At 41.8% G+C, this 121,896-nt stretch overlaps 2 protein-coding genes and 1 long non-coding RNA gene across 8 annotated transcripts; 1 reads left to right on the top strand and 2 right to left on the bottom strand.

The window, feature by feature from the left end:
* Nucleotides 1–379: 379 nt before the first annotated feature.
* rasa4 (RAS p21 protein activator 4) lies at nucleotides 380–71,424 on the bottom strand. Of its 4 annotated transcripts, none has more exons than XR_016483601.1 (21): nucleotides 71,059–71,423; nucleotides 59,264–59,320; nucleotides 56,729–56,842; nucleotides 52,489–52,550; nucleotides 41,408–41,534; nucleotides 35,270–35,351; nucleotides 34,996–35,130; nucleotides 34,267–34,358; nucleotides 28,062–28,179; nucleotides 26,020–26,173; nucleotides 23,924–23,988; nucleotides 15,671–15,783; nucleotides 15,031–15,223; nucleotides 9,281–9,418; nucleotides 8,992–9,136; nucleotides 5,290–5,462; nucleotides 4,627–4,738; nucleotides 3,783–3,918; nucleotides 3,028–3,148; nucleotides 2,645–2,703; nucleotides 380–1,998 (listed from the first exon to the last, which is right to left on the bottom strand). XR_016483601.1 is itself a non-coding variant. In XM_021617632.3 (21 exons), the coding sequence occupies exons 1-21, from the start codon at nucleotides 71,121–71,123 to the stop codon at nucleotides 1,871–1,873; spliced, it is 2,415 nt and encodes an 804-aa protein (XP_021473307.1). In that variant the 5' UTR covers nucleotides 71,124–71,424; the 3' UTR covers nucleotides 380–1,870. The 4 variants fall into 4 exon arrangements, 3 of the variants coding, with proteins under 3 accessions (XP_021473307.1, XP_090042176.1, XP_090042177.1); XM_021617632.3 differs by having other exon boundaries at nucleotides 4,627–4,764; nucleotides 71,059–71,424; XM_090186050.1 differs by having other exon boundaries at nucleotides 3,774–3,918; nucleotides 4,627–4,764.
* Nucleotides 71,425–80,692: 9,268 nt separating this feature from the next.
* Nucleotides 80,693–106,098, top strand: mpzl1l (myelin protein zero-like 1 like). 3 transcript variants are annotated; one of them, XM_021617631.3, is made up of 6 exons: nucleotides 80,703–81,254; nucleotides 86,346–86,518; nucleotides 90,656–90,869; nucleotides 91,148–91,277; nucleotides 101,958–102,066; nucleotides 104,267–106,098. In XM_021617631.3, the coding sequence occupies exons 1-6, from the start codon at nucleotides 81,182–81,184 to the stop codon at nucleotides 104,366–104,368; spliced, it is 801 nt and encodes a 266-aa protein (XP_021473306.1). In that variant the 5' UTR covers nucleotides 80,703–81,181; the 3' UTR covers nucleotides 104,369–106,098. The 3 variants fall into 3 exon arrangements, with proteins under 3 accessions (XP_090042175.1, XP_021473306.1, XP_021473305.1); XM_021617630.3 differs by having other exon boundaries at nucleotides 80,715–81,254; nucleotides 101,958–102,078; XM_090186049.1 differs by lacking the exon at nucleotides 101,958–102,066 and having other exon boundaries at nucleotides 80,693–81,254.
* Nucleotides 106,099–110,323: 4,225 nt separating this feature from the next.
* On the bottom strand, nucleotides 110,324–112,743 carry LOC149979951 (uncharacterized). The gene is made up of 2 exons (XR_016483599.1): nucleotides 110,397–112,743; nucleotides 110,324–110,361 (listed from the first exon to the last, which is right to left on the bottom strand). It is a non-coding gene; the product is annotated as an uncharacterized LOC149979951 (long non-coding RNA).
* Nucleotides 112,744–121,896: the final 9,153 nt, after the last annotated feature.

Here is a 121,896-nt window from a genome sequence, read left to right as displayed (position 1 = left end):
GCCACATGGAGGTAGATACTGCAGAAAGTACTCCGGTCCTCTGTAGCGCAGTTGGTAGAGCATGGCGCTTGCAACACGAGTATAGTGGGTTTGATTCCCTGGATCACCCATACGTAAAAGATGTATGCACTCATAAATAAGCTGCTTTGGCTCAAGTGTCTGCTAAATGGCATATATTATTAAGTACCCTGTACCGTCCAGCTCCAGGTTAAAGTTTTACCAAGGATCAGCTTCTCTTCCCCCAATCATAACATTAACCATTATTGGTTAAAATGCTAAGCTGACCCAAGGTCAGTGTCTAGGGGCAACGTCACCCTACAGTTTAACATGGCAGTATAGCACTTCACAAGTAAACAAATGAAACTGAGCCACCTAGTGGTTAATAACAATAACCTATTTTAATGGTTAAACATTTTACATGGCAAAACAGACAGAAAATGCAAACTCAAATGCTCAATATATAAAAATGTACAATATTTAAAATAACACACACACATTGATGTAACAGTACAAATTTAGACCGTCCCTCGCCCATACCCGGGCGCGAACTAGGGACCTTCTGCACACACAGTCACCCTCGAAGCATCGTTACCCATCGCTCCACAAAAGCCACAGCCCTTGCAGAGCAAGGGGAACTACTACTTCAAGGTCTCAGAGCAAGTGACGTCACTGATTGAAACGCTATTTAGCGCCCACGCTAACTAAGCTAGCCGTTTCACATCCGTTACATTGACATACACATAAAAAGGTTAGAATTTACACTGAATGGCAACAAAGGATTTACAATATATTCCACAACACATTTCTGAGAACGTATGAGACTAATCTTTCAGGGGTCTGTCCATTCATTCTCAGTTAACACATGCATTAATATATTTTAAACATAAACAATGTATTTTGGTATGCATTTTTCTCCTCGTCTGTGAATTCTTCGTGCATGTCAAAAGTCTGTTTACATTAGATCTTGACAACGTTAACACTGTTGCGCCAGTTTGTTCTTTACAGTATTTCAAGCACATAGTCACTTTGAAATGGCACATAGAACACACAACAACAAAACACAGATGTAGCCCATGGCATTAAAAGCCTGTTAGAAAGATTTGGGAACATTACAGATTCACAAGACAAAAAAAAAAAATCAATTTTCTGACAATAAATTAAACTCCTGTGACAATGGTGTATGATCAATTAAATCACGCTTAACAAAGAAATTAATAAACAACCACAGAAAAAGAAGATGCACCCTCATGGAGAGAGAGCTACTCTATTGATATTCAGAATGTCAGTGTTGCCATCAGTTGATATGCTTTCAATAGGCTGATCCTTTTACAAATACTTCAGCGATACTGCTCTTGGTCTCAATCTACTCTTTAGTGTCGCTGCATTATGCATGTACAGTATAAACCCCTTGTTAACATATCATGTTAAAATTTCAAAGGGTAATATTGACCATACATTCATAATCTTTACATCTGCACTATGTATGGGGGGGGGTTGAACCTCAAACACATAATCAAATCCAGTCCCCATCAGTGCTTCTTAAAGGGATGTTGCTAGTAGACCTATGAAGTTAATATGAAGAGCAGAACATCGCCCAACACAACTCATCTACAAGAAGAAGTTTATGATGAACATGGTGTAATGACCAAAATGTCTTCACTGATGTTCCATACAAGTTTTCTTGACAAGAAGAAGTCAAAATTAATTAATGTCAAGAGCTGAGTAAAAAGAATAACATTGAGACTAGGGCTTTGTCCCTTTATAGCGCAATTACCCTATGTGCCCTTATCACAAGTAGTGCACTATAGAGGGAATTAGGGTGCCATTTTGGACTCTAGGCCTGAGAACTGCCTGTTGCATTGACATTATGTTACGTTTGCAGCTCCAGGAGAAAGTTCCTATTCTTTAACCTCTCTTCCTCCTCCACTGCAGTGTGGGAGTTCTGCAGGTCCTGTAGGACACTGAACAACCTTGTGACCCCGTCCAGCTTCTTCTCACCTGGGACAGAGGTCAGATAACAGAATGGGACCAACCAGCACAGAAATACAGAACATACTTTAGACTCAGCAATATGACGTTGCACGAGCATCACCGCAAATGAACACGATGCACTCGTATACACACATGTGCACGGGTAAGCTTCAAAAGCTATTACCTGAAATCTGCAGGACCGGAAACAGCAGAGAAGTTTAGCCTCGCACTTCAATGCTCTTAGTTGTTGCAGAAATCAACCCAATATTGTTGTTCACTTTGTCGATTGCTGACTCTACCTTTAAACTATAGGGTGGTAGGTAGCCTAGCGGTCAGTGTTGAGCCAGTAACGGTCGCTGGTTCAAATACCCGCAGCGACAAGGTTATAAATTTGCCTTTTTTTTTTTACTAAGTTAAAACAGTGCAGTATATAAAACATTCTAGTTAACCATGACAATCGTGTGCCCTCTTCTAGGAAGGCATACAAGAGTAATGAAGGCCATATCATTAAACATTTTTGATTGTAAAGAAAGAAGAGCCATAGAAGAGGCTTTTGTCTTTCTTTACAATATTTTTTTTTAAATGACATTCATTCAAAATAATAATAACCATTATCTTGATTATATATTGTTACAGTATATTTATGAAAAGAAAAAAGCTTCAAGAACCCTACCTTCCAAAGTCTCCCTGTCATCCTCTTCTTCTGGCTTGATCATCTCTTGGTATTTTTTTCTGAAAGAAAACAAACAATCAACGTAAAATGTGCATCAGCCTACAGTACCAATACACAGGAACCTGCAATGCATCTGTGAACAGACTTGGGTTCAAATAGTATTTGCTTTCTTTCAAATACTTTGAGCAATTGATTGAGCCAGAGGAGTGCCAAATGGGTGGGGCTTGCACTTTTGGGACTATTCCATTGGATCCATTGCACGAGACAAGCTTGATCGAGCGCAGCTAAGTATTTGGAAGAAAACAAATACAATTTGAACTCAGTTCTGTCTGTGAGAACAAACAAGGGGGATATAGGTTTCTCCAATAGGTTTTGAACTGTACCTCATAGCTTGTCGGACTCCAATAAGGTGTCGATAGATGAGCTGGGATTCCAGATCTGGGTCGAGGGGATCGTACCACTCCTGTAACGTCACCCCGTGTTTGGTCTTGTCACATCCTGGGTCTGGACAGACAAGAGCAGCTATTGAATCAACCCCATAAACATTATTAACCACCTGTCCAGCACTTGCCACTGGAGTGGCCAAACCACCTCTGTGAGCACTACTATGTGCGCAGAATTTTGTTCCAGACCTACTCCAACACACCTGATTTAACTTATCTGGAGTTCGATTTTCTGAACCAGGTGTGTTAGAATAGGGCTAAAACCTTGTACTGTATACATATGGTAAGAGATCAATGGAACGCAGACCATGTGCGATTGCACCGTGGGTGGTAGGAGGTGACAGCCTAGTGGTTAATAGCGTTTGGCCAGTAACCAAAAGGTTGCTGGTTTGAATCCCTGTCAATATGCCCTTTACCAAGGCACTTAACCCTAATTGCTCCTGTAAGTCACTCTGAATAACAGCATCTGCTAAATGACTTAATGTAAATGCAAATGTGACATGAACATATATTGGAGTTCACATCCCATCCAAGTATTTTACCCAAACAGTGTGAAATACACATGAATAGTAGCCTATATTTAGGCTAATTTTGATGCGCTGCAAATGAGGAGATTCTGGATCTATACCCCACTCTTATCTGATCTATTGTAGCATTGTATTGCATTGCATGGCAGACATGCCAACCTGTGGTACCTGCTTTGTCCTTCTGGTGGCAGCAGCTCCATCGATCTCCTTTGTATATCCCTGGGTGGTAGGAGCTCATAGTGTCTGTGTTGTGGCTGCAAGCTTTTCTCAGGGCCGAGAGCCACTGATTCAGCTCATTCACACTCTACGGGGCAAAGAGATAAAGAGAGGGGGTAGAGACCCAACTGGGTGCTACACATTGGTGGTGGATGAGGTGAGCATCCCGCTTACTACAATATGTAAAGTGCTTTGGGTGTCTGGAAAAAGTCCAATAATTTCTAATTATTATTATCATCATCAATTAATTATTATTAATCCCATAACTCAAATCTGGGCCCGTATTCATAAAGTGCCTCAGAGTAGGGGTGCTGACCTAGGATAATTTCTGCCTTTTAGATCATAATGAATAAGACTACATGGATAGGTCAGACCTGATCCTCGATCAGGACTCCTACTCTGAGACTCTTGATGAATACAGGTACTGTACTACCAGTGACCGGCACCAGTGCTGTATATGGTATGGGTTGTGTGATAGTTAAGTGTTCATCTTGCATGTGTTACATTATGTATACTGTATTGATGTTTCTTAACTCGTGTGTGTGTGTGTGTGTGTGTGTGTGTGTGTGTGTGTGTGTGTGCGTGACCGTGACCAATTAAATTTCTTGTGAACATTTATGGCTGTAATAATGTTTACAGATTCTGATTCAGAAATACAGTAGGCCTGCATGGCTACCCTATTCCCTATATAGTGCACTACTTTTGACCATATCCCAATGCTGGCCTGGGTCAAATGTAGTGTTCAATATAGGGAATAGGGTGTTATCTGCTTTGGGAGTCTTGTGAAGAAGCTGACCTTACAGTCCAGGTACAATTTCTCCACCAGGCCGTTGTCTCGGCTGGAGATGATCTGCATGACGTTGGCACTGCCAAAGCTCTTCTCCTCCACCTTCTCCACTGCTCGGATTCTGGGAAGGGAGATGAAGGAGCTCTTCTGTGATAGCAGGGAAAACAATTTAATTCAATTTAACCATCTGTCACCTTACCTTAGAATTACTACTGCCCGAATTCCAGTCTGTTGGTGCTATCATGCCAACCCCTCGTCACTCATGTTCATGCAAACCATGACAAATAACATGTATGGCTTGACAAAGACAGCAACGGAGTTGGCAAGAGCACAAACAGATCTGGGACAAGGATAGAATGACTATACTACAGTGTATATAGACAATAAGACAAGAATACAGTAATAAAATAAATTCCTCCATGATGGTGGGAAGACAACAGGGGATGTGGGAGAGATTGTGTTTCATTTAGCATTTTTCACTTAAGAGCCTTGTACTAGCTGCCATTGGACGCCTGGAAACAAATTCCTGGGTAATGTTCATTATAAAGCAAAAGGACGATAACGGGCTGAAACAGAAATTCTCCAATAAAAAAAAAGTCTACAATATCAATAAATGTCAATGATTGACTATAACTACAACAGGTGATCTTCTCAAGCTGAGAAGGCACTCACCTTGGAGTGCTGGGTCCGGGCGTAGGACAGGGTGTCTTTGTTAAGGGTGACGTAGTACTTCTTAAAAGGTGATGTCATCAGCATGCTCTTGTCCTTGGTCCTGTGTAGGAGAATGAAGCCCTCCTTCTCCATGGAGCCACACTGGAGACTCATCCTCTGCTGCAGGCCCAGGTCTGGAATACACAGTAGCCATAGGGAATCACTCACAACTAGCTAGCATGGCTAAAATCTTAGCATCCCTAAACATAACAGTAGCGAAACAGCACATTGCTCTTGATAGTATCACTGATCTTTAATAAGCTTATGTATCGGCCTCAGTCAGAGATTTTGTGAATTTTTTAAAATGTATGTAGACCTAGCCCCACCCACATGGGTGGCTCATAGGGAATCACAGCTAGCATATAAGGCAAACTACTTTGTAAGCAGAACTTGTGTTCTATTATAATCACCACCCGGCACAGCCTGTAGAGGACAGCCACCCCTCATAGCCTGGTTCCTCTAAGTTTCTTCCTAGGTTCTGGCCTTTCTAGAGAGTTTTTCCTAGCCACCGTGCTTCTACACCTGCATTGCTTGCTGTTTGGGGTTTTAGGCTGGGTTTCCGTACAGCACTTGTGAGATCAACTGATGTAAGGGCTTTAGAAATACATTTGAATGATTGATTTACCATCCCTAAACACACAGCAGTGTCAGTCCATAGGAAACCACACACAGCTAGCATTGCTAACATCTTAGCAACCCTAAAAGGTAACATACGGTTTGATTTGATCTCTACTATCTAAAAAGACAGCTGAATTATACTGAACAAAAATATAAAACACACCATGTAGTGTTGGTCCCATGTTTCATGACCTGAAATAAAAGATTCCAGATATTTTCCATACGCACAAAAAGCTGATTTCTCTAAAATGTTGAATTTATTTACATCCCTGTTAGTGAGCATTTCTCAAGGTAATCCACCCACCTGACAGGTGTGGTATATCAACAAGCTGATTAAACAGCATGATCATTACACAGGTGCACCTTCTGCTGGGGACAACAAAAGGGCACTCTAAAATGTGCAGTTTTGTCACAACAGAATGCCACAGATGTCAATTTTGAGGGAGCAGTGAATCATGTAGTAAACAAAAGTGTTAAATCAAAATATATTTTAGATTTGAAATTCTTCCAAAGCCACCCTTTGCCTTGAAAGCTTTGCAAACTTGGCATTCTCTCAACCAGCTTCACCTGGAATGCTTTTCCAACAGTCTTGAAGGAGTTCCCACTTATTCTGAGCACTTGTTGGCTGCTTTTCCTTCACTCTGCGGTCCAAGTCATCCCAAACCATCTCAATTCGGTTGAGGTCAGGGGATTGTGGAGACCAGGTCATCTGATCCATCACTCTCCTTCTTGGCCAAATAGCCCTTACACACCCTGGAGGTGTGTTGGGTCATTGTCCTGTTGAAAAACAAATGATAGCCCAAACCAGATGGAATGGCGTATCGCTGCAGCAAAGCACCCCTACACCATAGCACCTCCTCCTCCATGCTTCATGGTGGGAACCACATATGTGGAGATCATCCATTCACCTACTCTGCATCTCACAAAGATAAGGTGGTTGGAACCAAAAATCTCAAATTTGGACTAATCAGACCAAAGGACAGATTTCCACCGGTCTAATGTCCATTGCCCATGTTTCTTGGCCCAAGTAAGTCTCTTCTTATTGGTGTCATTCACTAGTGGTTTCTTTGCAGCAATTCGACCATGAAGGCCTAATTCATGCAGTCTCCTCTGAACAGTTTATGTTGAGATGTGTCTGTTACTTGAACTCTGTGAAGCATTTATTTGGGCTGCAATTTCTCAGGCTGGTAATTCTAATGAACCTATCCTCTGCAGCAGAGGTAACTCTGGGTCTTCCTTTCCTGAGGCAGTCCTCATGAAAGTCAGTTTCATCATTGCGCTTGATGGTTTTTGCGACTGCACTTGAAGAAACTTTCAAAGTTCTTGACATTTTCCCGGATTGACTGCCCTTCATGTCTTAAAGTAAAGTAATGATGGACTGTCATTTCTTTTTGCTTATTTGAGCTGTTCTTGCCATAATATGGACTTGGTCTTTAAGCAAATAGGGCTATCTTCTGTATAACACCCCTACCTTGTAACAACACAACTGATTCCACAAACTAACTTTTAACAAGGCACACCTGTTAATTTAAATGCATTTCAGGGGACTACCTCATGAAGCTGGTTGAGAGAATGCCAAGAGTGCGCAAAGCTGTCATCAAGGCAAGGGGTGACTACCTTGAAGAATCTCAAATATATTTTGATTTGTTTCACACCTTTTTGGTGTTATTTCATAATTTTGATGTCTTCACTATTATTCTACAATGTAGAAAATCGTACAAATAACGAAAAACCCTGTAATGAGTAGGTGTGTTCAAACTTGACTGGTACTGCATATGCACATCCCTTCAAATTAGTGGATTCGACCATTTCAGCCACACCTGTATAAAATCAAGCACACAGCCATGCAATCTCCATAGACAAACATTTGCAATACAACAGCCTTACTGAAGAGCTCAGTGACTTAACGTGGCACCATCAAAGAATGCCACCTTTCCAAGAAGTCAGTTCGTCAAATTTCTGCCCTGCTTGAGTTGCCCCGGTCAACTTAAGTGCTGTTATTGTGAAGTGGAAACGTCTAGGAGCAACAATGGCTCAGCCACAAAGTGGTAGGCCACACAAGCTCACAGAACGGGCCACAGAGTGCTAAAGCTCGTACAAATCGTCTGTCCTCGGTTGCAACACTAACTACCGAGTTCCAAACTGCCTCTGGAAGCAACATTAGTGCAATAACGTTTTGTCAGGAGCTGCATGAAATGGGTTTCCATGGCCGAGCAGCCCCACACAAGCCTAAGATCATCATGCGCAATGCCAAACGTCGGCTGGAGTGGTGTAACGCTCGCCGCCATTGGACTCTGGAGCAGTGGAAATGCCTTCTCTGGAGTAATGAATCACACTTCACCATCTGGCAGTCATAATTCTGGGTTTGGCGGACGCCAGACCAGGAGAGCGCTATGTGCTCAAATGCATAGTGCCCACTGTAAAGTTAGGTGGAGGAGGAATAATGGTCTGGGGCTGTTTTTCATGGTTCGGGCTAGACCCCTTAGTCCATTGAAGGGAAAACGTATCGCTACAGCATAGAATCATCTAGAATGTAATTATATGTTTCCAACTTCGTGGCAACAGTTTGGGGAATGCCATTTCCTGTTTCAGCATGACAATTCCCCCATGCACAAAGTGAGGTACATACAGAAGTTGTTTGTCGAGATCGGTGTGGAAGAACTTGACTGGCCTGCACAGAGCCCTGACCTCAACCCCTACGAACACCTTTGGGATGAATTGGAACGCCGACTGCAAGCCAGGCCTAATCACCCAACATCAGTGCCCGACCACACTAATGCTCGTGGCTGAATGGAAGCAAGTCCCTGCAGCAATGTTCCAACATCTAGTGGAAACCTTCCCAGAAGAGTGGAGGCTTTTATCAAATCAAATGTTATTGGTCACATACACATATTTAGCAGATGTTATTGCGCGTGTAGTGAAATGCTTGTTATTGCAGCAAAGTGGGGACCAACTCCATATGAATGCCCATGATTTTGGAAAGAGATGTTCAACGAGCAGGTGTCCACATACTTTTGGTCATATAGTGTATGTTATAGTGTTTACCTTCAGAGTTGTCACAGCTGACCAGTCTACTGATGAAGTCTTTGAGCTGGGTGATACCCAGCTGGATGGCTGGCTGCAGTGGCACCATCCAGGGCTCTTTGGAGCAGCAGGTCAGAGTGTCCAGGTTACCAATGGTCTGAATGGCCTGTAGGGGTATGGCGGATGGGAGAAGAAGAGTTGTACCACAAAGTATATTTCTAATACAGAGGGCAACCGGGAACTAAATCCACAATTTTGTGCCTACAGTAGCCAGTAGCAGCAGTGCGTAGCACCACCATTTTGTGCCTACCTTAGCCAGTAGCAGCAGTGTGCGACTGGTGCGGGCGTCCGCATGTTTCTCCCGGAGGTGGAAAAGCTTGGGGGACATGATAGCCGGAGAGATGAAGCGCAGACACAGGAAACTGGTCACGGCTATAAATTTGACCTTCTGCAAACACAGGCCACACAACAGAGATTTCACTGAGTGGGGGAGTTATCATTATCATTTAAGCTTAATTTTGATTTCAACATCCAAGGTATCGAAAATAAACCAACATTTAAAAAAAAAAAAAAAAGAGTAATCCCTTCAAGGATGGGATTAGGGCTGTGGCAATCAACCAGTGATTGTCATGCAAATAACAGGCTGTTTTACTGTAATTTGCAGGTAATTAACAAACACATTTAGCATCTCCTGGTTTCCACGCAATGCCTACAAACTACTGATTTGAACCTTCAGCACATCTACATTTTAATAAGTCAAATCCATTTAATATAGCCTACACCGTCACAATAAATCCATTATATATTTTAGATAGGTCTAAAGAAACATGAAATGCAGTCTGTTTCAGAAGAACATTACAGAATAATAGTCCTTATTTTCCCCAAATCATTTCTGAGGACTGCGCACATGCGGCTATTTTGTGTTGAGCAGTTAACAAAAGAACAGGTCCTCCTATTTGCTCCATTTAGAGTTATTCATGCAATTTAAGATGTGATACAAACCTTAGAATGTATCAAAAATCAAAACATGACGCAACTAATGATGATTTTTAAAAAGTTGCATGAAAGGCAAAAGCTCTGCTCCGTTTCTTGCTCAGGCTACACACTTCAGTCTCTCATTCACAATTTGACCAACACTTGATAATACTCTCATCCATCAGACCATTCTTAATTTAATCTGTGCTCTACATATAGTTTACACTATATATACACACACACACACAAAAGTATGTGGACACCCCTTCATATTAGTGGATTTGGCTATTTCAGCCACACCCGTTGCTGACAGGTGTATAAAATTGAGCACACCGCCATGCAATCTCCATAGACAAACACTGGCAGTAGAATGACCTTACTGAAGAGCTCAGTGACTTTTTACATGACACAAGAAGTCAGTTCGTCAAATTTCTGCCCTACTATAGCTGCCCCAATCATCTGTAAGTGCTGTTATTGTGAAGTGGATATGTCTAGGAGCAACAACAGCTCAGCCGTGAAGTGGTAGGCCGCACAAGCTCACAGAATGGGACCGGTGAGTTCTGAAGCGCGTTGCACATAAAACTTGTCTCGGTTGCAACACTCACTACCGGAGTTCCAAACTGCATCTGGAAGCAACTTCCGGATCAACACTTTACATGTTGAGCTTATATTTTTGTTCAGTAGATTATTAGCCTAAAATTATGACTATCCAATCATCACATTAAGAATAGTAGGCTCTCTTACATTAGTCTGCTAAATGCATTGATTCATGGAATGCTTTATTATAAAAGGTGCTTTTTTAAATGGTGAAAATTACCTTCCCCAAACTTAATTTATGCACCACCTATGTATCCCAGGTAGGCTACACTGTTGTAAAGTGGATTAATGTGCTTAATTTTAAGAATTTAGCAATAAATATAGCAGCACGACCAAGCTGGGATCCTTTTTTTTTTGTTTTTTTAAGTGTCCAGTCAAAACTCACACGCGATTGTGCAATGATGGATTATAAGAACACGATATAGCCTGCAGAGCCTGGTGAAACCTCTCCAATTGTATTACAGGAGGCCTAGGCCTATAGGCTACGTTTTTTTGTTATTGGGTCACTTTAGTTGTGATACAAACCTTATCAAAATATATAGGCCTATGGGCTAGGCTACATGATGTGTGAGACTATGATTTGAAAAAGTCAGAACAAAAAAAGGCATGCGCTGTTTCTTGCCTTAGACTGCACACACTGAGCACAAATGATAATACATCATTCACAAGTGATAATACTGTCACCCATCAGACTATTCTCAATTTAATATTGTCTTTACATATACTAAATAATATATACAGTATGTGTGAAATTAGTTTTTGATTTAGAATGGACCATAATCATGAATATGTCATAACAGGGGCAGGAGAAAGAAATACGTAATATTCATGCCAACAAGGTAGGGTACATATGTTGTAAAGCCTGTGGTGGTCCTGTGTGGCTCAGTTGGTAAAGCATGGTGCTTGCAATGCCAGGGTTGCGGATACAATTCCTACGGGGGACCAGTACGAAAAAAATCTGAAAAATGTATGCACTCACTACTTTAAGTCGCTCTGGAAAACATGCATATGTTAATATGTACAAGCGAAGCAATGTGCTTAATATTAGAAAAGTTGAGAAAAAGAGGAAGCTGATAGCATGCACTTCCTTTCAATAGAGGCCATCAAAACGCTGTTCTCCCACAAAATTGTGACCCAATTCGGGAAACTAGACATATGTCGCAAGTCACAACTTCACAGGAGAGCGTGAATAGGAATATTTTCTAGTAATATTTAGGTCCGTTGCGTTATGCTAATTCGTGTCAGTTGATGATTACTCTCCTGGACCCGGGATGAGTAGTATCAAGAGGTTGACAGAGCGCACATCCAACCAGGAAGCAAGCCGCACCAATGTGTCAGAGGAAACACCGTGCACCTGATAACCTTGGTTAGCGTGCACTGCGCCCAGGCCGCCACAGGAGTCGCTGGTGCTCGATGAGACAGGGATATCCCTACCGGCCAAGACCTCCCTAACCCAGAAGACGCTATGCCAATTGTGCGTCGCCCCACGGACCTCCCGGTCGCGGCCAGTTACGACAGAGACTGGGCGCGAACCCAGAGCCTCTGGTGGCACAGCTGGCACTGCAGTACAGCGCCCTTAACCACTGTGAAACTCGGGGCATGAGGTAGGCATCAAACTTGGAGATTTGATTTACCTTCCGAAAGTCATTACAGAACCGCAAAGACCCATCGGGCTTGGAGACCATCACAATTGGGCTAGACCACTCACTATGTGACTCTTCGATCACTCCAGCTGTCAACATTTTCTCCGTCTCTGCTCTAATCACGGCCTGTCGAGCTTCGGGTTCCCGATATGGCCTCATGCTCACTTTTCACCCTGGTAGGGAAACGATATCATGAGTCGTAACTTCAGTTCGGCCGGGTACCTCTGAAAACACATCTGTTGTTTTCTGGGTCAGGGTCTTTACTTTCTGTACTTGTGCTGGGGACAGAGTAGGTGAAATATTTACTTCGGCTGTCTCCTGAGTGTGTGTGGGGTACGTGACCATTAGTGTTTCTCTCTCTCCATGCTTTTAACAGGTTTATGTGATAGATCTGTTCCTGGGGCCGTCGACCTGGCTGTCGTATACGATAATTAACTTCTCCTATTCTCTCCAGTACTTCATATGGTCCTTTACATGTTGCTAGTAGTTTGCACTATACCGTGGGGATCAGCACTAACACCTTATCTCCCAGTTGAAATTCCCTCAGGGTAGCCTGCCGGTTATAAGTGTCCCAGGTTTCCCGGGCGATGTCTAAGATTCCCCAGGGGTGCCTCCCATATACCAGCTCAAAGGGAGAAAACCCCAGTGAGGCTTGAGGAACCTCTCTAATGGCAAACATCAGATACGTTAACATGCAATCCCAGTTTTCCCATCCTTATCGATTATCTTCCTGAGCATTGACTTCAGGGTTCCGGTTGAATCTCTCAACCAGCCCATCTGTCTGAGGATGGTAAACCGATGTCCTCAACTGTTTCACCTGCCACAATTTACAAAGGTCCGCCATAAGGCGGGACATAAAGGGGGTCCCCTGGTCAGTAAGAACCTCCTTTGAAACCCCTACCCTGGTGAACAAGAGCACAAATTCCGTGGCGATATTATCAGGTAACTTGGTCACAAAAATCAGAAAAGCAATCAAATTAATCGTTTACCTTTGATGATCTTCGGATGTTTTCACTCACGAGACTCCCAGTTAGACAACAAAATGTTCCTTTTGTTCCATAAAGATATTTTTTATATCCAAATACCTCCGTTAGTTTGGTGCGTTATGCCCAGGAATCCACCGGAAAGAGCGGTCACGACAACGCAGACAAAAATTCCAAATGATATCCACAATGTCCACAGAAATATGTCAGACGTTTTTTATAATCAACCCTCAGGGTGTTTTTCAAACATCTATTCGATAATATATCAACCGGGACAGTTGGCTTTTCACTAGGACCGGGAGTAACAATGGCCGCCTTTCTCTTTTGCGCACAATTCACTCTGAGAGCCCCCACCTATCCACTTACGCAATGTGGTCGTTCACACTATTCTTCAAAATAAAAGCCTGAAACTATGTCTGAAGACTGTTGACACCTTGAGGAAGCGATAGGAAAAGTAATCTGGTTGATATCCCTTTAAATGGAGCAATGGGAGGCTATGGAACATGGAGTTTTCAAAATAGAAGCCACTTCCTGGTTTGATTTTTCTCAGGGTTTCGCCTGCAATATCAGTTCTGTTATACTCAGACAATATTTTGACAGTTTTGGAAACTTTAGAGTGTTTTCTATCCCAATCTGTCAATTATATGCACATTCTAGCATCTGTTCCTGAGAAATAGGCCGTTTACTTTGGGAACGTTATTTTTCCAAACATAAAAATAGTGCCCCCTAGCTTCAAGAGGTTAAGCTAAAGTATACTGTTAGCTAGCTAACGTAAGCTGGCTTGCTCCCTAGCTGACGCTATTATTCGTATCCCAGAGCCATTTGCTTTTCTAGTTAGAGCCTAATGTTAGAGCCTAATGTTACCTGGTTGGTTAGCTCACCGCACTGTGGCATTGTTGGCACTATTCATTGTTGTTTAACTAGCTAATGTTAGCTGGCTGGTTCGTTAGCTAACGTGACGTGTGTGAACATACACGGCTGAAAACAAATCACCGCGGGATGAACGAGTGCCCTGCAAGAGTATACTCATCAGACATCATCATACGTCATCAGCAGTGTCCACTTAATTTGAGGTCTGAGGGGATAGGGTGTGTCTTTTAAGTGTTTGAACTGCAACCATTGTTCACCTAGCTAGCTAGCTAGCTATATGTCTTTATCTAAAGTGTACTGTTAGCTAGCTAGCTTCCCTAGCTGACGTAAACAAATCATCGGCCAGAGTCAAGTGTGCACTCCGAGTGCGAAATGAGATGTGTGGAGCTAAAGCTTAAGAGGGTGTGAACGATGCTGAATGGGTGTAGACAAAGAATAGCTCTTCACTAGATACCAAAACATTCAAAGGCCATGAGTTTACAAGTTGATCAACTTTCAAAGCAGAATTACTTTCACATTGTTCCTCAAATGCAGTGTATGATATACCATTTTGTAGCTGAGTCTCTACGTTTATCCAATGTAAAAAAAAAAAATCAAAATGTTGCTAAATAAGACTGAATCCAGGTGGTGAGTCACAATTGCATAGACTATAGAAATGTTGAGCAAAAGGAGCTCATGGGCTCTCATGAAGTGTTTCATTTGATTTTGGATTTAGATTGCATTGATGACCGAGTGATTAGAGGGACAATAGAGTGCTGAGTATCAGGCCATTAGAGACTGGCAGTTAGCAAGTTTGGTAGGCTACCAATGACCGTCAGCGGCATCAGAGCCGTTTTGGAGCCTAGTTACCGTGACCGTTGAATTTGACTGACTGCGGTCATGACACATGACCTCCGGTGTGGCGGTAATATGGTGACAATAACAGCCCTAGATGGGATTCATATAGGACCCCACCTATACAATGCTAGCAGAAACACTGCTATTGTACTAACCCTATACTCAGGCTCAGGAAAGCGCTTGTTGACGCACTGGTAGAGCTGTTGGAAGGCCTGGCAGAGTGCAACAGGGCAGTAGGAGGCTGACTGGACGATCGCATGGAGCAACTCAGAAAGGTAGGACTGCAGGAGGCTGGTGCTCTGCTGGATCACCTCAGCCTCAGTGTGCACCCGGTGGAGGCCCGTACACCTACACGCACACGCAGGCAGGCACACACGCAGGCATGCACACACACACACACACACACACACACACACACACACACACACACACACACACACACACACACACACACACACACACACACACACAGTAGTCAGAGACTGAATAATGAGATGTAGCATGTGTGGTAGTATAAAAATTAAGATGCATCTTTTCTTGTGAAAACTAGGAAAAAGTCTCTGCACACTTCCAGTCAGATGAACATTTCTTAATTTTACCTGAGCTTTTCGGTCAGTCGACCTTCATCGGAGCATCGACTGACTGAAAGCTCAGCTACAATTAAAGCAATGTGTATTTGACGGGAAGTGTACAAAGACTATTTCTATTTCTCCAGTTGCCTTTTGCCTCCAGCACCTTCACTAAATCAACACTGGGTGTGAGGTAGATTCTGCCTACATCATCTTCAAATCTTACCCAGCCTCCTTCAACTCCACTTTGTTAGGATCCAGCTCTACATACTTCTTCTCCTCAAAGATCCTGTTGATCAAGGGGCCCAGAAGCCTGTGCAGATACTGCATGCCTGCCACCTGTGGTAGTCAGATAGCAAAATGGCCGCCATGCTACAGTATTTGTGGGAAAACATTTTAAGCATCTGTCCAATGCTCCACTTTTCAAATGAAAACATAGCTTATGAATTAAAATCATAGTAAAATGGATATCCTTCAATACACATGTATGTACACCACCGGTCAAAAGTTTTAGAACACCTACTCATTCAAGGGTTTTTCATTTATTTTTTACTATTTTATACATTGTAGAAAAATAGAAGACATCAAAACTATGAAATACTACATGATTCAGTATGTGTTAACCCCCCCCCCCTCAAAAAAAAGTATCAAACAAATCAAAATATATGTTATATTTGAGATTATTCAAATAGCCACCCTTTGCCTTGAATTCTATTACTTCTTCTACAGCTTTGCACACTCTTGGCATTCTCTCAACCAGCTTCACCTGGAATGTTTTTCCAGCAGTCTTGAAGGAGTACCCACATATGCTGAGCACTTGTTGGCTGCTTTTCCTTCACTCTGCGGTCTGACTCATCCCAAACCATCTCAATTTGGTTGAGGTCGGGGATTGTGGAGGCCAGGTCATCTGATGCAGCACTCCATCACTCTCCTTCTTGGTAAAATAGCCCTTACACAGCCTGGAGGTGTGTTAGGTCATTGTCCTGTTGAAAAACAAAATGGTAGTCCCACTAAGCCCAAACCAGATGGAATGGCGTATCGCTGCAGAATGCTGTGATAGTCATGCTGGTTAAGTGTGCCTTTAATTTTAAATATATCACAGACAGTGTCACCAGCAAAGCACCCCCACACCATAACACCTACTCGTCCATGCTTTACGGTGGGAAATACACATGCGGAAATGATCAGTTCACCCACACCGCATCTCACAAAGACACGGCGGTTGAAACCAAATATCTCCAATTTGGACTCCAGACCAAAAGTACAAATTTCCACCGGTCTAATGTCAATAAATGCTTGTGTTTCTTGGCCCAAGAAAGTCTCTTCTTCTTATTGGTGTCCTTTAGTAGTTGTTTCTTTGCAGCAACCAGGAAGGCCTGGTTCATGCAGTCTCCTCTGAACAATTGATGTTGAGATTGAACAGCTGCCCTTGTAACAGCTGAACAGCTGCCCTTGTAAGACAAGGGGTAAAGGTCTGTGTCTATTTGTGAATAACAGCTGGTGAACAAAATGTAATATTAAAACCTCTACGGGATCGGTGTCCCTAAACTGGGACAGTTGTTGCTAACGTTCGCTAATGTGACTAGAATGACGTTGTAAATAAACAGCCAACTTTCCAGGACATAGACATGTCTTATATGGGCAGAAAGCGTCAACTCTTGTTCACCAAATGCAGTGTCCAATTTACACGGCAACTGGTTTGATACGTTCACCTCTGAAGGTAAATAATGTATTTACATTCAGTAATCTTGATCTGATTTGTCCTCCTGAGGGTCCCAGAGTTAAAATGTAGCATAGTTTTTTAATTATATTCTAAATGTAGGAACTTTTATTTCTTTCATCACATTCCCAGTGGGTCAGAAGATTACATACACTCAATTAGTATTTGGTAGCATTGCCTTTAAATTGTTGAACTTTGGTCAAATGCTTCAGGTAGCCTTCCACAAGCTTCCCACAATAAGTTGGGTGAATTTTGGCCCAATCCACATGACAGAGCTGGTGTAACTGTAAGGCCTCCTTGCTCGCACATGCTTTTTCACTTCTGCCCACAAATTGTCTATAGGATCGAGGTCAGGGCTTTGTGATGGCCACTCCAATATCTGGACTTTGTTGTCCTTATGCCATTTTGCAACAACTTTGGAAGTATGCTTTGGGTCATTGTCCATTTGGAAGACCCATTTGCGACCAAGCTTTAACTTCCTGACTGATGTCTTGAGATTTTGCTTCAATATAAGCCACATAATTTTCCATCCTCACGGTGCCATGTATTTTGTGAAGTGCACCAGTCCTTCCTGCAGCAAAGCACCCCCACAACATGATGCTGCCACCCCTGTGCTTCACGGTTGGGATGGTGTTCTTCGGCTTGCAAGCGTCACCCTTTTTCCTCCAAACATAACGATGGTCATTATGGCCAAACAGTTCTATTTTTGTTTCATCAGACCAGAGGTCACTTCTCCAAAAAGTATGAGGTTTGTCCCCATGTGCAGTTGCAAACCGTAGTCTGGCTTTTTTATGGTGGTTTGGAGCAGTGGCTTCTTCCTTGCTGAGCGGCCTTTCAGGTTATGTCGATATAGGACTCGTTTTACTGTGGATATAGATACTTTTGCACCTGTATCCTCCAGCATCTTCACAAGGTCCTTTGCTGTTGTTCTGGGATTGATTTGCACTTTCCGCACCAAAGTACATTCATCTCTAGGAGACAGCACGCGTCTCCTTCCTGAGTGGTATGGCGGCTGCGTGGTTCCATGGTGTTTATACTTGCATACTATTGTCTGTACAGATGAACGTGGTACCTTCAGGCGTTTGGAAATTGCTCCCAAGGATGAACCAGACTTGTCGATATCTACAATTGTTTTTCTGAAGTCTTGGCTGATTTCTTTTGATTTTCCCATGATGTCAAGCAGAGACACTGAGTTTGAAGGTAGGCCTTGAAATGCATCCACAGGTACACCTCAAATTGACACAAATTATGTCAATTAGCCTATCAGAAGCTTCTAAAGCCATGACATCATTTTCTGGAATTTTCCAGGCTGTTTAAAGGCACTGTCAATTTAGTGTATGTAAACTTATGACCCACTGGAATTGTGATACAGTGAATTATAAGTGAAATAATCTGTCTGTAAACAATTGTTGGAAAAATGATGTGTCATGCACAAAGTAGATGTCCTAACCGACTTGCCAAAACTATAGTTTGTTAACAAGAAATTTGTGGAGGAGTTGAAAAACAAGTTTCAATTACTCCAACTGTATATAGTATATTTCTTGCATTAAATGTCAAATACAGCCATTTTTATCTCATTAGCAAATCATGTCCGGGTAACAATTAAGTACCTTACTAACCGCGTTTCCATCCACAGTTATGTGAAAAAAGTCACGACATCTGTGATGGAAACAAAGTTTTGGTGCAACTTTATAAATTCTGACATGGACATGGTTCGTTTGTCTGTAAAATTAATTATGTGAGAAATTGTGGTGTAAACACCTTTAAGCTCAAATATTGATATAACAACCATCATATTGAATTACATTTGGAGTCATGCAATATGGTGTGTGTGGTCCTTCCACGACAACTCTGAAAACCATGCAGTTTATTAGGCTACAGATTAAATAAATTATGATGAACTTCACAGGGTGGTGAAAGTGCACAGTGATCTTGATGCTCCTTTCCAATAAATATTGAGGTTCTTATTCTGGTGGCATGATGATTGACGCTTGACTGCCGTTTGACAAATAAAAATATACTCGCTCTTATCCTTAATAATCTCATGCGTAGACTAACCTACCCAGCCACACAGCCTACCCACACTATCTGCGAGCAGTTGGCTAGAGTGCACGTGCCAAGACCAGAGTAGGCACATTTGCTATTTAACACAAGTTTGTGACAACTATCGGTACAGTTAAATGCAATGGAAACACATTGAACTTTATATTTTTATTCGGTACATGAAAACTTCAGCGAAAAATTACATTTTTTTGTAACTAGTCAATTTAGTGGAAACACCACTGATGGAAAAATGTGCACATTTTTTAAAATTTGCCTGAAAATCTGTTGCCAATTGGATGGAAACTAGATACTGTGATTGTTTAATGGTCAAACATAAAACAAACAGCTTCTTAGCTAAGAGCAATTTCTCAAGCAAGAATTTAGCAAGGACAGTCAGTGATCTGAGTGGTGAGGTGAAAACTGAAATCTATCAAGAGAGGTTTGGAACTCTTTCTTATTGGTCTATCAACTAATTTACCACCTGGTGATGTCACCAAGCAGGCCAAAACACCATCCCACCAAAACAGGCTCTTACACTAAAAGGGCATAATCATAATTTTCACAGTATTATTATGCACAAAGTAGATGTCCTAACCGACTTGTCAAAAATATAGTTGGTTAACAAGAATTTTGTGGAGTGGTTGAAAAACGAGTTTTAATGACGCCAACCTAAGTGTATGTAAACTTCCGACTTCAACCACACACACAACACGTGTTTTTGTTTTGCATTATCTTTTACCAGATCTATTGTGTTATATTCTCCTACATTAATTTCACATTTCCACCAACTTAAAAGGTGATTTGGGTGTCAATGTCATTTTAGGCGGAAATGTACAAAAATGGGTCCAATCCTTAAGGAACTATTCAGATTTTGCTCGCCTGAGGTAGAGCATCTCTTAATAAGCTGTAGACCACACTATTTACGAAGCTGTCTATTTACCACCACAGACCGATGCTGGCACTAATACCGCACTCAACGTGTTGTATACGACCCTAAGCAAACAACAAAATGCTCATCCAGAGGCGCCGCTCCTATAGGCCGGGGGACGTTAATGCAGGCAAACTTAAATCTGTTTTACCTCATTTCTCATGTTAACAAATTGTAATAAAAAATAAACTCTCGACCACCTTTACTCCACACACACAGAGATGCGTAAAAAGCTCTCCCTCACCCTCCGTTTGGCAAATCTGACCATAACTCTATCCTGATTGCTGCTTACAAGCAAGAACTAAAAGTACCAGTGACACGCTCAGTAAGGAAGTGGTCAGATGCTAAGCTACAGGATGGTTTTGCTAGCACAAAATGGAATACGTTCCGAGATTCTTCCAATGGCATTGAGGAGTACACCACATCAGTCACTGGCTTCATCAATAAGTGCATCGATGACGTCGTCCCCACAGTGACTGTACGTACATACCCCAACCACAAGCCATGGATTACAGACAACATCCACCCTGAGCTAAAAGGTAGAGCTGCTATGTCAAGGAGCGGGACTAACCCGGACGCTTATAAGAAATCCCTCTATCCCCTATGACAAACCATCAAACAGGCAAAGCGTCAATACAGGAATAAGATCGAATTGTACTACACCGGATCCGACACTCTTCGGATGTAGCAGGCTTTGCAAACTATTATGGACTACAAAGAGAAGCACAGCCGCGAGCTGCCCAGTGACAAGCCTACCATGCTATTCATTGACTACAGCTCAGCGTTCAACACCATAGCGCCCTCAAAGCACATCACGAAGCTAAGGACCCTGGGACTAAACACCTCCCTCCGCAACTGGATCCTGGACTTCCTGACGGGCTGCCCCCAGGTGTTAAGGGTAGGTAACAACACATCTGCCACGCTGATCCTCAACACAGGGCCACCTCAGGAGTGCGTGCTCAGTCCCATCCTGTACTCCCTGTTCACCCTTGCCTGCATGGCCGCACATGACTCCAACACCAACATAAGGTTTGCCGACGACACAAGTGGTATGCCTGATCACCGACAATGATGAGACAGCCTAGAAGAAGGTCATAGACCTGGACGTGTGGTGCCAGGATAACAACCTCTTCCTCAACATGATCAAGAAAAAGGAGATGATTGTGGACTACAGGATGAGGAGGACCGAGCACGCCCCCATTCTCATCGACGAGGCTATAGTGGAGCAGGTTGAGAGCGTCAAGTTCCTTGGTGTCCACATCACCAACAAACTAACATGGTCCAAGCACACCACGACAGTCATGAAGAGGGCGCGACAATGCCTATTCCCCCTCAGGAGACTGGAAAGATTTGTCATGAGTCCCCAGATCCTCAAAACGTTCTACAGCTGCACCATCGAGAGCATCGTGACTGGTTGCATCACCGCCTGGTATGGCAACTGCTCAGCCTCCGACCGCAAGGCATTACAGAGGGTAGTGCGTACAGCCCAGTACATCACTGGGGCCAAGCTACCTGCCATCCAGGACCTAAATACCAGGCTGTGTCAGAGGAAGGCCCTAAAAATTGCCAAAAACTCCAGCCATCCTTGTCACAGACTGTTCTCTCTGTTACCGCACAGCAAGCAGTACCGGAGCGCCAAATCTAGGTCAAAAAGCCTTCTTAACATCTTTTACTCCCAAGCCGTGAGACTCCGGAACAGCTAATCAAAAGGCTACCGGACTATTTGCATTGCCCCCCAGCTACACTGTTTATTATCCACACAGTCACTTTACCCCTACCTACAAGTACATCTTACCTTGACTAACCTGTTGCCCCGCTCATTGACTCTGTACCAATACAGTATATAGCCCCACTACTGCTATTTTATTGTTGTTCCTTAACTTAGTATTTTCTTTATTTTTTACTTCATACTTTAACATTTATTATTCTTTAAAATGCATTGTTGGTTAAGGGCTTGTAAGTAAGCATTTCACTGTACGGTCTACACCTGTTGTATTCGGCACATGTGAGAAATACAATTAGATTTGAGCTGTTCTTGCCATAATATGGACTTGGTCTTTTACCAGATAGGGATATCTTCTGTAAACCACCCATACCTTGTCACAACACAACTGATTGGCTCAAAGGCATTAAGAAGGAAAGAAATTCCACAAATTAACAGTGCACACCTGTTAATTGAAATGCATTTCAGGTTACCTCATGAAGCTGGTTGAGAGAATGCCAAGAATGTGCAAAGCTGTCAAGGCAAAGTGTAGCTATTTTGAATCATCTCCAATATATTTTGATTTGTTTAACACTTTTTTGGTTACTACATGATTCCATGTATGTTATTTCATAGTTTGATGTATTCACTATTATTCTACAATGTAGAACATTTAAAAAATAAATAAACCCTGGAATGAGTAGGTGTCCAAACTTTTGACTGGTACCACACGCACGCACACCGCCCCCCCTTCAGAAAGTATTCAGACCCCTTGACTTCTTCCACGTGTTGTTACATTAGAGCCTTATTGTAAAATGGATTACATTTTTTTAAAGCCTCAGCAATCTACACAAAATACCCAATAATGACCAAGTGAAAAACAAAATTACCTTACATAAGTATTCAAACCCTTTGCTATGAGACTTCAAATTGAGCTCAGGTGCATCCTGTTTCCATTAATCATCCTTGAGATGTTTCTACAACTTGATTGGACATGATTTGGATAGGCACACACCTGTCTATATAAAGGTCCCACAATTGACAGTGTATGTCAGAGCAAAAACTAAGCCATGAGGTCAAAGGAATTGTCAGCATTGAAGGTCCCAAGATCAGTGGCCATAATTCTTAAATGGAAGAAGTTTGTGACCGCCAATGCTCTTCCTAGAGCTGGCCGCCCGATCAAACTGAGCAATCGGGGGTTAAGGGCAATGGTCAGGGAGCGGACCAAGAACTCGACGGTCACTCTGACAGAGCACTAGAGTTCCTCTGTGGAGATGGGAGAAGCTTCCAGAAGGACAACCATCTGTGCAGCACTCCACCAATCAGGCCTTGGAGTTCGCTAAAAGGCACCTAGAGACCCTCAGACCCTATGGTCTGATGAAACCAAGATTGAACTATTTGGCCTGAATGCCAAGCATCACATCTAGAGGACACCTGGCACCATCCCTACGGTGAAGCATGGTGGTGGTAGTAGCATCATGCTGTGGGGATGTTTTTCAGTGGCAGGGACTGGGAGACTAGTCAGGATCGAGGCAAAGATGAACAGAGCAAAGTACAGAGAGATCCTTGTTGAAAACCTGCTTAGGGACCTCAGACTGGGGCAAAGGTTCACCTTCCAACAGGACAACGACCCTAAGCACACAGCCAAGGTTTCGGGACAAGTCTCTGAATGTTCTTAAGTGGCCCAGCCAGAGCCCGGACTTGAACCCGATCGAACATCTCTGGAGAGACCTGAAAATAGCTGTGCAGCAATGATCCCCATCAAACCTAACAGAGCTTGAGAGGATCTGCAGAGGACGACGAGGCTGTAATCACTGCCAAAGGTGCTCCAACAAAGTACTGAGTAAAGGGTCTGAATACTTATGTAAATGTAATATTTCCGTTTTTTATTTTGAATATATCAGCAAGAATTTCTAAAAACCTGTTTTTGCTTTGTCATTATGGTGTATTGTGTGCAGATTGATGAGGGGAAAAAACAATTGAATAGATTTTAGACTAAGGATGTAACCTAACAACAAAAAAAGTAAAGGGGTCTGAATACTTTGAAGGCACTGTATATAGCGATGTTGCCGGAAAGAGGGTTTACCTTTAAAAATGACTCCATGGACTTCGATGCCAAGGAGTTGCTGCGAAACAAGGTGTTGGGTTCACCTGAGGAAAGAGGTCAAAGAGAACAGCCAGCAATGAAATATGTAAGGGAAAATCAACGAGGTGCTATGTGTACTATGGAAAATATAGCACGACGTGGATGCTGAGTGGGACTTAATGCAACTCTGTTGATGGTATCTTACAGACAACGCATAGAGCCCTGAGTTGATTATCCCCTTTATACCATGGATATAAATCTACATTGCTAGTTTAGTAAACCAAAGCATCCTCCTTGCTTGCTATTTTGAAAATCTAATTCAACAATGCCAATGTTTTCAATTCGACTTTTGCTATCAAAAGCAGCTCAAAATAATTAACTTCATAGTCATTGAATTATACCGGGCTTTATAGGGAATTATACAACAGATGGGTCTAATCCTGTATGCTGATTGGTTAAAACCACATTCCAGCCGGTGTGTATTCCACAAATAACCACCAGCTAAATCTATGACGTTGAAAGGCCTATTTACTTATTTACTTTGTTCCATCTGACTGAGCAATCCACTGTCTCATCAGCTCAGCCAGGCAATGCATATACTAGATCTACACTGTAAAAAGCATCTTGAGAGTATCTTTAAGACTAGCAATTGGTTTTCAACAGCGGAGGTTTGTAATAACTTTGCTGTCTGTCTCTCCTACATTTGCAGCATTGTTTCCATATTTAAAGTTGATCTCCAGCTTTCTGAGACAGACAGGATGGCAGCTTTTCTCAGCCAGTCAAAATCATTAATCAGCATAATTTTTATGGATATAATGTATACAAAGATGTCAATTAAAAAAAACACGAAATGCAGCTAGTTTTCTGTCATTACAGCTTCAGTTTGAAGTGAATGTGTTAGTTGTGTAGTTAGCGATCTCTTCTGAACAGTGGTCTGGCGATAGAAAATGTTCTATGCCAGGCGAAATCGCTAATTTGCTCATTGTTATGATGTATCCCAAACAAAATAATTAGAAAAAAGCTTAAGCAAACGCAAATGCAGCTATTTTGCAGTTATTATGGCTTCACTGTTTGACGTGACCGTTAGCCAAAGTTGGAACGTTGCCAGCCATCATGGCAACGGATCATTTAGAACGAAAAACTGTGCCCATACAACAAAAAATAGATAGAACCAATAGCACGAGCTGGCTTGGATAGCAACCCTAGATGTGTGTCGGGACTATATCTCGTGGAAGGATGAAATAGTGTGAATAAATCCATAAAAATAATGTTTTTAAAATGAAAATGTCAATCATTATTTGAATATGTTCATAACGCGTTGTATAAAAGTGATAATGCCCCCGAAGCCGGTATTTGGAGGATATGTGTGACCAGTTTCAAGAAGCTAGGTGTATGTCGCACCGCACATCACTACTTCACAGGAGAGTCATTTTAACGTTTTTTACATGTCTTTTTTAAAATCAAGATGGGGTTTTTTTATAGCAGAAATGCCTTCTGGAACATGTGAACTTTCATGTTTCTTAATAACAAACCTGTAAAAAAAAGTTAACCTTCTCGTCAGGACACTCATCAACTGCCTGTTAATTGTGAGGAGATCGCATTACATTGCATGAAAACAGCTTGTCAAACTAGAAACGTGGGAGGATTTGACATCTTTAGCGGCAGAGGGGACAGGATGAATTCATGCATGTTCATCACTCACCACGTTAGGTGCTCCCAAAAACTCACCAGATGCTCCCAAAAAATATGTGTCTGATTTGTTTTGTAATGCTAGCTAGCATTTTTTTCCTTGTTGAACATGCTTTTACAATGTATCCAATTTTAGTTTGTGTGGTTGTTGGTTTACCTTTTCTGTCCTGTTATCTGGTTTTAATGTTCATTCTATAATGCCCTTCTAGGCAATCAGAAAAGAGCATTCACCAACACTGTGGTTTTATTAAGCAATAAGGCCAGAGGGGGTGTGGTATATGGCCAATATACCACAGTGAAAGACTCATTTGACATAATATATTTACATCTAAACATTCCACATTATTGGGCTGTGCTGAACACAAGTTTTGTCCAACTCCAATTTAGGTGTGTGACGTCTGACTTACTAGTCTTGTCCAACTCCAGCTTGAAGAGAACATCAAGGAACTCCTTGGCCAATCCCTGACCCAGGAAGAGCTTCACTAGGTTGGAGGCCACTTCCTGTCGACTCTCAGCTGTAGTGGTCTCATCGATGAGCATGATCAAATCTGGCCAGTTGCCCTATGATACCAAGCCAAGATTTATCATCACAAGCGCTTGTGGTCCTGAGTGACTCAGGTGGTAAGAGCACAGCATTGGCAACACCAAGGTTGTGGTTTTCTTGAAAATTAATTCTGTACTGTAAATTGCTATGGATTAAACAGTCTGCTAAGAGGCACATTTTATTGTGCCACATATCATGCAGTAAATCAATACAATATTGGATTTAATGAATCAGGATTAACACCAAGCATATTAAACTCAGCAAAGAAGAAATGTCCCTTTTTCAAGACCCTGTCTTTCAAAGATAATTTGTTTAAACACTGTTTCCCATGCCTGTTCAATGAACAAAAAACAAATAATTAACATGCACCTGTGGAACAGTCGTTAAGACATTAACAGCTTACAGACGGTAGGCAATTAAGGTCACAGTTATGAAATCTCAGGACACTAAAGAGGCCTTTCTACTGACAATGAAAAACACAAAAAGAAAGATGCCCATGGTCCCTGCTCATCTGCGTGAATGTGCCTTAGGCATGCTGCAAAGAGGCATGAGAACTGCAGATGTGGTCAGGGCAATAAATTGCAATGTCTGTAATGTAAGACGCCTAAGACAGAGCACAGGGAGACAGGACGGACAGCTGATCGTCCTCACAGTGGGAGACCATGTGTAACACCTGCACAGGATCGGGACATCCGAACATCACACCTGCGGGACAGGTACAGGATGGGAACAACAACTGCCCGAGTTACACCAGGAACGCACAATCCCTCCATCAGTGCTCAGACTGTCCGCATTAGGCTGAGAGAGGCTGGACTGTGTGCTTATAGGCCTGTTGCAAGGCAGGTCCTCACCAGACCTCACCGGCAAAAACGCCACCTATGGGCACAAACCCACCGTCGCTGGACCAGACAGGACTGGCAAGAAGTGCTCTTCACTGACGAGTCGCGGTTTTGTCTCATTAGGGGTGATTGTCGGATTTGCGTTTATCGTCGAAGGAATGAGCGTTACACCGAGGCCTGTACTCTGGAACGGGATCGATTTGGAGGTGGATGGTCCGTCATGGTCTGGAGCAGTGTGTCTCAGCATCATCGGACTGAGCTTGTTGTCATTGCAGGCAATCTCAACACTGTGCGTTACAGGGAAGACATCCTCCTCCCTCATGTGGTACCCTTCCTGCAGGCTCATCCTGACATGACCCTCCAGCATGACAATGCCACCAGCCATACTGCTCGTTCTGTGCGTGATTTCCTGCAAGACAGGTATGTCAGTGCTCTGCCATGGCCAACAAAGAACCCGGATCTCAATCCCATTGAGCACGTCTGGGACCTGTTGGATCGGAGGTTGAGGGCTAGGGCCATTCCCCTCCCAGAAATGTCTGGGAACTTGCAGGTGCCTTGGTGGAAGAGTGGGGTAACATCTTACAGCAAGAACTGGCAAATCGGGTGCAGTCCATGAGGAGGAGATGCACTGCAGTACTCAAAGCAGCTGGTGGCCACACCAGATACTGACTGCTACTTTTGATTTTGACCCCCCCCCCCCCCCCCCCCCCCCCCCCCCTTTGTTCAGGGACACATTATTCCATTTATGTTAGTCACACGTCTGTGGAACTTGTTCAGTTTGTCTCAGTTGTTGAATCTTGTTATGTTCATACAAATATTTACAAATGTTAAGTTTGCTGAAAATAAACAGTTGACAGTGAGAGGATGTTTATTTTTTTGCTGAGTTTATTTAATGTACTTAAAATAGCTTATAAAAACTGTTAATTCAGTCTCTGGTTAAAATGCAAAGGATAAAAACCAGCATACATGGCCCGTGGCTCTCGAGGACCGGAGCTGTATACCCCTGATCTTATGCAACCCAGGCGACACTTGAGAGACTGAGGAGTGGCATTGACTTGGTGCTCACATTAAGATGGGGGCCCACGGATTGGCACAGCAGCTCCGTAAGTGGTTGGTAGTGGCCGGAGGGCAGGACCGTCTCATCTCGGAGGCGCAGCTGCAGGCGCAGAGATCCTAGAGTGCCCCTGGAGCAGAGTAGAAAATAACTTAACGGGAAGTCATATAAAAAAAAAAGGAAAATATTTGGGGGGCAAACCCTTACAGAAAATCCCCCCCAAAAAAGAAAAAAAAAATCTTCAAACATAAATATCTTGAAAAATATATACAGTATCAGTCAAACGTTTGGACTCACCTACTCATTCAAGGGTTTTTCTTAATTTTTTAAACTATTTTCTACATTGTAGAATAATAGGGAAGACATCAAAACTGTGAAATAACACATATGGAATCATTTAGTAACCAAATAAAGTGTTAAATCAAAATATATTTTATATTTGAGATTCTTCAAATAGCCACCCTTTGCCTTGACAGCTTTGCACCCTCTTGGGATTCTCTCAACCAGCTTAATGAAGTCGTCACCTGAAATGCATTCCAATTAACAGGTGTGCCTTGTTAAAAGTTCATTTGTCGAATTTCTTTCCTTCTTAATGCATTTGAGACAATAAGTTGTGTTGTGACAAGGTAGGGTTGGTATACAGAAGATAGCCCTATTTGGTAAAAGACCAAGTCCATATTATGGCAAGAACAGCTCAAATAAGCAAACAGTCCATCATTACTTAAAGACATGAAGGTCAGTCAATTCGGAAAATTTCAAGAACTTTGAAAGTTTCTTCAAGAGCAATCACAGAAACCATCAAGTGCTATGATGAAACGGTCTCATGAGGACCACCACAGGAATGGAAGATCCAGAGTTACCTCTGCTGCAGAGTATAAGTTAGAGTTATCAACCTCAGAAAATGCTTCACAGAGTTCAAGTAACAGACATCTCAGCATCAACTGTTCAGAGGAGACTTCGTGAATCAGGCCTTCATGGTCAAATTGCTGCAAAGAAACCGCCACTAATGGACACCAATAATAAGAAGAGACTTGCTTGGGCCAAGAAACATGAGCAATAGACCGGTGGAAGTCCAAATTGGAGATTTTTGGTTCCAACCACCGTGTCTTTGTGAGACGCAGAGTAAGTGAACAGATGATCTCCACAAGTGTGGTTCCTATTGTAATGCTTGGAGGAGGTGGTGTGATGGTGCTTTGCTGGTGACACTGTCTGATTTATTTAAAATTCAAGGCACACTTAACCAGCATGGCTACCACAGCATTCTGCAGCAATATGCCATCCCAGATGGTTGGTGCTTAGTGGGACCATCATTTTTTTTTTCAACAAGACAATGACCCAACACACACCTCCAGGCTGCGTAAGGGTTATTTGACCAAGAAGGGAGAGTGATGGAATGATGGCGTGCTGGATCAGATGACCTGGCCTCCACAATCACCTAACCTCAACCCAATTGAGATGGTTTGGGATGAGTTGGACCGCGGAGTGCAGGAAAAGCAGCCAACAAGTGCTCAGCATAAGTGGGAACTCCTTCAAGACGGGTGGAAAAACATTCCAGGTAAAGCTGGTTGAGAGAATGCCAAGTGTGTGCAAAGCTGTCATCAAGGCAAAGGGTGGCTACTTTGAAGAATCTCAAATATAATTTATATCTTGATTTGTTTAACACTTTTGTGGTTACTACATGATTCCATATGTGTTATTTCATAGTCTCTCTCTTCACTATTATTCCACAATCTAGAAAATAGTAAAAATAAAGAAAATTGAATGAGTAGGTGTCCAAAAGTTTAACTGGTACTGTATATAAACAATGTAAGGGCTGTAATTTCAGGGTGTTTTAAAAAGACAGTCAGACAATGTTTTGAACACACCCTACTATACAGGCACGTTATAGACTAACTACAGCACTACAACACAGTCAACCTTTATGTCTGTCCAAAAGACGAAGTGGAAAAAATATCTGAAAAACACTTTTCCAATAGTGGTAAGAATGGCCCAGACTGTGGAATGTGGTTATTTATACAATGGGCGGGTCTAATCCTGAATGTGGATTGGTTAAAACCGCATTCCAGACAGTGTATATTACAAGTTACCACCAGCTAAATCTTTTATGTTAAAATTCCAATTTACTCTGTTCCATCTGACTGCACAATCCACTGTCTCATCAGCCCAGGCAGGGAAGTTATAAACTTGATCACCACTATAAAAAGCATCTAGACATTATCTCACATTCCTTTTAAACAAACTTTTATTTTTCAACAGCGGAGATTTGTATAAGCCTTGCTGTCTGTCCTTCCGACATTTGCAACATTGTTTCAATATTCAAATTCGATCTCCAACTGTCCCATAGTAAGGAACGTGTTGGGTGTCGGGGCGAGAGAGGCAGGCAGTGTTTCTCAGCCAGGCGAAATCATAAATCAGCTGGCATCATTTTTATGGATATTTACAAAGAAATGTGAATTGAAAAACGAAGTGCAGCTAGTGTGCTATCTTTTCAGCTTCAGTTTGAAGATGTGTTCGCTGTGTTGTTGGCTAGCTCCTCTGAACAGTGTCCTAAATAGAGAGCACATTTTCTATGCCAGGTGAAATCGTGCCTCATTAGTTCATTGTTATGGATGTATCCAAATAAATGTCACTAGAAAACAGCTTTAACAAATGCAGATACTGTTGTTATTCTGTCTGCACTGTTTTACGTGACTAAGTTAGCTGTAGTTGGCTAGCTAGCAAGCAAGGGATAAGAACGTAGCCAGACCGTTCTAAATGTTCCATTGCCATGCTAACGGCTGGGTCGTGTCCGTAGATACAGAACAAAAAGACTGAACGACTGGGTCGCGTCTCTGGCAACTGAACCAATAGAACAAACGAGCAGCCGGTTTGGGAGCAACCATAGATTTGTTTCGGGACTATATCTTGTGGAAGGATGAAATAGCATGAATAAATTAAATCAAAAGAACTTTTTTTCAAATAAATATGTAAATCATTATTTGAATATGTTGATTACCTGTTGTATAAAAGTGATAATGCCCTCAAAGCTGGTGTTTGGAGGATATATTGGCACGGTTTGTCGGCCCTCATACGGTTTGTCGGCCCTCCTTCCACAAGATATAATCCCGAAACAAATCTACGGTTGCTCCCAAACTGGCTGGTCGGTCGTTCGTTCTATTGTTTCGGTTGCCAGAGACGCGACCCAGTCGTTTAGTATTTTTGTTCTGTATCTACGGACACGACCCATGCTAATATATCCTCCAAACACCGGCTTCTCGGTGGGAAATTTACTCATCAAGCCATATGGAACAAAATGTACAGTCTTACTAGCACTGTGAGCAAAACCAGCTTAATTTTATAGAAGCTAGGGTGCTTGGTGAAGCTGAGGGAATCGTACAAAGTGGTAAGAAATCAAGAACATAATGGCTTGTAAAGTTCAGGTGGAAAAAAAAAATAGAAAATTAAAAAGACATCCACAAGCCCACACAGCACTGCATTAGGGTTTCAAAATTCCAGTAACTATCCAGAAATCCTGGTTGGAGGATTCACATCCCTCTACTGAGGAGCTGGCATATAAAGAATTGGATGAGTGATCCAGACTTGACACTCATCATTTTCTGGCACAAAACACACACGACTAGTCAACAAGACTGCAGGGCCCAGATGGCAACCGCCTGTCAGAAATCTAATCAAGAAGAAGTCCAGAGGTGTTTTTTTTTTTTAAAAGAGACAATATAAACAACAGCTTGACTGGCTGAAAAGAGTGGGAAGAAAGAAGATAATTTGAGAAGACAAGGATTACGTGGGCTTAATCTGAAAATTTTACCACAGAGTTGATCAAAGTCCTCTGGTGAAAACCGACTTTCATTGGGTTGCAATGCCGACACTGCCCAAAATGTAAAATTTTTTTTTTATAACTTTCATAAGCATTAATAAACTATTTAGGAATAGAGTATTATCGGTAAAAAATGATAAAGCTTTTATAACATGTATAAGAATGTAATGGCTTATTCATGAACATTATTATATAGTGTAACCACGGTTTGACATCTCAACAGCACCAGTACTCATCATGGCATTTTATTTCAATTGTTGTGATTTCATAACTAAGGGTGACATCATGAATATGGAGGTAAATCTTGTTATTGCTTGGAGAGCAGCAGACACCTCTGAATAATCCTTTGTTTGGGATTGGCATGACATTTTAACAGCCCTCCCTTCTTTCCCAGTTATGAAAATGGAAAGTGAGACAGAGCAGTGACAGACAGATGTCCATCAATAATCGTGACCGGCCACAACAATGTTACGCATCGCCTGAGAGGGAAATGTAGGATTTTGTCATATGAAAACCTAATTCAATATCCCCAGAATGTATTTAAATCCTTTATTTTCCTTTTGAACAACTTGCCATTACATCATCGCTACAGATTCAACTATACTACTTTCGAGAACCAATTTGATAAATAGAATCCAAAATAGAATGAGCATAAAAATAAAAGGAAGATAGAAGACATTAGAATGAGGCCATTGGGGAAACGTTAAGTTGGTGGAGTTATACTGATTAATTGGGGATGGTGGTTAAATCACTGTTTGCATTCTAAATGCCACCCTGTTCCCATAAAAGTACTGCACTATAAAGGGAATAGGGTACCATTTGGGATGCATACACTATGTTCATACAGTACAGTAAAAGGTTTGGCTTTTTAATCTTACAATTACAACCACTTCCTGATGTATGCAGCACTAAATATATAATACACTGACCTATGGTCCCTGTGACTAATAGCGCATCTGGTCACCTCAGGTCCTTATTTGGTAGTTATTTCCACAGGTTTATACAGTGTCGACCAATCTTCTCCTAGTGAAAGCCACTTATTGGTTAGGGGTTAGGGTAGAGACACCAATATTTTGGATTTCCCTTTATTAATGGGAAACATCAAGTAAACGGTGAGAATGAAAAGCAGCACACACGATCCACAACCAGTCATGCACTGGTCTATAATACAACCACTTATGAAGTACTTACATGCATAACAATTAGCATTTGCTTACAAACACATTAGGGCCAGATCATAAGCTGCATGCTTGTAAGCTGGTAATGATGATTAAAGACGCTTACGGAGAAGCATGATGACATGACATTAGTTATACATAACGTGATTCTTTATGGTGTTCACGAAAAATATTTGATGAATGGCTGCACAAAATGACCTAAAGCAGTGCTATGTCCATAGAAATGTACTCATATGGGTACACAATATGGCCTACAGTTCACCTATTATGGCATTTAAGTGAATGGGAAAGCTCTTCTAGGGTTCTAATTCTATGGCTATGTACTGCACCAGGAAGAGCATGCCCTCTCAAATCCTCCCCAACCATGATCACATTCAGAGGTTAACGGAGATTCCTTGTCTCTCAATACCAGCCACCAGCTGAAAGAACAACATCCAATGGCCGCTAGTGCCAGCGAGCCATGTAGCCGGCCCAATCGCCCTACATTGCCCTTGTTTCTGGCACTAATCTGGGTTCCCGCGGGGGCATACTGCTTTTGTCCCCTCCTGTCCAAAAAGGATGCATATCCTGCTACAGCCCTCTTCCTTTTACATAAGCCCCACTGCTCCTCTCCTCACAATTTCCCTCCCTCTCGCTCTCTAATCCCTGCCCAGAGTCCACATGGCCAAATGATCCTTTATGGAGGAGAAATAAACCAGGGATTTAGCCCGGGAAAAGGATTAGCACTTCCTGTCGGCACATGGACCGGAACAGACGCACCCGCCCACACATGCATGCACATAAACACATGCATACATATGCACGTGCACTCACACTCCCATGCGCATAAAAAGCTGAAGCTGGCTAGCTTCAGAAAACCCTGAATAGATCTAGCTTCAATCTTAGTATACCCCTTTGGACTGTGAGATACAAAAATGACCGGAGCCTGCTTCCTCCACCTAATTTACAACACTACTCTATGAGGATACAACACACTTGTCACTCTTCTTTCTTTACACTGTGTGTTTCATTACATATTTATTGACATTGGCCAATACCAATAATAATAATAATAATTATTAGATTTCAATGTCTATGACTGCCATGTGGGTATAAAATAAAACAACTTGGATAGAGGAGTTTGCATGTCACCAAGCCATTTCTATATTGTCAGCTAACAGTTGTTTCCTTGGTGCAAAAAACGTGTTTGCATTTATGATAATGGTGGCAACCCATTGATACTCACTCATGCTGACTATGTTTGGGCTTATCAGGGACCAGGCGAAACCAGCCCTCCTCCTGGTGGGCTGACTGCAATCTGTGGATGTTGAACAAAACCTGAACAGAGGAGAACAAATATCAACACATTTGATTATAATACATTGTAAACTAATTGTATTCAATGTATATGGAGTGTAATGTTTATCATGTTGTGATCCTGTGTGTCTAAATCTGACGTCTACAGAACATGGCCCAGAGTAAGAGTGCTGATCTAGGGTCAGCCCCCCCCCCCCCCCTGTCTAACAGGCTAAACTCAGCACTGCTACTCTGAGACTCTTTTTTGAATATGGACATAACCAGGGTTCCAATTATCCATTCAACATTCATATTTAAAACACTTGTGGGGGGTGCCCACATATTTTTCACTTTTCAGCTGTGAATGACCGGGCTTCAAAACCCAGGTCTCCTGCACAACATAATACCATTCCTTACAAAATATGCCTACTGAGTTAAAGCCTAGGTATTAGCTTAGGGAGATGACTAAGAGCTGACGACTTGCGTTACAGTTACATGACCAAACCACCTACATTAAAAAGTAAGTGCTTCACACCACTGTTATTCAGACTTGGTACTAGAGCTACAAAATTCCAGTAACTTTCCAAAGGTTATCCTGCTTATTCCTTTCTGATTCCGGGAATCTTCCAACCGGGATTTCTGGGAAACCTGGGAAAGTTGCCTCAACAGGACTTCTCACCTTTCCCAGGAAGTCATTCTTGCTGACCAGGTCCCAATCCCACACCTCAACACTCAGAGGGGTGTCCAGGGGTGCATCGTCCAGCTCAAACTCGAAGCTCTCGTTCCAGCGCGGATAACAGGACTTCTTGATCACCTGAAACCACAGAAATATCTATTCACAGATTCCTATATTCAATTCACAAGTCAAAAGGGCTGTTTCAAAAAGTTTTTCCAATGAATGTATTAAATATCTTAATGTAAGGACCATGGGTGTGGGCAGGTCTTTGGCTTACCGCACTTTCGTGAGTTTTGCTGTTGTATCGTACTCTGACAAAAGGGTCCGACGCTCCATTGCGATCCTTTTTTGCAAGGTCTCTGAAGCACAAACCCACACAAAAAGGAAAGTTGAGCATTTAACAGATTAGTTGACATTGAAGCACATTGTATCTCCACTCTCCATCAGATCTGGGTCACTTAAAACAGTAGGTCTTCTTTCAAACACATCAGAAGGAGTTTGATTAAGTTCTCTCCGGTGCAATGGGATCAAAGGAATAGTCCCAAAAGTGCAAACCCGCGCGCGCACCAGGCAAGCAAAATCAAGCGCACCTAAAGTAATAAGAAAACCAAAGTTATATTTTAACCCATAACCACAAGTCTAGTCTCAATCACAAACAAATGCCCTCCCACGCACCATTTGAGATGAGGTCAGTATGAGATCATTGGGGTGAGCTCAGAGAAAGTAATCAACACGCATCGTAGGATCTAGAGTCAGCCGGGCGTATGTCTGTCTGTGTGAATCCAGCTGCTCCGGCAGATGGGCTGAAATACCCACAGCACAGACGACGCCCCAGGTATTTATGAAGAATGAGTTCACAGAGTTTGGAAGCTGTGTGCCCAGTGCACGTAAAGCTCAAACCTGTGAACAATACATAGATGGAACTGTATGTTTGTAGTAGCCTAAACCAGACTGATTTATCAAGCTGTTTACGGCGCAAACTCAAAATAAAAACATTTTAAAAAAAGCCCAGTGCAGTCAAAAATGTGATTTATCCATTTTATATACACTGCTCAAAAAAAAAGGGGAACACTTAAACAACACAATGTAACTCCAAGTCAATCACACTTCTGTGAAATCAAACTGTCCACTTAGGAAGCAACACTGATTGACAATAAATGTCACATGCTGTTGTGCAAATGGCATAGACAACAGGTGATAATTATAGGCAATTAGCAAGACACTCCCAATAAAGGAGTGGTTCTGCAGGTGGTGACCACATGTTTTGGTCACTTTTGAATGCTGGCGGTGCTTTCAGTCTAGTGGTAGCATGAGACGGAGTCTACAACCCACACAAGTGCCTCAGGTAGTGCAGCTCATCCAGGATGGCACATCAATGCGAGCTGTGGCAAGAAGGTTTGCTGCGTCTGTCAGCGTAGTGTCCAGAGCATGGAGGCGCTACCAGGAGACAGGCCAGTACATCAGGCGACGTGGAGGAGGCCATAGGAGGGCATCAACTCAGCAGCAGGACCCCTACCTCCGCCTTTGTGCAAGGAAGAGCAGGAGGAGCACTGCCAGAGCCCTGCAAAATGACCTCCAGCAGGCCACAAATGTGCATGTGTCTGCTCAAACGGTCAGAAACAGACTCCATGAGGGTGGTATGAGGGCCCGACGTCCACAGGTGGGGGTTGTGCTTACAGCCCAACACCGTGCAGGACGTTTGGCATTTGCCAGAGAACACCAAGATTGGCAAATTCGCCACTGGTGCCCTGTGCTCTTCACAGATGAAAGCAGGTTCACACTGAGCATGTGACAGACGTGACAGTCTGGACACGCAGTGGAGAACGTTTTGCTGCCTGCAACATCCTCCAGCATGACCGGTTTGGCGGTGGGTCAGTCATGGTGTGGGGTGGCATTTCTTTGGGGGGCCGCACAGCCCTCCATGTGCTCGCCAGAGGTAGCCTGACTGCCATTAGGTACCGAGATGAGATCCTCAGACCCCTTGTGAGACCATATGCTGGTGCAGTTGGCCCTGGGTTCCTCCTAATGCAAGACAATGCTAGACCTCATGTGGCTGGAGTGTGTCAGCAGTTCCTGCAAGAGGAAGGCATTGATGCTATGGACTGGCCCGCCCCTTCCCAGACCTGAATCCAATTGAGCACATCTGGGACATCATGTCTCGCTCCATCCACCAACGCCACACCACAGACTGTCCAGGAGTTGGCGAATGCTTTAGTCCAGGTCTGGGTGGAGATCCCTCAGGAGACCATCCGCTACCTCATCAGGAGCATGCCCAGGCGTTGTAGGGAGGTCATACAGGCACGTGGAGGCCACACACACTACTGAGCCTCATTTTGACTTGTTTTAAAGGACATTACAAAGTTGGATCAGCCTGTAGTGTGGTTTTCCACTTTAATTTTGAGTATGACTCCAAATCTAGGATGTGTTATTTTAGTGTTCCCTTAATTTTTTTGAGCAGTGTACTATACAGTGCATATAGAAAGTCTACACCCCCTTGAACTTTTTTCACATTTTGTTGTGTTACAAAGTGGGATTTATGGGATTTATATACAAGTCCAAATTAGTTCAAAAGTAACATCAGTGTGTGAAATAATAGGGGTTGACATGATTTTTGAATTACTACCCCTTTCTCTGTCCACCATACACATGACATCTGTAAGGTCCCGCAGTCAAGTATTGAATTTCAAGCACAGATTCAACTAAAGACCAGGGAGCTTTTCAAAAGCCTCAAAGAATGGCAGTGGTTGGTAGATGAGTAACAATAACAAATCAGACATTGCATACATCTTTAAGCATGGCCAAGTTCATAATTATGCTGTGGATGATGCAGTCGTCCTTCTGAACTAAGCTGCAGGACTGGAATGAAACTGCTTAGGGATGTCAACATGAGGCCACTGGTGATTTTAAGACACCTTCAGAGTTCAATGGCTGAGATGGAGAAAAAAAAAACAAGGATGGAGCAATATTGTAGTGACTCAATAATGAGTCAATAATGACCTAAATGACAGCGTGAAAAGAAGAATACAAATATACAGAATAAAAAGTTTTAAACCCTGAACATTTATTAAATAGAGATTTTTGGGGTCACTGGCCCACAATAACCCATAATGACAAAGTGGAATTGTGTTTTCAATTTTTTTTTTACAGATGAATTAAGAATGAAAAGCTGAAAAGTATTGAGTCAATAAGTATTCAACTGTTATGGAAAGCCTAAATAAGTTCAGGAGTAAAAATGTGCTTAACAAGTCACATAATAAGTTGCATGGACTCACTCACTGCACAATAATAGTGTTCAACATGATTTTTTAAATGACTACCTCATCTCTGTACCCCACACATACAATTATCTGTAATGTCCCTCAGTCGAGCAGCGAATTTCAAACACAGATTCAACCACAAAGACCAGGGAGGGTTCCCAATGCCCCGCAAAGAAGGCCACCTATTGGTAGACAGGTTAAAAAGCAGACTTTGAATATCCCTTTTAGCATGGTGAAGTTATTGCACTTTGGATGGTGCATCAATACACACAGTCACTACAAAGATACAGGCATCCTTCCTATCTCAGTTGTCGGAAAGGAAGGAAACCGCTCAGGGATTTCACTATGAGGCCAATGGTGACTTTAAAACAGTTAGAGAATTTAATGGTTGTGATCGAAGAAAAATTAGGATATATAAACATTGTAGTTACTCCACAATACTAACCTAATTGACAGAGTGAAAAGGGAGCCTGTACAGAAGGAAAATATTCCAAAACATGCATCCTGTTTGCAATAAGGCAATAAACAAAAAAATGGCAAAGCAATTCACTTTCTGTCCTGAATACAAAGTGTTTTGTTTGGGGTAAATCCAATATGTTACTGAGTACCACGCTGCATAATTTCAAGCATAGTGGTGGCTGTATCATGTTATGGGTATGTAATCGTTAATGACTGGGGAGTTTCTCAGGATAAAAAATAAACAAAACGGAGTTAAGCACAGGTAAAATCCTAGAGGAAACCTGGTTCAGTCTGCTTTCCACCAGACACTGGGAGATTAATTCACCTTTCAGCAGGGCAATAACCTAAAACACATGGGCAAATCTACACTGGAGTTACTAACCAAGAAGACAGTGACTGTTCCTGAGTGGCCGAGTTACAGTTTTGACTTAAATCTAATTGAAAATCTATGGCAATACCTGAAAATGGTTGTCTAGCAATGATCAACAACCAATTTGACAAAGCTTGAAGAATTTTGAAAATATATATTTTTTAAAGTGGGCAAATGTTGAACAATCCAGGTGTGGAAAGCTCTTCGACTTACACAAAGACTCATAGCTGTAGTCACTTGTAGAATCACCTTTGGCAGCATTGACTCAGGAGTGTGAAAACTTATGTAAATGAGATATCTGTATTTTCATTTTCAATAAATTAGCAAACATTTCTAAAAGCATGTTTTCACTTTGTCATTGTGGGGTATAGCGTGTAGATGGGTGAGAAAAATGTTTACTTTAATTCAAGCTATAACAAAGTGTGGAATAAGTACTTTCTGAGGGCACTGTATATTAGTGTTTTATTTTTTTATTAATCTAGAAAAATAGTATTGTGTAGATAGTTGACAATTTTCTTACAATTAAATATACATTTTAAATCATACTTTGTATCACAGTAAAATGTGAAGAAATCCAAGATATGTTATATAGGCACTGTATATTTCCACACTATGAGGTTGGAATAATACTGTGAAAATTATGATTATGCCCTTTTAGTGGAAGACCATGTTTTGGTGGGATGGAGTTTTGGCCTGCTTGGTGACATCACCAGGTGGTAAATTAGTTTATAGACCAATAAGAAAGAGTTCCAAACCTCTCTGCTAGATTTCAGTTTTCCCCTCACCACTCAGACTGTCCTTGCTAAATTCTTGCTTGAGAAATTGCTCTTTGCTAAGAAGCTGTTTGTTTTATGTCTGACCACTAAAAACAATCACAGTATCTAGTTTCCATCCAATTGGCGACAGATTTTCAGGCAAATTTTCAAAAATCTGCATAAAGAAAATACACACATTTTTCCACCAGTGGTGTTTCCACCAAATTGACTAGTTACAGATACAAATCAGTGAGGGATTACATACAGCACAAAATGTACTTTATCGCTGAAGTTTTCATGTACCGAATAAAAATATAAAGTTCAATGTGTTTCCATTGCATTTAACTGTACCGATAGTTTTCACAAAAACTTGTGTTAAATAGCAAAAATAGCGTAAAAATTGTTTGTCCTCAGTTAAAACAATCTACCGAGTTCCAAACTGCCACTGGAAGCAACGTCAGCACAATAACTTAGTCGGGAGCTTCATGAAATGGATTTCCATGGCCGAGCTGCCGCACACAAGCCTAAGATCACCATACGCAATGCCAAGTGTCGGCTGGAGCGGTGTAAAGCTCGCCACCATTGGACTCTGAAGCAGTGAAAACACAATGACATTCTAGATGATTCTGTGCTTCCAACAGTTTGGGAAGGCCCTTTCCTGTTTCACCAAGACAATGCCCCATTGCAAAAAAGTGAGGTCCATACCAAAATGGTTTGTTGAGATCAGTGTGGAAGACATTTTATTTAACTAGGCAAGTCAGTTCAGAACAAATTCTTATTTACAATGACGGCCTACACCGGCCAAACACGGATGACACTGGGCCAATTGTGCGCCGCCCTATGGGATTCCCAATCACGGCCGATTGTGACACAGCCTGGCCTGCACAGAGCCCGGACCTCAAACCTCATCGAACACCTTTGGGATTCATTGGAATGTCGACTGCAAGCCAGGCCTAACTGCCCAACATCAATGCCGACCTCACTAATGCGCTTGTGGCTGAATGGAAGCAAGTCCCTGCAGCAATGTTTATCTAGTGGAAAGCCTTCACAAAAGAGTGGAGGCTGTTATAGCAGCAAAAGGGTGATCAACTCCATATTTAATGCTTGCGATTTTGGATTGAGATGTTTGACGAGCAGGTGTGCACATCATTTTGATCATGTACTGTATATAACATCCAAAACATTGTGAATTATTCATAAACAATTGGTTATACATAGAGAAGTGTTAAAACATTTTTTAAATGTATACAGTGATGGTATTCACCTCATCCACTACCAATGAGCAGCACTGGCCTTGTGTGATGTAGTTGCTGTACAAAGCGATGCCGTCAGCGTATATAGAGTAAAACCTGAGAAGTAGGTCCACCCTAGATCCCACAGGTAATTTGTCACCTAGGTAATGAATGTGTATGTACTAAGACATTTAGTAGGCAATTGTATCCAACTTCCTGTAGTAGATGCATACATTTTGGTATGGATGGCCACTGCGAGAATTAAACCCACAATCCTGGCATTGTAAGTGCTATGCCCCAACAAATGAGCCATACAGGACTAGCCCAACATCCATGTCTTACCTGGCCTCCAGTACTTGGCAGCGCAGTATTCTGGGGATGTCCCCTAACACTGATATCTGGAGGTGAATCTCCCCTTGCACCTCCTCATCTGGGTCAATCTCAGTTAGGTTCACCCAGCCGTCCAGCCCTTCAACACACAGGAAAGTTAGTGTGGGGACACGTGAGATATATGGTCCTATAGCAAATGCACTTTACACGCTCATAACCAAAAGGTTAAATAAAAAATATATAGAGAAGAAAACATGCTCATAAAAACACTTTCCTGTTTGGGATGGCTTGTGTATTGCTCTGATGAGATAAGGTAATTCATGGAGGGGAATACAGTATGTCGTACACACACACGCTGTGAATAAATCCCACCAATAACATCCTTTCTCTGTGTCTCAGGCTTTTGGAGGCTTAATGTACAAGACCTAATGCCTGTGATGCATTCGCTTCTGCGCAAGTAGATCGTCTACCCGGTTTAAACCTGCATTCCACAGCCTCCGAACTGGAACAGATCTACATGCACTGCAATTTGGACTCCAATATACTTGTACTCTGAATTAATATCAGACCTGGAAAACCTCTGGATAATACCAATGACTAAGGATAATAACAGATTTAGTCAACCAAGCACAAGCAATAAATTGACGACTTATCGGGAAATAAACCACAGGCAATAAGTTCCTTGATTAAAGGGAAACATTAGGACAGCCACAGTCTCACTAAATCTGTTATTATCCTTACAGTCATTGGTATTATCCAGAGGTTTTCCAGGTCTGACATTTCAGAGTACAGTAGCTATTTCACATTTATTTCTTACATACGACTCATGTATTTGGTCAGAATTCAGCTCATCATAAAGTCAATGCATAGAATACAGAAGCTGAATGAAACAACCAGTGAATTGACTCTTCATCCCTCCAGATAATTTCCAACTACATTCAACCAGTAGGCCCATTTCTTCCAGCTTCCCAATGATTTATGAAGTGTTCTATCAAGTCGGCAAGATTTCCCAGAATCGTTCTGCGTTTACCCTTGAAAGAAATGCTTTTTCTCCTGATTGATATTCCAGGGTATGTCTCTAGTCAAGCAACATTATTCTTTATTGCCGGCTGAGTGTGGGACAAAAATAAATCTGGCTACAACCACAGACGTTTCCACAAAGCAGGACGGAAAAAAAGCTTTGAGGCTTTTTTTATTAGGCTGTCTTGTTTCTAATGCAGACACAGATCATTGGTTCAGCGGACTGTGCGTGGGTTACAAACAGTCAGATCATTGGTTCAGCGGACTGGTTACAAAACAGATGGAACATTGGTCAATGGTCTGTGCTGATAGCTACTTGTGGCCATGGAGGCGATATGGGACCCTATTCCCTACATATTACACTATTTTGTCAAGAGGTGCACAATATAGGGGAAAGGGTACCATTTGGGACAACCATTGGAGGCCTTAAATTTCTGACAGCAGTAGTTTCATCGCCTATATTTTGAGGGCTGACTTGATTATCATTTATTTTTCAATCTCCATCTTAGAAGTAAAATTCTCGTTGCACTGAAAATGTACAATTAACTAGCTATTCCAGAACAAACAGCGAGAGGAGTAAGTTGTGTTGATGACAAAGGCTTTTCTCTGAACATTGTGAAATGTTGGCTGGCATTCAGCCAGGGAACAGAAACTGGAGGAAGCGAGACTCCTGTCTACAATGGGCACAACATTGATGAAGTCATTTCAGAAAAAGTGAACTGAAACAAGAGTCGGTCAGTTTCCATTTCGAGCACAGCATGAAAAGTAATGTCAGTAGTTTTAGAGTAGAAAAATACACCAGTAACACGGAATAGTTCATGTACCGTCTCTGGCTCACTAGTCCCTTTATAGTGCACTACGTTTTACCAGAGCCATATGGACCCTGGTTAAAAGCAGTGCATTATAAAGGGATTAGGGTGCCATTTGGGACAGAAACCATGTGAAGACCATTCTGAGGAAACGTCGCCGTCCTGTCTGTGGTATATGCTATCTACACAAATATGTACAATGAGGGAAACTGAACTAAAAAAAAACAAAATTATATCAAATATGGATGAGTATGAATGGACTTGACTTAAAACATTTTAAAATCAAAAATCACATTTTATAAAGCCCTTTTTTACATCAGCAGTGCTTTACAGATACCCAGCCTAAAACACCAAAGAGCAAGAAATGCAAAAGCAGTGGCTAGAAAAAAAATTCCCCAGAAGGCAGAAACCTAGGAAGAAACCCAGAGAGGAATCAGGCTCTGAGGGGTGGCCAGTCCTCTTTTGTCTGTACCAGGTTGAGATTTAAGAATATCAGTGGTCATAAAGGCCAGATAGTTTTTCTAAGACGTTCAAATGCACTCCACAGCATTCTGTTTACGATTAGTATACACTTGACAAAACCTTGGTAGAGGCCAGTCAGCATCAGTGAAAGGTCTCATCTATGAAAGTGTTCAAACCGTGACTGGCAAATACACACACACACACACACACACACACACTAGGGGTCTAACCTTTCAAGCCTTGACCTGCCTGCTTCAAAAGGTGATTCATTGCGCTCAGTCCTCTTTCCCACCCCCTTCCTCAGAGGTCCCTCTCCATACAGCCTGCTTCTCTCAAGGTTACTTCCACAGTAATCCCCCAGACACCTCAAGTGTGAGGCCCCTAGCAGAGAAGCACATTCCCACTGTCAAGCAGTAAAACATGGTCTGACATCACACAAAAGGGATCTATTTTTGTGACGGTTTTCAAACTGGAATGATTCTCATTTAATTATGTCTTCAGAAAAAAAAAGTAACATGTTGAAGGCTCTGATGGTGTAGCAGATAAAAGGGTGAGGGGTGATGACTGTTCGTCTCTAATGTTTGGCCTACCGTTTAAACAAGGACCAATGAAGTCACTGTTCATCCCCTTTAATTTAAGCCTTGGTCTCTCCTTTAAAACTTCTCTGACCAACCAGGCGAAGCCTTTGTTTCCAAAGCAACGCATCTGCAATGGATTACAATGCGGAGACAAGAGGGTAGGAATATGCTTGCCCAACCCGGACTTCCCTTAATCAAAACAATGAGAAAGCAATAGACCCTGGACAAGTGCTCCATCTAGCCTTTGTGATTATGAGTAAGAGATGTTCTTTCACTGTTTGTAAATGATTACCAGTCTACAAAACTGAGATCCAATGACACTGTATACAGGAGATGCAATATAAAGAAGATAACGGTTTTTGTTGTCTTGTAGTGTACAGTGTTTAGTAAAAATTTTTGATCGTAACGCAGACTACACCAAACTGGTACAGTGGGGAGAAGAACATTTTTATACACTGCCGATTTTGCAGGTTTTCCTACTTACAAAGCATGTAGAGGTCTGTAATTTTTATCATAGGTACACTTCAACCGTGAGAGACGGAATCTAAAACAAAAATCCATAAAAATCACATTGTATGATTTAAGTAATTAATTTGCATTTTATTGCATGACATAAGTATTTGATCACCTACCAACCAGTAAGAATTCCGGCTCTCACAGACCTGTTAGTTTTTCTTTAAGAATCCCACCTTTTCTCCACTCATTACCTGTATTAACTGCACCCGTTTGAACTCGTTACCTGTATAAAAGACCTGTCCACACACTCAAACAGACTCCAACCTCTCCACAATGGCCAAGACCAGGGAGCTGTGTAAGGACATCAGGGATTGAATTGTAGACCTGCACAAGGCTGGGATGGGCTACAGGACAATACGCAAGCAGCTTGGTGAGAAGGCAACAACTGTTTGCTCAATTATTAGAAAATGGAAGAAGTTCAAGATGACGGTCAATCACCCTCGGTCTGGGGCTCCATGCAAGATCTCACCTCGTGGGGCATCAACGATCATGAGGAAGGTGAGGGATCAGCCCAGAACTACACGGCAGGACCTGGTCAATGACCTGAAGAGAGCTGGGTCTCAAAGAAAACCATTAGTAACACACTACGCCGTCATGGATAAAAATCCTGCAGCGCACGCAAGGTCCCCCTGCTCAAGCCAGCGTATGTCCAGGCCGGTCTGAAGTTTGCCAATGACCATCTGGATGATCCAGAGGAGGAATGGTAGAAGGTCATGTGGTCTGATGAGACAAAAATAGAGCTTTTTGGTCTAAACTCCACTCGCCATGTTTGGAGGAAGAACAAGGAAGAACACCATCCCAACCGTGAAGCATAGGAGGTGGAAACATCATTCTCTGGGGATACTTTTCTGCAAAGGGGACAGGACGACTGCACCGTATTGAGGGGAGGATGGATCGGGCCATGTATCTCGAGATCTTGGCCAACAACCTCCTTCCCTCAGTAAGAGCATTGAAGATGGGTTGTGGCTGGTCTTCCAGCATTACAACGACCCAAAACACACAGCCAGGGCAACTAAGGAGTGGCTCCGTAAGAAGCATCTCAAGGTCCTGGAGTGGCCTAGCCAGTCTCTAGACCTGAACCCAATAGAACATCTTTGGAGGGAGCTGAAAGTCCGTATTGTCCAGCGACAGCCCTGAAACCTGAAGGATCTGGAGAAAGTCTGAATGGAGGAGTGGGCCAAAATCCCTGCTGCAGTGTGTGCAAACCTGGTCAAGAACTACAGGAAACGTATGATCTCTGTACCAAATATTAAGTTCTGCTTATCTGATGTATCAAATACTTATGTCATGCAATAAAATGCTAATTAATTACTTTAAAATCATAATGTGATTTTCTGGATTTTTGTTTTAGATTCCGTCTCACAGTTGAAGTGTACCTATGATAAAAAATTACAGACCTCTACATGCTTTGTAATAAATCGGCAGTGTATCAAATACTTGTTCTCCCCACTGTATATCATTGGCCTGTCTTAAGCATTCATGATGCCCTACAAAAATCGTGTATAAACAACATATCATTCATATTACAGGAAGTAATAAACCATTATACCAGTTGGCTTGCTACCATGTGAATATCAGAGTTGATCAATCAGCTCGTAATTATCTAGAAGTTTCTTGGGAATTTAAACATGCTGCCACATCTTACAAATACACAATGCTCATTGGAGTTATTAGCTACACCTTTGGCAAGTTCCAGCCACCAAGACTAATGAGTGATCCCGCCCTCGTCTTCGTGAGTGCCAGAAAGTCACCATCATCCCTGCGTGGGAGAAAACTGAGTAAGACTACTCCCCACGACCAGCATCGGTGTCACAACCCTACTGTGAAGTGTGACTCAGGCCCCTCACCCACATGTCACTCTCTTCACGAAGCTCAGTAGTCACCCCTGTGTTTTGCCCAGTGAGTCAGCCTGCCAACACTAAGGTAAGCCAGCAGGTAAAGTCGATCAGACAATGGCTCAAAGCAGCGTTGGTGGGATAAGTGTTATTCTAACCATATGACCCATTATAATCCAGTGGGCCTTTTCTCAGTGAAAAACCAGACTTATGAAACAAGCGAGTAAGACTTTGTTCAAAGCGCTCATTCAAGGAGTGTCCACTTGTGAACCTATGTGATCATGTGATTGTCGTGTCCGTTATTTAGAAAACAAAAGTATGCTCTAGGGCTATGTGATGACTCACCACACCAGCGTCATGGCAACAGTGGAATGCGGGGATCCTTGAATCAATAGTCCAGATAATGACTAAGCACACAAGATGACTTTACTCCTGAACTCATCTGATCCCTTTTACTCTTACAGGGTAGAGGGAATTCCTTTACTGGAAGGACGAGTTGAGACATACACTACTGGTCAAAAGGTCTACATTGTAGAAGAATAGTGAAGACATCAAAACTATGAAATAACACATGGAATCATGTAGTAACTAAAAAAAAGTGTTAAACAAATCAACACATATTTGAGGAATCTCATTTTTTAAATAGCCACCCTTTGCCTTGATGACAGCTTTGCACACTCTTGGCATTCTCTCAACCAGCATCATGAGGTAGTCACCTGGATTGCATTTCAATTAACAGGAGGGCCTTGTTAAAAAGATCATTTGTGGAATTTCTTTCCTTCTTAATGCGTTTGAGCCAATAAGTTGTGTTGTGACAAGGTAGGGGTGGTATACAGAAGATAGCCCTATTTGGTTAAAGACCAAGTCCATATTATGGCAAGAACAGCACATATAAGCAAAATAAACGACAGTCCATTACTTTAAGACATGGTCAGTCAATACGGAAAATTTCAAGAACTTTTAACGTGTCTTCAAGTGCAGTCGCAAAAACAATCAAGCGCTATGATGAAACTGTCTCTCAAAGGGACTGCCAAAGGAATGGAAGACCCAGAGTTACCTCTGCTGCAGAGGATAAGTTCACTAGAGTTACCAGCTTCAGAAATACCAGCCTAAATAAATGCTTCTTAGAGTTCAAGTAACGGACACATCTCAACATCAACTGTTCAGGAGACCACTGTCTTGTTTTGCACGCTTTGTACAAAATAATAAAATACAGTACTACAGGATATTTCTTAACGTAGCTCTTTATTAGCTAGCTACAACTTGCATGTTCACGTATCTCCAACCATGACCAACTGACCATGACCTAACCATCTGGGTGGTCTTAACCAATCATAGCACAGTATGATACAGCGGTAAAATGCATCCAATAAAATTCAGTATGTTTACACATATGAATATTACATCCCCCTTCTTTTAAAACAAACAAAAAATGTTTACATATTATATTCTAAGCGTTTCTTTTGAAAACATGCTCTGCAGTTTGAACTCAAGGTAAGTAACCATTTATATTGCATACTAGACCAACTGAATCAACAGACTCTGAACAATAATCCAACATACTGTTACTTTTCAAACAAGGGATTCTCAGCAACTCAGCTCTTACAGCAGAAATGACATCTTAACATTTCAAACAAATACAATACCAAAGCATTTAAAGTGAACTTTCAATAAGTTTACAGTCTGAAACTCTTCTAGGGCAGCAATCCGCCTACACCCTTTGACATTTCACAGGTCTAGGACAACTCTGGGCTTGACCTCTCTCCCTGACCTTATGCGATATGATGCTGAGCATGCTTGTGTGTCAGTCAACAGCTCTTGTGGTGTGCAGGTAAGTATGGTATGTTGTGCTGTGTATGTTGTGCTGTGTGTGTGTGTGTGTGTGTGTGTGTGTGTGTAGTTCATCACGCTCTCTTTCAGGGGAACAGTTCATCTCATCAGTGTGTGGTTCTTCTGTGTTCAGTAGGTGACGACAATTGCAACTGCTGGCTTCCAGAGGCCATTCTAACTGACTCTCCGTCGATCAGTGGTGGCAGTGGTCTAACTGACCTGTCGTAGTATCGCTTTTGTTGTTGTTGTCTCTGTGCACGTTTTTCATGCATTTCCTTGTAGCTGACGACCTCAGGTTGCAGCTGCTGGTTGGTGCTGGGAAGGATGGAGCAAAGTCTGCGGCTCATCAACAGCTGGGCTGGTGATTTGAAGCTGTCAACTGGAGTGTTGCGGTATTCAAGGAGACTGAGGTAGGGGTCTCTTGTCTGCTTTTGCTTTGTCCATGAGTGATTTATCAATCTGCACAGATTTTTCAGCAAGGCCATTACTTTGAGGGTAATGTGGGCTTGTGATGACATGTGTGAACTCCCATGCTTTTGTGAAGGATTCAAACTCATTTGATTTGGGCCCATTGTCAGATATTAAAGTCTCTACAATACCATGCCTGGCAAAGGATGCTTTCAGCTTGTGTATCACAGCTGCAGATGTGGTGCTGTGAAGCTTGTCGAGTTCGAAGTATCTGCTGTAGTAGTCCACTGTTACGATGTAGTCCTCGTTGATCCAGGTGAACAGATCGGTTGCCACGACCTGCTAGGGTCGGTCTGGGATACATGAGGTAACATTGGCTCTTTGGTGTTTGAGGAGCGTCATTCAAGACATATGGCGCATTTACCAACAATGTCCTCTATTTGTTTGCACATTCCGGGCCAAAACAAAATATCCTGTGCTCTCTGTTTGCACTTTTCCATGCCCATGTGTCCAGCATGGATCTTTGTCAAAATCTCTTCTCTGAGACTGGTAGGAATAATGATTTTCTCTCCTGTGAAAATTATTCCGTTGATCTGTGATAGTTCATCACAATGGTTCCAGAATTCTGAGATGCTCCGAGGGCATTTCTCCTCTCCTCAGGCCATCCATCCTGTATGACTTTCCTCAGCTGTGCGAGTTGTGAGTCCTTTTCTGTTTCTGCTTGGATCTCCTTCAGTTTTGTGTCACTTACTGGTAAGTTGCTGTACACAGTGTGCACTTGCATGTCCATGCCTTCACTGAGGCTGCTGTCCTTATAGGTAAGAAACTTCCTGGAGAGCGTGTCTGCGACAGGGATGTCTTTGCCTGGATGTGGTTTCCTCATAATTGACTCAAGGGGCTTGTGGTTGGATTCCACAATGACTTGTCGTCCATATACGTACTGATGGAAACATTTACATCCAAACAGAATGGCGTAGAGCTCCTTTTCGATTTGAGCGTAGTTGATTTCACAGTCCGAGATAATGGGAAGCGTAACCAATGGGCTTTCCTTCTGGCAGTAGCACTACACCTAGTCCATACTTTGATGCGTCGACTTAGAGTCTGAGCTCTTTGTTGGGGTCATAGTAGGCAAGGATTGGTCCTGGTTCTCTCGTGATCAAGTCTTTCACATTCTGGAAAGCAATGTCGTGTTGCTTGTCCCAGAGAAACTCACTGGACTGCTTTAGCAGTTGACGCAGGGGTGCATTAGCCAAGTTCGCACCCAGGCTCTCCAATGCTAAGTAGTTGACCATCCCAAGCACTGTTTCCAGCTCTGCACGGTTCTTTGGTGGCACCATTTCTTTTATGGCTAAGATCTTCTGTAGCTGACCTCTGTAGCGCCGACTGTACTTTTCTCGGGGTTGAGCCGGACTCCTCTTTAGTTCGACCAAAGACAAGGATGTCGTCCACAATTGTCACAACTCCGTCGAGGCCTTCGTACACTTCATCGATCTTTCGCAGAAACTTGTCCTGGGCTGAGATAATCCCAAAAGGCAGGCGACGGAACCTGTAGCGTCCAAACGGTGTGTTGAATGTTGTGAGCTTAGATGACTCTTCTGTGAGCTTGATAGCCCAGTAGCCTGATCTAGCGTCCATGACACTGAAGTAGTGTGCTCCCGCTAGCTTGTGTGCGATGCCAACTAGCGTGGTAAAGGATAATGGGGGTGTTTGATAGCCTTGTTCAAGTCTCTTGGGTCGAGGCATACCCGGAGCTTGCCTGTGCGTGGTTTCTCCACCACCACTAACGCGTCAACCCAGTCAGTCGGTTCTGTAACCTTGGTGACTATGTCAGATTTGGAGAGCATGGAGCACTCTTTCTTCAGACGGGCACGGAGAGCAAGGGGAATATTTTGTCAGTGGGTAGACCACAGGGTTGCGTCTGGGTCAAGGTGAATGGTATATTCTCCTGGGAATAATCCTATTCCTGTAAAAACATCAGCAAACTCCTCCAGTACATTTTGTCTCTACTGGTGCTGTCACTGATAAAACTAGCTTGATGAGGTCCATGTCTAAACATGCTTTAAGACCTAGCACTGCAGGTGCTCCAGTGTCAACAACGTAAAAGTCCAACATCATGTCCCTTTCCTTGTATTTGTATTTGAAAGTGCATGTGCCTTTTACTGGGAGCTGTTCACCACCATAACCAGTCAGTCTGCATGTGGTGGGCTGTAGCTCACATTCAGATGTCAAGCTGCGGTACTTATTCAGAGGAATAATGTTTACTTGTGCAGCAGTGTCTAGTTTGAACTTTAGCTCTGTGCCTTGTGTTCCTATCTCAATATCAGCAAAGGCTTGCTCTGTCTCTGATATGACTTTTCTGTGTCGGTGAATCAATAAACAGTTCATCAGCGTTTGACTTTTTGATTGACATTTCATCTTCACTCACTGTGTGTACTGTTTTTCCACGGTAAGCTCTGCACACATTTGCAAAGTGATTCCATTTTCCACATTTAGTACACTGTTTGCCTTTAGCTAGGCAATTTCCTTGTTCGCCATGCACTTTGTATCCACATGTTTAGGGGCGTTTTAAGAGTCAAACAGTGTACTAAATGTGGTAAATGGAATCACTTTGCAAAAGTGTGTAGAGCTTACCGTGGAAAAACAGTAGAGTGAAGATGAAATGTCTGGTGGATCTGGTGGAAACTTATACTTTGGTCTGGATTGTACTTTGGTCTGGATTCCAAATGGGAGATTATTGGTTCCAACCGCCATGTCTTTGTGAGAAGCGGTGTGGGGGAACGATGATCTCCACATGTGTATTTCCCACCGTAAAGCATGGAGGAGGTGGTGTTATTATGTGGGGGTGATTTGCTGGTGACACTGTCAGTGATTTATTTAGAATTCAAGTTAACCAGCATGGTTAACCAGCATGGCTACCACAGCATTCTGCAGCGATACGCCATCCCATCTGGCTTGGGCCTAGTGGGACTAACATTTGTTTTTCAATAGGACAATGACCCAACACACCACCAGGCTGTGGAAGGGCTATTTTACCAAGAAGGAGAGTGATGGGTGCTGCATCAGATGACCTGGCCTACACAATCCCCCAAACAAATTGAGATGGTTTGGGATGAGTCAGACCGCAGAGTGAAGGAAAAGCAGTCAACAAGTACTCAGCATATGTGGGAACTCCTTCAATACTGTTGAAAACGCATTTCAGGTGAAGCTGGTTGAAAGAATGCCAAGAGTGTGCAAAGTTGTCATCAAGGCAAAGGGTGGCTATTTGAAATATATTTTGATTTAACACTTTTGGGGTTTCTACATGATTCCATGTGTTATTTCATGGCTTTTATGTCTTCACTATTATTCTACAATTTAGTGGGTGTTCTAAAACGTTTGACCGGTAGTGTACCGTAGTTCAACAACATGGGTTAATTTGACCCGACAACATGCTAAGATCAACTAGCTTACTCCAGTCTCCTCTCTGTCGTCATTTCTGAGAACATGGAAGTTGCTAAAACTCAAAGAAATTGGTCAGTGTTAGCGTAAAGGAAAGTGCACATGGCTAAATAATTGGACATGTTTTGGGCCAAAACACTGCTTTATATTGCCTCAGACCATGATTTGAGGAAAACACAGCCACAGCGAGGTCTCACCTTGTGGTTTGGCAGCCAAGGCTTCCTTATTGATCGATACCTTCCCGATGACGTCATCACGGCTGGAACGACACAAGGGCTACAGGTTAGGTAGATTCCACTGAACTTGCTCTTCAAGTTTGTACCACTGTCAATAATAAATTCATATGAGTCTGCAGTGTGTGTGTTTACCACAATGCAGGCTAGCCGTCACAGGTTTTTCTTGCACAATAGTGTAGTTTTAGCAACTTCTCATGTCCAAAGGTCTTATGATAAAACAATGGGTCATTTATATATGCTAGCTCAATCAGCTTCCTGGTTTTATACCGGCGCAGCTGTTTTTTGCACACCGCAGCTGATTGCAAGCCCAGGGAGAAGAGGACGCTAAATACCCCTGAAATTTGTTGAGACAACTAAATTATAATAAAAAAAATAGTTCTACAGTGCATTCGGAAAGTATTCAGACTGCTTGACTCGTATCACATTTTGTTACGTTAAAGCCTTGTTCTAAAATGTATTCAAATGTTTTCCCCTCAAATCTACACACAATACCCCGTAATGACAAAGCAAAAACATGTTTAGACATTTTTGCAAATGTATATAAAAAAACAACAACTGAAATATCACTTTTACATAAGCATGCAGACCCTTTACTCAGTACTTTGTTGAAGCATCATTGGCAGCGATTAAAGCCTTGCGTCTTCTTGGGTATGACACTACAAGCTTGACACACCTGTATTTTGAGAGTTTCTCCCTTCTTCTCTGCAGATCCTCAAGCTCTGTCAGGTTGGATGGGGAGCGTTGCTGCACAGCTATTTTCAGGTCTCTCCAGAGATGTTCAATCGGGTTCAAGTCCGGGCTCTGGCTGGGCCACTTAAGGACATTCAGAGACTTGTCGCAAATCCACTCCTGCATTGTCTGTGTGCTTAAGGTCATGTTCTTGATGGAAGGTGAACTTTTACCCCAGCCTTTGCCCCAGAGGTCCTGAGCAGGTTTTCATCTAGGATCTCTCTGTACTTGGCTCCGTTCATCTTTGTCTTGATCCTGGCTCCCAGTCCCGGCAGCTGAAATGGTGCCAGTTTCCTCCAGACATGACGCTTGGCATTCAGGCCAAAGAGTTCAATCTTGGTTTCATCAGACCAGATAACCTAGTTTCTCATGGTCAGAGTCCTTTAGATGCCTTTTGGCAAACTCCAAGTGAGCTGTCATGTGCCTTTAATGAGGAGTGGCTTCCGTCTGGCCACTCTACCATAAAGGCTTGATTGGTAGAGTGCTACAGAAATGGTTGTCTTCTGGAAGGTTCTCACATTTCCACAGAGGAACTCTGGAGCGCTGTCAGAGTGACCATTGGGTTCTTGGTCACCTCCCTGACCATTGCCCTTCTCCCCGATTGCCCAGATTGGCCGGGCGTCCAGCTCTAGGAAGAGTCTTGGTAATTCCAAACTTTTTCCATTTAAGAATGATGGAGGCCACTGTTCTTGGGGACCTTCAACACTACACATTGTTTTGGTATCCTTACTCAGATCTATGCTGACAAAATCATGTCTCAGGGCTCTACAGACAAATACTTCAACCTCATGGCTTGGTTTTTGCTCTGAAATGCACTGTAAACTGTGGGACCTTATATATAGACAGGTGTGTGTGTGCCTTCCAAATCAGTTGAATATACCACAGATGGACTCCAACCAAGTTGTAGAGACATCTCAAGGATGATCAATGGAAACAGGATGCACCTGAGCTCCATTTAGAGTCTCATAGCAAAGGGTCTAAATACTTATGGAAAGAAAGGTTTCGTTTTTTTAAATAATACATTTGCAAACATTTCTAAAAACCTGATTTCACTTTGTCATTATGGGATATTGTGTGTAGATTGATGAGGGGGGAAAAAAACAATTTAATCAATTTTAGAATCGGGCTGTAACGTAACAAAATGTGGAAAACGGGAAGGGGTCTGAATACTTTCCGAATACACTGCATTCAAGGGGTTCCCTTAATTTTTACTATTTTCTACATTGTAGAATAATAGTGAAGACATCAAAACTATGAAATAACACGTAGTAAACAAAAAAACATCTTATTTTAGATACTTCAAAGTAGCCACCCTTTGCCTTTGCCTTGACAGCTTTGCACACTCTTGGCATTCTCGCAACCAGCTTCATGAGGAATGTTTTTCCAACGGTCTTCAAGGAGTTTCCACATATGCTGAGCACTTGTTGGCTGCTTTCCTTCACTCTGCTGTCCAAGTCATCCCAAACCATCTCAATTCGGTTGAAGTCGGATGTTTGTGGAGGCCAGGTCATCTGATGCCGCACTCCATCATCACTCTTCTTCTTGGTCATATAGCCCTTACACAGCCTTGAGGTGTGTTGGGTCTTAAGTCCCACTAATCCCAAACCAGATGGGATGGCGTATTGCTGCAGAATGTTATGGTAGCCATGCTGGTTAAGTGTGCCTTGAATTCTAAATAAATCACTGACAGTGTCACCAGCAAAGCACCCCCACACCATAACACCTCCTTCTCCATGCGTTAGGTGGGAACCATACATGCGGAGATAATCATTCACCTATTTGGGTCTCACAAAGACATGGCGGTTGGAACCAAACATCTCAAATTTGTACTCAGGCCAAAGGACAGATTTCCACCGGTCTAATGTCCATTGCTCGCATTTCTTGGCCCAAGCAAGTCTCTTCTTCTTATTGGTGTCCTTTTGTAGTGGTTTCTTTGCAGCAATTCAACCATGAACGCCTGACTCAAAGTCTCCTCTTAACAGTTGATGCTGAGGTGGGTCTGTTACTTAAACTCTGAAGCATTTATTTGGGCTGCAATTTCTGAGGTTGGTAACTAATGAACTTATCCTCTGCAGCAGCGGTAATTCGGTCTTCCATTCCTGTGGCGGTCCTCATGGGAGCCAGTTTCATTCATAGCGCTAGATGGTTTTTGTAACTGCACTTGAAGAAACTTCACAGTTTCTTCAAGAAACTTGAAATTTTCCGGATTGATTGACGCTCATGTCTCAAAGTAATGATGGACTGTTGTTCCTCTTTGTTTATTTGAGCTGTTCTTTCCATATTAAGGACTTGTTTGTGTTTTTACCAAATAGGGCTATATTCTGTATACCACCTCTACCTTGTCACAACACAACTTATTGGCTCAAACGTTTTAAGGAAAGTAATTCTACAAATTAACAAGGCACACCTGTTCACCGTAATGCATTCCAGGTGACTACCTCATGAATATGCAAAGCTGTCATCAAGGCAAAGGGTGGCTACTTTGAAGAATCTCAAATATATTTAGATTTGTTTAACACTGTTTTGGTTACCACATGATTCCATGTGTTATTTCATAGTTTTGATGTCTTCACTATTATTCTACAATGTAGAAAAGAGTAAAAAATAAAGAAACCCTAGAATGAGTAGGTGTTTCTAAACTTTTGACTGGTACTGTACCTCCTTGAAAAAAGCAGAAGACAACTTCTTCATGTAACTTATTCTTTAACCTTTTGGACTCATACCTGTATACTGGTTGAAACTGGCAGATTTTGACACTGATAAGCGCCAAAATTGGAACGGAGTGGCTTCACAATAACATTTTCTAAAACAAAGTCAGAGTTCAAGCACTGCGCTTCACAGTTCTGCATGGGTTTTGATTGACAGCTGTTCTGAACTTCAGCACCGCACACGACAAGTTGCCGCCCCCATCTCTCCTGCTAATTGGGCAAATTATGCAAATGTTTTGTCTGAGTGAGGGAAATGCTGTAAATTAAGAGGACTCAATGTATTTTGCAAGATCAAATGTCATACAAGCAAGCCAAACACCCAAGCACAATATTTTTAGATTAACAAATGTGGCAATTAGTATAGTAAAAATCAACAGCGTAATGTTTATGTTCAGTATTGTGTCAGGTGAACTGTTGTGTCCTCAACCTGTCTAATAATGTTCCCATAATCGCAAAACTGTTTTTCAATTTCCACCATGCTTATGCTTTTCATATTTCCTCTGTAAGAAACATTTAAATGTAGTCCTATCCATATAGACCAATTCCCATGAGTGTAAAGGGTTAATGTACTGTAGTGTTTTGAATTTAGTATTTAAAAAAGGACTTAAATATATTTGAATAGGGTCCATAATGGATATAAATAATATCAAAATTAAAATACAGTACGGCATAGGACTTGAAAGGATTGTTTACTATTGCTGTAGTAAAAACCTTGTGGCAATGATATAAAAGTTGACATTGAGAAGATACAACCTCCTCATTACCTCAGTGAGTCCTCATCCAGCACATGGAAGGAGATGGTATGGAAGGACGGGGGCAGGTGAACGTTATACTCCTCCCCCCAGAAGGGAGAGAGCGTCTTCCATATCGTAGCCGTCCTGGGAGAGATAGATAAGGTTATCAACATTCAATGGCATATTGAGATACGGTCATAAGACAACACCATAAAGGCATATTAATAACGTGATGCAGGCATAAATACACAATAATCTATACTAGTCCCCGTATTGATCTAGTAGCACATCTGAGTCATTCAGGAGCCCTGAATTTGAGTAACGATGTGTTTTCCAATGACAGAGATTTATCATAGTTTGCGTCATTGACCAAACACAATAAACCTTGATTGTTTGTTGCTAATAGGTATCCATCAAGTAATTTGACTGTCATACATTCTGCTGGCTAGCCAAGGATTTATATTCCTGGTAAATGTCTTAAAAAACAACAGGACCATCCAACATTAAGAATGGCTGCGGTATTCATTTATTTCCAAAAGAAAAGGCATTACATAAATCTTTAAAATAACTGTCCTGCGTTTCCAGATATCTATAACATATGACCCAGTAATGAATTACACTGAGTGAAATAGTTTTCCTTCCAAATTCCGCCAAAAATTGAATTAAGAATGTTAAAATCAGCTTTTCTGTTTTGGAATGGTGTGGGTTTATACACCGGTCATTACAAATATTAACGTGAGTATAACACTGATTGGCTAGCTCAGCCAAAGAACCAACATGACATGTTCTATGAGGAAAGACAAAGCATTTTTTAATGATCCTTCCTTAACCCATAGGAAGTCCCACCCAGTTGACTACTCCAAAATGGTGAAAGTGCTCAATGGTGCTGCCCATATTTAAACAGGCTTTTGCTGTGAGGATGCAGAGTCATTAGAGTATTTATTTTGGTATTGTCCATATGTAGCTGATTTTTGGTCACAGGTCCAGAAGTGGCTGAAGAATTGCAACATTTGCCTAGAACTAATGCTGCAGATAGCAATACTGGGTGGTTTGAAAATCCATAGGTCAATCAATTAATAATATAATAATTATTTTAGCTAAAAAATATATATTTTTAATTTACAATCTGTAGAAGCTATGAAAATAGAAAGGTTCAGTACTTTGTGAAGCATCCCAGCACAGTTGAAAAATATATGTCAAATAGAAATTCAATATGGATGGTGTTGAGAGATAGATGGGAGGGATTGAATGGAGATGAAGGGTGGGACTAACAACAAGATAACCAATGTCAAACATACGGGGTCTGTAAAATGTATATAGGTTCAGAACTTTTGTGAAATAGCACAGTTACAAATAGAAATCAAAATGGATGGACATCAGAAAAAGAGAAAGGACTAAAAACAAACAAAATATAACTATTGTAAAATAGATTTGAGTCTGTAAAATGTGTATAAGATGTATAAACTGAAGGTAGAAGCCTAGTGTTATTGTTTAATAGTTTACTCCAATTGGTGGAAGGGTGGTAGGTAGGGTTTGTGGGGAATAATAAAAGGTATATTCTAAAAAAAAAGAGTGTGTATATCTATATAGGTATGTGCATGTATATGGATACATATATTTACCCCCCAAAATATATGGGGGATTGGAAATGATGCAGACAATTACATTGATGGAAGCAACAATCATTCCGCAATATTAAGCTGTTCCACCCCTTAAACATTTTTTTACAAATAAAACAAGCCTCGATCATTCTCTATGGGTAGGATTTTTCTGCAATTCATTCTGCAAATTCTAGTATAGGACAAGTCAACAACATTTGGGTTTGAGTAAACGAAAAAGTTAAAAAAATATGTTTTTTTAAAGTGTGATTTTGACAAGACATTTACTTAACTCTAAGTAATTTCCCCATTACCCCTCCCACTGAATCTCACTATGGAGACAGGCAGGCTCAAATTCCACAATTAAGGATTTACTAGCGAGAGAGCATACAGCCATTGACTTCAGCTTTTTGCAGTCAGCCCCCATTCAGCGAGCCAGACGAGAGGTCAAACAGTTAAACATTAACAAGCAAAGCTGGCCTTTTCTTACTTTATTGTTCAGTCTACAGCAGATTGTCAGGCTGAGGCAACCAACTGACTTAACCAGCAGATTGCTCATAACAACAAGCGCTTGGTTAAAGATAATGGCCATATTGTCCTAATCCTTTTGGATAACACAGTCCTAAATTAAAGGCATTTCTATTCTATGCAGACAAACCTGAGCTAAAAATGATTTTAGTCCATCACAATCGACAAACAAGACATTGTAATTCTAGATATAATACGTGGATTAAAACACACTCTTGGCTTTCATCAAAACACACCCAGGTGGATCTAAATACAAAGCTTTAGCCAGCTGAGATGTGTCAAACTAATTGAAAGTAAGCGGTGCGCTATGGAAATGATCTAATTAATCAAAAGCGGTAAAATGTATGATAATCGCCTTAGCGCAAACAAAGCAGGGCGGAAGAGAGGATCTTCAGCCGGCTTAATAGGTCTGCCAGAGACAGGACACACAAACACATACCTAATGATGGCCTCATTGTCAATCCTCACGATGCAATATGGATCACTGCTTCCAGTTCTGCAATGGAAATCAGAGGGCATAAACACATTCACTGATGAAACTCGGAGAAGATGACAGTTACACGGTAAGGCATACCTACATAAAGACTTCATAAAACATTATTACTGTACCAAAACGCATACATAAGCAGTACTAATGCTTATGCCAACAACCGCATGTTGAAATTTCATAGCCTGTGTCAGTAATGTCACTTACAATGCGGACATAATATATTAAATGCTTATGTACTGATATGTTTGTTAGTAGTAATGAATGTAGAATGGCATCCTTATGTAGGTACCCTTCAAATAAAAAGTGTTGCCCAAATGTCCATAGACACTCAATGGTCTACCCGAGGCAGAGGTTACATATCATTTTATAAATGTTTAATTCTAACAAAAATAAAACATTGCGGATGGATGGATAAGCCTAATTGTACTGATGCTAAGCTCTACAACCACAAGGTGTGAGGAAATATTAAAACAAAGGATTGAGCCAGCATAGAAACATTTCACATGCTTTTTGTGTGTGTGTGTGTGTGTGTGTGTGTGCATGCGCGCTTGTGTGTTCACGTGCATTTCCTTTGGTGTGAGTCAAAGCCTACGGCGAAAGGGCACCAGATGCGTAAACAGCCTCTCTAGTCTAGCCTTTGCAGCTTCCCAGTTCAAAAGACCCATCCCGGGTACCGGCAGACATCACAACCGGTCCGGGTCTGCTGCTGGCCTTTAAAGCCTCAGGCTGCGTCCCAAATCAAATAAAAAAATCTAATCAAAGTTTATTGGTCACGTACACAGTTTAGCAGATGTTATAGTAGGTACAACAAAATGTTGTGTTACTAGATCCTAACAGTGTAGTAAAAAATGTCAAACTAAATAATTATTAAATAATTGAAGCAAGACATCAAAAGTTAGGACGAAGTCAAGAATCCAAATAAACACCATCAGTAATCTAAATGCAATCTATGTGAATATACAGCGCCTTCAGAAAGAATTCACACCCCTTGACTTTTTCCACAATTTTGTTGTGTTACAGCATGAATTTAAAATTGATTAAATTGGAGATTGTCTCATCAGCCCGCACACACAATGTCAAAGTGAAAATTGTTACGAATTACTAAAAAAAATTAAAAGGTGACATTTCTTGAGTCAATAAGTATTCAACTACTTTGTTATGGGAAGCCTAACTAAGTTCAGGAGTAAAGAACTCCTGAACAGGAGTAAAGAACTCCTGAACAGGAGTAAAGAACTCCTGAACAGGAGTAAAGAACTACAAGTCACATAATAAGTTGAATTGACTAAATGGACAATAAGTGTTTGACATGATTTTTTAATGACTACCTCACACATACAATTATCTTTAAGGTCCCTCAGTTGAGCATTGAATTTCAAACAGATTCAACCACAAAGACCAGGGAGGTTGTCCAATACCTCGCAAAGAAGGCCACCTATTGGTAGATTGGGGGTGCAGACATTGAATATGCCTTTTAGCATGGTGAAGTTATTAATTACACCATCCAAAGTGTGTAACCATCAGTACACGCAATCACTACAAAGATACAGGCGTCCTTCTTAACTCATTTGCCAGAGAGGAACGAAACCGCTAAGAGATTTTACCATGAGGCCAATGGTGACTTTAAAACAGTTACAGAGTTAATGTCTGCGATAGGAGAAAACTGAGGAAGGATCAACAATATTGTAGTTACTCTAAAATACTAACCAAATGAAAGTGAGAAGGAAGCCTGCACAAAATTCGTTGTACTTGAGAGGCTCCATAGATAACTATTAAAGGCAGATTTGTTGGCCTGATTTTGATGGCTAAAAATAATAATAATAATAAATATTTCAAAACATGCATCCTGTTTGAATTAAGGCACTAAAGTAAACCCGCAAAAAATGTGGCAAAGAAATTTACTTCAAGTCTGAATACAAAGCGTTATTTGGGGCAAATCCAAAACACATCACTGAGTACCACTCTTCATATTCTCAAGCATGGTGGTGGATACATCACGTTATGGGAATGCTTGTCATCGGCAAGGACTTGGGAGTTTTTTGGGGGGATAAAAGGAAACGGAATAGAGACAAGCACAGGCAAAATCCTAGAGGAAAACCTGTTTCAGTCTGATTTCCAATTAACACAGACACAAATTCACCTTTCAGCAGGACAATTACCTAAAACAAGGCCAAATATACACTGGAGTTGCTTACCAAGATGACATTGAATGTTCCCGAGTGGCCTAGTTACAGTTTTGACCTAAAAATCGTCTTGAAAATCTATGGCAAGACTTGCAAATGACTGTCTAGCAATGATCAACAACCAACTCGAAGAATAATGTGCAAATATTGTACAATCCATGTGTGCAAAGTGCTTAAGAGACTTGCCCAGAAAGACTCACAGCTGTAATCACTGCCAAATGTGACTCTAACATGTATTGGCTCAGGGGGTTGAATACTTATGTACAGTTGAAACTCAGGTTTGACAATTCCTGACATTTAATCCTAGTGAAAATTCCCTGTCTTAGGTCAGTTAGGATCAACACTTTATTTTAAGAATGTGAAATGTCAGAATAATAGTAGAAATCATTATTTCAGCATTTATTTATTTCATCACATTCCCAGTGGGTCAGAAGTTTACATAAACTCAATTAGTATTTGATAGCATTGCCTTTAAATTGTTTAACTTGGGCCAAATATTTTGGGTAGCCATCCATTTTGGGTAGCCATCAGGCTTCCCACAATAAGTTGGGTGAATTTTGGCCCATTCCTCCTGACAGAGCAGGTGTAACCAAGTCAGATTTGTAGGCTTCCTTGCTCGCACACGCTTTTTCAGTTCTGCCCACACATTTTCTATGTGACTGAGGTCAGGGCTTTGTGATGGCCACTCATACCTTGCCTTTGCTGTCCTTAAGCCATTTTGCCACAGCGTTGGAAGTATGCTTGGGGTCATTACCCATTTGGAAGACCCATTTGCGACCAAGCATAAAAAAAATGGACTGCACAAAAAAAACAACTCAAACACTGAGCCATATTGTATGATATTCTAATATCAGTAATTTCCCTTCCAATCAGTGAAGGGAAATGAACAAGTACACATTGTTGGAGGAAGGAGAGATATCGCTCCTTCCTCCAATATTCTGGACATAGTCTTTGTTTCTCTGTGAGTCAGATCAGAGCCTTCTCATTTTGCCAAGGAAGGAACACTCAGTCAGTCTTCTAAGAGCCTATGTTATCTAAGGGGTCGTGGCTGGATAGAAAATGTGCAAGTCCCAAATATAGAGCACTCTGGTCAAAAGTAATGCACGGTATAGAAAATAGGGTGCCATTATGAAACAAAACCAGTGTGTGTATTTCTAATATGGTAGATGACCTGATTAAATATTTGGACTAGTACGCATGCCAAACAGTGTCAACAAGAGGCTGTAGAGCCAGGGTGGGCATCGTTTTAACTTTAAACTTTATTTAACCAGGTAGGCTAGTTGAGAACAAGTTCTCATTTACAACTGCGACCTGGCCAAGATAAAGCATAGCAGTGTGAACAGACAACAGAGTTACACATGGAGTAAACAATAAACAAGTCAATAACACTAGAAAAAAAGAAGAGTCTATATACATTGTGTGCAAAAGGCATGAGGAGGTAGGCGAATAATTACAAATTAGCAGATTAACACTGGAGTGATAAATGATCAGATGGTCATGTGCAGGTAGAGATACTGGTGTGGAAAAGAGCAGAAAAGTAAATAAATAAAAATAGTATGGGGATGAGGTAGGTAAATTGGGTGGGCTATTTACAGATGGACTATGTACAGCTGCAGCAACCGGTTAGCTGCTCAGATAGCAGATGTTTAAAGTTGGTGAGGGAGATAAAAGTCTCCAACTTCAGCGATTTTTGCAATTCGTTCCAGTCACAGGCAGCAGAGAACTGGAAGGATAGGCGGCCAAATGAGGTGTTGGCTTTAGGGATGATCAGTGAGATACACCTGCTGGAGTGCGTGCTACGGGTGGGTGTTGCCATCGTGACCAGTGAACTGAGATAAGGCGGAGCTTTACCTAGCATGGACTTGTAGATGACCTGGAGCCAGTGGGTCTGGAGCGAGGGCCAGCCGACTAGAGCATACAGGTTGCAGTGGTGGGTGGTATGAGGTGCTTTAGTAACAAAGCAGATGGCACTGTGATAAACTGCATCCAGTTTGCTGAGTAGAGTATTGGAAGCTATTTTGTAGATGACATCGCCGAAGTCGAGGATCGGTAGGATAGTCAGTTTTACTAGGGTAAGTTTGGCGTGAGTGAAGGAGGCTTTGTTGCGAAATAGAAAGCCGATTGTAGATTTGATTTTGGATTGGAGATGTTTGATATGAGTCTGGAAGGAGAGTTTACAGTCTAGCCAGACACCTAGGTACTTATAGATGTCCACATATTCTAGGTCGGAACCATCCAGGGTGGTGATGCTAGTCGGGCGTGCGGGTGCAGGCAGCGAACGGTTGAAAAGCATGCATTTGGTTTTGCTAGGATTTAAGAGCAGTTGGAGGCCACGGAAGGCGTGTTGTATGGCATTGAAGCTCGTTTGGAGGTTAGATAGCAGTGTCCAAGGAAGGGCCAGAAGTATACAGAATGGTGTCGTCTGCGTAGAGGTGGATCAGGGAATCGCCCGCAGCAAGAGCAACATCATTGATATATACAGACAAAAGAGTCGGCCCGAGAATTTGGGCTCTAGCCGTGTATGAGTGGGGTTCGGGTGAACAGCTGAGTAGGCCGGGAGGTGGGCCTCAGGGATAGCGTCAGTACTGGGTGCCACGGTGAGTGCAAGCTAGCTATGAGCTAGCTAGCTGCAAGCTAGCTAGATGCAAGCTAGCTGTGAAGAGCAGAAGTAGTGGTCCAGGGATTACGGCAGGAATCCGGTGTTGTTGTGGAGAGACAGTCCGATACTGGTAGACTAGCGATTATTATCCAGGGAAAAACAGGGCTGGTATCTGTGCAGAAGGTAAAAGCCGCTAGCAGTAGCTAACAATGACTAAATAGCTTGTATTTAATTAGCTGGTTAGCTTCTGGAGGTTCTTGAATGTGTTCTAAAATTGAAAATAATAGCGATTCCGTATCACATTGGGTGAGGCAGGTTACCAGAAGGTATTATCAAATTAAAAATCGAAAAGAGATTGAAAATAAATTGATATATACAAAAAATACAAAAGTACACGAGAGGACAAAACAAACACGTCTTAACTGCTACGCCATCTTGGTATCAAGAATGTTAGGTCGGATAACACTTTGGCCAAAATGGTGATGTGATATAAAAAGGTACTTCAAATTTCTACCAAGCCAGCCATATGACTGGAGGACAGGCTCCTTCTCTTAAGCTATACTGAACAAAAATATAAAAACACAACATGTAAAGTGCTGGTCCCATGTTTCAAGAGCAGAAATAAGAGCTCAGAAAATGTCCATAAGCACAAAAAGCTTATTTCTCTCAAATGTTGTGCACAAATATGTTTACATCCCCGTTTGTGAGCATTTCTCCTTGCCAAGATATGCCACACCTGTCAGGTGGATGAGTTATCAGGAAGTTGATTAAACAGCATGATACTTACACAGGTGCACCTTGTGCTGGGGGCAATAAAAGTGCACTCTAAAATGTGCAGTTTTGTCACAACACAATGCCACAGATGTCTCAAGTTGAGGGAGCGTGCAATTAATATGCCGACAGCTGGAATGTTGCCAGAGAATTGAATGTTAATTTCTCTACCATAAGCCACCTCCAACATTGTTTTAGAGAATTTGGTAACCGTCCAACCGGCCTCACAACCGCAGTCCACACCAGCCATGGACCTCCACATCTGGCTTCTTCACCTGAGACCAGCCAACCGGACAGCTGATGAAACTGAGGAGTATTTCTAATCTCTAATAAAGCTCTTTTGTGGGGAAACTCATTCTGATTGGCTGGGCCTCCTCCCCAGTGGGTGTGCACATGCCCTCTCAGGCCCACCCATGGCTGTGCCCTTGCCCAGTCATTTTAAATCCATAGATTAGGTCCTTATTAATTTATTTAATTTGACTGATTTCTTTATATGAACTGCAATGCAGTAAAAAAATATTTTAAAACATTTACATACAAAAATGGAAAAGTAAAATATAAAAATAAAATCGCTGAAATTGTTGCATTTATATTTTTGTCCAACGTAGTTCAAGGTTTCTTCCTACTGAAGGAGTTTTTCCCCTTGCTATTGTCTCCTCTGTGTGCCATTTGGAAACATTAGTTTTGGCTTGCGGCCAAAAGTGTAACAAAACAATTGGACTCTCCTGCTCAGGTAAACAACGCTAATCAAATAAATTATTTTATTCTCCTGGTCTTGCCATTTTGTTTTGTGCCATTTGGCTCTTGTATCACACCATCCAAAGGAAAATGGTTTATCTAAGACACCGTGACAGAACAGTTTCTCACCTTGAACAAGAGACAATCGGCGCTAAGCGCCAACGAGGCGATATAGCCTAGTCAGGGTAGAGTTTACATAAAACATGTTTTAAAAGAGTAGATTGTTTAGTTGGGGGAATTTAATGATATGTCAGATGCAGGATTAGTGACTCGTAGTACGGCAATTAGCAGGCTGCGGCATCGTTGAGCGCTGAATACTGCTGCTGGTGATTTATTTCAGCACGCCTTCATCTCTCTGATGGAGCGAAGCAGTGTCGTCAAGCGAGACATTTTTGCTCAAACGCTTCCACTACGGCGCTCTCTCACCGCAGCTACTCCAGAGCGCATGCAAATGCAAACATTTGCGGGGAAACAGTTGTACAGTAATGTGTGTTAATAAACACAAAAAAGGTTATATCTACCCAAAATAACAATTTAATCAATATAATTAACTAGATAGCAATCCACGTGGTGGTTCCTGGGCTCTTTGTTTTATATAGTATGCAAATGTCATTATTTCACACCTTTGTCTATAAAAACAATTCTGATTGAACAATTCAAAGGAAGCATGAGCTACATACAGTGATGGGGAAACTGGGGACTGTCGGAATCAGGTGTTACATTAAACATGGCTCTACTTTTGTCAGTTTAACCACGTAGGCAACGTTTAGTGTGAACCACCTGCAGTACTGTGATAGTCACTGGTGCTAAGGAAACGTTTGTTGGTTGTTGTTTTTTTTTATACCCATGAGCCAATTACAAATAGCTTCTTCCATTGTGAGGTTGACACTTGTGTATTTAGGGGATGTGTCGTGGGTAAATGTGGACAAGATAGTTGCTAACCATGGTCACACACAGAAGACATTAGTCACGTACACAAAAAGTGTGTATTGATAGGAAGAGGATCTGTGTGTTTTAGTGGCAGCCTGTTCCCCATGAGAAATAGATGGGGTTCAAAGTCATTTCATGTATCATTTGACAGACAAGCAGTGTAAATCCACTCCCCGTCTGTTTATGTAGAGTGAAGGAGTGAATATTCTCTACCTCAGTCTACTTTACTGTAGCAGCACTTAAAACCCATTGGAAAACATGCATGTCCAAAGAGAAATTCTGCCTGATCCCTCTGCCAAATATTGAAAAGTTGAATTAAAATTGGAATGACATTTCTCATGACACACTTAGTCTAATCAAATTGGGGCATTTGAGACACAGATCTTTAAGATGGTCAACCTGAATAACAACATGACTGTCTTAAAAAAGGAGTTGACCTCAAATCATGTGAAAAGGGTGCAAACAAGCCGTCAACACTTTACACAATGCCCAGCCAATGAATATGTCAATAAACACAGGACGTGGAGGCAGCTCTTGGTTTTCACTGTCCCACACGTCGGTATGTGACAGACCAGGGTTTGACTTTTTACCCGGATCTCCTGTAAACCACAAGACTGTTCGCCCTCTGAGTTAAAGCCTGGGCATTAGTTCAGGGAGCTAATGCAAGTCTCCAGGTCTCAGGGGAATGTTACTCATTCCACAAGTGTTGTTCACCAAACCACCCATGTACAGCACTGAGGTGTTAAAATGGAGTCAGTGTACATACTTGACACCACAGCTGTCTAAGCATTGGAGAGCTAATGCAAGTCTCCAATCCTCTGGGAAGGTGTTAACAATAAAGTTAATTTAGTGTACATACTAGACACAGCAGCTAGTGAACCGGTGCTTACCACCAGTGAAGAAAAGGACAGAATTAGCATATTAAAGTGTCATTCTGAAAGAATTCCGTTTGGCCAATTTCACAATTAATTAGTATGAAATACCAGTCTTTCCATCAACACAGCACCAGAAAGGTCACACTATAACAAAGCAAAAAATCTCCTGTGGAATACCTGGATAAATCATTCTCACATTCCTGCATCATGATACCAGTCTTTCCATCATAAGCCCTTTATCGTGGCTCTCAGTTCAGTTACATTACACGAGACATTGGACGAAGGTCTCTTTGTATGAGGGAGTTTTGTTAAGTGCCCCAACGCTAGGTCTGAACTTTAACACACATCACTTGAGGTACAGTTTTGGAAGCATAAGGACCTTATCTTTCATATCAGCGAGAATGTATTTTTTCTAAAAACAAAAAAAAGGTTCAAATTGATAATAGTGATGTACCGATGACATTTTTGGCCAATACCGATATCCAATATTTTCCTTGCAAAAAAACAAACACGATACCAATAATTAACATTTTAGCGTCCTTTTAAGCATTCTAGTACAGTTAAATAGTTAACGCACACATGGACGCAGCGGTCTAAGGCACTGCATCTCCGTGCAAGAGGCGACACTAAAGTCCCTGGTTCGAATCCAGGCTGTATCACACATCCAGCCATGATTGGAGTCCCATAGGGCGGCGCACAATTGGTCCAGCGCTGTCCAGGTTTGGCCGTCATTGTAATAAGAATTTGTTGTCAACTGACTTGGCTAGTTAAATAAAGTTCACAAACACCAAAAAGTTATTTTGCTGTGCTGTTTCGTTGTTCATTGGTTCCGTCATTTCATTCTCAACCAGGATTGCTATGGAATGCCGTTTGGGTCCTTCCGTGTAAAAAAATATACAAATAACACTATTTGACGTGTCAAATAAGCTTGTTGACCAATCAGGACCTGAATATGACTGCACGTCACATAATAATTTAACACGTTCATACATTTTTTACCTAGTTATTACACATTGATTACACTATCACTCGTATTTCATATGTTACATATGTTCATATGCTGGTAAAGTTGTCTCGAGCAGCTGCAGTGCTGGTCATTAAAAAAAGCTAGCTAACTCATGGATGCAAACAATGTTCTTCCTCAAAAACATAGAACGACAATCTGTTTCAGTAGCTATAGTTAGCTAGCTAAATACAGTGGGGCAAAAAAGTATTTAGTCATCCACCAATTGTGCAAGTTCTCCCACTTAAAAAGATGAGAGGCCTGTAATTGTCATCATAGGTACACTTCAACTATGACAGACAAAATGAGAAAAGAAAATCCAGAAAATCACATTGTAGGATTTTTAATGAATTTATTTGCAAATTATGGTGGAAAATAAGCAATGAATTCCATTATCTTGGCTTTAAATCGATTTCGCCTGAGTTGTCTCGCTGAAATTCTCTTACACTTTCAGATGACTGCTCGATCCACACAGCAGACATTGTGGGCTAGGTTAGGAATGCGGTGTTGCCAGTGTAGCGCAAAATTTTACGTGGCGTCATATAAGTATGCACATCAGCTTTGACATCGGTTTTGCACATCGGCGTTAAACTAGACAGATATCGGGCTGATACCGATGTTGGCATTTTAAGCTAATATTGTCCGATTCCGATATGTTCACCGATATTATGCATCCCTAATTGATACACACCTTTATAGGGTTAGTGTTCCCACACGGCCATATCTCCATGTTACTGCGCGTTTACGTAAAATAGACGGAAGACAGGGTCGACTACCTGTGCTAATTAGCTATCTGCGTCTCATAACAACGGTGTGTAAACGTAAGACGGGCGCCACAAACGTGTTGTCAAAAAAAATACTGTCGGCTGTAAGTGTTTTAAAACAGTGACTGTATATTTTGTATTTTTTTAATTATTTCTCTGATGTGATAAAGTAGAGGGATTCATGTTTCTAGAATCATACCGCATTTGATAATCGATTCAAGTTTAGATTATTTGGCTGTTTCGGCTTCCAAAGACAATTTACCTTTAAAGAGAACATGTAAGGAAGGTCCTAGGACTATAAGGAGCAACGTTAGGCTCCTTTAGTCCATTATTGGGTTAGAACACAACCATGTTTCTGTCCCAAATGGCACTATTCTCTATGTAGTGCACCACTTTTTTACTAGAGCTCGAATTCAAAAGTAGTGCACTACATAGGGAATAGGGTACCATTTGGAACAGGCCCTATTGGAGTATAAATGAATGACAGTTGGGAGGATTTTCAGAGGCGGCAAGAATGTTTAGAATACTTGCAATGGAAAAGCAGAGTTGATATCAAATCCCAACAATGCAGAGAGAAAAAGTAAATAGAGAAATAATAGAAAAGTAAAACATGTAATAATAAATACATAATGAGTAATGATAACTTGGCTATATATATATATATATATATATATATATATATATATAAAAGAGTAAAGGAAGATGTGGAGCGAAGTATTGTAAATCGGGGGAGTACAGAGCAACAGCTTCGTTTGCCAATTAGCAGTGAGCTGAGTGGGAGATGCTTCTGTTTTTTCAATTGTCCAATGCACTGTTAATCTATGTTTAGTTCAGCTTCAGAGTCTGCTTGTTTCTATCCAATGCATGGAATTCTGTAAAAAGGTAAGAGATGTGGAGAGTGATGAGAGATGATACACTACACTATTGGACTCTGCAGAAGTGGAAACACGTTCTCTGCAGTGATGAACCACACTTCACCATCTCGCAGTCAGATGGACAAATCTGGGTTTGGGGGATGCCAGGAGAAAGCTACCTGCCCGAATGCATAGTGCCAACTGTAAAGTTTGGTGGAGGAGGAACAATGATCTGGGGCTGTTTTTCATGAGTCGGGCTAGGCCCCTTAGTTTCAGTGAAGGGAAATCTTTACACTACAGCATACAATGACATTCTAGACGATTCTGTACTTACAACTTTGTGGCAACAGTTTGGGGAAGGCCCTTTCCTGTTTCAATCCCATCTAACACCTTTGGAATGAATTGGAACACCGACTGCAAGCCAGGCCTAATCGCCCAACATCAGTGGCCAACCTCACTAATGCTCTTGAAGCTGAATGGAAGGAAGTCCCTGCAGCAATGTTCCAACATCTAGTGGAAAGCCTCCCCAGAAGAGTGGACGCTGTCATAGCAGCAAAGGGGGGACCAACTCCATATTATTGCCCATTATCTATATAATTTATTTTTCTAAGACTGGCTTTCCTTTGAAGTCATGTAATCATGGTAGAGTAGGCTCTGTTTGATGTGATTGTTGATTGACATACCGCATAGTTCATATTCATTATCTAGGGATGTTTACTTTGATGTGTTTTGTATTATAATCATATATTTACAAAATCAATGATATGTGTTTGAGGAAATAACTACACAATGAACCCATTTGCCAATAATGAAAATATACCAGCGTTTTTTTTACAGCATCAAAAGGTTGGTTCAGTCTATCATTGAAATACACTAAAGTAGTTGATTCAATTCACATTTAAAATATCAAATACAGATGAGGAGCAAAAGCCTATCAATTAAGTCCTATCCTAAGCAAATTGACAAGCAAAGTCTGGTAAATCGGTGAACAAAAAACGAAGAGTAAAACATGTACAGTAACAGTACTTACATGTCCTTAATTGGCAAATTTTTCCCCTCCACAATTCTGATAAATAAAGTGTTTCGTTTTGCCATTTCTCCAAGTCCCAGCGTCCAAACGGTGATGACTCCGCTGTGATATTACGCGCAGATTGTTCCTCCTCAAAAACAGCTGTCAAACAGAATTTTGGGGTTTCGCGCCTGACAGCAGTATATTAAACACACAGACAAACGTCGTCAATATTATTTTTGCCACGTATCATATATCTGTCTGCAACTCGGCGGTTTGTATATATCAACGTACTTGTGACCCACTCGCTCGTTGTTGGAAAGAGAGCGATTGTGAGTATTTGATAGTAGACTACGGTCTTCTTCGTTTGAGTTGTACGGAAAGACTACATCCAACGTTATTTATGCCGCCACCTACTGTGCGGGATGAAAATTAAAGAAGCCGAAAGACAGTTATGTGGCTAAATATACAGTAGTAGCCGTAACCCTGAGCTGGATACAACATCCTGTATAGCATCCAGCTCAGAGTTACATCCAATACAGAGTTGCATCCAGCAACTGGCACAGTTAACTTATGGATTGGACCCTTTTTTCCCACATTTTCGCCTAAAATGACATACTCAAGTCTAACTGCCTGTAGCTCAGGCCCTGAAGCAAGGATATGCATTTTCTTGGTACCATTTGAAAGGAAACACTGAAGTTTGTGGAAATGTGAAAGGAACGTAGGAGAATATAACACATTGGATCTAGTTAAAGATAATACAAAGAAAAAAAATATTTTTTGTACAATCATATTTGAAATGCAAGAGAAAGGCCATGTCTTATTCCAGCTGCAAATTAGATTTTGGCCACTAGATGGCAGTAGTGTATGTGTAAAGTTTTAGACTGATCCAATGAACCATTGCATTTCTGTTCAAATGTATCAAGACTGTCTAAATGTGCCTAATTTGTTGATTAATAACTTCATGTTCAAACTGTGTACTCTCTTCAAACAATAGCATGGTATTCTTTCATTGTAATAGCTACTGTAAATTGTACAGTGCAGTTAGATTAACAAGAATTTAAGCTCTCTGCCAATATCAGATATGTCTGTCCTTGTTCCTTACAACCTCATGCTAATACAACGTTAGCTCAACCGTCCTGCAGGGAACCCACCGATCCTAAAGAAATTTTAACCTACCCATTTGTTTGTGTTAGCCCAACTCATGTTGCCTTTGACCAGTATGGATGCATCTATGTCATGTCGCTGACTCTACCTATAAAAGTGACATTGTCTGAAATGAATTCCACAAAATTATTCCAGTCTCATCTTCTTCCCTGGGTGAAACAGTGTGAGCTCCCACCAAATCTGTACTGTATTAATAGGCAGAGCGCCCCATGCTCTTGTTTAAACCTGCGCCGAAACAAGAATGGTGTTCATAGGCGGACACCACAGAAGAAGCCACTGTTGTCCAAAGAAAGTTTGCAAAACAGCACCTGGCTAAATATTCTGTGGACGGATGAAACTATAGTTGAGTTGTTTGCAAGGAACACACAACACTATGTGTGGAGAAAAAAAGGCACAGCACACCAACATCAAAACCTCACCCCAACTGTAAAATATGGTGGAGGGAGCATCATGGTTTGGGGCTGCTTTGATGCCTCAGGGCCTGGACAGCTTGCTATAGGCGATGGAAAAATGAATTCCCATGTTTATCAAGACATTTTGTAGGAGAATGTAAGGCTATCTGTCCGCTAATTGAAGCTCAACAGAAGTTGGGTGATGCAACAGGATAACGACCCAAAACACCGAAGTAAATCAATAACAGAATGGCTTCAACAGAAGAAAATACGCCTTCTGGAGTGGCCCAGTCAGAGTCCTGACCTACAACCGATTGAGATGTTGTGGCATGACCCCGAGAGCGGTTCACACCAGACATGCCGACTATTGCTGAACTGAAACAGTTTGTAAAGAGGAATGGTCCAAAATTCCTCCTGACCGTTGTGCAGGTCTGATATGCAACTACAGAAAAAGTTTGGTTGAGGTTATCGCTGCCCGTTATACACGGTGTGTTCAATAAAGACATGAAAACATATAATTGTTTGTGTGTTATTAGTTTAAGCAGAATGTGTTTGTCTATTGTTGTGATAGTTGTTTAGATGAAGATCAGATAAAACGTTATGACCAATTTATGGAGAAATCCAGGTAATTCCAAAGGGTTCACATACTTTTTCTTGCCAGTGTATATATATTATACATCATATGATTTCCTCTTCATCAACAAGTAATATTATATAGAGAGAACCCTGAAGAGTACACAACTTACAGTATGATGTGGGGACTGGTACCTACTCCAAAATCAAAGAAATCAAAGGTGTAAATACATTTGTAATGCTTGTTATTTTGACCATTGCCACTGTCAACACAGAAACAAATACCACAATGCAGCATACAGACATTTCTGTAAATAATTATTGAGATACACATAATGAAACAGCATGGGAATGGCAATGTTTTTGGGGCAGTATTAGCGATGCATTCAGCTACAAGTGTTTGTGCCAGACAAGACTAACCTAGAGACTGCAGTCAGGATTTATAAAATCATATCAGGAAAGGGTAACAAAATATGTAGTCAACATGTAATTAATAATTCATTTATGATAAAACAGTTTCAATCAAACAATCACTTTATTGACTGTTTTTAGTCTATCTTGTGAGTAATAGCGTTCTGGTGGTTTCTGTTTGATAAACACCGGTTCAAACAGACAGCCTCTTATGTAATTATGCCATTTGAAACATCTGGGTTGGGCAGGACCCTTCACAGCCCTTTGTGTCTTTTCCTGTCAGTGTGGAGATGGTTGTAGACATAACATGGACCATAGCTGCAGCCACCTGCAGCAGTTCAGCCAGAGTTAATGGTGTGGCATCCATCCAGCTCACCCATCCATGCAAAGGAATTTAAAAAGTCAACACATGTAAGACATTCAGTGATACTGAGAGTATCAACATGTTTTGCAATATTGTCCAGATAAACAATATTGTGTTTTTGGTTGTCTCAGACTGGATTCTCGCAGACTGGGCTTCGATGTCCCCTCCTTTATCCAGCAGGATCATCACCTCAACACGACCCGCTGTAGCAACCAGGATTAGAGGATTGAAACCTGGGGACAGACAGTTAGATGACTCTTTAACACCATCATACACTTCCACTTCTACACACAAATTATCAAGTTCCCTGAAAAGATGGACATATAAACATAAAAATGTAGCTACGTTGTGTGATGTATATGGAGGGTGGGGCCACTGTGGTAATGGGCCACTGTGCTGTAGGTATGGGCGAGGTTGTAATGTTCAACATAGACAATGCTCACCACTACTGTCACAGGGGCGATAGAACTGTTAATAAGAGTCTACCTTCAAATTATAACTACATCATATTACACTAGAATTTGAGATTTAATTTAATACCAGCTGTGAATTATGTTGAAAATGTATTGAAACCATGTTCAGTATTACGAAAAGGATGGGGGACGGAACACTGTCTCTATTGTTTTGTTTTTAGAAGAATTAAGGAACCAGCTTCTACTGTAAATGCTCACATACCTGTCATGATGTCGTCCTGAGCAGGTGTAACAGATGTGAAACGGCTAGTTTAGTTAGCGTGGGCGCTAAATAGCGTTTCAATCAGTGACGTCACTTGCTCTGAGACCTTGAAGTAGTAGTTCCCCTTGCTCTGCAAGGGCCGCGGCTTTTGTGGAGCGATGGGTAACGACGCTTCGAGGGTGACTGTTGATGTGTGCAGAAGGTCCCTAGTTCGCGCCCGGGTATGGGCGAGGGGACGGTCTAAATTTGTACTGTTACATTGATGCTGTTGACCCGGATTACAGGTTGCTGCGGAAAAAGGAGGAAGGTCAAAAGGGGGGTGAGTGTAACGGATGTGAAACGGCTAGCTTAGTTAGCGTGGGCGCTAAATAGCGTTTCAATCAGTGACGTCACTTGCTCTGAGACCTTGAAGTAGTAGTTCCCCTTGCTCTGCAAGGGCCGCGGCTTTTGTGGCGCGATGGGTAACGATGCTTCGAGGGTGACTGTTGATGTGTGCAGAAGGTCCCTAGTTCGCGCCCGGGTATGGGCGAGGGGACGGTCTAAATTTGTACTGTTACATTGATGCTGTTGACCCGGATTACTGGTTGCTGCGGAAAAAGGAGGAAGGTCAAAAGGGGGGTGAGTGTAACAGATGTGAAACGGCTAGTTTAGTTAGCGTGGGCGCTAAATAGCGTTTCAATCAGTGACGTCACTTGCTCTGAGACCTTGAAGTAGTAGTTCCCCTTGCTCTGCAAGGGCCGCGGCTTTTGTGGAGCGATGGGTAACGACGCTTCGTAGGCGTCAGTTGTTGATGTGTGCAGAAGGTCCCTAGTTCGCGCCCGGGTATGGGCGAGGGGACGGTTTAAATTTGTACTGTTACACAGGGAAGGCCACTCTGAGTCAGTCGGGGGCCTGGGTGAGAATGCCCGGTCCCAAGCCTGTCAACTGCTGCCACAACATCTGCTGCTGGCCCACCATCGGCCTCGGCAGGTCAGGCCTGGAGCTGTCAGGGTAGTCTGCCGTACTAAATTCTGGATTGCTGGGTGGCCAAGGTACAAAGCTGGTCTGCAGGGGCTGCCATAGGTTATCCTTCAGGCCTTTGGCCTTCATTTACTCTTTGGTGAACTTCTCCTTGAAGATCATCTTCTTATTCTGCAGCTGGGCCTTCTCTATGGCTGAGATCCTCTGGCCCAGCTCGTTCAGCTTGCCCTCCATCTCTTTCACAAACCACTCCAGGGGCTGGTACGGGTGAATGGGCCTGTCAGGGCCAGAAGGCCTGTCTGGACCGTCTGCAGCAACGGGGTTATCCTGTAGATGGCTCAGTTTCTGCCTGAGACAGCCACACATGACAACACAACCAGTTAGCTACAAGGTTGTACCATACAATATTACAGTAATACTTACCTTTAACGCTTTGAGGCTTTGTGAAGTCAACTGGTGTCTAGTTACCTTCTAGTCAGGGAATTAACAAAGTTAGACCTATATTTACTGTTGGACTGACTTTTTGTGGTGACTGGTGGAGTTGTTGTGATATTGGAGGGTACTCTGTCTAGCTTTTGGGGAGGCACCATCATGGCCAAGACTTCGAATGGAACTCATGGAGCCTGATTGGGTTAGGTAAGATATTGCAAAAGTAATTTGGTATCAATATTTGGTATCAAGTTGCTATCACTACAACTCCATCCAGACAAATAAACAAACATGCTTGTAGAAGTATAGTAGTTGTTTGTCTGTTAGTAAACCAGCTGTCCCTACCTGAGAGGTGTCATGAGGGGGTGAGCTGAGACAGGTCTGGCACGGGGACTGACAAGATGTTGATGGGGTAGTCGAAGAGTTAGAACACCACACTCTCCTTTCCTTCCGTGTCCTCCTCGTCGCTGCAGGATGATTCTCAAATCTCACTCATCTTCCAATTGTCAGGGACACCCTTTGAGGAAATTCACTGCCCCGTCCAACCCTGGGAGTAGCCAGAGCAAGTCAAGAGTTTCAGATGAATTTGATCTCAATTTAGTTGACTAAGACATTTCAGTTCTCCATAAGAATGCCCATTCAGGTCCTGAACTAAGTGTAATTGTGAGTGTAGAGCTCCCTAGGTGAGCCATCCTCATATTTACTTAACCAGAACTCAAGCTGAGAGTGATCCATGTTCCCTTCATGGATCTATTTTCCTGCCACAGTGTGACTGTAAAAACAACAACCGCGACCCGTCTGTCATAGTCTGTAATTAGTGGACAACGGGTCGCAGTCATAGGAGTTATTTAGCTACATAAACGAGTTGTTATACACCCAATGTATTATGTTTGTGTATGCCTATGTATACTATTTAGGTTGTTATAGCACTTAAGTGTGCCTTTTCAGTATATTAGTCCTGTTATGAGAGTTAGTGGTTATTAGTTAGTTAAGCCTAAAATGGCGCCAGGGCATGTTACTTCAGTATTATGCCCCACTCTTACTGAATCCCACAAGACACCAGAGAGATTCCACCATTCAGTTATGAAGTAATGCACTAGTCATTAATGTGTTACCACTGACACCTAGTGGTGCTTTAGATCAGGCCCTTTATGTGTAGTAAACTTATAGTAATGCCTTTATAGTTTATATTGTAAGTGGTGTCAGGGACACCCTTTTAATGTAATTCTATACAGTGGCTTGCGAAAGTATTCACCCCTTAGCATTTTTCCTATTTTGTTGCCTTACATCCTGGAATTAAAATGGATTTTTGGGGGGTTTGTATCATTTGATTTACACAAAATGCCTACCACTTTGAAGATGCAAAATGTGTGTATTTGTGAAACAAACAAGAACTAAGACCAACAAAAAAAACAGACAACTTGAGCGTGCATAACTATTCACCCCCCAAAGTCAATACTTTGTAGAGCCACCTTTTGCAGCAATTACAGCTGCAAGTCTCTTGGGGTATGTCTCTATAAGCTTGGCACATCTAGCCACTGGGATTTTTGCCCATTCTTCAAGGCAAAACTGCTTCATCTCCTTCAAATTGGATGGGTTCCGCTGGTGTACAGCAATCTTTAAGTCATACCACAGATTCTCAATTGGATTGAGGTCTGGGCTTTGACTAGGCCATTCCAAGACATTTAAATGTTTCCCCTTAAACCATTCGATTGTTGCTTTAGCAGTATGCTTAGTGTCATTGTCCTGCTGGAAGGTGAACCTCCGTCCCAGTCTCAAATCTCTGGAAGACTGAAACAGGTTTCCCTCAATAATTTCCCTCTATTTAGTGCCATCCATCATTCCTTCAATTCTGACCAGTTTCCCAGTCCCTGCCGATGAAAAACATCCCACAGCATGTTCTCGGGGTGATGAGAGGTGTCGGGTTTGCGCTAGACATAGCGTTTTCCTTGATGCCAAAAAGCTCAATTTTAGCCTCATCTGACCAGAGTACTTTCTTCCATATGTTTGGGGAGTCTCCCACATGCCTTTTGGCGAACACCAAACATGCTTGGTTATTTTTTTCTTTAAGCAATGGCTTTTTTTCTGGCCACTCTTCTGTAAAGCCCAGCTCTGTGGAGTGTACGGCTTAAAGTGATCCTATGGACAGATACTCCAATCTCCGCTGTGGAGCTTTGCAGCTCCTTCAGGGTTATCTTTGGTCTTTTTTTTGCCTCTCTGATTAATGCCCTCCATGCCTGGTCCGTGAGTTTTGGTGGCCGCCTTCTTGACAGGTTTGTTGTGGTACCATATTCTTTCCCCTTTTTAATAATGGATTTAATGGTGCTCCGTGGGATGCTCAACGTTTCTGATATTTTTTAATAACCCAACCCTGATCTGTACTTCTCCACAACTTTGCCCCTGACCTGTTTGTAGTGCTCCTTGGTCTTCATGGTGCCGCTTGCTTGGTGGTGTTGCAGACTCTGGGGCCTTTCAGAACAGGTGTATATATACTGAGATTATGTGACAGATCATGAGACACTTAGATTGCACACAGATTAATTTTATTTAACTAATTATGTGACTTCTGAAGGAAATTGTTTGCACCAGATCTTATTTAGTGGCTTCATAGCAAAGGGGGTGAACACATATGCACGCACCACTTTTCCATTTATTTATTTTTTTGCCATTTTTTAAACAAGTTATTTAATTTCACTTCACCAATTTTGACTATTTTGTGTATGTCCATTACATGAAATCCAAATAAATTACAGGTTGTAATGCAACAAAATAGAAAAAATGCAAAGGGGATAAATACTTTTGCAAGGCACTGTAATTACTGTATATTATTCCTGATATTAACGGCACTCTGCTTCCTCCTATAGGACAACCACACACAAGCACTATCACCTTTCCACATCCTCAGTGGTACAAGCAGCCCTGTACATATGGTGCTGTTATTTACTGTCTGTTCCTGTAAACTAGACCCAATCATTCTCCGTGTCTTGAGATCAGAGGGGGTGTTCATGATTTTTATTTTCGGCTCCGGGCCAGGGACCGTTGCTGCGGGCTCCGTGCCGGGGACCGTCGCTGGGGGCTCCGGGCCGGGGACCGTCGCTGGGGGCTCCGGGCCGGGGACCGTCGCTGCGGGCTCCGGGCCGGGGACTGTTGCTGCGGGCTCCGTGCCGGGGACCGTCGCTGGGGAAATCGTGCCGGGGACCGTCGCTGGGGGCTTCGTGCCTGGGACCGTCGCTGGGGGCTTCGTGCCGGGGATTGTCGCTGCGGGCTTCGGGCCATGGCTCATCACTGGGGACTTCGGGCCATGGATCATCACTGGAGGCTTCGTATGTGGAGCCGGAACAGATGTCACCCGACTGAGGAGACGTACTGGAAGCCTGGTACGTGGAGCTGCCACAGCGCGTCCTGGCTGAATACCCCCTGTAGCCTGGCAAGTGCGGGGAGCTGGAACAGGCCGCACTGGGTTGTGCTGGTGAACTGGGGATACCGTGCGTAGAGCTGGCGCAGGATATCCTGGGCCGAAGAGACGCACCGGAGACCAGGATCGCTGAGCCAGCACAATCCGTCCTGGCTGACGCGCCGGGCTGTGAATGAGCACTGGAGACACTGTGCGCTTCACAGCATAACACGGTGCCTGACCTGTCACACGCTCCCCACGGTAAGCACGGGGACTTGGCTCAGGTCTAAACCCTGACTCCGCCAATCCCTGTGTGCCCCCCCATTTTTTTTTGGAGCTGTCTCTCGGGCTTCCGTCATTGTCTTAACTCCTCGTATCATCGCCGTTCCTCAATCGCTGCCTCCGCCTGCTTCCATGGCAGGGTCTTGTCCCCTGCCATTACCTCCTCCCAGGTCCAGGATGTCCTCCACTCTCTTTTCGCCCAGGATCCCTGCTCCTCCTGGCCACGCTGCTTGGTCCTTTGGTGGTGGGATCTTCTGTAACGGCTCTCGTTGAAAGGAGAGGACCAAAGTGCAGCGTGGAAAGTATTCATGATTTTTTTTTTTTTTTTTTTAAACACTCAAACAAAATAACAAAAGTGAAAACGACCACGCACAGTTCTGTCAGGTACAGACACTAAACAGAAAACAAGATCCCACAAAATGCAAAAGGAAAATTACAACTTATATATGATCCCCAATTAGAGACCCACACTCGGCCAAAACAAAGAAATAGAAAACATAGACTTTCCCACCCGAGTCCCACCCTGACCTAACCAAACATAGAGAATAATAAGGATCTCTAAGGTCAGGGCGTGACAAGTACCAGTTAATTCAGCCTCATTTACAGCCTTTTTTTCCCCAAACATAGCTAATATGGCGGACTCCCATAAACAAATGTAGTTTCTACTGACAATGGAGATGTTCAAACTATGGAATAAGCGAACGATGAGCGGATAAGAGACAATCTGTAATTTCGATTAAGAAATTAGTGAGCTAGGATGGACGTTGTCAATATAACGATTTGTTCAGCACGTTTGAAATGTATCATGGTACATAAACATTACACAAAAAGTTTGAAATCGAAAATTCAACAATGAGTGGTTTGGAAGGAATCAGTGGCTAACGGTTTGTTACCGTTATAGTGCAATTATTGATTTGTTTAGTGTTGTGTAGTAGCTTTGAGTTTGCGCCACCATGATTTACATGCTAAAATCGCCACTGCATATACAGTATATTGCAAATCTATGTAAGATTCCAGAGGTGCCTCGATCGCTGCAGGCTTGTTGAGGCCACTGAAAACTGCATTTGTCCCCACAGGATGGCAATTTTATCAGAGATTTCATTTAACACGTCAGGAAAATGATGTAATGTCGAACTTCTTCCATGTTCTCGAACTTGATTTTCTTTAACTGTAATTAATTAATGATTACATAGTTTCATCATTGGAACTGAGATTACTGCCAATAATCAATGTGGGAGAAGGTGAACTCTATTTACTTCAGATCACGTGCGAATGTGGTGTTTCCACTTTGGTGCATGGGATTTTAAAGCAACTTTACCGTCTGGTGCTCCGCGTGAGATAAATCGAGTGCACATTATATGTCATCGTCTTTCCAGTCATGCTAGTGCGTTTTCCTGTGTTTTTTTACACACAGGAGGAGGGTGCTTTGAGCAGCTGAACGTTGGCTAATGTTGGACCAAAAAACAGGGAGGGGGAGATATTGATGCGTTCTAAATTATGGAGCTAAGGAGGAGAAACCTCGCGTGCAATTGTGTTTTACTATATGGAATAACGTTATGTCTCTTTTTCGGTAAGTAACTTACTGTATACCTTTTAAAAGAAGCTAATAACATGATCGCTATAGTTGTTAGCTAGCCAGTAGCTATAGTAGTTTGCATGCTAACTAGCCGCTAGCAAATTATGCATTAGTTAACTGGCTAGCTAAATAGACGATAGTTAGCTAGTTGTGCGTGACTTGCTACGATAGTCGTATTTCAAATCAAGGTGTGTGTAATGTATCTATGAACTATAGAGTGCCAGTTAGCTAGCTAGTTACATTCTTGACTTAGGGTCTGGTTAGCTTAGTTTGTTGGTAGCTAGCTAGGAATGCTAACCTAGCTACCTAACATAAAACCAAATAATATCAAAATACAGAGACGCGAGGAAGCGCCTGTTGTTGTGAAACGTGTCACGTGTTGTTCATGTAATTAACTAAACATTTCTGAATCTATTGTTTTGTCATGATGTGTAAGAATTGACCAACTTATTGGCTAAATATGACGGATTCATAGTCTGTGGACAGCAAGTTAAACATATTTTACCTAGCTCATTTAATTTTTTATAAGAAGTTATAAAATCTGAGACGTGATTATTGTAGCGCATCATTTGTGGTCTACTACACTTTTGAGATACAACAATAATATTGCTTCCAATGGACTTGGTTTCCATTTGTGTGTTGCTTTCCCAGTCTGTGTTGGGTTGAAATTCAAAGGCTTTAAGGGAAAGGGTCCACCTGTTTTATTATTGCATTCTATGCTGTCAGCATGTTTTTGTCACACTGCATGCCTTCCTCCCTGACCTGGCTCTTTATAAATGGAGAAGATGTTGCCAAATAGGTACAGAACTCTGATGACCAACCCGATTTTACCTATGCCAATCTAGTTAACAACATAGATTAAGAAGCAAATGTCGCGCCAACAGAAATAAACATCTCTCTGGGAAGAAGGGCGGGGGTGTATGCTTCATGATTAACGACTCACGAATCGTAACAACACACAGGAACTAACTGATGTCCATTTGTTCACCTGACCTAGAAATCCTCATAATCAAATGTCGACCATATTATTTCCAAAGAGAATTCTCGTTGGTTATTGTCACAGTCATATCCTCCCTCAAGACGATACCACAACAGCCCTCAAGGAACTTCACTGGACTTGATGCAAACTTGAAACCATATATCCTGAGGCTGCATTTATTGTAGCCGGGGAATTTAACAAAGCAGATTTGAGAACAAGGCTACCTAAATTCTATCAGCATATTGATTGTAGCACTCATGCGAGCAATACACTGGATCACTGCTACTCTAACTTCCGCAATGCATACAAGGCCCTCCTCAGACACGATATGTATGTGGCAGGGTCTACAGGCAGTCACGGACTACAAAAAGAAAACCAGTCACGGACACCGATGTCTTGATTCCAGATAAACTAAACACCTTCTTTGCCCACTGAGTATAATACAGTGCCATCGACGTGGCCCACAACCAAGGACTGGGGCCTCTTCTTCTCCATGGCCGACGTGAGTAAGATGTTTAAAAGTGTTAACCCTCGCCATCCCTAGCCGCGTCCTCAGAGCATGCGCAGACAAGCTGGCTGGTGTGTTTACGGACATATTCAATCTCTCCCTATCCCAGTCTGCTGTTTGCCACCATTGTTCCTGTACCCAAGAAGGCAAGGATAACTGAACTTACTGACTATTGCCCCGTAGCACTCACTTCTGTCATCATGAAGTGCTTTGAGACTATTCAAAGATCATATTACCTCCACCTTACCTGCCACCCTAGACCCACTTCAATTTGCTTACCGCCCCAATAGGTCCACAGACAATGCAATCGCCATCGCCATACCTGGTGAAGGAAGGAAACAACATCTTAGCTGATCCTCAACACTGGGACCCCACAAGGGGTCAGTCCCCTCCTGTACTCTCTGTTCACCCATGACTGCGTTTCGCAATGCACGCCTCCAACTCAATCATCAAGTTTGCAGACGACACAACAGTAGTGGGCTTGATAAGCAACAACGACAAGACCACCTACAGGGAGGAGGTGAGGGCCCTCGGAGTGTGGTGTCAGGAAAATAACCTCTCACTCAATGTCAACAAAACAAAGGAGATGATTGTGGACTTCATGAAACCGCAGAGGGAACACCCCCCTATCCACATCAACGGGACCGCAGTGGAGAAGGTGGAAAGTTTTAAGTTCCTCGGCGTACACATCATGGACAAACTGAAATGGTCCACCCACACAGACAGTGTGATGAAGGCGTAATGGCGCCTCTTCAACCTCAGGAGGCTGAAGAAATTTGGCTTGTCACCCAAAACCCTCACAAACTTCTACAGATGCACAATCGAGAGCATCCTGTTGGGCTGTATCACCGGCCTGGTACGATAACTGCACCACCCACAACCACAATGCTCTCCAGAAAGTGGTGTGTTCTGCGCAACACATCACCGGGGGCAAACTACCTGCCCTCCAGGACACCTACAGCACCCGATGCCACAGGAAGGCCAAAAAGATCATCAAGGATAACAACCACCTGAGCCACTGCCTGTACACCCCGCTACCATCCATAAGGCAAGGTCAGTACAGGTGCCTCAAAGCTGGGACCGAGAGACCGAAAAATTGCTTCTATTTCAGGGCCATCAGACTGTTAAACAACCATCACTAACACAGAGGCTGCTGCCTACATACAGACTTGAAATCATTGGCCACTTTAATAAATGGATCAATGGTCACTTTAATAATGTTTACATATCTTACATTACTCTTCTCTTATGTATATACTGTATTTTATACCCTCTATTGCATCTTGCCTATGCCGCTCAGTCATCGCTCATCCATGTATTTATATGTATATATTCTTATTCCATCCCTTTTACTTAGATTTGTGTGTATTAGGTAGTTGTTGTGGAATTGTTAGATTACAGCACTGTCGGAACGAGAAGCACAAGCATTTCGCTACACTCGCAATAACTTCTGCTGACCATGTGTATTTGACCAATAAAATTTGATTTCATTGGAAATGTGGCTTTCCTTATTTTCTGATAGCTGAACATGTCTTAAGCCTAGAAACTATAAAGTATCAAGGCTTTGATGTAAGCTATACATTTAAGTGCCTATATAGTAGAGGTCGACCGATTCATCGGAATGGCCTAATAATTAGGGCCAATTTCAAATTTTCATAACAATTGTAATCTGCATTTTTTGACACCGATCATGGCCGATTACATTGCACTCCACGAGGAGACTGCGTGGCAGGCTGACTACCTGTTATGCGAGTGCAGCAAGGGGCCAAGGTAAGGTGCTAGCTAGCATTAAACGTATCTTATAAAAAACAATCAATCTTAACATAATCACTAGTTAACTACACATGGTTGATGATATTACTAGTTTATCTAGCTTGTCCTGCGTTGCATATAATCGATGCGGTGCCTGTTAATTTATCATTGAATCATAGTGTACTTCGCCAAACTGGTGATTTTACAAGCGCATTCGTGAAAATAGCACTGTCGTTGCACCAATGTGTACCTAACCATAAACATCAACGCCTTTCTTAAAATCAATACACAAGTGTATATATTTTTAAACCTGCATATTTAGTTAATATTGCCTAGGGAAATTGTGTCACATCTCTTGCGTTCTGTGCACGCATAGTCAGGGTGTATGCAGCAGTTTGGGCCAGCTGGCTCGTTGCGAACTGTGTGAAGACTTTCTTCCTAACAAAGACAGCCAACTTCGCCAAACGGGGGATGATTTAACAAAAGCGCATTTGCGAAAAAAGCACAATCGTTGCCATAAACATCAGTGCCTTTCTTAAAATCAATACACAGAAGTGTATATTTTTAAACCTGCATATTTAGTTAAAAGAAATCCAGGTTAGCAGGCAATATTAAACTAGGGAAATTGTGTCACTTCTCTTGCGTTCATTGCACGCATAGTCAGGGTGTATGCAACAGTTTGGGCCGTCTGGCTCGTTGCAAACTAATTTGCCAGAATTTTACGTAATTATGACAACATTGAAGGTTGTGCAATGTAACAGGAATATTTAGATTTATGGATGGCACTCGTTAGATAAAATATGGAACAATTCCTTTCACTGAAATAATAAATATTTTGTTTTTTCGAAATGATAGTTTCTGGATTTGACCATATTAATGACCCAAGGCTCGTATTTGTGTGTGTTATGTTAAGTCTATGATTTGATAGAGCAGTCTGACTGAGCGGTGGTAGGCAGCTGCAGGCTCGTAAGCATTCATTCAAACAGCACTTTTGTGCGTTTGCCAGCAGCTCTTCGCTGTGCTTCAAGCATTGAGCTGTTTATGACTTTAAGCCTATCAACTCCCGAGATTAGGCGGGTGTGACCGATGTGAGATGGCTAGCTAGTTAGCGGGGTGCGTGCTAATAGCGTTTCAATCGGCGACGTCACTCGCTCTGAGACCTTGAAGTAGTTGTTCCCCTTGCAGAGGCTTTTGTGGAGCGATGGTAACGATGTTTCAAGGGTGGCTGTTGTCGATGTGTCCCTGGTTCGAGCCCAGGTAGGGGCGAGGAGAGGGACGGAAGCTATACTGTTACACTGGCAATACTAAAGTGCCTATAAGAACATCCAATAGTCAAAGGTATATGAAATACAAATGGGATAGAGGGAAATAGTCCTGTAATTCCTATAATAACTATAACCTAAAACTTCTTACCTGGGAATATTGAAGACTCATGTTTAAAGGAACCACCAGCTTTCATATGTTCTGAGCAAGGAACTTAAACATTAGTTTTTTTACATGGCACATGTTGCACTTTTACTTTCTTCTCCAACACTTTGTTTTTGCATTATTTAAACCAAATTGAACAGGTTTCATTATTTTTGAGGCTAGATTGATTTTATTGATGTATTATATTAAGTTAAAATAAGTGTTCATTCAGTATTGTTGTAATTGTCATTATTACAAATAAATAAATAAAATTGGCTGATTTTAATCGGTATCGGCTTTTTTTTAGTCCTCCAATAATCAGTATCGGTGTTGAAAAATCATAATCAGTCGACCTCTATTATATAGCCCCAATGCCCTCCCGGCTTTTCAATTTTCAATACATTAAGCAACAAACTAAATGTTGGTTCTTTATCAACAGGTACAAATCTAACAGCGGCCATAGAGTTGTATGCCCCGGCGGAGGTGCTGGTTGAGAATGGCACCACGGGGATCCTCAAGTGTTCCTTCAAGTCCAGGGAAGTGATCAGCAGCGCAGCCACAGTCACCTGGTCGTTTCGTCCAACGGGATCCGACCCCGGAAGCGCTGTTTCCGTGAGTGATTACTTTCTCTGGGTCTATGAACAACTCCCATTAAGTTTCTCTCAGATCTTCCACGAGGAATGTTTGAGCACAACATTTTTCCTCTTACTAGGCCCACTGCCACAGAAAAGACCTAGGGAGTATGTGTGCGTGTGTTTGTGACTGGTCCAATGGAAGGACATTAGCCTGAGGAGGGTTGCGTTATGTTATAGGCAACTTCTTCCTGACCATCTGCCTCCTTCCAGTTCATGTTTCTCCCAACTTAACCCAAAAACAATCATTTGGTATTTGTTTCATTAGTCTGTTGTTGAAATAGTCCCAAATGTGTTTCATGTCAGCAATAAAGTTTAAAAGATATACAACTTTTTGTATTTCTGTATTTTGAAAGTCATATATTTTAAACTTGATTGTATTCAATTGAGATTTTGTCACTGGACCACACACACACAATACTCGATAATGTCAAAGTGGAATTAAGTTTTTTGGTATTATTTTACAAATGAATTAAAATGAAAAGCTGAAATGTTTTGAGTCACTAAGTATTCAACCCCTTTGTTATGACAAGCCTAAATAAGTTCAGGAGCAAACATTTGCTTAACAAGTCACATAAGTTGCATGGACTCACTCTGTGCAATAACAGTGTTTAACATGATTTTTTGAATGACTACCTCATCTCTGTACCCCACATGCAATTATCTGTAAGGTTGAGCAGTGAATTTCTAACATAGATTCAACCACAAAGACCAGGGAGGTTGTCCAAAGCCTCACAAGTTACATACATGATATGCTTTAGTGAATTTCAGAATGTCTGGAATAGAAAAGGCAGAAATAAAACAATTCAATAAACATTCGTAGCCGGTAGATGGGTAAAATAAAAAAGCAGACCTGGAATATCCCTTTGAGCATGGTGAAGTTATCAATAACTCTTTGGATGGTGTATCAATACACCCCGTCACTACAAAGATACAGGTGTCCTTCCTATCTCAGTTGCCGGAAAGGAAAGAAACCGCTCAGGAATTTCACCATTAGGCCAATGGTGTCTTTAAAACTTTTAGAGTTTAATGGTTGTCATAAGAGAGCTGAGGATGGATCAACAACAGTTGATCGACAGAGGGAAAAGGACACCTGTACAGATTTTAAAATATCCAAAACATCCACCCTGTTTTCAATAAAGCACTAAAGTAAAATTGCTAAAAATGTGTCTAAGAAATTAACTGAATGTCCTGAATACAAAGCGTTGTTTGGGGAAAACACATCACTGAGTTCCTCTCTTCATATGTTCATGCATTGTGGTGGCTGCATCATGTTATGGGTATGCTTGTCATTGGCAAGGACTAGGGAGTTTTTTTTGTTGGATAAAAATAAATGTAATAGAGCTAAGCACAGGCAAAATCCTGGTTGTCTGCTTTCCAACAAACACTGGGAGACATTCACCTTTCAGCAGAACAATAACTGAAAACACAAGGCCACTGGAGATGCTTACCAAGATTGCATAATGTTCCTGAGTGGCCTAGTTACAGTTTTGACCTAATCGGCTTGAAAATCTATGGCAAGACTTGAAAATGGCTTTCGAACTATGATTAACAACCAACTTGACAGAGCTTGAAGAATTGAAAGTGTAATGTGCAAATATTGTACAATCCAGGTGTGCAAAGTTCTTAGAGGCATACCCAGAAAGACTCACAGCTGTAATTGCTGCCATAGGTGATAAAATAAATGTTAAAAAATATATATATACTTACTTACTTACAGGTTTGAATACTTCACAAATTCTAACATTTGTAAAGAAAAATGTTTCTTCCACTTTGACATTACAGAGTATTTTGTGTAGATTGTTAACAAAAAAAAGAAAAATCACATTTTTAATTTAACACAACAAAATTTGGAAAAAGTCAGGTGTGAATAATTACTGAAGGCAATGTATTTTTTGCATTGCTGGGATTTGTATGGAAATGGCAGGAAGAAGCAGAACTTTTACCCCTATTCCCATTTCCCTCCCCTAGAGATCTAGCTAGCTGGCTCATCTTGCACGTAATGATGCACTTGTATTCGGCCTCGTAACAGTGTTCAGTTGGAGAGGGAGTCACCGACACCCACACTAGTCCACACAGCTATCTGTCCCTCCCATCTTTTAAACAAATTGACTATTGAGGATATCCGCCTGTCATGTACACGCTAAACAAAATCCGCCATCACAGTTTGGTACAGTAGCAGATGCAAACATAATACAGAGTATCAGGGGAAGATTTGCTGTTGCTTGGCAAAAGTGCCCAGTGATGTAGGTAAGCCATAAGCTTACAATGGTTAAACCTGTTTGCTTGTCTTTCCCATTTCTGTTATGAGTCCTTAGCCAATGACTATGTCCCAAATGGCACACTATTCCCTATATAGCCTAGTATAATACTTCTGACCAGAGCCCCATGGGCACCGTCAAAAGTAGTGCACTATAAGGGGAATAGGGTGCCATTTCGGACTCTGACATTGTGTGCAATTCTTCAACGATATACACTGCTCAAAAAAATAAAGGGAACACTTAAACAACATAATGTAACTCCAAGTCAATCACACTTCTGTGAAATCAAACTGTCCACTTAGGAAGCAACACTGATTGACAATAAATTTCACATGCTGTTGTGCAAATGGAATAGACAACAGGTGGAAATTATAGGCAATTAGCAAGACACCCCCAATAAAGGAGTGGTTCTGCAGGTGGGGACCACAGACCACTTCTCAGTTCCTATGCTTCCTGGCTGATGTTTTGGTCACTTTTGAATGCTGGCGGTGCTTTTACTCTAGTGGTAGCATGAGACGGAGTCTACAACCCACACAAGTGGCTCAGGTAGTGCAGCTCATCCAGGATGGCACATCAATGCGAGCTGTGGCAAGAAGGTTTGCTGTGTCTGTCAGCGTAGTGTCCAGAGCATGGAGGCGCTACCAGGAGACAGGTCAGTACATCAGGAGACGTGGAGGAGGCCGTAGGAGGGCAACAACCCAGCAGCAGGACTGCTACCTCCGCTTTTGTGCAAGTAGTAGCAGGAGGAGCACTGCCAGAGCACTGCAACATGACCTCCAGCAGGCCACAAATGTGCATGTGTCTGCTCAAACGGTCAGAAACAGACTCCATGAGGGTGGTATGAGGGCCTGATGTCCACAGGTGGGGGTTGTGCTTACAGCCCAACACCGTGCAGGACGTTTTTAATTTGCCAGAGAACACCAAGATTGGCAATTTCGCCACTGGCGCCCTGTGCTCTTCACAGATGAAAGCAGGTTCACACTGAGCACATGTAACAGACGTGACAGTCTGGAGACGCCGTAGAGAACGTTCTGCTGCCTGCAACATCCTCCAGCATGACCGGTTTAGCGGAGGGTCAGTTATGGTGTGGGGTGGCATTTCTTTGGGGGGCCGCACAGCCCTCCATGTGCTCGCCAGAGGTAGCCTGACTGCTATTAGGTACCGAGATGAGATCCTCAGACCCCTTGTGAGACCATATTCTGGTGCGGTTGGCCCTGGGTTCCTCCTAATGCAAGACAATGCTAGACCTCATGTGGCTGGAGTGTGTCAGCAGTTCCTGCAAGAAGAAGGCATTGCTGCTATGGACTGGCCCGCCCGTTCCCCAGACCTGAATCCAATTGAGCACATCTGGGACATCATGTCTCGCTCCATCCACCAACGCCACGTTGCACCACAGACTGTCCAGGAGTTGGCGGATGCTTTAGTCAAGGTCTGGGAGGAGATCCCTCAGGAGACCATCCGCCACCTCATCAGGAGCATGCCCAGGCGTTGTAGGGAGGTCATACAGGCACGTGGAGGCCACACACACTACTGACCCTCATTTTGACTTGTTTTAAGGACATGACATCAAAGTTGGATCAGCCTGTAGTGTGGTTTTCCACTTTAATTTTGAGTGTGACTCCAAATCCAGACTTCCATGGGTTGATCAATTTGATTTCCATTGATAAGTTTTGTGTGATTTTTGTTGTCAGCACATTCAACTATGTAAAGAAAAAAGTATTTAATAAGAATATTTCATTCATTCAGATCTAGGATGTGTTTTTTTAGTGTTCCCTTTATTTTTTTGAGCAGTGTATTTTCTCTTAAGTCATTCTTATATTGTTTTTTTTCTAATGTCTTATTTTTTTATTTTTTAGATTTTCTATTACACTTCTGGCAAGCACTACCCAGGGAGCGTGGCTCAATTCAAAGACAGGGTGAAATGGGCGGGAGATCTGAACAAAAAAGATGCCTCTGTCCATTTAATTGAGGCGCAGTTCAACGACAACGGCACCTACTCGTGTGCCGTGATTAACCCGCCTGACATATCTGTCACCGCCGCTCAGACACAGCTCAAAGTCGTCATCAAAGGTAAACTTGCAAATGGATTCACAACAGTACAGCAACACTCAAGTCAATTTTCAGTAGGAAGTGACCATGCTCTCTCACATTGAAGGATGACTTGGAATAAAAACTGCCAACTGAGCGATTAACAATATCTTAATAACCAGGGGTTAAGAAACACTCATACATGCATTTTAACACTGATATAATGCCTCAAACATTGAACTGGCAGTATTGGCACAGCTGTGACTTTGTCATACAACATTACAATTATCTTTCAATGCTTACGTTACCTTGTTTTGCAGAGTCTCTCCCTCAGAACAGCACGGCTGTCATAGTGAGCGCCGTGTGTGGCGCTGTCATCGGGCTCATTCTCATCGCTGTTGTTACCTGCCTGATCATCAAGAGGCATCAAACCAGTCATGAATACGAAGGGTAAGACATCCTCCCTTGTATAACCATCAGGGTAGTAGATAACTTTAATATCTGGACTTTAGTCAGTATCAATCATTACACTTGACCATCAGTATCTGTAGAGTATTTTAGGGGGCATCAATAAATGCAATATAAAATATTTGATGAAACAAATGAAATCACGCCGGAAACCGTTCTATCGTTGTGATATGTTTTGTGTGCAAAGACTTCTCGGCTCTGTCAAAAACCAGTTTACTGCATGCAGTTAATGGCTCTTGATGAGGTCAATCAAAAGGAACTGCATCTCAGAAATTACGTATCAGATGTTCATAGTTGTCTTTTTCTGAAAGAAACCCTTGCAGTGAATGTAGCTCTACTTTCAACAAATGTTTTCATGGCCTCTTTGGTTGTGGGGCCTGCCTGAATCTCTCTTCTTTCTGACCTCCCCCCTGGCATGTCTCTGAGTCACCAACTGACACACACACACTAACGTTCTTAGTCATCAGACCTTAACACTTAGCCCTAACTCCACTGCATGGGTTATGGGGGTTGAGTTACAATGGCTGCGATTGTCGCATGTGTCCTCTCTCTTGGAATAGAAAATAACATGTTTTCTATGAAAACATTTTGTGTTGGAAATAACGTTCAATGGTAGAGCATGGAGCTTGCAACGTCAGGATAGCGGGTTAGATTCCCGGGACCACCACTACGTAAGAAAATGTATGCGAGCTTGACTGTAAGTCGCTTTGGATAAAAGCGCCTGCTTAATGGCATATGTTGTTGTTATTATTATATATTCATTAAAACTCAAAGACGCGACTGGATTTTCCAGTGTGTGTGTTGGCTATGTGGGATTAGACTGTTCCAGCGGTACTTGTAAATGCCCTATAACCATGATGAATTACTTACTGACCTAGTAGGTGTCAGATCTGCTTTGCTCAAATGGGTGCTCCATTTACCATTAGAGACCTGAGTGGAGGAAGTCATGCTATCTCCGACAAGAAGATGTTTAGAGGGTGGCTAAATGCCAAGCGTAGACACTGCTCTCTCTTCGCTCTGAGCACATGATTAGTTACAAGGTTTTTCTTGACCTAGGCCTAATATTAAGCATGATTTGACGCACACCCAAATAAGTAGGGGTGCTGACTAACGGAATAGTACAATTATGAAAACACCCTTAAGATAGATGCAATGATTTAATGGGTATAAAACACCAAGGTGTGATATTTTTTTTCATATCACATTATAGTCAAACATATAGTTTTGATTGCAGTGTTAAAAAAACTATCCATCTTCTAGACTCAATTCGAGAGTGTCTCAATTGACAACGATGTCACACGTCAAAAGACCAGAGATGTTGCTTTCCAAGATCTGTCTGTCAATGCCCACAGTGACGGATTTTTTTAAAATAGGTGCGCCGTTAAGCTTGGCTTGTCATCTAACGTTCATGTCGTTGTCTGCCACTCACATGTCACTCATCCATTACTGACCACTAACCCCTTCCTCTTCTGTTTCACTGTCATATGGCTCTCCTGTTTCCTCTAACGCTACCTCCTGAACAATATACATTGCCTTCAGAAAATATTCATACCCCTTGACTTATTCCACATTTGTTGTGTTACAGCCTGAATTCAAAATGGATTAAATTGGGGGGTTTCTTACTAGGGCTGACCCCATTTAGTCAACTGGTCGATGGTTTGGTCGACCAAGATACATTTTAGTCGAGCAGTAGCAAATACAGTGCCTTGCGAAAGTATTCGGCCCCCTTGAACTTTGCGACCTTTTGCCACATTTCAGACTTCAAACATAAAGATATAAAACTGTATTTTTTTGTGAAGAATCAACAACAATTGGGACACAATCATGAAGTGGAACGACATTTATTGGATATTTCAAACTTTTTTAACAAATCAAAAACTGAAAAATTGGGCGTGCAAAATTTTACAAAAGTATATGTAAAAGCAGTTATGGGACATGAGACACCTGTCTGATTCATGCCTGTCTTAATGGACTAATCCATTGTGGAGGCCTCGGATGGCACACCAGTATTACCAGTAGTACATTTATCATAAATTCTCAATTTCTCATCTACACTGTGTTTGGGTACGTTAGTTTCTGTTAATGCATTCAATTTATTATTATTATTACTGGTTTACCGTTGTAATTGTAGGAGTGAACACATTGTTTGCAGAGCGCACAACCTAGGCTAAACTTGGTTTATTTCATTTATGTTATGTTCGTTAGTATAGACGGACCATGGCGCAGCGTATGTAGAGTTTCACATATTTATTTAGACAGTGAAACTTAGAAAAAAACAAAACAATAAAGAATAAACGAAACGTGACTAACAATGCAGTGCTAACAGGCAACTAAACATAAACAAAATCCCATAACCCACAGGTGGAAAAATGCAACTTAAGTATGATCCCCAATTAGAGACAACGATTACCAGCTGCTTCTAATTGGGAGTCATACACAAACCCCAATCTAGAAATAATAAACTAGACTGAAACCCCTAGTCACGCCCTGACCTACTCTACCATAGAAAATACAGGCTTTCTATGGTCAGGACGTGACAATTTACGAGTTGTCAATTTATTAATTGTCTTTTGTTTGGAGTGCTCCTGTCGATCTTGAGTAAGGAGACACACCTGATTACGCATAGAAGTAGGCCTAGGCTACCTGGCCTGCGCACAAATGTAGGCTTATAAATGTGCCCATTTTGGGATGTGCCCATTTTGGGATTTCTGATTATCTTAACTCACCATCACTGTGGAGCTGACACTATTTCCTCAATGTAGCCTATTTGAAAAATCTTTCCAGCTATCTCCCTTGCAATGCAATAACCACAAAAATGTAATGCTTTGATCCGGTGGAAACGTCATAAAATAGGCCTACCTGATTACTTATCCTTTGCTCAAATAGCCTACATCTGTGTCTGTCCCGAGATCACTGGAGTGAGGGCCCAGAATATTTTCTATGTTGCAAGTTTGCTAGCATGAGCATTTGGCCGGACAAGGTTAATAGTTGATACAATGTTTCAAGTTCCTTGCAGACAGGCCATGCGAAGCCAATGTGATTTATAGGGTATTTATTTTTATCGTGATATTTTATAGCTGCAGGCTGCAATGTTTTTATTTGTTGGCTTTATGTAGGCTGTTTTTACATGCTGGCAATAGAAGTTACTTTTAGATTTGTATTGTCATTTAGATAGAATTTTGATTAACCACATGACATTGATTTTGAGATATGAAGACTTTATTATAAATTAAACTGTAACATGAAAATGTGCATATGAAAATCATAACTGACACGCAGATCAGTAGAAATGGTCCGATTTACTTCCCAAATGGAAAAGGTTTCCAACAGCCTATTACCGGCAACTTCAGAAGCGTCGGGTCGGGAACAGGCTATATTAATCTCTGCTACCCTCTTTAGTAATTTGTGTGTCCGTATTTTTAATCGCAGTGCTTAAAGCATCAGAAAAGCTCAGTAGTCTACATATAGTTGATTATATTCAAACATAGGGCGTGTCTATATATGGAAAAATACTCTTAAAAATTTTGACCAATCAATTGGTCAAGAGAACAGACTCGGTTGAACAATTGTTTTTTTGTAGTGAACAGCCCTATTTCTCACACATCTACACACAATACCCCATAATGCAAAGTGAAAACATGTTTTTAGACATGTTTGCAAATTTGTTCAATAAAATTTACATAAGTATTCACATCAAAACATGTTAGAATCTTCTTTGGCTGGGATTACAGCTGAGTTTTTCTGGGTCTTTAAGAGCTTTGCACACCTGGATTGTACAATATTTGCACATTCTTTTTAAAATTCTTAAAATATCAAGTTGGTTGTTGATCATAGCTAGACAGCCATATTCAAGATTTGCCATTTTTAATCCAAAACTGTAAATAGGCCACTCAGGAGCATTCAATGTCCTCTTGGTAAGCAACTCCAGTATATACAGTTGAAGTCGGAAGTTCACATACACTTAGGTTGCAGTCATTAACTTGTTTTTCAACCACTCCACAAATTTCTTGTTAACAAACTATAGTTTTGGCAATTTGGTTTGGACATCTACTTTGTGCATGACACAAGTAATTTTCGCAACAATTGTTTACAGACAGATTATTTCACTTATAATTCACTGCATCACAATTCCAGTGGGTCAGAAGTTTACATATACACTAAGTTGACTGTGCCTTTTAAATAGCTTGGAAAATTCCAGAAAATGATGTCACGGCGTTAGAAGCTTCTGATAGGCTAATTGACATCATTTGAGTCAATTGGAGGTGTACCTGTGGATGTATTTCAAGGCCTACCTTCAAACTCAGTGCCTCTTTGCTTGACATTATGGGAAAATTCAAAGAAATCAGCCAAGACCTCAGAAAATAAATGGTTGACCTCCACAAGTCTGGTTCATCCTTGGGAGCAATTTCCAAACGACGGAAGGTACCACATTGATCTGTACAAACAATAGTACGCAAGTATAAACACCATGGGACCACACAGCTGTCATACCACTCAGGAAGGAGACGTGTTCTGTCTCCTAGAGATGAACGTACTTTGGTGCGAAAAGTGCCAATCCCAGAACAACAGCAACGGACCTTGTGAAGATGCTGGAGAAATGGTCGCTCAACAAGGAAGAAACCACTGCTCTAAAATCGTCATAAAAAAAGCCAGACTACGGTTTGCAACTGCACATGGGGACAATGTTTGTACTTTTTGGCGAAACAAAAAATAGAACAAAACAAAAATAGAACTGTTTGGCCATAATGACCATCGTTATGTTTGGAGGAAAAAGGGGGAGGCTTGCAAGCCCAAGAACACCATCCCAACTCGGAAGCATGGGAGGTTGGCAGCATCATGTTGTGGGGGTGCTTTGCTGCAGGAGGGACTGGTGCACTTCACAAAATAGATGGCATCATGAGGATGGAAAATGATGTGCATATATTAAAGCAACATCTCAAGACATCAGTCAGGAAGTTTAAAGCTTGGTCACAAATGGGTCTTCCAAATGTCAAGGTATTGGAGTGGCCATCACAAAGCCCTGACCTCAATCCTATAGAAAATTTGTGGGCAGAACTGAAAAAGCGTGTGCGAGCAAGGAGGCCTACAAACCTGACTCAGTTACACCAGCTCTGTCAGGAGGAATGGGCCAAAATTCACCCAACTTATTGTGGAAGGCTACCCAAAACGTTTGACCCAAGTTAAATAATTTAAAGGCAATGCTACCAAATACTTATTGAGTGTATGTAAACTTCTGACCCAGTGAACTTCCGGCGCCGACAGAGATGGCCGGCCGCCTTGCTTCGCGTTCCTAGGAAACTATGCAGTTTAAAAAAAAAAAAAATTTTTACGTGTTATTTCTTACATTGGTACCCCAGGTCATCTTAGGTTTCATTACATACAGTCGAGAAGAACTACTGAATATAAGAGCAGCGTCAACTCACCATCAGTACGACCAAGAATATGATTTTCGCGAAGCGGATCCTGTGTTCTGCCTTTCACCCAGGACAACGGAATGGATCCCAGCCGGCGACCCAAAAAAACGACTTTGTAAAAGAGGGAAACTAAGCGGTCTTCTGGTCAGACTCCGGAGACGGGCACATCGCGCACCACTCCCTAGCATACTTCTCGCCAATGTCCAGTCTCTTGACAACAAGGTTGATGAAATCCGAGCAAGGGTAGCATTCCAGAGGGACATCAGAGACTGTAACGTTCTTTGCTTCACGGAAACATGGCTCACTGGAGAGACGCTATCGGAGTCGGTGCAGCCAGCTGGTTTCTCCACGCATCGCGCCGACAGAAACGAACATCTTTCTGGTAAGAAGAGGGGCGGGGGCGTATGCTTTATGGTTAACGAGACGTGGTGTGGTCACAACATACAGGAACTCAAGTCCTTCTGTTCACCTGATTTAGAATTCCTCACAATCAAATGTCGACCGCATTATCTACCAAGGGAATTCTCTTCGATTATAATCACAGCCGTATATATTCCCCCCCAAGCAGACACATCGATGACTCTGAACAAACTTTATTTGACTCTTTGCAAACTGGAATCCACATATCCTGAGGCTGTATTCATTGTAGCTGGAGATTTTAACAAGGCTAATCTGAAAACGAGACTCCCTAAATTGTATCAGCATATTGATTGTGCAACCAGGGCTGGAAAAACTTTGGATCATTGCTATTCTAACTTCCGCAACGCATATAAGGCCCTCTCCCGCTCTCCTTTCGGAAAAGCTGACCACGACGCCATTTTGTTGCTCCCTGCCTACAAACAGAAACTAAAACAAGAAGCTCCCGCGCTGAGGTCTGTTCAACGCTGGTCCGACCAATCTGATTCCACACTCTAAGACTGCTTCCATCACGTGGACTGGGATATGTTTCGCATTGCGTCAAACAACAACATTGACGAATACGCTGATTCGGTGAGCGAGTTCATTAGAACGTGTGTTGAAGATGTCGTTCCCATAGCAACGATTAAAACATTCCCAAACCAGAAACCGTGGATTGATGGCAGCATTCGCGTGAAACTGAAAGCGCAAACCACTGCTTTTAGTCAGGGCAAGGTGATCGGAAACATGACCGAATACAGTGTAGCTATTCCCTCCGCAAGGCAATCAACCAAGCTAAGCGTCAATATAGAGACAAAGTAGAATCGCAATTCAACGGCTCAGACACGAGGTATGTGGCAGGGTCTACAGTCAATCACGGATTACAAAAAGAAAACCAGCCCAGTCACGGACCAGGATGCCTTTCTCCCAGGCAGACTAAATAACTTTTTTGCCCGCTTTGAGGACAATACAGTGCCACTGACACGGCCCGCAACCAAAACATGCAGACTTTCCTTCACTGCAGCCGAGGTGAGTAAAACATTTAAACGTGTTAACCCTCGCAAGGCTGCAGGCCCAGACGGCATCCCCAGCCGCGCCCTCAGAGCATGCGCAGACCAGCTGGCTGGTGTGTTTACAGACATATTCAATCAATCCCTATCCCAGTCTGCTGTTCCCACATGCTTCAAGAGGGCCACCATTGTTCCTGTTCCCAAGAAAGCTAAGGTAACTGAGCTAAACGACTACCGCCCCGTAGCACTCACTTCCGTCATCATGAAGTGCTTTGAGAGACTAGTCAAGGACCATATCACCTCCACCCTACCTGACACCCTAGACCCACTCCAATTTGCTCACCGCCCAAATAGGTCCACAGACGATGCAATCTCAACCACACTGCACACTGTCCTAACCCATCTGGACAAGAGGAATACCTATGTGAGAACGCTGTTCATCGACTACAGCCTACAGGGTCTCGAGCCCGCCCTGTGCAACTGGGTACTGGACTTCCTGACGGGCCGCCCCCAGGTGGTGAGGGTAGGTAACAACATCTCCACCCCGCTGATCCTCAACACTGGGGCCCCACAAGGGTGCGTTCTGAGCCCTCTCCTGTACTCCCTGTTCACCCACGACTGCGTGGCCACGCACGCCTCCAACTCAATCATCAAGTTTGCAGACGACACAACAGTGGTAGGCTTAATTACCAACAACGACGAGACGGCCTACAGGGAGGAGGTGAGGGCCCTCGGAGTGTGGTGTCAGGAAAATAACCTCACACTCAACGTCAACAAAACTAAGGAGATGATTGTGGACTTAAGGAAACAGCAGAGGGAACACCCCCCTATCCACATCGATGGAACAGTAGTGGAGAGGGTAGTAAGTTTTAAGTTCCTCGGCGTACACATCACAGACAAACTGAATTGGTCCACCCACACAGACAGCATCGTGAAGAAGGCGCAGCAGCGCCTCTTCAACCTCAGGAGGCTGAAGAAATTCGGCTTGTCACCAAAAGCACTCACAAACTTCTACAGATGCACAATCGAGAGCATCCTGTCGGGCTGTATCACCGCCTGGTACGGCAACTGCTCCGCCCACAACCGTAAGGCTCTCCAGAGGGTAGTGAGGTCCGCACAACGCATCACCGAGGGCAAACTACCTGCCCTCCAGGACACCTACACCACCCGATGTCACAGGAAGGCCATAAAGATCATCAAGGACAACAACCACCCGAGCCACTGCCTGTTCACCCCGCTATCATCCAGAAGGCGAGGTCAGTACAGGTGCATCAAAGCTGGGACCGAGAGACTGAAAAACAGCTTCTATCTCAAGGCCAACAGACTGTTAAACAGCCACCACTAACATTGAGTGGCTGCTGCCAACACACTGACTCAACTCCAGCCACTTTAATAATGGGAATTGATGTAAAATATATCACTAGCCACTTTAAACAATGCTACCTAATATAATGTTTACATACCCTACATTATTCATCTCATATGTCTACGTATATACTGTACTCTATATCATCTACTGCATCTTTATGTAATACATGTATCACTAGCCACTTTAAACTATGCCACTTCGTTTACATACTCATCTCATATGTATATACTGTACTCGATACCATCTACTGCATCTTGCCTATGCCGTTCTGTACCATCACTCATTCACATATCTTAATGTACATTTTCTTTATCCCTTTACACTTGTGTGTATAAGGTAGTAGTTTTGGAATTGTTATTTAGATTACTCGTTGGTTATTACTGCATTGTCGGAACTAGAAGCACAAGCATTTCGCTACACTCGCATTAACATCTGTTAACCATGTGTATGTGACAAATAAAATTCGATTTGATGAAAGACATAAAAGCTGAAATAAATAATTCTCTACTATTATTCTGACATTTCACAATCTTAAAATAAAGTGGTGATCCTAACTGACCTAAAACAGGGAATTGTTACTTGGATGAAATGTCAGGAATTGTGAAAAACTAAGGTATATGTAAATTTCTGACTTCAACTGTATTTGGTCTTGTGATTTAGGTTTTTGTCCATCTGAAAAGTGAATTTGTTTCCCAGTGTCTGTTGGAAAGTACACTAAACCAGGTCTTCCTCTAGGATTTTGCCTGTGGTTAGCTATTCTGTTTTCTTTTTATCCCAAAAAACTCCCAAGTCCTTGTTGATGACAAGCATATCCATAACATGATGCAGCCACCACCCTGATACAACATTTGAAGAGTTAATCAGTGATGTGTTGGATTTGCCCAAAAAAGAACACTTCGTGTTCAGGACATAAAGTTAATTTCATTTTTGCAGTTTTACTTTAGTGCCCGATTGCAAACAGGTTGCATGTTGAAATAATTTTGGGGGGAAATCCTCCCTGGTCTTTGTCGTTGAATCTGTGTTTGAAATGTACAGCTCAGCTGAGGGACCTTAAAATGATCAGTATGTGTGGGGTAGAGGGTATAGAGATGAGGCATGCAGTCAAAAATTAGTTAAACACGGTTTCCATGCAACTTATTATGACTCAATAAGCTAATGTTTACTCCTGGACTTATTTAGGCTTGCTTTAACAAAGGGTAAAATACTTATTGACTCAAGACATTTCACAATTCCACTTTGGCATGGGGTATTATGTGTAGGCCAGTGACACAATCTCAATTTAATCAATGTTAAATTCAGGCTTTAACACATCCAAATTTGGCAAAAGTCAAGGGGTGAGAATACTTTATGAAGTCACTGGACACATGCTCTTAAAATCGCACAAACTAAATGCTAACAGTTTTAAGTTGAATTTCTATCACATTTTTAAAAATCTATTCATTTATATTTTGGAGACCTTGGCCCTAATTCATAAAGTGTCTTGAGTAAGATAGCTAGTCTAGGATCAGTTTTTACATTTAGACAACAATAAGTAATATTACAGGGGGGACCTGATCCTCTATCCCTCAAACTCAACTCTGGACTTTGAAGCCAATTCCACTACATTTTTTTCATTGTTCACTTTGAATGAGGTACTCATTTAATTATCAGGTAGAATGGAAACCAGCAGGCTCCGGACCCTATTATATAGTACGCTACTATTGACCAGCGGCAACATTTTGCTTCCGGAGAGTGCCATGTTTGCGCTTCAGTTTAGTTTATTAGGATCCCCATTTACTGTTGCATAAAACATCAAATACATGACTGAAGTACAGAACAGTTATGTACAAGAACAATATAAGATAGTATTACATTGACAATATTACTTTTTATAAAAATGTTAAACAACCAAGAGACCAAAAAATATGTGAGTTTATTGGACCACTGATTGACATTGGTATGACTAACATACAACACTAATCTTTCAAGTGGGTGATCACATCGTTATCTTATTGGGGTGGAGAATGTTGTTTTTCCCTAATCCACTTTATTTCTTCTCTTATTGACCAATTGATTGTCACACAGTCTATTAGATATAGTAACTGTTTTTAAGTCAGTGTTTTTTTGTTACGTTAATGCTGTTTCTTAGTTTTTTGGAAAGCTGCAGTAACTGATCAACTGTATTTATAAGCATCAGCTCCTTGTTCCCATACAGATCCATGCCTTGTTAATCTTCCAGTACAGTGCCTCTGCCCATGTATGTCACTCCTGCCAACCTCTCCTCCCAGCCACTTGGAGCAGTCATCTCAAAATGTGCAGCATAACTCATGTGGAATCTGCCCATCTCTCATTTGCATTTGTATCTGTCTACCATGTCTTCTCCTGTGTCTTACTGTATGTGTCCATGTCGCCCATTTCTCTGTGCGCCAACGCTTCCTGAACTGCACAAAACAAACCTCCGATTCGTAAACCCCTCCCCCGGTGCAAAATCTAGCTGCACTTCAGTGGCGAGTGTGAGCTCCCACGCCACACGCCCGGGGGGGAAGAAGCACGAATCCAGCTTGGAGGGCTCCAGGTGTAGCAGCCCCTCCGCCCCGGTCCAGGTAGGCGCTACAGTGAGTGACTCAAACCAACCATCCACACCCACTGTCTCCCAGGGGACACGAACAGGGGAAGAGAGATCTAATAATTAACTAGAGCTGAGATGCACAACAGCATTAGCCTTTTCCCAGATCTATTTGTGCTCCTGCCAACTCCATTGCTGTCATTGTCAAGTCAACATTTTGCATGACTATTCCATAAGTAGTTGACAAGAGAACAAAAACAGACTAGTACCTAGCTACTACAACAGGCCAGGGTTTCCCAAACTCCGTCCACAGCTGATTCAAATAGTCAACTAATCATCAAATTTAGATCATTTGAATCAGTTGTGTGGTTGGGGCAAAAAACAAAACGTGCACCCCTTGGGGTCCCGAGGACTGATTTTGGGAAACGCTGGAACAGGATTTCAAGCTGATCTCTTTGATGGCTTTAGTGTCTGGTTGTCTACCTTTTAGTTTTTCATCTTTCTGATTTTGGAAATCAGGGTTGTGTTCGGAATGGGAACATTGTAACAAAATGTTGACTTTTCAACCTACTGAATGAGACCCAGGTTGACACACTCCCTAGCATACTAACAGATACACATAGACTTTCAGTCATTGCGCTAATGCTAGTTAGCATTGGCTCACGGAACTACCTCTAACTTCCTTCATACTGGACACAGATACATAACATGGTATCCACAAGTTCATCTGACTCTGGGGAAGTAGATAAAGAGCCTCATTGCCAATATCCATTTAAAGGGCCATTAGACTCAAATTCAAGTTTGTCACATTTTTCACCCCCGAAAGTAGTCTAACGTTGAGATTAGTCTATGTCCCAGACAATCTGTTGTGTAGGTCCAGCTATATGCCTCTAACCAAAATCAATGAAAAAATAATTGCCATTAAAGTTCCAGATTTGCGGTACTTATCTTTCCCATCCATTTGGGGTTGAAGGATAGCTGGATCTGCAAAACCAATGGCATGGGATGTTGACTCATCTAGATGTTAGACAACTTTTGAGGTCTGAAAACATCTGACAAGCATTGGAGTGTAATGTCCCTTTAAGTCTAAGGGAGAGACCCATAGACATTGCTGCCATCAAGTACTGGAGGCGGATACCCTTGCTCTACAGACTCTCTGAATCAGTGGTCACCAACCCTGGGCCTGGAGCAGGCTTTTGTTCTAGCCCAGAAGTGACCCACCTGATCCAACAAATCATCAAGACCTTGATGAATGGAATCAGGTGTTTTGGTGCTGGACTGAAACAAAAATCTACACATCCTGTAGCTCTCCAAGACCAGGATTGGTGACCACTGAATGACGTCATGCGTGAGATCACTATTATTCTGGTTAAGCCCTAAATGCTTATGTCAACAACTGGCTGGAGTGTCACAACATCCTGTTTTGCAAAGCTGCTGTTGGTAACATAAGCATGTATAGATGTTCATGTAGTGCCTATGAAGGTGTCATGCATTGCTTATGAAAGTTCATGGGAGTCCTCTGATGACGTTATCAAACACTATTGTAGGCCTATGTCTAGGAAAAGGAGAACCTTTAATCTTTGTGTGTCTGAGAGTCTTTTGTTTGCGGTCGACTGGTTTAGTTTGTTGATCTTGTGAGGGACAGTCTTGAAATGTGCCTCTCACTCATTACATTAAGAGACGTGTTAGGTCAGATCTGTGGTGGCTAGGATAACGCCACCACATTTCTCTGTCAGTCAAAACATGAAGCTGTACTGTACTTGGCCGTTGTATGTGTGTTGTTTTTCACCCTATCTATGTTTTGAGTTTTTTGTGTGTGTGATTCTTTGATCCCAGTGGTCGGTAGAAATGACACCCTGAAGATAACAAGAAGAAAATGGCGCCCTCTTCTACACACTCACACAGCCCAGATGTAGTCCCAAGCTGTGCTAGATGGGAGAAAAAACATGTTTTCTTTTGCGCAACAATCTGGCATTGTTACAGGCTTTTATCTTTATCTGGCTTCATTCAGAAGCAATGGGCCAAATATCTTCCATTAACAACACTGCTTTGATATGTCTTTGTTATTTAGCATTGTTATCTGCAGTTGTCCCCACTTAAATCCCACAGCTGTTTACGTTTCCCACGACCATTTGAACTTGACAGTTAAACCAGTGAAACAAGTATGGTTACTAACACTGTTTTCCTTCTTCCCCTTTGCCATATCTCCCCACCCATCCATCCGCTCATCACAACAGGGGCCGGTGATATACGCCCAGTTGGATCACTCGGGCACCAAGAACCCCAACTCATTCCACAAGATGGAGCCAGTGGTCTACGCTGACATAAGGAAAAACTGAAACGGGGGTGGGGGGAGAACTGGAGACGAAAAGGGAAAGGCCACCATCGCTCGCTGCTTTGGGGTGGGTGGGGAATGTTTAAATACAGGGGGGGGATTGATGCGGTTTAGAATGCTTTTTTTTTTTTTTGTCTCATAAAAACCCTTGTCTGCTGAAAGCATATATTGCATGTTCATGTGTGTGATACAAAATGTATGCTACCAATGCTTTCAATACAACACAGAGATTAGAGAAACACTTAATACATTAACTGCATGCTTAGTAACTGTAAAATACATAGGTTCAAGTCGTTTTTTTACAATACAGGTTAATAACATGTTAACAATCATCTCAGTCCAACATTTTGGATGTTAAATTGACGGTTTAGACATAGGGTTTGGATATAGAATAGGATACCTGAAATACATTGCCGTTTTGGCTGCAATCATGCTACCTTCATCTAATCATGTATACATGTTTACAAGGTAACAATCACGTTAACACCATATAATATCACTCTGGTACACAGCCATGGAAAGCTTCTTGGTGAAATTACTTCAGTGTACAGTTTGTTTATTGTGCTGTAGAATTTAACATTGCATTGTTATATCTATGACTAAAACACTGCCTGCCACTGGGTTCGAAACTGAACTGTTCAGCTGAAACAATGATACAAAACAAATTTATATTTTTTACATTGTTTTTATTGTACAGAAATGTATACACTGTTTGCATGTAATTTATTAACTAACCACAACTAATCATGGCAATAACCACGTTTGACACATTTTAGTTTTAACATCCGTTTTAGATTATGTAGGTTTGACGTGATCATGTGAGAGAGATAATATCATCAAATCTTCTCTTCCGTCTTTCAGAAGCAATGGACCAAATATCTTCCGTTAACAAAACTACTTTGATATATCACTGTGCTTTAATATAAAAAAAGTTGACATTCCAAGTCTTATTTTACGTTAAAAAGCCAAATGTTTCTGTTCCAATGACTCACTCTCAATCATGTTTGATTGAAGCGATGCATTAATAATCAGTTCAAATGCTGTATTAATCCCTTCCATATTAGAATGCAGTAGTCTTACCCCAACCAACATATATGGATAGTTAACTATGTAAGATCTAGAGCTTGTTACTGTAATTCATTCCTTTCTGGTCAATGGTAGTATCTCTTGGTGTTTTAACAAAATAATCAATTATGTGTTTCAGAATTCCAATTTGATATTGTGTCATTTTTGTCAACTAGTTTGAAAAAGCATGGCTGGTGCTCTGTCTTGATGCTATACTTCACACTGTCACGTCTTAAAAATCCTTTAATTCTTTACCCACTGGGGGCACTGGTTGAATCAATGAAATTACATTGAACCAATGTGGAATAGATGTTGACGTGACATCTGTGCCCAGTGGGTAGCGCTTTAGTGTTTTTAACTGTATATTTTTGCAGTTGACAAAATGCTTCTGATCACACGAGAGCTAGAGGAGGTGTCATTCCTGTTTTCCAAAGCTGCCTCATCCACTAGTCCTGCAAAAGTAATTGTTAGTCTACATTCCTAAAAATGAATCAAATGCTGGCGCTTATCTTGCGGCCTCGTGCTTGTGCAGTATTAGTATATTTGTGTAGTAGTTGTTGAGTAGCGATATTAGCATGTGTAATTTGGTGCTTGTTTATATAATATCTTATGTTGCAAAACATGCACTATGTCCTGCGTATCAAAGACCACATGCACTATATGATTTAATTTCTCTGTGTCCTGTGCTTCTTTTTGATGTCTTAACTGGAATGTAGTACATTTAGTGCCTTTTGCATTTTGTCTACTAACTTGAACACCTGTTCTCTCTCATATATACATACATACAGTTGAAGTCGGAAGTTTACATACACTTAGGTTGGAGACATTAAAACTCATTTTTCAACCACTCCACAAATTTCTTAAACTATATTTTTGTCAAGTCGGTTAGTACGTTTACGTTTACTATGTGCGTGACACATTTTTCTAACAATTGTTTGCAGACAGATTATTTCACTTGTATCACAATTCCAGTGGGTCAGAAGTTTACATACACTAAGTTGACAGTGCCTTTAAACAGCCTGTAAAATTCCAGAAAATGATGTCATGGCTTTAGAAGCTTCTCATAGGCTAATTGACCTCATTTGAGTCAATTGGAGGTGTACCTGTGGATGTATTTCAAGGCCTACCTTCAAAGTCAGTGCCTCTTTGCTTGACCTCATGGGAAAATCAAATCAGCCAAGACCTCAGAAAATAAATTGTAGACCTCCACAAGTCTGGTTCATCCTTTTGAGCAATTTCCAAACAACTGAAGGTACCATGTTGATCTGTACAAACAATAGTACGCAAGTATAAACACCATGGGACCACACAGCTGTCATACCACTCAGGAAGGAGACGTGTTCTGTCTCCTAGAGATGAACGTACTTTGGTGCGAAAAGTGCCAATCCCAGAACAACAGCAAAGGACCTTGTGAAGATGCTGGAGGAAACCGGTACAAAAGTATCTATAACCATAGTAAAACGAGTCCTATATCGACATAACCTGAAAGGCCGCTCAGCAAGGAAGAAGCCACTGCTCCAAAACCGCCGTAAAAAAGCCAGACTACGGTTTGCAACTGCACATGGGGACAAAGATCGTACTTTTTGGAGAAATGTCCTCTGGTCTGATGAAACAAAAATAGAACTGTTTGACCATAATGACAATCGTTATGTTTGGAGGAAAAAGAGGACGCTTGCAAGCCGAAGAACACCATCCCAACCGAGAAGCACGGGGGTGGCAGCATCATGTTGTGCGGTGCTTTGCTGCAGGAGGGACTGGTGCACTTCACAAAATAGATGGCATCATGAGAATGGAAAGTTATGTGGATATATTGAAGAAACAGCTCAAGACATCAGTCAGGAAGTTAAAGCTTGATCACAAATGGGTCTTCCAAATGGACAAGGACCCCAAAGCATACTTCCAAAGTTGTAGCAAAATGGCTTAAGGACAACAAAGTCAAGGTATTGGAGTGGCCTTCACAAAGCTCTGAGCTCCCATAGATAATTTGTGGGCAGAACTGAAAAGCGTGTGCGAGCAAGGAAGCCTACCAACCTGACTCAGTTACACCAGCTCTGTCAGGAGGAATGGGCCAAAATTCACCCGACTTATTGTGGGAAGCCTGTGGAAGGCTTGGGTCAAACGTCGAAACGTTTGACCCTAGTTAAGCAAATTAAAAGTCAATACTATTAAATACCAATTGAATGTATGTAAACTTCTGACCCACTGGGAATGTGATGAAAGAAATAAAAGCTGAAATAAATAATTCTCTACTATTATTATGACATTTTCACATTCTTAAAATAAAGTGGTGATCCTAACTGACCTTAAAACAGGGCATTGTTACTAGGATTAAATGTCAGGAATTGTGAAAAATGTAGCTTAAATGTATTTGGCTAAGGTGTATGTAAACTTCCGACTTCAACTGTGTGTGTGTTTGTGTATATATACACACATAGATACATACAGTTAAAGTTATTTCAGCTTTTATTTCTTTCATCACATTCCCAGTGGGTCAGAAGTTTACATACACTCATTTAGCATTGCCTTTAATTTACTTACCTTGGGTCAAACGTTTCGGCGTTTGACCTAAGCCTTCCACAGGCTTCCCACAATAAATTGGGTGAATTTTGGCCCATTCCTCCTGACAGAGCTGGTGTAACTGAGTCAGGTTTGTAGTCCTCCTTGCTCGCACATGCTTTTCTGTTCTGCCCACAAATGTTGTATTTGATTGAGGTCAGGGCTTTGTGATGGCCACTCCAATACCTTGACTTTGTTGTCCTTAAGCCATTTTGCCACAACTTTGGAAGTATGCTTGAGGTCATTGTCCATTTGGAAGACCCATTTGCGACCAAGCTTTAACTTCCTGACTGATGTCTTGTGATGTTGCTTCAATATATCCACATAATTGTCCTTCTTGATGAAGCCATCTATTTTGTGAAGTGCACCAGTCCCTCCTGCATCAAAGCACCCCCACAACATGATGCTGCCAACCCCGTGCTTCACAGTATTGATGGTGTTCTTCGGCTTGCAAGCCTCCCCCTTTATCCTCCAGATGGTCATTATGGCCAAACAGTTCTATTTGTTTCATCAGACCAGACGACATTTCTCCAAAAAGTAAGATCTTTGTCCCCATGTGCAGTTGCAAACCGTAGTCTGGCTTTTTTATGATGGTTTTGGAGCAGAGGCTTCTTCCTTGCTGAGCGGCCTTTCAGGTTATGTTGATATAGGACTCGTTTAACTGTGGATATCGATACATTTGTGCCTGTTTCCTCCAGCGTCTTCACAAGGTCCTTTGCTGCTGTTCTGGGATTGATATGCACTTTTCGAACACAAGTACCTTCAACTCTAGGAGACAGAACCTGTCTCCTTCCTGAGTGGTATGATGGCTGCTTGGACCCATGGTGTTTTATACTTGCTTGTACATTTATTATATATTATTGTTTGTACAGATGAACGTGGTACATTCAGCATTTGGAAATTGCTCCCAAGGATGAACCAGACTTGTGGAGGTCTACAATTTTTTATCTGAGGTTTTGGCTGATTGCTTGACATCACAGGAAAATCAAAAGAAAAGAGGCACTGCGTTTGAAGGTAGGCCTTGAAATACATCCACAGGTACACCTCCAATTGACTCAAATAATGGAGTGATAATGTCAATTAGCCTATCAGAAGCTTCTAAAGCCATGACATAATTTTCTGAAATTTTCCAAGCTGTTTTAAGGCACAGTCAATTTAGTGTATGTAAACTTCTGACCCACTGGAATTGCGATACAGTGAAATAATCTGTAAACAATTGTTGGAAAAATGTATTGTCATGTACAAAGTAGATGTCCTAATAGACTTGCCAAAACTATAGTTTTGTTAACAAGAAATTTGTAGATTGGTTGAAAAATAGTTTTAATGACTCCAACCTAACTATGTATACTTCCGACTTCAACTGTGTATGTGTGTAATTAATTTATTTACTTCATTGTATGTACTTTTTATACAGTGCCTTTAGAAAGTATTCATACCCCTTGATTTATTCCACATTTTGATGTTACAGCCTGAATTTAAAATGGATGTATTAAATAAAAAATCTCACCCATCTACACACAATACATCATAATGAGAAAGTGAAAACACGTTTTTAGACATGTTTGAAAATGTATTGAAAAAGGAAATTAAATATTTCATTTACATAAGTATTCACACCCCTGAGTTGATACATGTTAGAACTTTTGGCAGCGATTGCAGCTGTGAGTCTTTCTGAATACGTCTCTTAAGAGCTTTGCAAATCAAATTTATTTATATAACTTCTTATATCAGCTGATGTCTCAAAGTGCTGTACAGAAACCCAGCCTAAAACCCCAAACATCAAGCAATGCAGGTGTAGAAGCACACCTGGATTGTACAATATCTGCACAAAGTTATTTTTTATTTTTTATTCTTCAAGCTCTGTCTAGTTGGTTGTTGATCATTGCTAGATTTTGCCATAGATTTTCAAGCCGATTTAATTCAAAACTGTAACTAGGCCACTCGGGAACAATCAATGTTGTCTTGATAAGTAACTCCTGTGTTTATTTGGCCTTGTGTTTTAGGTTATTGTCCTGCTGAAAGGTGAATTTGTCTCCCTGTGTCTGTTGGAAAGCAGACTGAACCAGGTTTTCCTCTAGGGTTTTGCCTGTGCTAAGCTCTTCTGTTTCTTTTATCCTCAAAAACTCTTTAGTCCTTGACGATGACAAGCATACCCATAACATGATGCAGCCACCACCATGCATGGAAATATGAAGAGAGGAATTCAGTGATGTGTTGTTGGATTTGCCCCAAACATAACGCTTTGTATTCATGACATAACGTTAATTTATTTTTGCAATTTTATTTTAGTGCCTTATTGCATTTAAAAAAATGCTGTACACTCATTTGGGTTAGTATTGTGGAGTAACTAGACTGTTGTTGATCCATCCTCAGTTCCTTCTATCACAGCCATTAAACTTTGTAACTGTCACCATTGGCCTCATGGTGATATCCCTGACATCCAAAGTGTAATTAATAACTTCACCATGCTCAAAAGGATATTCAATGTCTTTAATTTTTACCCATCTACCAATATGTGCCCGTTTTTGCGAGGCATTGGAAAACCTCCCTAGTCTTTGTGGTCGAGTCTTTGTTTGAAATTCACTGCTCGACTGATGAGGTAGTTATTCTAAAATCATTTTAAACAGTATTATTGCACACGAGTGAGTCCTTGCAATGTATTATGTGACTTGTTAAGCACATTTCTACTCCTGAACTTATTTCAGCTGGTCTTAACAGAGGTTGAATACTTATTGACTCGATACATTTCAGCTTTTAATTTGTAATTAATTTGTTTAAAAAATAATCTAAAAACATAATTCCACTTTGACATCATGGGGTTAGTCTGTGTAGGCCAGTAACACAAAATGTAAATATAATTCAGGCTGTAAAACAACAATGTGTAAAAAGTCAAGGTGTGTGAGTACTTTAAGGCACTGTAGTTATACAGAACACTCTGGATCTGATGGTCTAATTTCATATAAAAGCTATTCCTGATTAAATGTCTGTGTGGTTGTTTACAAAGATTATATTTTGGGTTGTTTACCAGATGGAATGCTGCTGACCGTGCAAGTCAAACATTTGTAATTCCAAACTTGCTCTACCCATGCACTCCACGGTGAAGTTTCCACTAGGTACAGATCTATGATCAGCTACCCCAATCCTAACCGTAACTATTAGTGGGGATAATGCAAAACTGACCTACTCCTACACAAGCATATTTGAAATGTTCTGCATGTCATTTACAGAGGTCAGAAGCCTCTGTAAGGTCAGGGGTATCCTACGAAGCAAGCTAGATCTACTCAGGGTTTTCTAAAGCTAACCAGCTTCAGTTAGCTTCATTTCAGCTCAGGCTTCTTTCGTACTACGACAGTGGGTATTGCTCCTCCATCTGCTGCTAACTAGCAGGCTTGTAAGTGCGAGTGCATGTCGCAAATGGCTAGTCGAACGCCGAACTTCATTGAGACAATGCTGAAATCAAAATGAAAGAAAATGTATCTTGCAAATTCAGCAGGCTATGGTGTGAAATAGTCTTTGTCATTTTTTTACTTATCATTAATGCCATCTTTGGTGTGCTTATCAATGCATAAGCACCTTTTTTCCCCACATCGGAGAAAAGAAAAGTTATACATTTCAAATGGGAAATTGGGCCCAGGTTAGTTCTGAAGGATTCATTGCCATATAAATGTAGGTGGCTCAAAGGTGAGCCACTTTCGTATGACCGGTTATCCTGAGTTGAACTCAGAGTTGACCAAAGTTACCTCGCTAACTTCTCAAACCTGCTTTGTAGGATAGCCCTCAGGTCACAGTAGCGCAGCCACTGTATACATATAATCAAGTGTTTTGAACATCATTGACAAGAATCCAAGTATCGGGAGCCCAAATCTCTCCATATAACTTAGAATGGCATTGAATAACATTAAGGCAAATCACTGGTTGGGATGGTATTTGTCCTGAGGTCTATTTAAAATTTTGGAACCAATTAGGTCCACTGTTACTTTAAGTGATTAACACAGCCGTTCACAAAGGTTCATTTGGAAGGGATGTAAATACAGCACAAATGTTGCTTTTATTATAATAAGGTGAAGATACCACCCAGTGTTCTCACTCTCGCCCCCTATCTTTGATAAACACTTTTTTTTTTTACAATTACATTCTGTCGTCCTGTCTCAACTTATTTACCCAAATTGGTACATCTGGACCAAAGCCGGTCTGTTAAAAAACTCATCCCTATGTGTGGGGTAACTGGGGAGGGAGGAGCGCACAAAATCCATATTATTGTCTATGGAGCCTCTGGTCCAGGCAATTCGAAAGAAATTACACCAATATCTCTCAATTCTATGGATCTTGTCATCTCATTATACGCCTACGTTATGTTACTTTTTGTAGACAATGTATCTCAATCCCTCCCAAACGCTTTGAAGATCATAGACAAATTCAGCTACATAGTTCAATGCTTCCCTTGTCTCTCCCTTCTGGCTATTGAAAAAAAATCCATAGTGCAGTTTTGAAATGTAAACTCAACAAAAAAAAGAACCGTCTGGTGCAGTCCATGAGTAGGAGATGCACTGCAGTACTTAATGCTGCTGGTGGCCACACCAGATACTCACTGTTTCTTTTGATTTCGACCGCACTTTTGTTCAGGGACACATTATTCAATTTCTGTTAGTCACATGTCTGTGGAACTTGTTCAGTTTATGTCTCAGTTGTTGAATCTTGTTATGTTCATACAAATATTTACACATTAAGTTTGCTGAAAATAAACGCAGTTGACAGTGAGAGGACGTTTCTTTTTTTACTGAGTTTATTTGGTAAGTTAAGCAATCACTGATAAAATTAACAAACTTACAAAGAGTGAAAGAGAAGGAAGATTATCCGTACATGTCACGCCCTAACCTTAGAGAGACGTTTTATTTCTCTATTTGGTAAGGTCAGGGTGTGATGTAGGGTGGGCATTCTATGTTTTATATTTCTTTGTGTTTGGCCAGGTGTGGTTCCCAATCAGAGGCAGCTGTCTATCGTTGTCTCTGATTGGGAATCATACTTAGGTAGACTTTTTCCCACCTATGTTGTGGGATCTTGTTTTTGTACAGCTCTTATAGCCTACGGAACGGTACATTCGGTTTGGTTTCACTTTGTTATTTTGCTGCTGGTTCTCATTTAAACCCTCATCTTTATCAAATTATCCATTAAAGATACCAACTCAAAACCTACGTACGTCTACGAATGGGTGGTTTAAATTGTATCTAATGATATTCTCAGCATTACTTTAACAAATCTCTAGTAATTAATTATACACACATACAATGTATCATCATTTCAAATGTTCACAGAATCCATATAAAACGTAAGAAAATCTTAGGTACTCACACAGAAATTTAAGGATCACCCACACAGGATTGGTCAGATGTTCACACAGAACTGGTCAGACGTTCACACAGAACATCAGAACATACTTGAAAGGTTACTCACACAGAGTCAACCTACCCCGCTCACACAGAACGCTCCGACAAATATTACCTAGTGATCCCATAACAAAATACTCACATAGAGTAACCCAGGGCATACCTGGCTAGCACATTTAAAATAATTGGAATTCATCACCTCTGAGGGTCACTTAGACAATCACACAGACACACAGAATGAGGTCCTTCTTCCAATAGGGCTTCACCAAGTACCATGTTTCACACAGAACACACAGTCACCCTGGCACTGAATTGATCACAGACCGCACCAATCCCCACTGTGATCAATTCAGTGTCAGGACAGCTCTTGGTCACTCGCAACCGGACAGTGGCAGAGTATCTTTGAGTCCACAAACTCTCAGATTACTCTCCTCTGACTCGGCCCTGCTGATGCCTCCAAGGTGCCCTCCTTACAAAGGAATTCACACTCAGAGTATACGTAACAGAGGCATATTTTTTAAAAACTCAACTTCAAGTGTGTGTGGTTCGCTCACCTCTTTCTTTAAAAAAAACTAAGTTTGAGATGTGGTATCCTCTCGGCTCACTTCCTCTCAGATCAAAGGTTGGTCCATCTGCTTCGTTCCCGAAGTGTAGTTTCTCTAAGATCCCAAGTTTGAGGGATCCCTTGTGCACAATTAATTTACCTAGATCGTCAGGAACGGTCGCCGAGTGAAGATTCACATCCCTTCCTCGTCGCCAAATGTCGTGGAAATTTCCTGTATTACCAAATCATGAGAGAGCAAACCACGCACAAGTACATCTTTAATTAAATGAGCTTCACCATAGCCCTGTGACTCTCAGATCAATTCAGTGTCTATAAATTAATTATCTGAGAGTGCTTACAAAACAGTTCTTAGTATTCATTTATAGCCAAGACACACCCCTCTCAACTCACATGGCAAATAACACAGATCTTAGGAACATTACACAAAGGAAGATTTACTTTAGAGATGAGTATCCCATAGCCAGACAGCATTAGCTATAAATAATGGTTCAGTTTGCTCTCCTAAAACGAAGTTCTTAACTCGTTCTTGGTACCACTTAGGACCAAAACATTACCTCAACCAATGGCATATATCAATTGTCAATTCTAGATACTCCCATCAAAAATACAACCCCTCCTGGACAAGATCACGGAGAGGAGTGACTGGCACACAGACATTGTTGAGCCAACTAACTGGTTCCCAATTAATCACACCATCCCTTCACATGGTTTAGGAATAGTTACAGACACATTCACAGATAAGACAAACCCAACCTCTCCCCTCTCTGGGCCCCAAGTAACTTTCCCACATAAGCATACTGATGAAAATTGATAAAACATCTTATTTAACAATGTTACCTAAAGAATTCTGATTCTGCCACAACAAATGTCAAGTCATTATGCCTACAGAATGTTTATTGCCAGGCATTGTCCATCAATGATGTTACAGAACTCACGGTGGAACGCCGCAGTGGCTTGTATTGGCTAGTATTCATGGATGCCAAGGGAAGCCTGGCTTCCCCAAAACATTTACCAAGAAAAAAATACATTATTTTATATATTTCGTCTCTCTGTGTTTAATAATTTGCCTTCCATTCGCAGGAGGCTGAATTTATCTCACCGGAGAAAGCATCTGAGCAAGTGAGACAGCGCCCCACTGTCTCAGAATCTGTAGGCCATCTATCTGATGCTGTCTGGCCAAAAAGAGTATGACATTGTTGCTGCCCATAGCATTGAATGCAAAGGAAGCGAAAGAGCATTTGGCTTCCCTTGATAAAAAAAAAAAGAATTAAATAATAACCAATCTGCGTTGAGTTAAACTTAGTGAGCTCAACTGTGAATGGTCCTTGTGCAACAAAAAAAAGTGTCAAGGGAAGCCAGTTTAGCTTTGGCTTCACACCAATCACATCAAATCAAAAGCACACGTAATTTACAGAAAGACTTTGCGTCGTCCTCTGCTGGCTAGATACAGTGCATTCGGAAAGTATTCAGACCACTTCGCTCTTTCCACATTTTATGTTGCAACCTTATTTGAAAATGCATTAAGTTAAATGTTTTCCTCACCAATCTACCCACAACATCCCATAATGACAAAAAGAAAATAACTTTTGTTTGCATATTTAATAAAAAATAAAAACAGACCTTATTTACATAAGTATTCAGACCCTTTGCTGTGAGACTCAAAATTGAGCTCAGGTGCATCCTGTTTCCATTGATCATCCTTGAGATGTTGCTACAACTTGACCTGTGGTAAATTCAATTGATAGCACATGATTTGGAAAGACACAGCTGTCTATTTAATTTCCCACAGTTTTTATTAAATTTTTTACCTTTATTTAACTAGGCAAGTCAGTTAAGAACTAATTCTTATTTTCAATGACGGCCTAGGAACAGTAGGTTGACTGCCTGTATTTGTACCTTGTCAGCTTGGGGTTTGAACTTGCAACCTTCCGGTTACTAGTCCAACGCTCTAACCACTAGGCTACCCTGCCGCCCCAGTTGACAGTGCATGTCAGAAAAAAAACAAGCCATGATGCCGAAGGAATTGTCCACAGAGCTCCAAGACAGGATTGTGTCAAGACACAGATCTGGGGAAGGGTACCAAAAAATGTCTGTAGCATTGAAGGTCCCCAAGAACACAGTGGCCTCCATCATTATTTAATGGAAGAAGTTAGGAACCACCAAGACTCTTCCTAGAGCTGGCCGCCTGGCAAACTGAGCAATCGGGAGAGTAGGGCCTCGGTCTGGGATGTGACCAAGAACTCGATGGTCACTGACAGAGCTTCAGACTTCCTCTGTGGAGATGGGAGAAACCTCCAGAAGGACAACCATCTCTGCAGCACTCCATCAATCAGGCCTTTATGGTAGAGTGGCCAGACAGAAACCATTCCTCAGTAAAAGGCACATGACAGCCCGCTTGGAGTTTGCAAAAAGGCACCTAAAGGACTCTCAGACCATGAGAAACAATATTATCTTGTATTTATTCAACCAGGTAGACCAGTTGAGAACAATTTCTCATTTACAACTGCGACCTGGCCAAGAAAAAGCAAAGCAGTGCGACAAAAACAACAACACAGAGTTACACATGGGATTAACAAACGTACAGTCAAAAACACAATAGAAAACTCTATGTACAGTGTGTGCAAATGTATTAAGAGGCAGGGATTGGGATAGTAGTCAGGATCAAGGGAAAGAAGAACAGAGCAAAGTACAGAGCGATCCTTGATGAAAACCTAGTCCAGAGCACTCGGAACCTCAGACTGGGGCAAAGATTCACCTTTCAAACGGGCATTGACCCTAAGCATACATCCAGGACAACGAAGGAATGGTTTTGTCCTTGAGTGGCCCAGCCTGAGCCTGGACTTGAACCTGATCGAACATCTCTGGAGAGACCTGAAAATACCAGGTTGAGTATTTCCTGTCTCAGTCTCAAGCATAAAGCCGTGTCATCATCTGTGTTGACTGGTGGATCAAGGCCATTTGCTTGCATCAAAATACAGCAAAGCTCAAATACAGTTCCATTACAGGGGTAAACGCAGTTGCAGCACTCCTTCTCGGCAGTGCAATGAAACAAGAAATCAGGTACACCATGTGGCCAACCGTGTGGCCAACCATGTGACATTCTAATGTTGCTCTGCGTCCTGATGCGGTGACTGTTCCATGTCTGGACTAATTGTGTCAAGCTCTTCCTGTTAATATAAAGATGTTAACATGTGTGTTAAGTGTTAAAAATGTTAACATGTCCTAAGGATATTTAGAAATAAAGTGTGAAAAATACAGAGGACTTCTATAGAATGTTCATATTTATTAACAAATATTTGCACCTGAATGTTTTATAACACAGAAGATGCTGTGCATTTTGGAGCAAGAGACAGGCTGTAGCAAAATCACTAACACAAATGTATAGGCCTTTAGGCCATTTGACTCCAGACTAGACATTTTATATTATGTTGATTGCAACAGCAGAACACACAGACATACATACACACAATAACAGTGCATACTGCGCTGGACTATTTGCATGAAGGGAAACTGTATGAGTGACCCCAGAAATCCCCAGAGAAATATCCATCCTCATTTAAGCACCTCGAATAAATCAACCTAAAACTGCACGTACCCTGAAGCTTTAGATTTTTTGATTGTGATTACTTGATCTATATAAAACACTAGTTTGAAAGGCAAATTCATCAGTGCCCAGTAGCAGTGCGTGGGTAAAATCACTGGGGAAGACAAGACAGACAAAAAAGCCATATTGTAACCTATGATAATTGCATTGTTTGCTCTATAACCTGTTAGTTAATATGCCTTGTGACCATGATATATAGGCCTAAGTAGTAGTAGAATAAATATTTTTATTTGTCACATGTGCCGAATATGTAACGGGTGTCATCAGAAGGATGAGACCAAGGCACAGCGTTCTTTGAGTTCCACATAATTTAATAACGAAGTGAAACTTGTAGAAAAAACTAAACCATAAAGAATACAATGCCAACTACCTGCACACAACCGAAAGAACAAGATCCCACACTGAAGGAGGGAAAAAAAGCTACCTAAGTATGATTCCCAATCAGAGACAACGATAGACAGCTGTCCCTGATTGAGAACCATACCTGGCCAAACACAAAGAAATAGAAAACATAGAAACATGAACATAGAATACCCACCCTAGTCACACACTGGCCAAACCAAATTAGAGAATAAAAACCTCTCTATGGCCAGGGCGTGACAGAATACAACCGGTGAGGACCTTACAGTGAAATGCTTACTTACAAGCCCTTAATAACCAACAATGCAGTTTAAAGAAAAATAAGTGTTTAGAAAGTATTTACTAAAATATACTGAAGAAAAATACAAAAATAACAAATAATTAAAGAGCAACAATAAAATAACAGCAATGGGGCTACATACAGGGGGTACCGGTACAGAGTTAATGTGTGGGGGCACCGTTAAGTTGAGATAATTGAGGTAATATGTATACTAATGGTCAAAAGTTTTAGAACACCTGCTCATTCAAGGGTTTTTCTTTATTTTTACCTTTTTCTACATTGTATAATAATTGTGAAGACATGAAAACCATGAAATAACACATATGGCATCATTTTGTAACCAAAAAAGTGTTAAACCAATCAAAATATATTTTTATTTGAGATTCTTCAAATAGGCACCCTTTGTCTTGATGACAGCTTTTCAAACTCATGGTATTCTCTCAACCAGCATCATAGGATAGTCATCTGGAATGCATTTCAATTAACAGGTGTGCCTTGTTAAAAGTTCATTTGTGGAATTTCTTTCCTTCTTAATGCATTTGAGCAAATAAGTTGTGTTGTGACAAGGTAGGGTTGGTATACAGAAGTTAGGCCTATTTGGTAAAAAAACAGAGTCCATATTGTGTCAAGAACAGCTCAAAAAAGCAAAGAGAAACGACAGTCCCTCATTACTTTAAGACATGAAGGTCAGTCAATACGGAACATTTCAAGAACTTTGAATGTTTCTTCAAGTGCAGTCGCAAAAACCATGAAGTGCTATGATGAAATTGGCTGTCATGAGGACTGCCACAGGAATGGAAGACCCAGAGTTACCTCTGCTGCAGAGGACAAGTTCATTATAGTTACCAGCCTACAGAAATTTCAGCCCAAATAAATGCTTTTTAAATTTATTTTTTCTTTCATTTATTTCACCTTTATTTAACCAAGTAGGCTAGTTGAGAACAAGTTCTCATTTACAACTGCAACCTGGCCAAGATAATGCAAAGCAGTGCGACACAAACAACAACACAGAGCCCTTTCTTCACAGAGTTCAAGTAAAATACACATCTCAAAATAAATTGTTCAGAGGAGACTGTGTGAATCAGACCTTCATGGTCGAAATTGCTGCAAATAAACCACTACTAAAAGACACCAACAAGAAGGAGACTTGCTTGGGCCAAGAAACACAAGCAATGGACATTAGACCGGTGGAAATTTGTCCTTTGGTCTGGAGTCCAAATTGGAGATTTTGGGTTCTAACCATCTCTGCAAGCATATTGCATGTAACAAACAGTAACATGACCTACAGCATGGTCAAGCAAGTTAATGTTTCAAACATTTTCAGGCTACTAAACAACTATTAATTTAGAACCACAGAGTTGCCGCAAGTCACAAAGAAAACAGGAGCTGCCTCCACTATTACAGCACCATTTCATCTTCAACATTTCATCATAACACTAGAAGTTTATTACCTACAGTAAAATGGATCAATTGAAAGTGTGGGTTCACAGCTCCAATCCAGATGTTTTGGTCATTACTGAGAAGTGGTTAAGAAAGAGTGTTTTGAATGCTGATGTTAACCTTTCTGGTTATAACCTTTTTCGGCAAGACAGGTCTTCCAAATTGGGGGAGTGGCAATCTTTACTAAGGATCACCTTAAGTGCTCGGTTGTCTCCACCAAGTCTGTCCCCAAACAATTTGATTTGCTGGTTTTAAGAATTAAACTTTCAAATAGCTCTTTGTTGAATGTTGCTGGGTGCTATCGTCCTCCATCAACACCGGCCTGTACCCTACCTGCTCTAAGCTCTCTCCTGGCCCCTTACACTAAGTCTGAATTTGTCCTGCTAGGTGACCTAAACTGGGACATGCTTAAACCACCTGACCAAGTCTTAAAGAAATGGGACTCCCTAAATCTTTCTCAGATTATTAGCAATCCCACAAAGTATGACTCCAAACACCCAGAAAAGGCTACTCTCCTCAATCCTCACAAATAATCCTGATAGGTATCAGTCTGGTGTTTTCTGTAACAACCTTAGTGATCACTGTTTTACAGCCTAAAGAAAATTAGAATTGAAAACAGGTTCAGCCCCTGGTTCGACCGTGATCTTGCTGTGTTACTCCACCTCAAGAATTGCATTTGGCGAAAGGCTCGGAACACGCATACTCAGGCTGACTGGCTATTGTTCAGGCAAATGAGAAATAAGTGCACTCAGGCTATCCGGAAGGCTAAAGTTAGTTACTTTAAGGAGCAGTTCTCTCTCTGTGGGTCTAACCCCAAGAAGTTCTGGAAAATGGTTAAAGACCTCCTCCTCACAGCTGCCCATGTCCCTTAATGTTGATGATGTGGTTTTTACTGACAAGAAGCACATGGCTGAGCTCTTTAATCACCACCATTAAGTCAGGATTCATATTTGACTCGGCCATGCCTCCTTGCCCGTCCAACATTTCCTCATCTTCATCTTCCACCCCTTCTAATGTGACTATCCCCGATGTTTCGCTCTCTTTTTCCCCTGCCTCGCTACAAGGTTTCTCCCTGCAGGCAGTCAATGAGTCCGAGATGCCAAAAGAGCTCCTTAAACTTGACCCCCAAAAACCATCTGTGTCAGATGGTTTAGACCCTTTCTTCTTTAAGGTTGCTGCCCCTATCATCGCCAAGCCTATCTCCAATCCTTTTTAACCTCTCTCTCCTTTCGGGGGAGGTTCCCATTGCTTGAAAAGCAGCCACAGTTCATCCTTTATTTAAAGGGGGAGATCAAGCTGATCCTAACTGTTATAGGCCTATTTCTATTTTGTCCTGTTTATCAAGTGTTGGAAAAACTTGTCAATCATCAACTGACTTGCTTTCTTGATGTCTATAGTATTCTCTCAGGTATGCAATCTGGTTTCCTCTCAGGTTATGGATGTGTCACTGCAACCTTAAAGGTCCTCAATGATGTCACCATTGCCCTTGATTCTAAGCAATATTGTCCTGCTATTTGTATTGACTTGGCCAAAGCTTTTGATATGGTAGACCATTCCTTTCTTCTGGGCCGGCAAAGGAATAAGCTCAATCCTAGGCCCCACACTCTTCTCAATTTACATCAACAATATAGCTCAGGCAGTAGGAAGCTCTCTCATCCATTTATATGCAGATGATACAGTCTTATACTCAGATGGCCCCTCCCCGGATGTTGTGTTAAATGCTCTACAACAAAGCTTTGTGAGTGGCCAAAAAGCTTTCTCTGCCCTTAACCTTGTTCTGAACACCTCCAAAACAAAGGTCATGTGGTTTGGTAAGAAGAATTCCCCTCTTCCCACAGGTGTTATTACTACCTCTAAGGGTTTAGAGCTTGAGGTAGTCACCTCATACAAGTACTTGGGAGTGTGGCTAGACGGTGCACTGTCCTTCTCGCAGCACATATTAAAGCTGCAGGCTAAAGTTAAATCTAGACTTGGTTTCCTCTATCGTAATTGTTCCTCTTACACCCCAGCTGCCAAACTAACCCTGATTCAGATGACCATCCTACCCATGCTAGATTATGGAGATGGCAGGTAAGGGTGCCCTCAAGCGGCTAGATGTTCTTTACCATTCGGCAAACAGATTTGCCACCAATCCTCCTTATAGGACACATCACTGTACTCCTCTGTAAACTAGTCATCTCTGTATACCCGTCGCAAGACCCATTCAACACCGGCCATTGTTGTGGGCCTGCCCTCCCCTGAACAGCACCCAATGGCTATTTCATATGGAAATGAATAA

This window comes from Oncorhynchus mykiss, chromosome 10 (genome assembly GCF_057628025.1).
Source record: "Oncorhynchus mykiss isolate SJ-2025 chromosome 10, ASM5762802v1, whole genome shotgun sequence".
In the NCBI taxonomy this organism is placed as follows: Eukaryota; Metazoa; Chordata; class Actinopteri; order Salmoniformes; family Salmonidae; genus Oncorhynchus; species Oncorhynchus mykiss.
Note: the sequence above shows the minus strand (reverse complement) of the source record. Positions and strands in the feature narration are given on the sequence as shown.

What these genes read in the sequence shown, in the direction of transcription:
- rasa4 (XM_090186050.1), bottom strand. Translation starts at nt 71,123, where the DNA reads ATGGCAAAACGAAACACTTTATTTATCAGAATTGTGGAGGGGAAAAAT. An exon ending in AGAATGACTTCCTGGGAAAG is followed by an intron (nt 34,359 to 34,995) that starts GTGAGAAGTCCT and finishes TCCTCTGTTCAG; the next exon opens with GTTTTGTTCAACATCCACAG. An exon ending in TTCCTGAGCCTGAGTATAGG is followed by an intron (nt 9,419 to 15,030) that starts GTTAGTACAATA and finishes CTGTGTTTGCAG; the next exon opens with AAGGTCAAATTTATAGCCGT.
- mpzl1l (XM_021617630.3), top strand. Translation starts at nt 81,182, where the DNA reads ATGGAGCTAAGGAGGAGAAACCTCGCGTGCAATTGTGTTTTACTATAT. An exon ending in AACGTTATGTCTCTTTTTCG is followed by an intron (nt 81,255 to 86,345) that starts GTAAGTAACTTA and finishes CTTTATCAACAG; the next exon opens with GTACAAATCTAACAGCGGCC. An exon ending in ACCAGTCATGAATACGAAGG is followed by an intron (nt 91,278 to 101,957) that starts GTAAGACATCCT and finishes TGCAAAATCTAG; the next exon opens with CTGCACTTCAGTGGCGAGTG.